This window comes from Myxine glutinosa, chromosome 3 (genome assembly GCF_964187855.1).
Source record: "Myxine glutinosa chromosome 3, kmMyxGlut1.1, whole genome shotgun sequence".
Taxonomy (NCBI): Eukaryota; Metazoa; Chordata; class Myxini; order Myxiniformes; family Myxinidae; genus Myxine; species Myxine glutinosa.
The window spans coordinates 185,144,827-185,289,005 of record NC_136263.1 but is presented as its reverse complement, the minus strand read 5'-3'; the positions used below and the strand labels follow the sequence as shown (position 1 = coordinate 185,289,005).

Genomic DNA, 144,179 nt, shown 5'->3' with positions numbered 1-144,179 from the left:
CACGAGCCTCGACTCGACCCCTCCCCCCAAAAAAATATATATATATAACAAACCCCAAAAAATTAAATAAAACAAACAAAAAAATTTTTAAAAAAAGTTTTCAATCGGGTTCTCGTCAAGGAGTCGTGCATCCATCGTTACACGTTGTTTTCCACTACTCCACCCCTTAATCCGTCTTTAACGTTTTTTGAGTGATGATCACAACAACAAAAAAACCTGCGGTAAAGTTTTTACATTGATTCTTGTCTGGTGAGCGTATAACTATGAAGGCAGGCTCGGATTATTTAACGAAAAATCGTTTCAAACTTCGTGTTTGGCTCTCATTCAATGTTACTTTAACTATTCATCCTCATCCTGGTATTCTGCACTTTCACAAAAATGAAAAAATTTAACTCCAAATTACGTGAAACAGGGAATAACTAGAACGGCACTCAGTAGAGAGCACACCTCCACCTGGTTGGCCATATCTTCCAATGGTGAAGAATCACTTAAAAAATTATACTAGCCGGATCCGGATCTTCACCAAATTCGAATCGGTTCTTCCTTGTCACACACACACCCTGTCCGACAAGTTTCGTCCAAATCTGTCCACAACTTTTTGAGATATCCTGCTATGTATCGTTTTTGGCCCTTTCTCCCAATGGTGAAGAATCACTTTAAAAAAATTAAAAAAATTCTCCTATCCGAATCCTTATTCAGATCTGCACCAAAATGGAATCGATTCGTCCTTGTCACACACCCAACGTGTCCACCAAGTCTCGTTGAAATCCATCCATAACTTTTGGAGATATCCTGCTATGTATCGTTTTTGGTCCCATCTCCCAATGGTGAAGAATCACTTAAAAAAATAAAATAATTCTCATATCCAAATCCATATTCAGATCTTCACCAAAATCGAATCTATTTGTCCTTGTCAGACACCCAACCGGTCCACCAAGTTTCGTCCAAATCCGTCTGCAACTTTTTGAGATATCCTGCTATATATCGTTTTTGGCCCCATCTCCCAATGGTGAAGAATCACTTAAAAAATAAAATAATTCTCATATCCGAATCCATATTCAGATCTTCACCAAAATCGAATCTATTTGTCCTTGTCAGACACCCAACCGGTCCACCAAGTTTCGTCCAAATCCGTCTGCAACTTTTTGAGATATCCTGCTATGTATCGTTTTTGGTCCCATCTCCCAATGGTGAAGAATCACTTAAAAAATAAAATAATTCTCATATCCGAATCCATATTCAGATCTTCACCAAAATCGAATCTATTTGTCCTTGTCAGACACCCAACCGGTCCACCAAGTTTCGTCCAAATCCGTCCACAACCTTTTGAGATATCCTGCTATATATAGTTTTTGGCCCCATCTCCCAATAGTGAAGAATCACTTTAATAATTCTAGTATCCGAATCCGAATCTTCACCAAAATCTAACCATTTCGTCCTTGTCACATACGCTACATCTCTGCCAAATTTCGTCCGAATCCGTCTCCAACTTTTTGAGATATTCTGTTCACAAACGGACAGACAGGGGTGAAAACATAACCTCCATCCACGTTTGGTAGCAGAGGTAATTTAAAAAAAATCCTCGTATCCGGATCCAGATTTGGTTCTTTATCAAAATCCATTGAATTTGTCCTTGTCACACACCCAAACTGTCCACCAAGTTTAGTCCAAATCCGTCCACAACCTTTTGAGATATCCTGCTCGGTCAAACAAACGGACAAGAGTGAAAACATAACCACCGTCCACCTTCGTTGGCAGAGGTAACAAAATGGTAAACTAACAAAAACAAACCTGGATCCACTTTGACCCCAGGTAAACCCCCTTTGTACCCCGTACAAAGGCAATTTGTATTTGAGTATATGAATGAATGAATAATCGTTTTAAGGCCATTTTTCCCTGCTAGAGCGGGGGTTATCCTTGCGGGCCCCATGGCAATCATGGTTCCCTTTTTGAGGCAATGTTTTTTTTATGGCCGGATGCCCTTCCTGACGCCAACCCTTGGTCACGCTTGGTCATTTGAGTGTTCAAGTATATAACTTAAATGAAATTTAAAAAAGATTGTAAAAGTCATACAAGTCAGGAGACAACGATGGTTCACGAGCGAGCAGTATTCAATGACAAAGGACGGACTATAACCGAAACAGGCCTGGACAGGCCAGGCCCGGAAATGTCAAAACGAAGGTTACTGACCTTGAAATGAGATAGAAGATAATGTATAATCAGTTATGAGGTTAGTTAGCTACACAATACCGAAAATTCGGTTCGATTCCGACAACTTTGAAAATTTGACCTTTGTGACCTTGAAATGTCAAAACGAAGGTTAGACCTTGAAATGATAGAAAAGAATGTATAATCGGTTATGAGGTTAGTTAGCTACACAATACCGAAAATTCGGTTAGATTCCGACGACTTTGAAACTTTGACCTTTGTGACCTTCAAAGGTCAAAGGTCGAGGATTCTGAAATTTGTTGGAAAACTTGTATTTCATGATGTATGTGATAATATAAAAACATGTACGACATTTCACCCGACCAGGATGCCAACAATGTAATTTAAAACCATCAAAAATCGACTTTTCTAAATTTCGTGACCTTATGACCTTGACCTTGGGGCGAAAATGAAAAATCGAGCTCCGTGGGGCTAGACACATGACATTGGCCTAACCAAATACCGAAACCCCTGTCAGATTCCACCAACTCCCTTGGAGAAGATGTAGCTTGAACTTGATTACCCCCTAAAAAGACATCTTTTTCAGGCGTCGCTCCGCCCACAATGGGCGCAATACGCCCACTCTAGGCAGGACATAACTAGATGATGATATCAACTTCCCACCCAAGTTTCATCAAGATCGATAGAAATCATCGGGTAGTTATGCTGCGGAAAGACAGACAGACACACAGACAGACGCACACACATGACGAATATAGTGGTCACTCTGTTTGATAACTCGTGAACCAATAAATCAATTAATTCTGAAAGTCTACCACCATTGACGTAGTGTCTGTTACATCACCCTAATTTTAATTCTCCGAGTACTGAGGTCTGTACAGTAGTTACCAAGCCGCGAGCTAGGCGCTTTCCAAGGCAGCCATTCCTTCACAGTTTTGAATGTAGTGCTTGCTTGAATGATTGAGCCACTTGGGGAGCGCTCTACAAGAAACTCGGTAGCTGAACGCATCTCTGCAAAACTGGAGGTTCTTGGAAGTATAATGAAGGTGATTGTGTGGAATTATGGTAAAATAAAGGTTTAAAGAGGTTTAACGACTTGTAATTAAAAACAATTATGGGTTTTACTGCCATTTTACCCAGCGTCAATTACATCACCCTATCTAACACGTTACATTCGTTATTCGTGCCTGTTATAAATGTCCCTTATGAGGCCCTAAAAAAGGCAAGTTTTTATTTTTATTTTGAATGATTTTTCACTTTCACTCTCAAGCAGGCAGACAGCTTAAAAAAAACTAGAAAAGCGCTCGGTAGAGAGCATACCTCTGCCAGGCTTAACGGTTGACGTCTTGCATCCCCTGGATCTGGTTCTGGATCTGGACCTGACCCAAAATTTAATTGGCTTGTTGTTGTCGTTTAACAAACTCATCCCCTAGTTTTGTCATAATCTGTCCACAATTTTTTGAAACATCATGTTATATGTTGTTTTTGGCCCTATCATTCAATGGTTAAGAATCAATTGAAAAAAAAAAATATATAAATATCTCGTATCCAGATCTTCACCAAAACCAAATTTCTTCCTTGTCACACACACAACATCTCCACCAAATATCGTCAGAATCTATCCACAACTTTTTGACATATCCTGCTATATATCGGTCCGATCTATCCTATAGCCCTAGCCCCTATCTCTCAATGGTGAAGAATCACTTCGAAAATTAAATAATTCTTGTATCCGAATCCATATTCAGATCTTCACCAACATCGAATCGATTCGTCCTTGTCACACACCCAACCTCTGCACCAAGTTTCGTCCAAATCTGTCCTTAACCTTTTGAGATATCGTGCTATATATCAGTTTTAGCCCCATCTCTCAATGGTGAAGAATCACTTTAAAAAATTCTCTGATCCAGATCCAGATCTGAATCTTCACCAAAATCGAATAATTTCTTCCTTGTCACATACTCAACCTATCCACTAAATTTAGTTCAAATCCTTGTGCAACTTTTTGAGATATCCTATTCACGGACAGACAGACGGGGTGAAAAGTAACCTCCATCCACCTGCAGTGGTGAAGGTAAAAATTTCTCGCTCTTTGCGCATGTGCGGTCGGCATGAAGTCAAATCATGGTACGTTAATACGACAGACTTGTCTTCTTATTCATTTTCCGATTAGTGTTCAAAGTTTAACATTTGATTTGAGTTAGTTGTTCCTCGATCACAAACTGATGATCATAAACTGGTAAGACGGACGGACGGACGGACGGACGGACTTGAAGCATTTGCTTAACCCCCACTTTTCACTTTGCGTTCGCAGGATAGTTATCCTGTCCATGGGCAGATTTGTTTATTACTTTAATTTAATTCCATTCTCCGACTTGATTTGATTTTAATTTATTTTAACTATTAAAGACTATTTCTGGCAGGATGGCCTAGATGTACACACCCTCGCCTCTAAGCTGTCGATCCTGGGTTTGAACCCCGATCCATCTATAAACTCTCATCCGAGTGTTTCACGGGAAGGGTGATTCATCAATGTGTGTGCCATCCATCAGGGACGTTAAACTTGGTGTTATGTCTGTTGATGGATGTTAAATATCTTTCGCAGCTGTCATTCTCGTGAGTTGTCGCCAACATTCTGAACAAATTATATATTGATGCCCAATTCACTCACCTAACTCCAGGCCTGTCCAGTGAGTTCACAAAACACTTGGGTGAAAACCTTTCCATGGACATTCCCACATTCCCAATTATAATTTGGGGCTTTAAAATTTATTTTCTGTATTTATTTTTAAATATTCAAAACGGAAAAAGTTTTCAATCTTTAATTGGCGATGCTGATAAATCAGAATAATATACTCACAGCCATTTCAATTCTGGGATCAAACTTTGTGACTGCTAGCAAGGGGTGCTTGGTGGGGGAGACGGCTTAATTACTAGATCCATACATACATACATACATACATGTGCAGTAAATGAGGAATATTAATAGATATGGTAGTAGGGGAGGAGGTGTAAGCAGGCAGCACAGTGCCAGGAAGCCATGTGTAAAGCTAACGAGGGTTAGGGTTGTAGTCGTAGGGGGATCAATTACAAACCGCAGGAGGTAGTGCTATCACTGTATATCAGGAATTTATTGAGGCCTCATCTAGAATAGTGTGAACAGTTTTTGTCTCCACGTCTGAGGAAGCACATAGCTGTGCATAGAGATGGTTAGCGGAGGGGTACTAGATTGATTTTGGGGCTATCTAGACTATGCTATGAAGAAGAGACAGGACTTTACACATTGAAAAGGAGGCGATTATGAGGGGGATATAATAGAGATGCTCGAGATAACGAAGGGTATAGAAAAAAATAAGTGCACAATATTTTCTCGGCATAATATACACGGACAAAACAAGGGGTCCCAGTTTGAGAGTAAAGAGGAGAGTTGGGCTGGTAGTTATGGCAGGGTTCTTTCATTAGGCCAGAGAGTGGTGAAGGCATGGAATGGTCTTCCTGCAAGGATAGTGGCAGTAGAGTCAGTGGGAAGTTTTAAAATCGAGTTGGAAAAGTATCTGTATGTAGTGGGATTGGGGAGTACAAAGATGTTAGCATGATGGTGCAGGCTTGATGGGCCTACAGGTCTCTTCCTGTGTTGAAGTTCCTTGTAAAATCCCTGACTCCCTAACTGTAGACAGTGAGGACAAAACAAATCGTGTCCCATTTGTAATGGGACACAATTTGTTTTGTCTTTCCTGATATACAGATAGGGGGTCTTGTCAAGAATTTTGAAAGGAAGTTCAGCGCAAACAGACAATTTTAAGCGTTATGTTGAACTGATGAGTTATAATAAGGATGAATCATATTTGAAGCTGTGCTATGTTCTCTGTTTGTGGCTTTTTGAACCATCGCCCATAACGCTTGATTCACGCTGCGAGACCCATAAAGTTAGGGGTTGCGATATAGTGCGACGTGATTGTGACATCACTGGTATTACTATAGGTTGGAGAATTGATCAATTTCATCTACTATATAAGAGAGCCCTTGGTCTGTGTGTCACCATTATTCTCAGAGATGGCTGAACGGATCTTCGTCAAACTTTCCGAGGTTCGTCAGTGAGTGCCTGGGAGTGTTTTCGGAAAGAAAGAGAAAAAAAAGTTCGGGTTTTTGGGGATTTAAAAAAAAATCGCTCTATTGTGCCCAAGCCTTTTTGATTGATGACAGTTATATACAAGTACACATTCGCATAAATAAATACAAAACAATTACCAGACATTTGAACACAAATAAGCAAACGATTCCGGAAGCGGTCGAAGTTGGTGGTAAGGCTTCTTCTTCTTCCTGAACGTCATCACACTTAACTCAGAAACGTGATGAACGGCACATGCATCAGCATATAAAAAAAAAAAAAAACCCACCTTTAGGCTGCTGGGCCATAGAAGTTCACGGTTCACGTTTCACGGTTCACGTTCACGTGAACAATCGGACCCTGGGCCATAGGATTTCACGCTTGGCTGTTCACGTGTTGCGCGCCAGTTCTGCTTTGGCCGAGTAACCGTCAACATGGACTCTTCGGATGAAGAAGATTGCCTCATTCTGCTTCTACTAAGACGGAGGAAGAGAAAAAGGCACAGAATTTGGAGCCGAGAGCACTTCCTTCTGAGAGAAACCCGTGGTGAATTCCACCGAACATTCCGTTATCTGCTTGACAATCCCGATGAAGAACTGTTTTTCAATTATACCAGGATGTCATACAGGACTTACGATGCCTTGAAGACCCTCGTCCTGGAACATCTACAGCCAGGTCAAACAAACTGGAGAAAATCGATCGAAGCAGAACAAAAGCTCATCATTACTCTCAGGTTGGTACCTATTAATTTGGATAATGTGGTGTTGGTCGTGATGATCTAGGCTAGGGTAATTTGTCTAGTAGTCTAGCGAGTCTACTTTTGAAAACGTTCAGACTGGGTGGTGAGACCTCTCTTCTCTTGCGCTTACAAAGTTATATTTGTTTTCATTAAATTCAATCTATAGATTTGTGTTGTCATAAACTCAGTCTTAATTTTTTTCCAAAAGACATAAAATGACGACTTAAAGAAGAAGATGTGCATGTTCACGCATAGAAAAAGTGTGCATGTTCATTCCGCCTTTCACGCGTGAAACGTGACACGTGAAACGTGAAACATGAAAGGCGTTCTATGGCCCAGAGCAAGTCATACTACGTTTGTCCACTTTTCTTTACACGCGTGAACCGTGAAACGTGAACCGTGAACTTCTATGGCCCAGCAGCCTTAGAGGCCATTTTTCCCCGCAAGCGGGGGTTGGCCTTTTTCGGGAACCGTGGTAGTTGTTGTTTTTCGGTCCCCTTTTTGAAGCAATGTTTTACGGCCGGATGCCCTTCCTGACGCCAACCCTTTTTGCCGCCTTTGACGACAAGCAGGGAATTACCAGTGAACTGGTACTCAATTAGCCGACCTCGGAAGGATGACAGGCTGAGTCAACCCCCCTGGCGTTAATTCAGCGATCGACCGGGTTTCGAACCCAGGATCCTAGGATCCTAAGCTGACACCCTAGCCGCTAGCCCAACACCAACACCAACCCCAGCATCAGCATATATTCAACGAAAAGGTAAAATGATGATTTGACATTTCTGATGGAGTCTGATTTGGATGTAATTGCTTTTCCATTATATTTGCCCTCATTTCAAATATGTTAAAGTTTCTCTTTAACTTGAGCAACGCCGGGTACTCCAGCTATAAACGCTTTTATATTTTACTCGGGGTACAAATACAAATACAACTTTGTCTGGGGGGTAACATAAGCTATGCGGGTTGTTTCTCTATGTTATCTATGCAAATTATCTGTGTAAATGTGTACCGTGTAGTGCCACCTGGTTATGGTGGCAGAGGGTATTACAATTTCTTTTTTTACCTGGGCATCACTGATGTTATGAAGCACCCTTTGCACAGGTAAATTTTTCCTCCTTGCCTTTCCCCTCTCCTCCGAAATGGAGGGGCCTTTTATTATTATTATTTTTTTATGGGATTTTGCCCACCACAAAGCCTACAAGGCCACTTGAGGTGGGGCTACACAAAGGAAAAAGCAGAACAACCAGCCCCTTGCACTGAAACAAGACAAATGTAGAACGTTGTCTCTTCACAGAACAAAAAGGGCTCGGAGGGGTTAGCTAGTCTGCTTCAAGACAACAGTCCCCATCACTATACACTGACGGTCTGTCAAAAATGTATAGTACAAGTACCTGTCAAGGCCACCCCTTCCCCTCACCCCCTCACCCCAAAAGATGTATATGTAGTATATCTTTCCCATCCCTCTCCCCTCACCTCCCCATTCCACTCCCCCCCACTCCCTTCTTCACCCCTCCCGCTCCTGCACCGAGTCTGGTTTGCTGCAACTTCTGATCATTTTCCTATTCATGTTGTTCAGTTGTCATCTCATTATCTGTTTGCTTGCACATCGGATTTGTAACATAACGCTGCCAAGTTTTACATCTACACTCTGTCCTCTGTTTTTTAAAATTCAATCACACGATGTGATTTGAACTGTGCAAATGCCTGACTCGTGAACCCTTTGTACATTTCCAGGGTGCAATCTCTTCTGAGACTCTGGCGCAGTTTGCTCGAGATCTTAAGCACAAGCGCATCACACTGGGCTTCACACAGGCGGACGTCGGAGTCGCATTGGGAAGCTTGTATGGTGAGATTACAGACACAGAGCTTCTGCAGTAATTCCACTGCTGCACAACAACCATCAGCCAATTAGTAAAGAATGCAACTAAATTTTCCAAAACATTATTGCTGCTACAAAAACGTTTACTGTCCTGCAGCTCATAGAGGAGCTTGTACATGTATCAAATGCAGCACAAATACACTTAAAGACTATATATTTTATTTTTTTACAAATCTTACAAGGACCATAGCAGGCAATGGAGAAATCTGCACAAGAAAATGGGATTTGAACCTGGGATCCCACCATCCTGGACTGTGCTCAGTTGGGAATGCCAAAGAACCTCCAAGCAGAAATGGATTGTTTTAACAAAATCAAACGAGGAAAGATACTTCAAAATAGAAAATGTGCAAATAGCCTTCTGCGTATGACAAATAGAAAGAAACAATGACACAATACTTGTCCAAATCCAAAGAGTTTCCATAACATTGACAGGGGGCCCTTACCATCGTGACCCAATAGGCCACCTATAAACTACTACATGGAGATGACAAATGGATAAATTAATGTGAGAAAAGTAAGGGGGAGGGAGTTGCAGGTGAGGAACGTAAAAAGTTTAAAAAGCAGGTTCAGGTGTGGGGGGAAGGAATATGATTGATACTTGGAAGGATGTATATACCATCTGGACTGGTGGGTGAATGGGGGAGGTGCTCAAAACCCACTGTTTTCATTTACTTTGTAATGAACCTCCCATTTTCCCCTCCCCCTCTCCTCTCCCGCTTCTCCATCTCCCGCTTCTCCATCTCCCGCTTCTCCCCCTCTCCTACTTTCCCCCCACTTCTCTCCTCCCCCATCTCCTCTACCCCTCTCCCCCCTCATCTCACCTATCTCCCTTCCCCTCCCACTTCTTCCCTATCTATCATCCTGACCCCTTCCCCCCTCACCACCCCCTCTCTCTCTCTCTCTCTCTCTCTCTCTCTCTCTCTCACACATGTACCATAGTCTTCGCAGACCATCAGTGCTGCCGAAGCAGCTTCCTGAGCAAGGGTTATGCTGGGCAGTTTGCCAATGCCCTCCCAGCAATAGTTGGGGCAGGAATTTGTAATTTTGCAACAGTGCTGCCAATAGCTCGCCTACTCTTTGCGAAGGACACCATTGGATCTTTAACGTCCACCAACTAATTCCGGCAGTTGGGATGCCCGTTTAACGTCAATCTTGGGGATGGCACACACATTGATGAATCGCCCCACCTGTGAAACACTGGGATGACAGTTTAAAGCTGGGTCGGGATTCCAACCCAGGCTAGACAGCTTAGAGGCGAGTATGCATACCTCGAGGCCATCCTAACAGCCTCCCTTCTAAAGTAGAGCATAAATCAAGACATCCTCATAATGATAAGTTATAGTTTTTCTGTTTGAGTACGTCATGATTATGAGTCTCTCCCCAAAATATATTTGCAAGTTCTCAAAAAAGTCAAACAAATGCATTTGTAGGCAAATTACCAAAATTAACACGACTTATTAGAAGGTGTTTCTGAAATGCAAAATTGTACACAAATTCCACTAGAAGTCGCTGTGTACTAATATATGAGTAGGCCTATACAAAAGCAGTTTAAATTTTTTGTTTTTATCTAAGTTTATAACACCAGTGGACAATAATGGTGCTAATTTCCATTGTGCTGTGTGACAGGGCGGATTTTCAGCCAGACGACAATTTGTCGCTTTGAAGCACTGCAGCTCAGTTATCGAAACATGTGTAAGTTGCAGCCTCTTCTGGAGCGGTGGATGGTCGAAGCAGAAAGTGCAGACAACGTTAAAGAGGTTTGCCACATTTTTCTTTTCAATTTCAGGTCATACATTATACTGTCCATTTATGGAAATAGGAGTACATTTATCAGAACCCCTTCCGGTTTCACCGGAGGGGACTATAGGTTGGCTGTCCTTCCGTCGGTCTGTCCATCCCACCTGTGATTTTTCAAGACTTTTTTTCCCATACTCTTTAACATATTCAACTGAAACTTGGTGCATGGCTTTATTATGATATCTTACAGAATGTGTTTGAATTTTGTTGTGCCCTTTTTGGACTTTTATTTTTTTTTGTATACAAGGCTCGTGTAAGAGCTAACATTGATCACAAAAAGACAAACTGACATAAAACGTATGTTAAAGGGAGCGGGAGACAAGATGGAGAGCAGGAAAATTGGGAGATCTGTGGGAGGGAGAGGGCTTGGGGGAGGATGCATGGGAAGGGGGGGGGGGGGAGAGGTTAAAAAACACATGGACATTGAATTGCTAGGACTTCCAGAAAAGAAGTCGGTAGTTCAAAAAAGTGGATCTGGGGTGAATTTACGGGGGTAGAAAAGATCACGGTTTTGGTTGGGGGAAGATAAGAGATGGTGGTGAACAGCTGTTTTAAAGATCTGGAGGGAGGAGTGGGATTGAAGAGAGTGAGAGAGTTTGTTCCAGAGGCGGGAGAATAGAGGAATGAAGGAGTGAAGGTGAGCAGAGAGTCTTGATTTTGGCAATTTAGCCATAAGAAGGTTGCAGGCAGATCGTGTGCGACCTGTCGGAATATTTGGGGGACAGCACAGAGAAATCTGGGGGAGCAAGACCTGAGAGGAGTCGGTAGAAGACAGAAAGACCACTAACCTGCCTGCGGTGAGTGAATGAAAGGCCCTCGGAGTTAGCTTCATCGTGGGAGATTCCAATGATTCTGAAAGCTTTGGTTTCGACAGCGTGAAGCTGAGCTAGGTGTGAGGCAGGAGCACCGGCCCAGAGGGGGGAACAGTATTCCATTGAGCTGCGGATGAAAGCCTTGTATGTGGTGATGAGCTCAGGTGTGTCAAGGAAGGACTTCACACGACGGAGGATACCCAATCGGCGACTGGCTTTGGAGGCCATCTTGGAAATGTGGTTTTCCCAGGAAAGATCATGGCAGATAGTGAGACCCAAAAGCTTGAGTGACAGAACTTCTTGGAGAGGATTGTTGAGAAAGTATATGGGAGGGTTTTCCAGTCGGTCTTTTCGGAGAGACATAGTGAGAGTGTGAGATTTGTCAGGATTGAAAGACGTGTTCCACTTGTTTGACCAGTCTGTGATTTTGTCCAGGTCTGCAGAGAGTGAGGAGGCCTGCAGACTGCTGATCTGACGGATGAGGTATGGAGCGGCAGAGAGTGGAGTCATCAGCAAAGAGATAGAGAGGATTTTCCAGAGAGTCGGAGAGATCATTGATGAAGAGCAGAAAAAGCACAGGGCCCAGAACACTGCCTTGGACATTGACTTGAAAGCAATTTGTCCTACTGTATGTGGCTCACAATTGCTGAGTGCTTGGAACAAGAACTTTCATTGGGACCAGTAGGGGGCATGTACTGCAAAGCAATTCTCCGTCTTGTTTTCTTTTGATGCAATGATCAATCAATCCTTACTTTGCAGTACCAAATACGGTTAAGGTGGCTTGCTTAAGATAATTTGGGTCTTGTTCAAGCCCTCTGTCGGGCCGTTGAATTAACACCAGGTGGGTTGACTCAGCCCATCATCCTTCTGAGGTCGGCAAAACGAGTACCAGCCTACTGGTAAGGGGGGCATTGCATCAGCGGCACAACTGTGTCCCCAGAAAATCAGGCAGCCAAGCAGCCACAGGCTGCATACGAATAAATAAATGAATAAATAAATAAACAAGTACCGAACAACAGCTGTCCATTCGCTGATGGGAATACCAGTCTTTATTCAATTGCAAAAATAAAATTGTTGTTGTTTATGTGCTCCTTCCTTGTGTCTACCTTTTAAGCATTTTCTATTGTTTTCAAAATTATTATGATACAGTATATCATTTTAGGGTTGGCCGGATAGCCTCGAGGCACACACACTCGACTCTAAGCCGTCTAGCCTGGGCTTGAATCCCGACCCAGCTATAAACTGCATGTGTTTCACACAGGAGGTCATTCGATTGCCAATATATGCTTATTTTTCCACGCTCATTCCTTTTTTAAATGCGGATTATCAAGCAAGGAAGCAGCACGTACCATTTTACAGTTCTTTCGTGTGACTCGGTCGGGGATCAAACCACCGACCTCCCAGACTCAGAGCAGGCGTTAACCATTTTTGCACCAAATCCGGTTTGCTGCGTCTTCTGATAATTTTCCTATTCATCCCGGTATTTCACAGACAGGGTGATTCATCAATGTTTGTGCGGCTCCCTCAGATGGACATTAAACTGGGTATCCCGTCTGCTGGCATTAGTTGGTGGACGTTAAAGACCCCACAGTGTCCTTCGTGAAGAGAAGCCAAATTATTGCCAGCACCCTGAACAAATTCCTGCCCTAACTACTGCTCGGAAGGCAATGGCAAACCACCCAGTAAAATCCTTGCCAAGAATCTGCATCAGCAGCACCGGCACTCTGTAACTGAGTATGGTACATACCGTGCATACCATATATTATTAGGCCTTCCCTTGTAGGATAGGGGGAGGCTTGTACATGTTGTAGTGTTTGATTCTACAATTAGTGCCCTGGTTTTTAATGGTACCTCAGAGGTTCTTCGGCCCCTGGGAGTACTACATCAGTATTTAGGTGTCTTTCTTTCTTCCTTTTTGTTTCTGCCAATGCCAGAGGTTATTTTGAAGCTGGTTGGGACATTCGGATTGAAATTTTGCATCAGTAATGAGAATAAAAATATGTGGGGTTGACATTTTTTTTTTGACCAAATTTTAAGGTCGTGAATTAAAGAATTAACCTAATTAAAGACAATAACACTTTTCACCATAAACTCGATGAAGGTTTGTCTGGAACAAATTGCCCTCCATACATACCATAGAGCAAATCACATCCACTCTTAATTTACATCATTCCCCTCTGAGTTAAAGGTCAAGGTTAAAATGGTGGTCTGAAAAAAACAAAAAAACAGGTTCTTTGTCATCGCACAATATTGCCAATGCGCAATCTCAAAGACCGCTTGGCCTTCCAAGTTGTTCTTGCATCACAATAGTGTACCTGCACTGAAGTTGTGCACCTCATATTTGATTAGTGTCCTTAACCTACTTTTTCCAGATTGTGACCTATTCAACAAAAAATGCCTTTTTGATTAAAACGTCATTAATTTTCCTCTAATTTTCTTTATGTTGAGCGTTATGTATAGAATGTTGATGGACACGTTTTCTTAATTTACATTCTATTCCTAAATGTTGAAGGTCAAACGTCATTTGGCAGTCCAAACAAAGTATGCCATCATTGGATCTTGTACCAAGGATAAGTCGTCGGTGGCGAGGATAAGATATCTAGTTCTGTGGGCTTCTGTGTCTGTCGTGTTTTATTCTAATAATGGTTCCTGCTGTCATCAAATAATAAAAACTAGCGGTAACCCGTGAAAATCACGGGCATAAATGGTGTTTATGTTCATACAAACTAATTTGCCCTTCCTCTTCCTTTCCGCTTCCTTTCAAAATAATTGTCAGTTGGCACCAACATTCATTCTGATGGATCTCCTGAATATCGCTTTCATTTCTGATCGCATTTATATTTGTATTAAAAGGCGTAGCATGCCTCTCGAGTCGCTGCGCGTCCGGCACACATCGGGATGTCTTCTTCTCCTCGCTATCAAGTGCAGCGTCTCACTGTGCGTAAAACAAAATGGCGTGGGTTATTCAAAACTTTTCACTGATTTTCAGCTTTTATTCCACACTTATAGACATTTGGAGACATAGTCATGTGAAAAAGTAAGTACACCCCTTGTAAAGTTTTGACTTTTTCAACATATTTCAACATACAGCTATTTGATCTTCTTTCAACAATATTGAAAGATAAAGGTGATATAATATAACAAATATCATGAAACATTTACATTTTGTTGTCCATTGTATAATTTAAATAAACATAAATGCAAATTTCGCATGTGGAAAAAGTAAGTACACCCCTACATTTATCACTACTTCATCTACCTAAAATTAGAATCAGGTGCACCAGCTCAGGTGCAAATGATAAGAACATCATTGGAGAGGATCTTGGAGGAACCTGTCTTTTTTAATCCTCAGACATTTAGTTTGGTATGCTCTTTGTTGTTGAAGTGTGCGGCGTCACCATGCTTAGATCAAAAGAGCTCTCTGAGGCCTTCAGAAAGAAGGTTATAGATGCCGACGAGACTGGGAAGGGATTTAAAAAGATCTCCAAACAATTTGAAATCAATCAGTCGACTGTCCAGAAGATCATCTACAAGTGGAGAAGATTACAAACAACTGCCAACTTGTTCAGGCCAGGCCCCCCCAGAAACTTCAGCCCGAGAGCAGACCGCAAGATGCTGAAAGAAGTCTCTAAGAACTCCAGAATGTCATCACGGGACCTACAGGTAGCTCTTGCCACTGTTGATGTCAAAGTGCACGAGCCTACCATGAGAAAGAGGCTGCACAAATTTGATCTGCATGGGAGGTGTGCCAGGAGGAAACCTTTGCTGTCCAGAAAGAACATCGGGGCAAGACTAAGGTTTGCCAATGAACACCGAGGCAAAGACCAGCACTTCTGGAACAATGTGCTCTGGACAGATGAGTCAAAGGTGGAGCTATTTGGCCACAGTACAAGAAGACATGTTTGGAGAAAACCAAAGACAGCATTTGACCACAAGAACCTGATACCAACTGTAAGCATGGTGGTGGAAATATTATGGTTTGGGGCAGCTTTGCTGCATCAGGGCCCGGGGAGCTCACCATCATAGAATCCACTATGAATTCTTCATTGTACCAGAGGGTGCTTGATGATAATGTGAGGCCATCTGTCAGAAAGTTGAAGCTCAACCGAAGGTGGACCTTGCAACATGACAATGACCCTAAACATACCATTAAATCCACCAAGGAATGGCTGAAAAGAAAGAAATGGAGGGTTCTGGAATGGCCAAGTCAAAGCCCGGATCTAAATCCCATCGAGATGTTGTGGGGGGATTTGAAACTAGCTGTGCATGCAAGAAACCCCTCATACATCGCACAGCTGAAAGAATTCTCCATGGAGGAGTGGGCAAAAATGTCTCCCAGTCGATGACAGAGACTCGTAGACAGTTATAAGAAACGCCTACTTGAGGTTGTTTCTGCCAAAGGGGGCAATACCACCTATTGGAGCCAAGGGTGTACTTACTTTTTCCACATGCAAACTTTGCATTTATGTTTATTTAAATTATACAATGGACTACAAAATGTAAATGTTTCATGATATTTGTTATGTTATATCACCTTTATCTATCAATATTGTTGGAATGAAGATCAAATAGTTGTATGTTGAAATATGTTGAAAAAGTCAAAACTTTACATGGGGTGTACTTACTTTTTCACGTGACTGTCAGTATGCTTATATGGAAGGGTTAGTCATAACTACATAGTATCACTCATATCTTAGGGCGACAGGAGCAATAGCTGGAGAGAAGTTCCGATTACAAACTTCAGAAATAAACGTTTTAATGATATAGATGGTATAGTTGGAACCCTGGTGTTGGGCTAGCGGCTAGGGTGCCGGCTAAGGATCCTAGGATCCTGGGTTCGAATCCCAGTCGATCGCTGAATTAACGCCAGGGGGGTTGACTCAGCCTGTCATCCTTCCGAGGTCGGCTAATTGAGTACCAGTTCACTGGTAATTCCCTGGTTGTCGTTAAAGGTGGCAAAAAGGGTTGGCGTCAGGAAGGGCATCCGGCCGTAAAACATTGCTTCAAAAAGGGGACCAAAAAACAACAACAACCACGGTCCCGAAAAGGCCAACCCCCGCTTTGCGGGGAAAAATGGCCTCTAAAGGTGGTTATATATATATATATAGTTGGAACCGCTACATCAAGCTCCAAGTCCTGCTAAAAGGAATTATTATTAAACGGACATGACGTTTTACAACTTTTGAGATTTTTTGTCTAAGTAAATCGATTATTACAAGGGTTCTTAACCTTTTTCTCTGTCAAGACCCCCCAACGGATTGCCCACGATGTCCCCATACCCCCTTCGCCAGACTGTTGACTGACCAAGGCGCACCTAAGGTGCGCATGGCTAGGGGGGACTGGGGGCATGTCCCCCTATAATTTTTTTGATTTCTAGGTGCTCTGTGGTGCATTCTGGGGGGTGTTTTTACTTTAATTGCCTATTTTTTTGGATGAAAATTGGTAACTTATTTCCCAGAAAATGGGCCAAGTTCGGGGATCTGTGCCTGATTACCAGTCCCATTAGGTTCCAGTGTGACTTCAAAATATCTCAATAGCTTAGTTTTACATATGGATAATTAGGTATATTATAAAGTTCATATTTCATTGAATTTATTACAATTTATTATTATTATTTATTATGAGTCCCATACCCCCAGATTTTGGTCCCCATACCCCCAAGGGGTATGGATACCCCAGGTTAAGAACCCCAGGATTATTAGATCTCCAAAGGTACCATTTTTATTATTCTACGGCAGCAGGAACCCTTATTCGAAAAAGTATGACAGACGGACGCTGCTCCTTTTGGTAGTAGATGATGGAAAATGTGGATATTCTTGAAGTTCTCAATCCTTTCGTGGTTTGTAACATTATTTTTCTGTTGAAGAATATTTATCTACATATAAAAGGAGCGAGTTTCTCCATCCATATCGCTTTATCCTGAAGAGTTCTGCTGTCATGCAATAATACAAATGGTAAAATATAACAATCCATTTACTTCATTCGTTTAATCACAAACCTTCCCGTTTTAAAAGCCCGTGTGTCCATGATTGAGGAAGAAGTGGGACCTCAAGCTTCAATGTAGCGGTTCCAACAGTAACATTTATTATTTAACGACAGCAGGAACCCTTTATGAGGACACAGGAGGAGCACACAAAAGTAAATATAGTAATACTTCTCAAAGCAATAGAAAACTAGATGGTATTCATAGAATACTTACCCTGCGCAGTCAACTTGTTGTGAGCCAACTCTTCTGTTTTTGACTATTTTTTTTTCTTTGATCCAATATGGCTGCCAGATCACGTGAGCGATGACATCATAAGTTTATATTCTCTAATGTAATTGTTGCATAGATCACGCTCGATACATTTCGAACTGATCAGGCCAAGCGTTGTCCCTATCAAATTATGACGTCATAATTGTGGTACCAATGACGTCATCATTAACAACACCTATTCCCCATATGGAGTTCTTTACAATGAGCCATGATTCAATTTTTTCCATGCAGTGGTTTTGGAGATATAGAGGTGCAACATTTTTCGGTTTTTCCAAGATGGCGCCTGTACCACATGACCTATGATGTCATGATTATCATTAAAATATTCTAAAGGAGGAGGCGCTCCTATGGTGAAAATTTAGTGCATCATACCAACAGTTCCTGAAAATTTTAAAATAATGATCGGATGGATAAGTGTTGTATTTGTCAAATTATGATGTCATAACGAAGGCACCGATGACATCATCATGAACATATAGTCAGGTTCACTATTTTTTTCGTTCAAATTTTTTGGAGATGAGCAAAACTATACATTTCTGGAATATTCAGAGCATGAGGAATCCAAAAATTAATGTTGGCACTTGCGTGGACACCTTTGCGAAAATGACACTTGGAACAATGATGAAGATGTGTAAAAGCATATTCCTGAATGGTATAGACTAGAGTCCCTGTATATAGAGTTGTGTCAACTCAAATTTGGACGCCATTTTGTGTCTAAGTGTGTCGGATTAGATATACATGTACATTCGCGATATGGGGTGATATATTCTAAACCTGCTAAAAAAAAATTTACTACACATATTTAGTCTTATTATTACATACAGGTGATATTTGTTTTGTCAAAAACTCAGCTATTGCCGTGAAAAAGAGCTGTGTGGTGATATTAAAAGTGGTATGGCAATGCATATTACAAGCCAACACTGCATATAAGAGCTAACATTATAAGTAAGACAAACCAATGCTGTCGTTCTCTGAATTTTAATAACTTTTAGAAAGGAGTGTGGGCATATCCAATATTTTTTAAAGGGTGCCGAGAGCAATTCCGGTGTAGGACTTTTTTTTTTTTTTTTCTTTTTTTTTTTTGTATACAAGATCGAGGCTCGTGAAAGAGCGAACATTAATCACACAGAAAGACAAACAGACACACAAAACAAATAACATCGGGAGCGGTAGACAAGATGGGGAGAGAGGGGGAAGGACACAAACACAACATTTGAGAGCAGGGACCGAGAGACATGGAGACATCGAGAGAACTATGGGAGGGAGAGGGCTTTGGGGGGGAGGCATGGGAAGGGGGGGGGGGGTGGGAGAGGTATAAAACATATGGACACTGCCAAGACTTCCAGGAAATAAGTTGGAATTTCAAACAAGGTGGATCTGGGGTGAATTAGTGGGGGTAGAAAAGATCAAGGTTTTGGATGGGGGAAGATAAGAGATGGTGGTGAACAGCTGTTTTGAAGACCTGGAGGGAGGAGTGTGATTGAAGTGAGTGTGGGAGTTTGTTCCAGAGGTGGGAGAAAAGAGGAATGAAAGAGTGAAGGTGAGCAGAGAGCCGAGATTTCGGCAGTTTAACCATCAGAGGGTGGCTGGCAGATCTTGTGCGACCTGTAGGAATATTTGGGGGACAGAGCACAGAGAGAGCTGGGGGAGCAAGGCCGGAGAGGAGTCGGTAGAAGACAGAAAGACCACCTACCTGCCTGCGGTGAGTGAGTGAAAGGCCCTCAGAGATAGCTTCATCGCGGGAGATTCCAATGATTCTGAAAGCTTTGGATTCAACAGCGTGAAGCCGAGCCAGGTGTGAGGCAGGAGCACCAGCCCATAGGGGAGAACAGTATTCCATTGAGCTGCGGATGAAAGCCTTGTATGTGGTGAGGAGCTCAGGTGTGCCTAGGAAGGACTTCGCACGACGGAGGATGCCCAGTCGGCGACTGGCTTTGGAGGCCAGCTTGGAAATGTGGTTTTCCCAAGAAAGATCATGGCAGATGGTGAGACCCAAAAGCTTGAGCGACAGAACTTCTTGGAGAGGATTGTTGAGAAAGTAGATGGGAGGGTTGTCCAGTCAATCTTTTCGGAGAGACATAGTAAGAGTGTGAGATTTGTCAGGATTGAAAGACATGTTCCACATGTTTGACCAGTCTGTGATTTTGTCCTCAAAGGCCTCAAAATAGTGCTCAGGATTATCGAAGAAAAAAAAGATCGAATCCTTTCATAGCCATGGACTTCCAGCCGACATATAGTCTAACACACTTAAAACAAATTCTGTACGTGGTATTGCCATATTTCTATAGTGTACAACTTTAGTTTTATCGACATTTATATTCAATTTCCATTGTAATGATTTAACAAGCTGCAAGTCAGCTTCTGTCTCTGACATAAGGAAAACGTCATCAGCATCTAGTAAGATTGAAACGTTCATTTATTACTACACCCTTGCCCAGAACTCTGATGGATATTGCCTGATCGATTAATATGTTTCATAGCTGGCGACTTAATTAACACTTAATTTTCGACTGCGCCAAGCCGTAATTAAACAGAGAAAAAACTTTTAAAAATACCTGCAGTGTGCACGGTTCGTCTAGTCGAACAGATATGGAAAAGCACAGATACGACGTCGTATTCACCATAACTTGTTTAATTTCACCAGGAACACGATGAGGCCAACACAGTAAACATTCAGTACAAAACTTGGTTCATACATTCAGTACAGAACATGATTCATACATTCAGACCGTAAGAAAACTCTGCCCGTAATACAACACTGACCAGACCAACACTATACATCTTGTATTTCCCAGATTGGTTTGAACAACCAAAAGCAGAACAACCAGTCATTTTGTTTGGCAATAAACAACATTCCCGTACCAAGCTGACGTTCACGCATGGTGAAGTTAGACACAAAATGGCGCCACGAAATCACGTGACCAGAAATCTCGGGTCAGCGCATGGCGCAACTCTCTTTATACAGGGACTCTAGTATAGACCTCGTAGATCCTGTGCATAGGACTTATAGTTCAATCTGATACTAACAAGGCTGCTTTCTTGCTTTATAAACCCATACCTATAACTTCAAAGGACTTGCAATATCATGTATTATGTAATACAGTTAAATCACAAATATAAAGACAATGGTTTTCAATTACCTTTGTTTGTTGCTTTTCTATAATCCTGAGCACTATTTTGAGGCCTTTATTGGATTCCTTGACCCAGAAAACATAGGATTAGCATATTTAATTAAGTTTCTAGGTTGACTAGAAGCCGAGATCGCGCAAAATATGTATTTTATGGCGGCCATTTTGGAAATCCAAAATGGCGGCCATGCAGGTGTCTGTGCAAATGCCAACATTGATTTTCGGATTCTCCATGCTCTGATGATTCCAAAAATGTACAGGTTTGCTAATCTCCCAAAATTTTGAACGAAATTATATTTGTTAACATAGTGAACCTGACTAATATCTTATTCCCCATGATGAGTTGTTGACAATGATCCAGGTCTCAATTTTTTCCATGGAGTGGTTTCAGAGATATAGAGGTGCGAAGTTTTTCCAAGATGGCACCTGTACCACGTGACCTATGCCATCATAATAATCATTCAAATATTCTACTGGAGGAGGCCCTCCTATGGTGAAAATTTCATGTCAATCGGACCAACGGTTGCCGAGAAAATGTATTTTATAAATGCAAACACTGCACATGGCACACGTACGGCACACGGACGGCACACGACACACGTAACCAACTGAATGCTTAACCCAACTTTTCGCTTCGCGAGTGCAGGGTAAAGATATAAAATACATGGAAGGAGCACGCAAACGACCAAAACAGTCTTTTTTTTCTTTCTTTTTTTTAAAAGTGTTTTACTTCATTTTACATCCTTATTGGTACTCACCGATCGACATGCAATATGTTTTGAAGTACAATCTGTACTAAAGCAGTCAGCAAAGCGACAGGAGGCATGCCTAGTTCCGTTTAATTAGATGCCATGTACATTTATCAGTGTTTTTGATTTGAAGGAAAGAAGAATGTTTTTGCCCAATTTGATACAAACACAGGGTACTTGACGAAGGGTGCAGGGATTTGGAATTTAGCCAAAATGCCAGAGATAACTCACTCACTTTTTGCACAGGACGCCGTGGGATTTTTAACATTTATCAACAACTGATGCTGGCAGATGGGACGTAGAGTAATGTCCATCCAAGGGACGTCATATACATTGATGGCTCACCCTGCCTGCAAAACATGGGGATGACAGCTCGTAGCTGGGTCGGGATTAGAAACAAAAGAAGGGAATCGGGAAGGAGGGTCTAGGGTTCATCAGAACCTTCAAACCTCACCTGTATCGACACCTGCGAAGCACTTTGTAATAGTAGTGTATAATCTGTTGTGAACTTGATGCTGTTGAAATGTTGATATAGTTCAATGTTAACATGAAAAATTGAATTGGCAACATGTTTTTTGACTTTACTCCTCTCTGTTCAGCAAATGAACAGCATGGACCAAAGCTTGGCCAACGTAAACAAGTTGCGACGCCGGCGAACCACGATTGAAAATGGGGTGCGGGACACACTTGAAGCTTGGTATCTGGTCTGCTCTAAGCCTTCTGCCAAGGATATTGCACGCATTGCAGGAGAGCTCAACCTGGACAAGGAGGTGGGAACATGTTCCAGGAAGTGCACTAAATTTCATCTCACCTTAGGGGAGGCGGATATGGGAACTCAGACTCATCTGTTACTAGCAGGAGTACCGGGCGTTGCCCGGTGATGTTCGAGTACTGTTGGCATTTTGAAGAAATCAATTTGTTATTTTTATTCTTTTTTGTAGGTGCCTAAAACACTCCCAATAAGGAAAATTCATATTTAATATGATATTACACACACACACAAACTGTAATTGGGGATAATTTAATATTACCTTTCCTATATCTACAAAGGCTCAGGCACTATAGAGCGATTGTTTAAAAATCCCCCCAAAAAACGAACTTTTTTTTTTTCAAAATTAATTTTTATTTGCCTAAAACACTCCCCTACCTCCACCCAATAAGGGAAATATATATTTAATATGACATTATATACACACACACTAATTGGGGATAATTTAATATCACCTTTCATCGTAAAAAGGCGACAAACAGGGTTGGCGGCAGGAAGGGCATCCGGCCGTAAAACATTGCTTCAAAAAGTGGACCAAAAAACAACAACAACCACGGTGCCCGAAAAAGGCCAACCCCCGCTTTGCGGGGGAAAATGGCCTCTAAAGGTGGTTTTTATATAGCTCCAAAGGCTCAGGTTCAGGCACGATAGAGCGATTATTAAAAAAACATATATATATAAATAAATAAATAACTTTTATTTTTTCTAAATTAAAAATAAAAAGTGCCTAAAACACTCCCTGGCAATCACTGATGAACCTCTGGAAGTTTGACGAAGATACATTCAGCCATCTATGAGAAAAACGGTGACACACACACACACACAGACAGACACACTCCCACCCGCAACCTCCGCTCTGCTGGTACCAACCTCCTGACCCCCTCCATCCGGACCAAATTCAGATCCTGGGGGGACAGGGCCTTCTCCATCGCTGCTCCCACCCTCTGGAACTCACTACCTCACACCATCAGAGACTCCTCCTCACTCACCACATTCAAAACATCACTAAAGACCCACCTGTTCAACGCTGCATTCAACATTCAACCCACAGCATTTAACCCCTGACTATCTCTTCTCCTTCTCCCTCCTTTTGCTTTAAATATTTCCCTATTGATTCTTGTCTTGTCTTTTTGATTCTTGTCTTATATATATGCCGTATATTGCTGCTGTTTGTTTTCTTGATTCTTGTCTTTTTGCAATTGTTGTTTTCATGTATTGTTATGCATTATGTTTTCCACTCTGTCAAAGCGCCTTTGGGCTTCTGGAAAAGCGCTATACAAAATAAATGAATTATTATTATTATTATTAAAGGGCTCTCTTATAGTATAGATAAACTTGTATATTAAGTCCTTTTCACAAACAAAAATAATAACATGTTTCACTTTTTGTGTCGCTCATCAAATCGCTTTATAGAAGATGTTTGGGGAGCTCGATCAAGTAAGTTCATGTTTGTTGAAGTGTGAAAAGCCCAAAAATTTAGAGAATGGCTTCGCAAGCTTGCACTTTAAGCAGTTCCCATTCCTGCATACACCTGCCCATTATAGCCAGTGTAAACAACTCTCAAACATTGCCTATTGGTGGAAAGGGTCATTGTGTGTGATTGTGACATCATCCAATAATGGGTGCTATGAACAAACCTTCCCATGCACTTTTTTGTATTCAAAGTCTAGGCACATGGAAGAGGTAGAACACTGAATAGATCAGAACAAAAGGAACAAAAGATAGAGATAGAGTTGGAGATAGAAAAAACAAAACAAAAAACAAACAAACGTTAGAGGCCATTTTCCCCCGCAGAGCAGGGGTTGGCCTTTATCGGGCACTGTGGTCCCCCTTTTGAAGCAATTTTTTACGGCCGGATGCCCTTCCAGCCACCAATCCTGTTAGTCGCCTCTTGCGACACACAGGGAATAACAGTGAATTGGTACTCGATTTGCCTACCTCGGAAGGATGACAAGCTGAGTCAACCCCCCCTGGTGTTAATTCAGCGATCGACTGGGATTCGAACCCAGGATCCTAGGATCCCAAGCTGGCACCCTAACCGCTAAGCCAACACCAGGCCAATTTGGTGAAATTTGGTGAGAAAGCTACATTAAAATAGAGGGAGATTTGGACAAATTAGGGAAGTGGGGAGGAAAGCTGGGTGGACAAGGACACAGAAGCAAACTCTCAGGAAGGAAAAACTGGAAATTTGGAACGTGGGCTTGGGGGCTTAACTGGGGTAGAAAATGTCATGGTTTTGGATTGAGGACGATCTGAGATTGTGGGTGAACAGCTGTCATTAAGACCTGGAGGGAAGAGTGAGATTGAAGAGAATGTGAAAGTTGATTAAAAGTTTAGAGTTTGAAGAGCCTAGTCCCAAAAATGTTAGACACCATGGTGCCCAAAATCCAAGATCACATGGCCCACAGTTGTTTTGTCAAAAAAACAGGCATTTATTTAATCACTGAAATTTATTTTTAATGCAAAATTATTTAATATATTTTCTTGACATGCAATGATGGCTAATTTGTTCATCAAGTGACTTACTATTATTATTATCCCACGTTTGCGAAGCAAAAAGCGGGGTTAATCAATCGGTTCACTTCTGTTTGTCTGTCTGTCTGTCTACAAATGTCAGTTTATGATTGAGGAACAACTTCAGTTCAGTTGAATGTTATATTTTAAACATTAATTGAACCATGAATCAGAAAACGAACCTGTAGTTTAGCAGTACTTTCGGCTCTCAATTTATCCCGACCGTGTATGCACAAAGAGGAATGATAATTTTACACAGCTCCTTTCCTATTCCATCTCCACGCGCTGCATGACCTCATCACTGGGCACAGAATGGGGCCCGGCGATGACGTGCGCTGAAAGGGAGAACTCGGTTTTCACTCCGGTTGTTTTCTTGTTTGTTTGTTGTACACCGCTCCTTTCCTATTCCATCTCCACGTGCTGCATGGCCTCATCACTGGGCACAGAATGGGGCCCGGCGATGACGCGCGCTGAAAGGGAGAACTCGGTTTTCACTCCGGTTGTTTTCTTGTTTGTTTGTTGTACACCGCTCCTTTCCTATTCCATCTCCAGGCGCTGTATGACATCATTGATGGGCACCAAAGGGGGCCCGGTGATGTGCGCTGAAAGGGAGTACTCTGTTTTCACTCTGGTTGTTTTCTTGTTTGTTTGTTGTACACCGCTGCTTTCCTATTCCATCTCCAGGCGCTGCATGACGTCATCGCTGGGCACAGAATGGGGCCCGGTGATGATGTGCGCTGAAAGGGAGTACTCTGGTTGTTTTCTTGTTTGTTTGTTGTACACCGCTCCTTTCCTATTCCATCTCCAGGCGCTGCATGACGTCATCGCTGGGCACCAAAGGGGGCCCGGTGATGATGTGCGCTGAAAGGGAGAACTCCGGTTTCTTTTGTTTTCTTGTTTGGGCGATATCTCAACCATCGTTTGAGATAGGAAGCTGAAATTTGTGCACAATAGTGAGCACATGCTTTGGCAAAAACGGTATTTTTTTGTTTTTGATTAATAAATTAATTGATTAATTACTTGATTATTGATTAATTAGGGAGAACTCAGGTTTCTCAATAAGTACTTATTTATCTCCTTTCACATCAAGGCATCGTCTCAGGCACTTTTTGAGTTAGGAAGCTGATATTTGGACACAACAGTGACCAAATGATTTGGCTGTAAAGGGTATTTTTTATTAATCGATTAATTGATTAATTATTTCATTATTTGATTAATGACAAAATTAATTTTTTTTTTTTAAGTTACAGATTTGGATGAAACTGTGGTGGTTGAGGTATTCTATTAGCCAATTGATTAATAATTTTATTATTTTACCATTATTATTTATTTACTTTCATTATTAGTCACTTATTTCCTTTCTCATCTGGACAATATCTCAGGCACCTTTTGAGCTGGGAAGCTGCTATTCTGACACGATAGTGACCAAGTGATGTGGCTATAAAGGATATTTTTGATTTATTGATTAATCAGTTAATTGATTTGTTATTTTGGCATCATATATGTTGATGTCACTAGAATGTCATGGACCCCCAGATAAATATTGGATCATAGCTACTACATACCCCATCTGCCTTTTTCAAAAACAAAAGTTGATCCTCAGCTTCTCCTTGACAATTCCATCAACTGATGTAAATTTGTAATGATTCTGTAAAAATATGTACAACCGAGAGTCTTTGTGGTCCATGTGGACCCCAGGTGTGTGTGTGTGAATGGGATCTCCACTCCCCTCTGTCCTAAAATCTTTTATTTCACCTAAATTGTATAACTGAACACTGTAGAACACAAATAATTGCCTTTTTGCGACTTTCAAATCCCTTCCGTTTGGCAGTACTAGGACATGTTAAATAAGGCGGTGTATAAGCCACTGCATTTTCAGTGGTAAATTTCTGGATTTTATTCATACAACCTATAAAATCATTATTTTATTTGAATTGATTTATATATTTGAATGCTGCATGGGGTAAGGTGTTCGTGTTCTGTAGTTGTTCGTGTTCTGTAGTTGTTCGTGTTCTCTGTAGTTGTTCGTGTTCCAATTCAAAAAAAAATTCCTTCATGTGTTTTGTCCCACGGCTGAATGCCTTTCTCCTACAGGTGGTTCGTGTCTGGTTCTGCAACCGGCGACAGAAACTGAAACAGCTTTCTCCACCACTGCCGAAGGAGGAAGAATCAGAGATGTCATCTCAGCATCAGCTCATGCCTCACATTCAGGAATATGGAACTCTAACCACCAGCTCATCTTCACCTGGCTACGACATACATGCATACACCATGCAAGCCTCCATGAGTGCACCCATCCTGCCCAGCTAGGATTATGGCCCACAAAATACTGGCTGTATAATTATTCATTGTACCAAAAATCAGTGTGTTTTAAGGAATTTCATTTTATCTTTTGTATCTTGATATTGTTGTGGTGTATTTGGCTTCCCACCTAAGCTTCTCTGGGGTAGAGAGATTTTTGGAGAAATTTTTGGCAGAAGCAATTTTATTTCTTTTTTTTTAACACAAAAAACTGAAAGGACTTTTGGAATACTTCACACAATGTAAAAACTACAATGTTCAGCTATTGTTAAATTGGTATTGCTTCGGATCATTTACTTTGGAGAGTGCCAAAGAGCACAGTTGCACTGATTCCTCCATGTTGCTCCCTTTAGTCTCGATCCTCCCGGTTGTATATGCTCCGAGGGATATACCGTGGGAAGCAAATGCCGAACTTTGTGTACTATAGTTTTGTTTCTGCCCGAGAATCCCCACAAGGTCAAGCAAAGGATGCCAATAGCATAATTTAAGTTCGTAACTGCCTAATGCATGTGCGAGAGTGTGCTGTTTTGACTAAACGCGCCTTTCTATAAATCTTCCACAGTTTACAGAGATGGCTCTAGAAAGTCACTATTTTTGGTTCCTGTCGAATGGTGTTGTGGTTGCACAAAAAGGATGCCAGAACCTATATATGAAGACTGGTTATCCTACAAAAGCAGGTGCAGAATGCTATATTCCTCTTTGTACTGCTACTGCTCGGCGAACAAAGCAAATACAATTATTATGAAGAAATCCTGATTTCAGTGGCTTGGTGGTAGTCAGTTGTTGCAATGTCCTCACTGCTATCAATTCCCACGGGGTGCTCGGCAGAGATTTCCAGACCGTGTTGGAGTGGTTACCTATCTAGGATTGGTTCCAATCCATGGAAATATTTGCAACCTCTCCCCCTGCCCCAGTCTCTACCTCCCCCCCCCCCTTCAGTCTCCCCCTGTCCCCCCAGTCTCGTCTCCTCTCCCCACCCCCCAGTCTCCCTCCTCTCCCCCCCATCTCCTCCCCCCCTAGTCCCCCCCCCCTCCAATCTCCTCACCCCTACCCCAGTCTCCCCCCCCCCAGTCTCCTCTCCCCCCCCTCCCTCCCCCCTCTTTTTTGCGATTTAATTCAGGATCCGATAAAGTTAGTTGTGCAAGTATAAATTGCTGTTAAGTACATTGTTACTATTAAGCGAAAGTGTTTACAATGTCCTTTATCCTAAAGCTGTTTACATCTACAGTACAAGACCATACTTTGAGAAAGTGATTTGAGTATGGTGTTCTCACTTTGCATATTATGGCAATTAAATATGATTTTAAAACCGATAAGTGTTTCCCGAAAAATAGTCTCGTGTATTTTACTCAGGGAGTTGTAAAGAGCATTTATGACGTAATTCAGCAAGTTTGGTAAATATGAAGTTACTCAGGCTTGGAGATAAAACCTGCATTTTGTCAAAATACTATTGTAGATAAAAAAAAAGAAGTTATTTTATGAGGCGTAACAAACTCTACCTTGCATTTGGTGTCTTCCGCACAGCGCTTGGCAGTTTAGGGCAGTGGATCAAATTTTCTTTAAAAGTAAAAACATCTTGAATTAATGCAGGCCTATTACCTGCCAGTCCTCTGGCTGTCGTTTTGAAGCTTTACATCGATGTCCAGGCTGAAGGGTAAAGTGAAGGCCGGATAAAGCGGTAGTGTTGACAGTCGCCGGGCATGTCCATTCCTGGGTATCGCTGAATATTGATGTATTTACTTTGTCCTTATTTATTGCTTCACGATTTTGTTAAACTCACCCCATTTCCTGTTTCCAGATATACTCATGTAATATCGTCGCTGCCCGAGTCATGGAGCAATAAGTGCAATTATTTGACTGTTTTGCACATCATCATGCCTCCTCGCTCCTTTTCAAACATGACTGCCACTCCAAATGACAATAAATGTTCCGTCAGAATGAGCTCATGTATGGATCTTTAAGAAGTTTTAAGAGCCAAATTTGATGCCTTCTGTGGCTCCAATTTTTGTATATTGTACTTGAATTTTTTTTTTATCCAAATATAACATGTTGTAGCAAACATGGTTGCATCAGTAGGTGAGACCTCCCAGTTCACTTCAGGGTCTCGATAAACACTCGTCATGTGACAACTTCAGTTATATTTTTACCCTAATGTAACGGGTTACAGTAAAAGCAAGTTTCAAATATTCATATTTACCAGACTAATAACTCATTGGAAACATGTGTAACGTATTAAAACTGTTGTATAAAATATTTCCACTCAATTACACTACTCACTAAGTTAGGGATATTGTGGGAGTGGGTTTTCTTTTTTTTATAGGGGTTCGGGTTATGGTATTGAAATCAAGAATGCTCAAGAATGCTCATACTCATTACCTCCACCACCAAAGGTGTATGGAGGTTATGTTTTCGCCCCTGTCTGTTTGTCCATTTGTGAACAAAATATCTCAACAGGTTGTGGATGGATTCGGACGAAATTTGGCAGAGATGTAGCATATGTGACAAGGACGAAACGATTCGATTTTGGTGAAGATCTGAATATGGATTCGGATATGAGAATTATTAAATTTTGTAAGTGATTCTTCACCATTGGGAGATAGGGCCAAACACGATACATAGCAGAATATCTCAAAAAGTTGTTTACTGATTTAGACGAAACTTGGTGGACCGGTTGGGTGTCTGGCAAGGACTATTCAATTCGATTTTGGTGAAGATATGAATATGGATTCGGATTTGAGAATCGTTTAATTTTAGTGACTAGGGAGATATCCGTGCTACGCACGGGTGGGAGGCCAGAAGCAAACAGGCAATGCAGATACGGCGAATTTTTAAAGCATGAAACCAATAAATTCCACATTCCTGGAGCACCTTCAGTCGCACATCAGACATAGACAGCAAATTCGTGAAGGACTTCCATGAAAAACGTACCTGTTCGCAAACAAACGGGTACGTTCACGTATAGAAACATCGATCGTGGGACCGTGGTGAATCTGCATATGGCGATCCGTGAAATTCACATTCAGAAAGTAGAAACCATCACGGCATGTCGTCATTCACTTGAACTCGATATCTCTTTTTTCATTCCAAACAACATATCTCCAATCCTTTCCAATATCCTTAATCACAAAATAAACTTTTAACAACATTGTTAATGTTTCCTTCATTTTAAAAACTACCAAATCAACAGTTTAAAGGATTTTGAGCCGATAGCTGTTACGGCCTTGGCAAGATCGATGGAGACAGTGATCTGTTAGCGTATACACCGCCCAAATAGCTATGTGGAATTCTCTCATGTCGAGATTAAATGTCGTTTGAACTTTGGCCGAGGTCATTATTTACTTTTAATGATGTTTATACATGAATAATGTTTAATGATGTTTATATTGGTTTTGGGTCGTCCTTTCCGCATATCTCGTGGGATTGTAAGTTGGAGAGACAGCCGTGATGGTGGCGAGGGGGTTGCAATTCTCTCAAGCAGGGATTCAACCCATGTCCTTATAAAAGGTCTTTGTCCGAGGTCACCGAGTCCGATCGGTGCAGCTGTGCAGCGATCGGTGCAGCCGTTTGTGCGGCACCCAGGAAAACAACATCGTCACAATGAAAACATCGTCGCAATGAACGTTATGCGAACGTGAATGTTATGCGGGAGTCCAAACCTGAGAATGCTGGAGACTAAAGCTGAAATTGGGAAAACTAAATAGCCTATTTTACTCCTGGATAGCCATTGGGAGATAGGGCCAAAAGCGATACATTGTGGGATATCTCAAAAAGTTGTTTACGGATTTAGACGAAACTTGGTGGACATGTTGGGTGTCTGACGAGGATGATTCGACTCGATTTTGGTGAAGATCTGAATACGGATTCAGATATGAGAATTATTTCATTTTTTACGTGATTCTTCACTATTGGGAGAAAGGGCCAAAAACGACACATAGCAGGATATCTCAAAAAGTTATGGATGGATTTGGACGAAGCTTGTTGGACAGGGTGTGTGTGTGTGTGTGACAAGGAAGAATCGATTCAATTTTGGTGAAGATCTGGATCCGGATCCAGGTAGTAGAATTTTCAAAGTGATTCTTCACCATTGAGTGACATGGTCAACCAGGTGGAGGTATGCTCTCTACTGAGTGCCGTTCTCGTTAAAACTTGCAAACAGTCTTATTGAAATGTTGGTATACTATCTTGAGTGTTTTTGTTAATTGGGGCTCAATGTGCCAATCACCTGTATTGGGACAGCACACCCAAATCCTCAATGAGTGTATTTTCATTGCAAACTCCAAATCATGGTCTTAAATAAAGGTGTCTTTTGGGATGATTTCAACAACATTGCGTTACAGGGTTGGTAGTGCTGGTGTCAGCGAGCTATTCAACTCGGCTCGGCGAAAAGTGAATTTCATTAACCTGCTGACTTCCTGTGACACACAAGTCAACACCATTTCCTAATGGCGCAGATAGGAAATTTGCTCCCTGTGGTTGTTGTTCTCCTTTTCCCTTTATAGTGGGTGAGGTCTGATGGCACCGAGCTCCTGCCCTGCCTTGACCACGATACTCCTCCACTTCCCTCTGTCCTCGGCCAACTCTCTCCACTCTCCAACTGCCCCCACCTTACTGATATCCCTCTTCAGACAATCCTCCCATCTCAATCGCAGTCTACCTCTTTTCCTCCTACCTTGTTACCTCAACCTATCTGCTCTCTCAGCCATTCTCTCTTCCCCCCATCCACAGCCAGCATTTCACTCATCTCCCCGTCATATTCATCTGCACGCCAACATTCCCCCTCAGCCATTCTCCCTCTATCCATCCTCTTCATTCCCACAATCCTTCTGACCCAGTTGTCCTCGCAAACCTGCAGCTTCAGTGCCATCGTCTCTAGACCGTAAAGGTAAGCTGGAGTTGCACAAGACATCAGAACCTTTCTTTTGAATCTCGTTGAAATCTTTCTGTCTGCCATTACACCTTCCACCCTCCTCCACGCATTCGCACCCACCTGAATCCTCCTCCGCACCTCTGCTCTGACTTACCTTCCCCGGTCACTGTTCCACCCAGATACTCAAACCTATTTCCTTGGCTGATCTCCTTCCCCTCAAACCTGATATTCATGTATTTTCTCTGCCCAACCCACATCGCCTACATCATTTTCATGCTCATTTCAGCCCGTGTTTTGTCAAATGCCTCCTTGCAATCCTCCAGTACTTCCTGTATCTCCCGCCCACTCTCCACCACAACAGCCAGATCACTCGCATACAGTATCCTCTCCAGAATATATTTTTTGTTTACCTTCCTGCTTATCAGCTCCATCACCATGATAAACAGGAGTGGTCTGAGAGAGCTTCATGCTGAACGCCTCCCGCATCCCAGGACCAACCAAAATCCTTCCATTTGTTCCCTTGTACTTCCCTTCCACCAACATAACTTCTGCGTCCAACACTCCCATCCATCTCGGTGTCGCCATCACCGTCTCTCTCGGTACAGAGTCGTTGGCCTTTTCCAGATCCATGAGGAAGCACACTAATTAATGGGGCTCTGGTCCCCTGGCCAACATCTTCCAGGTCTTTCTGGGTAAAACCATCTGGATTCGGAGGTGGCAGCCCCAGCAGCCAACTTAGTTCTTTTTTATTTTATTTTTTGTTTACAATATCGAGGCTCGTGTAAGAGCTAACATTAATCACAAAAAGACAAACGGACACATAAAACATAAGATAAAGGGAGCGGGAGACAAGATGGGGAGAGAGATGGAAGCACACAAGTACAACATTTCAGAGCAGGGACATCGGGAGATCTGTGGGAGGGAGAGGGCTTGGGGGAAGGAGGCACGGGAGTGGGGGTGGGGTGGGGGGTGGTAGTGGGAGAGGTATAAAACACAAGGACACTGCTAGGACCTCCGAGAAAGAAGTCGGAATTTCAAAAAAGTGGATCTGGGGTGAATTAACGGGGGAAGAAAAGATCAAGGTTTTGGATGGGGGAAGATAAGAGATGGTGGTGAACAGCTGTTTTAAAAACCTGGAGGGAGGAGTGGGATTGAAGAGAGTGAGGGAGTTTGTTCCAGAGGCGGGAGAAAAGAGGAATGAAAGATTGAAGGTGAGCAGAGAGCCGAGATTTCGGCAGTTTAACCATCAGAGGGTTGCTGGCAGATCTTGTGCGACCTGTCGGAATATTTGGGGGACAGAGCACAGACAGAGCTGGGGGAGCAAGGCTGGAGAGGAGTCGGCAATAGACAGAAAGACCACCAACCTGCCTGCGGTGAGTAAGTGAAAGGCCCTCAGAGATAGCTTCATCGCGGGAGATTCCAATGATTCTGAACGCTTTGGTTTCAACAGCGTGAAGCCGAGCTAGGTGTGAGGCAGGAGCACCAGCCCAGAGGGGGGAACAGTATTCCATTGAGCTGCGGATGAAAGCCTTGTATGTGGTGAGGAGCTCAGGTGTGCCAAGGCAGGACTTCGCACGACCGAGAATGCCCAGTCGGCGACTGGCTTTGGAGGCCAGCTTGGAAATGTGGTTTTCCCAAGAAAGATCATGGCAGATACTGAGACCCAAGAGCTTGAGTGACAGAACCAATGTGAGAAATCACAGACAATGTAAAGATAAAGGTGATTCATCAATGTGTGTGCAGTTCCTCGGATGGACGTTAAACGGGTGTCCCGTCTGCCAGCATTCGTTGGTTGACATTAAAGATCCCACGGTGTCCTTTGCAAAGGGTAGGTGAGCCTCTGTGGGCACCCTGAACAAATTACAAATTCCTGCCCTAACCAGCAGGGGTCATTGCATCAGCGGCACAGCCACAGCTACCCCGCAGCCTTGTGATGCATATGAAAGAAGAAGAATAAGAATGTATAAGGATGGCCGTACTCTTCTTTGGAACACTTTATGGAGCAGTGAAGGCCCAGCCATCTGTGAACAAATTTAAATCTTCTTCCAATAACTTTCTGACTTCCCAATATGTAGGTCTAGCTCTCGCATAAAATATTTCCCCGATAATGCTTAAACAATTATTGTAAGTCATTGTTTTGTCCATTCTTGTGTTTGCTGTAGCTCATTGTCTTCCCTGGTAGTTGGTAGTTTGTTAAGGCTCTTCGCCACAAACTTTAGCCTTTTCGAGATGCCCCCCATACTCTGTGTCACACAATGTGTGAATTATTATTAGTTCGTACCCTGGCAGCGGGGGACGGGGTTTGCAATTACTTCTGTTTACCTGTCTGTCTGTGTGTCTATCTGTCTGTCTATCTGGGCAGTAACCTTTTTTCTTTTTACCTTTTGAGCTTTTGTCATGAAATTTTCAACAAAGCTTTTTTGAGAACATGGAAAAGACAATTTGATAATTTGGTCAAAAGTTCAAAGGTCAATGTTATACAAAATCATCAATTGTCATCCAATTGACGTGAAATTTTAAGAATTTGCATACTGGGTCACTGAATTGATTCTCCAATCAAACGCTAGAAGCCATTTTTTTTTTTAGATCAAAAGGTCAACGGTCAAAGTTGCATAAAATCATCAATTTTCATCCGATTGACTTCAAATTTGAACACGGCTTTCATAATGGGTCACCGAATTGGTTCACCAATAAAAGGCTAGACGTCTATTGTTTTTGTTTTTTAGATCAAAAGGTCAACGGTCAAGGTTGCATAAAATCATCAATTTTCATCTGATTGACGTGAAATTTTAAGAATCTACATATTGGGTCACTGAATTGGTTCACCAATCAAACGCTAGAAGCCAATTGTTTTTTTCTTAGATCAAAAGGTCAAAGGTCAAAGTTGCATAAAATTGTCAATTTTCATCCGATTGACGTGAAATTTTAAGAATTTACATATTGGGTCACTGAATTGATTCTCCAATCACACGCTAGAAGCCAATTGTTTTTTTCTTAGATCAAAAGGTCAAAGGTCAAAGTTGCATAAAATTGTCAATTTTCATCCGATTCGACGTGAAATTTTAAGAATTTACATATTGGGTCACTGAATTGGTTCACCAATCAAAAGCTAGAAGCCGATTGTTTTTGGGGTTTTTTGATCCAAAGGTCAAAGTTGCATATAATATTGTCAATTTTCATCCGATTGACGTGAAATTTTAAGAATTTACATATTGGGTCACTGAATTGGTTCACCAATCAAAAGCTAGAAGCCAATTGTTTTTGGGGTTTTTTGATCCAAAGGTCAAAGTTGCATATAATATTGTCAATTTTCATCCGATTGACATGAAATTTTAAGAATTTACATATTGGGTCACTGAATTGGTTCACCAATCAAACGCTAGAAGCCGATTGTTTTTTTCTTAGATCAAAAGGTCAAAGGTCAAAGTTGCATAAAATTGTCAATTTTCATCCGATTGACGTGAAATTTTAAGAATTTACATATTGGGTCACTGAATTGGTTCACCAATCAAACGCTAGAAGCCGATTGTTTTTTTCTTAGATCAAAAGGTCAAAGGTCAAAGTTGCATAAAATTGTCAATTTTCATCCGATTGACGTGAAATTTTAAGAATTTACATATTGGGTCACTGAATTGGTTCACCAATCAAAAGCTAGAAGCCGATTGTTTTTTTTGTTTTTAGATCAAAAGGTTAAAGGTCAAAGGTTGCATAAAACCATCAAATTCCATCCGATTGACTTGAAAGTTGAGCAGGGTTTGCATATTGGGTCACTGAAGCCTATTGCTTTTGAGGTCAAAAGGTCAAGGTTCCCTAAAATCGTCAATTTTTGTTTGTATTTTAAAGCAGTTTTCATCATGTTTTGCATGCGGAAGAAGTCCGAATACAAAGCAGTTCACGCGAACGGGCTTTGCATTTTCAGATGATTTCTAGTTTCGTTTCACTTACCCTTGTACAGAGTATGAACAAGTAAACGAAAAAACATGTTTTAGGGCTACATACGTTCATTAATTTTTAAACAGTTTGTAACTCAAAAAAATTTTAGTTTCTAAAAAATAAAAAAACTAAGTAAAAAATTATTTTTGTATTTTTATTTTTAAATTTTTTTTTTTTTACATTTTGATAGATGAAAATGTACCAGAAAAGAGGGCCGTGTGCCAAATGTCAGCTCTCTAGGATGTATGGAACCTAGAAAACGAACGGGACAAACAAACAAAGTCCAGATGAAGTTCAATAAAAGTGTGTAAAAAAAGAAAGAAATAAATAAACGGCCATCTGCAGCATATGGGAGATCATGTGCTGGATAGAAGAAATGAACAAAAGGACATTTTATTTCACACTTTAACTACTTTCTTCACTCCATCTTATCCCAGACCCATGGAGCTTCGTGCATGCACATACTATGCTCGATAAGAATGACCTTTTAATTAACGAGCATTCAAACATTGGTTAAGCTTCTCCCTCTTGCTATAGTTGGTTTGAAAATAAACCAAGAAGGACCATTTATCTCCACGAGGCAGACTTCCTGTTCATTCACTTCCCTTACCGTGAAGCATGGCGAGTAGAGATCAGCGATTGCGAATTTCAGGAGAGCTTTTGAAACCCCATTTGTTGTTGTTGAACGACATACCGGTATATGCTATTTGTCGGAGCATGAACAGGTACGTACATCATCGGCAGGTGCATCACTGTCACAGCAACGCACGTGCTCTCCTGGTTCGAATGAAAGGTAAACACGAGTGGGGGGAATGTATTTGGATGAATGAATTTTGACAGGTTGTTTTTGTTTTTATTATAATTGACGAATCTATTGTATTACATATCAAAGATCGAGTCATTTACATCGCTATAGCTTGCTATGGAATTTAAAGAGTGAATATAGAATGCTCACAATCTATCAGCGTTTATGTTCCATGTGGCCAAGGGCAATGAAGGCAGTTTATTATGGTAAAGTAAATACAGTAATTAACACCTGACTTTCGAAATGACGTAAGGATGCTAAACGAGGCCTTTTGCGCATGCGCATGCGCATTCACTGTATGTAAAATGACTTCTTCTCGCCTGGAACCTTTAACCTGCCATTGAGAGCACGAAATCAGTGATTCAAATGGTCTTTTCAACTTATTTTTGAGGATTTAGGGGGGAACCCCAATTCTCTCCATGTAAATGTGGATGGTATCCAAATATCTATAGAGCTCAGTTGACTTTTTGCTCCACCAAATAACAGCGAAACGGAGTTGAGTAAAAGGGTGAAAATTCTACAGATGCTGTGATAAATAACTACCTCTGTCGGTTTGAATGTTTGAAAGAGAATACACGTCTGGATCAATTTTTGTATTAAATTTAAATCCCGATTTATATATCTATCTATAATTCCACTAATCTCTGTGTGTATGTTTGTTTGTATGTTTGTATGTTTGTCTGTGACCGCTGTTTCTCGACAACTACCGGTCCGATATACTTGAAACTTGCCAGGTATATTGCTGGGGACCCGAGGATGTGCCTTTTCAAGGTTTTAAATTAATCGCAGAAGTAGTTACCGAGCTATGTCCAAAAAACGATTCAACCAATCAGAGAGCAGCGAGCTATCACGTGTGCCGAACGTGGCGAACAGACTCTGCCTCGGATGGCACATTTGAGAGCGTATTCATTTATTTCCCGTCGGCAAACTATGTTGCCGTTAAACTATGTTTTAAAACTAATTAAAACTAATTTGCGATTCATCGTAACTGTGATTTGCGACCTTCCGGACAGTCAAATGAGGACGTCACTTCCGGACTTACGTAGCGGCTAGCGGGCGCCATTTAGAGGAGCTGGGAGGACTCAGTCGTGATAGAGTGAGCCTGAGTGAGTATATCAAGACAAGAACAAGATCTAGAAGGAGGTATGTACGGTGCGATTCATATAATATATTGTTTAGTTATCGTCGATGAGGAATTTGGGGGCCCGATTAACTGCAGCGCCATCCGAGCTGCGGCGTCGGGACGATACATTCATTGTACGGTAACATCACGCACTTACGGGCACGTCCTATATATATAGTACGGGCATGCCCTAGTATATATATAAACGCGAGTTGTCTGTGTGTGTGTCCGCGTTTTATTCAGAGAAGGCCGAACGGATCTTCATCAAACTTTCAGAGGTTCATCAGTGAGTGCCTGGGAGTGTTTAGGCAAAAAATAATAATGAAAAATTGAAAAAATAAATAAATGTTTTTTTGGAGTAAAAAAAAAAATCGCTCTATAGTGCCGAAGCATTTTCAATTAATGACAGTTATACAGAAGTACACAATCGCATAACTAAATACAAAACAATCACCAGACATTTGAATACAAATAAATCAAACAATTCCGGAAGTGTACAAATTTGATAGTACGGCTTCTTCTTCTTCTTCCTGATCGGCATCACACTCAACTCAGAAATGTGAGCCACATTCACTCAGAAACTTGAGCCACTCCCCTTCCTCTCCTGCCACCCCCCTCCCCTCCATCCCCCCTCCCCCTCCCCTTCCCTCCTCCGCCCCCTTCCCCATCTCCCCCCATTCCCCTCTGCCTTCCCTTCCCCCCTCCCCTCCCTTCCCCTCTCCTTCCCCCCCCCCTCCCTTCCCCTTCCTCCCCCCCCTCCCTTCCCCTTCCTCCCCCCCCTCCCTTCCCCTTCCTCCCCTCCCCTCCTCTCCCCCTCCCCTTCCCTGCCCGGCAACTTCTGCTAGTATATATATATATATTAAAACACGAGTTGTCTATGTGTGTGTCCGCGTTTTATTCAGAGATGGCTGAACGGATCTTCATCAAACTTTCAGAGGTTCATCAGTGAGTGCCTGGGAGGGGTTTCGGCAAAAAAAAAATTTAAAAAAAAAGTTCGTTTTTTTTGGAGTTAAAAAAAAAAAAAAAAAAAAAATCGCTCGATAGTGCCGAAGCCTTTTAAAATGAATGAAAGTTATATACAAGTACACATTCGCATAAATAAATACAAAACAATCACCAGACATTTGAACACAAATAAATCAAACAATTCCGGAAGTGTACGAATTTGGTAGTACGGTTTCTTCTTTTTCCTGGTCGGCATCACAGTTAACTCAGAAACGTGATGAATGCCACATTCACCCACCAGCATATATATGAACCCCCTTCCTCTCCTGTCTCCCCCCCCTCCTTCCCCCCTCGCCTCCTCCCTACCCATCCCCCCTATCCCCCCTTCCACCGTTCCCCCCTCCCCTCCCCTTCCCCCCGCTCCCCTCCTCCTCTTCCCCACCCGGCAACGCCGGGTACTTTTACTTTACATTATAAAGGAGGTGGTTATGAGCGGATATGGTTGAGATGTTTAAGATAATGAAGGAGGTGGACAAGATAGATGCAGAGGAGTTGTTCAGTAGATTGGAACGTGTTATGACAAAGAGCCATAATCTGAGGGTAAAGAGGATGAGAGTTAAGACAGTGTGCAGGCAGGAGTCTTTGACTCAGAGAGTACTTAATTCATAGAATTGTCTTCCTAGAAAGGTATTGCTAGCAAAAACTGTAGATAGATGATTTCATTTGGATTTAGATAGGTACCTACAGTCACATGAAAAAGTAAGTACACCCCATGTAAAGTTTTGACTTTTTCAACATATTTCAACATACAGCGATTTGATCTTCTTCTCGCCTATCTCGCCTAAATATCAACAATATTGATAGATCATTTCAACAATATTAATAGATAAAGGTGATATAACATAACAAATATCATGAAACATTTACATTTTGCAGTCCATTGTATAATTTAAATAAACATAAATGCAAATTTCGCATGTGGAAAAAGTAAGTACACACTTGGCTCTTATCGGTGGTATTGCCCCCTTTGGCAGAAACAACCTCAAGTAGGCGTTTCTTATAACTGTCTACCAGTCTCTGACATCGACTGGGAGAAATTTTTGCCCACTCCTCCATGCAGAATTCTTTCAGCTGTGCGATGGTTGAGGGGTTTCTTGCATGCACAGCTCGTTTCAAATCCCCCACAACATCTCGATGGGATTTAGATCCGGGCTTTGACTTGGCCATTCCAGAACCCTCCATTTCTTTCTTTTCAGCCATTCCTTGGTGGATTTACTGGTATGTTTTGGGTCATTGTCATGTTGCAAGGTCCACCTTCGGTTGAGCTTCAACTTCCCGACAGATGGCCTCACATTATCCTCAAGCACCCTCTGGTACAATGAAGAATTCATAGTGGATTCGGATTCTACGATGGTGAGCTGCCCAGGCCCTGATGCAGCAAAGCCGCCCCAAACCATAATATTTCCACCACCATGCTTTACAGTTGGTATCAGGTTCTTGTGGTCAAATGCTGTCTTTGGTTTTCGCCAAACATGTCTTCTGGTACTGTGGCCAAATAGCTCTACCTTTGACTCATCTGTCCAGAGCACATTGTTTCAGAAGTGCTGGTCTTTGCCTCGGTGTTCATTGGCAAACTTTAGTCTTGCCCTGATGTTCTTTCTGCACAGCAAAGGTTTCCTCCTGACACACCTCCCATGTAGATCAAATTTGTGCAGCCTCTTTCTAATGGTAGACTCGCGCACTTTGACATCAACAGTGGCAAGAAAATCTTGACCTGTAGGTCCCGTGATGACATTCTGGGGTTCTTCGAGACTTCTTTCAGCATCTTGCGGTCTGCTCTCGGGCTGAACTTCCTCGGGTGGCCTGGCCTGAACAGGTTGGCAGTTGTTTGGAATCTTTTCCACTTGTAGATGATCTTCCATACGGTCGAATGATTGATTTCAAATTGTTTGGAGATCTTTTTAAATCCCTTTCCATGCTCGTAGGCATCTATAACCTCCTTTCTGAAGGCCCCAGAGAGCTCTTTTGATCTAGGCATGGTGACGCCGCACACTTCAACAACAAAGAGCAAACCAAACGAAATGTCTGAGGTTTAAATAAGACAGGTTCCTCCAAGATCCTCTCCAACGATGTTCTAATCATTTGCACCTGAGCTGGTGCACCTGATTCAAAATTTAGGTATTTGAAGTAGTGATAAATGTGGGGGTGTACTTACTTTTTCCACATGCGAAATTTGCATTTATGTGTATTTAAATTATACAATGGACTGCAAAATGTAAATGTTTCATGATATTTGTTATGTTATATCACCTTTATCTATCAATATTGTTGAAATGAAGATCAAATAGCTGTATGTTGAAATATGTTGAAAAAGTCAAAACTTTGCATGGGGTGTACTTACTTTTTCCACATGCGAAATTTGCATTTATGTTTATTTAAATTATACAATGGACTACAAAATGTAAATGTTTCATGATATTTGTTATGTTATATCACCTTTATCTATCAATATTGTTGAAATGAAGATCAAATAGCTGTATGTTGAAATATGTTGAAAAAGTCAAAACTTTGCATGGGGTGTACTTACTTTTTCACGTGACTGTAAATGCATTACAGATGGAAGGGTACAGGGATATTGGTAAGACCTGTAGGTAGCTTGTGTGCGGATGGGTGATGGTTTCTGGGGTTTGAGCAGGACAGGTGCATGATGGGCCTTCTCTTCCGCCAACATTCTTTGTATATCGTTGTGTATGTTCTGCTGTCTTGTGATGAGCGACAAGCAGCATCATCTGCCTCACAAATGGTAACATTTTAAATGATGAATAAGTCCATCTACGACATAAATATCTTTGTTCATAAACCATATCAAAAGTGGCAACCAATCACTAATTTCCCAGCCGAAATCAATGCCAATCCAATGAAAGATGTTCCGTACTACAACCAACCTAATGGGAAGTCCCACGAGTGAAGCTTGGTGTTGACACCTTGTGGTTTTTCAAAACAATTACTTGTACTCGCAATTTCCAATGACAAAAAATTCTGTTGCAAAATATTGGTGAAGAAATAAATACACCCTGAAATGGTGAAACAATTGTCGCAGTTGATAAATCCATCACATTTACAGAAATATATAGTAATACGTACTTTATCTAATGACTTCTGAAATATTTACCAAAAAAAAAAATTGGACCATGGGTCTTGAAGGTCACCTGGATCAAAAGCAACAATCACTCAAACCCCCTGCAGACCCTCTTAGACACTGATATTTTTAATGCCATGAACAAACTTTGGCACATCACGGGTGATGAAGGTTGTGGTCAAGTTTCATGGAAATTGTGTGAAGTTTCGGAGAAGAGAGCAAATATGGTGGGTCGACCTTTGAAGGGAGGCTAGCACAACGTTGGGCCAACGTTGGAACAGTGCTCCTTTCCAACGTCTGATTAACATTGGGCCAACACTTCATTCCAACATCTGACCAACATTCGTTCTTATTCATTCGTTCGTTCTTCGACCACGTGTTTCTCCCCCATTTCCCCACATAGTTTTCACTGTTATTAACCTTACAATGTTTACACTTTCCCCTCAAGTTCTGTATTCCGTTGTATATTATAACACCTTTTTTTTCTTCTTATTCTTTAAAAGGCTGCTTTCGACTTGCTCACCAAATCTATTCATCCCCCAAAAAAATTCCATCTCTTATAGTGCCTTTTTTCTACATTCCCCAAACTCTCCTGCACTCCATCCTCCATCCAGCATCCTTAAACGTATTTTTGACTCGAAGGTCACAAGAAACTCATTTTGCAATGAATGTTCGTTTCCCATTAATCGTACACTTTCTAAAATCCAATCTCAACCCTCGCCTCCAAATCTTCTCCATAACCCCTCCCATCCAAATCTTCCCCATCACCCATCCCTTTCAAATCTTCCCCCTTTCCCCTCCCCTCCTAATCCTCCCCATCACCCATCCCTTTCAAATCTCCCCCCTTGCCCCCTCCCACCTAAACTACCCCCTCACCCCTCCCCTCCAAGACTCCCCCTCGCCCCTCCCCTCCTAGACTCCTCCCTCACCCCTCCCCTCCAAATCTCCCCCATATCCCATCCCTTTCAAATCCCTCCCCTTGTCCCTTCCCTCCTAAACTCCCCCCTCGCCCCTCCCCTTCAAATCTCCCCACCCTCATTTCTTCTCAATTTCCCCCCTCTCATTCCCCCTCCTCAAAGCATCCTCCCCGCTTCTTCCCCCTTCCAACTCTCACCTCCATCTCCCCCAACCTTCTGCCTCGCTCTTTCTCCTCCTCAAATAACACCTCATTGTGCCTCACCCAATCACCATCAAACCTTTTGTCCGCCCCATCCTTCCCTTTCTCCGAGCTATTCTGAAATCTCTGACACACCTTCAACAGCTCTCCCTACCTCTTCCACCTCTTACCCTACCCCTCCTCCCCCCTGTTCTGTATCCGATGCTCCCCCTTCCTCTTCATTAACGGTATGGACCTCAAACATCCGGGGCCTTCGTTCAAACTAACTGATCTCTCCATACAGGTTGCTTCTGTCAAACCAGACGTGATCTGCTTAACAGAAACTTTCCTCCTTCATGATGTCTCTGATTCCTTAGTATCTCTCCAGGGTTACTCCCTCTTCCGGTATGATAGACCTGAGCCTCGTCCTGGAGGTGGGGTTGCTATCTTTATCAAAAACTCTCTTCCTCACTCGCCCTGCACTGCACTCTCTCCACCTCACCCCCAGGAATACCTCTGGCTACGGCTTCCCCTTCGCTCCCACCTCTTGTTCATATGTGTGTTGTACCGTCCACCAAACAGTGATGACTCCATCTACATCTCGCTGTCTGATAATATGGACCAACTTCTGTCTACTCATCCCAACTCTCTCTTCCTCATATGTGGTGATTTCAATTGTCACCATGCCAGTTGGCTGGGTGTGGGTATCTCTCTCACCAGCCATGGCTCCTCAGCAAAGGACTTCTGCGACTCACTGGGACTGACACAATCTGTCAATTTCCCGACCCGGATCTCAGTCAACGGAGCATCTTCTCTTCTGGACTTGGCTATGACTAACTTCCCTGAAAATGTCTGCTGCTCTTCTTCTGCTCCAATCGGATCATCTGATCATGTGCTCATTAAAGTGGACATCTCTCTGACCATTCTCAGGGAGCCTGCTCAGCGTCGACGAGTCTGGCATTTCACTCAGGCCAACTCGCTCGGTCTTCAAGCAGCCATCAATCATCTGGACTGGTCTCCCATCTCTACCACCTCTGGCATCAACTCATCCTGGAAATTCTTCCAAAGTAAATTGCTCTCTCTCATGCACAGATTTATCCCATCTCGTCTTCAGTTGTCATACCCTTCCTCCCGTCCATGGTACACGGAATCTTGTGGTGAGGCTGTTGCCCAGAAACAACTTGCCTTCGTCTCCTGGAAAGCAAATCCAACGGAAGGAAATCTCATTTCCTTTCACAAAGCCCGAAACAAGTGTGTGTCCACCCTCAGGAGAGTCAGGAAACAATATCTCTCCGTTCTCAAGACCGAACTCTCTTATCTATCTCCCTCTTCCAAATCCTGGTGGCATCTGGTCAAATCTGTTTCTGGTGTTTGTTCCCCGTCCATCCCCTCCCTTACCTCAAACGGCTACACAGCTGACTCCGCACGTGAAAAAGCTGAATGCCTCAACTCTGTGTTTGCCTCTAAATCTTGTGTCTCAAACCCATCGCTCTCTGTACCCACCATACCCAGTCGTACCCAGCTGCTCCTGGACTCCGTGTCCTTTCCTCCTGACAAGGTGGAAAAGTTTCTGTCAACCCTCGACTCTGATTCTGAAACTGGACCTGACGGCATCAGCCCACGGGTCCTAAAATCCTGTTCTTCCGCTCTTTCACTCCCTCTCTCTGTTCTCTTCACCCTCTCTTTTGCTCATGACAACTGCCATCTGCTTGGAAATCAGCCAACATCACCGCTTTGCACAAAAAAGGTGCAAAAACAGATCCTAGCAACTACAGAGCAATCAGCCTTCTCCCAATTATCAGCAAAGTCATGGAATCCCTCATTGCTTCGGATATGAAATCTTTCCTCTTCTCCAATGGTTTGATCTCTGATCATCAATTTGGTTTCAGACCAGGTCACTCTACTCTTGACATGCTGCTTGTGCTGTCTCAACAATGGATGGAGGTCCTCAATGCCAAACAGGAAATTAGAGCTGTCTCTCTCGACATATCACGTGCCTTCGATACGGTCTGGCACCCCGCTCTGCTCACCAAACTCTCCTCCTTTGGTATCCATGGAAATCTCCATGCATGGCTGGCGGACTTCGTCTCTAGTCATAGTCAACGTGTGGCCCTGAATGGGTTTCTCTCATCTCCTCTTCCTGTTCAGGCTGGAGTTCCCCAAGGCAGTGTTCTGGGCCCTGTGCTTTTTCTGGTCTTCATCAATGATCTCTCTGACTCTCTTGAAAATCCTCTGTATCTCTTTGCTGATGACTCCACTCTCTGCCGCTCCATTCCTCATCCCTCAGATCGGCAGTCTGCAGCCTCCTCACTCTCTGCAGACCTGGACAAAATCACAGACTGGGCAAACAGGTGGAACATGTCTTTCAATCCTGACAAATCTCACACTCTTACGATGTCGCTCCGAAAAGACCGATTGGACAACCCTCCCATCTACTTTCTGAATAATCCTCTCCAAGAAGTTCTGTCACTCAAGCTTTTGGGTCTCACTATCTGCCATGATCTTTCCTGGGAAAACCACATTTCCAAGCTGGCCTCCAAAGCCAGTCGCCGACTGGGCATCCTCCATCGTGCGAAGTCCTTCCTTGGCACATCTGAGCTCCTCACCACATACAAGGCTTTCTTCCGCAGCTCAATGGAGTGCTGCTCTCGCCTCTGGGCTGGTGCTTCTGCCACACACCTAGCTCGTCTTCACGCTGTTGAAACCAAAGCGTTCAGAATCATTGGAATCTCCCGCGATGAAGCTATCTCCGAGGGCCTTTCACTTAATCACCGCAGGCAGGTTGGTGGTCTTTCCGTCTTCTACCGACTCCTATCCGGCCTTGCTCCCCCAGCTCTCTCTGGGCTCTGTCCCCCAAATATTCCTGCAGGTCGCACAGGATCTGCCTGCAACCCTCTTATGGTTAAACTGCCAAAATCAAGACTCTCTGCTCACCTTCACTCCTTCATTCCTCTTTTCTCCCGCCTCTGGAACAAACTCCCTCACTCTCTTCAATCCCACTCCTCCCTCCAGGTCTTTAAAACGGCTGTTCACCACCATCTCTTATCTTCCCCCATCCAAAACCTTGATCTTTTCTACCCACACTAATTTCACCCCAAATCCACTTTTTTGAGGTGACTTTTGACTTCTTTCCTGGAAGTCCTTGGTGTCCTTCCGTTTTATACCTATCCTGCCTCCCCCCCAGGCCCTCTGCCTCCCACACATCTCCCGATGTCCCTGCTCTCAAATGTTGTGTTTGTGTGCTTCCTCCCCTTCTCTCCCCATCTTGTCGACCGCTCCCCTTTTTATATACTTTGTTTGCTTGTTTGTTTGATTTGTTTGTTTGATAAATGTTAGCTCTTTCACGAGCCTCGACTCTGTATACAAAAAAAAAAAAAAAAAAAAAAAATTCCGACGTTGGCCCAACGTTGGCCCAACATTGTTGTGTTAGCTGGGTACCTATTTTGGGGTGGGTCAAACCCAAACCTCCTCCCCCCCCCCCCTTCTTGGCCCCCCTTAATGAGCGCAGATTTTTATGCGGTAAATACACCTTCATTCGGAAGCAGATAAGAAGCTTGTGGCCAAGTTTCATCAAAATCGTGTGTTTGGTTCAAGCGATAATGACTAAAGTGTTTCCAGACTCACTCACTCACTCACTCACTGACTTAACCTAAAGGACACTGGACTAAAGTCCAGGTGAGCTAAAAATGAAGCTTCAGTCAATCAACTTGGTCCGAGTGGAATGAACATTTAAGTGGCAGCATCAACGTTACCTCCCATGATGAATTATTTTCTTGCATTTGTTTGCACTTTATGACATTTCTCTGTGAAGAGATATTGAGAGACAGTGAATACTTTCATTAACCTGCGCTCGCGAAGCGAAAGGCAGGGTTAAGCATTCGGGTCCGTCCGTACGTCGTACCTGCGTATGTCGCACGTACGTACGTGCGTGTCTGCATTAAAAAAAAATCATTTTCTCGGCAACCGTTAGTCCGAATGACATGAAATTTTCACCATAGGAGGGACTCCTCCTGTAGAATATTTTAGTGAATACTATGACGTCACAGGTCACGTGGTACTGGCGCCATCTTGGAAAATCAAAAAAGTTTGCACCTCTATATCTCAAAAACCGCTGCACAGAAATAATTGAGACAGGTCTCATTGCAAAGAACTCTCCATGCGGAATAACATATGTGAAGGATGACGTCATAGGTGCCGCCGTTATGACGTCATAATTCGACAAGTAAAAAACTTTATCTGATCAGGATGAAATTTCTTGAGCATCTTCTCGGTATAAATTGATGCAGAAATAAAATTATAATGACGCCGTAGGTCACGTGGTTCGGACGCCATATTGTTTTGAGTGAAAAACCACTAAAATCCAATTTTCTCCTAAACGACTGAACAGATCGAGGCCAAACTTTGCATGCAGAATCACATACCCATGACGAACAAAATCGTCAGCGAGAATGACGTCATGTGTCACATGGTTTCGGAGTTATGACGTTTTTAAGCATAAACTTTTAAAACCAAGCTCCTCCCTCATTTGTGATCCTATCGAGGGGAACCTTCACAGATGTGTTCACCATATCAGTCCACTAAAAGCACCTTTTGGAATTTGCGCTAGGTCACGTGGTTTGGTAGATATAAATAATTAAACGAAAAAAAAAATTATAACTCTTGAAACGCGTCATTGATCGACGTGAAACTTTATATTGTTACGGTTTCCGCGCGACACTCCTGCCCTTACCAAGGGGAGATTGAGCCACTTGTTCTTTTTGGGTCGTCGCAATCGAGAGACTTGAGTCGCCACTTCCGGTCGGACGTGAGACAGGGTTTCGGGACGATGTTCGCATGTACCTAAGTACTCACGCCACCACGGAAGCGGAGATCAAGTCTCGCACAAACCGCGCCTAATTTGAGTACGTCCGAGCGGATGGCATACCACGTGGTCCGTGCAGTTACCTGGTATTGGAACCCGATTAGAGCGATATAATTCATACCACGCTTAGTCAATAGATGGAAGGGACAAAACGGTCGAATCAAAGAAATAACACGTTTAATAATTATTATTTACAATGATTGGTAGAAGCAGAGACACAGGGCAGTTCTTATAACAGTCGTACTTTTCTCCCAGACATGGGCCCGTTCACACTCACAGGGGGAATGAAAGAAGGATGGTGTTCATGCGCTGAACGCGCCGGCTCCGTTGTGGTTCAGGAACAGCTCGCCCGGCGTAGCCCTCCGCGGTCACAGCACGTCCCTTGATGAAGGCGTGCCTTCTAGGCAGGCGGGAGGGATCCTTGCGGCACGTCTCTCGAACAAAGGCAGGCTGGCGAATATGCACGTCTCCCGCTCGGCTCGGCGGTTCCTCACAGTGCCATTAATCAATGGCGCGCTTTCACTCGCGTAACTCAATAGGGGATTTGCCTTAAGCTCAACCGAGCGTTCAACTTGTTCAAGCGCCTCTCCCCTCAAAAGTCGTTTGACTTCTTTCAGTGCACCTCTCCTCAGAACTGCTCAATCTCATCACCCAGCGCAGGTCCTCCTCAAACTTGTTCAAGCGCCTCTCCCCTCAAAACTTGCTTGACTTGTTTCAGCGCACCTCTCCTCAGAACGGAGGTGGGGGCTTTGCGCAAAAGGGTTATATTGCCACGCCCTTAGCCCGCATCGAATGTTCCAAAAACCACGCATTTTGACGCAGTGCTAAGCCACTCCCTTCGAGCCCTGATTGGCGGCTCGTGCTTACCGTCACTCCTTCCCTGCCTTCCTACGCCCTTGATCGACGTGTCCAGGCCTGCCTCGTGGCATTTCGCACCCAAGCCAAAGTATTGAGGCAGCATAAAGCATTGAAAGGACCTAACTCTCATTATTCTACTCAACGCAAAACTAACACAAGAAAAGGACTATGCTTACATTTACTAAGAAATAACTGAACTATCGCGAGGCTACGTGTGACTAATCTTTAGTGTGACTAACTATGAGGGGGAAAATTTACCTTTATTTGTAAAAACACAAAACCGCAACAATATTATCGTAGAGGTAAGGAAGTGTAACATTTGTGCAAAATTTCAAGATGATTGGATGTACAGTCTGAAAACTAGAAGTTGTTATTGCATGAAGAAGAAGAGTCTTCTAGAGTGGGTATGGAATTAATTATCACACTGCAAATGAAGAGCAGGCAAAGTATGGCGCGACCTCACGGGGTCATTTTGACCTCAAATAAAATTCTGATTTCAGATTTGTCAATCGCTGAGGTATATTAACACACGACCAAAACGGATTTGGCGAAATTCCAATGATTTTTGACGAAAATATAACATTTGTGTATGCATTTCAGTAAAGTAAAGTGTGTGATGTGTCAGCATTTTAAAAATTGAAATGTGGCTAATTGTAAATAACTCCATATGGGGAATAGGTGTTGTTAACAATGATGTCATTGGTGCCATAATTATGACGTCATAATTCGACAGGGACAACGCTTAGTCTGATCAGTTTGAAATTTATTGAGCATGCCCTATGCAACAATTATTTAGAGAATATAAATTTATGATGTCATCGCTCACGTGGTCTGGCAGCCATATTGGATAAAAAAAAGAAATGTTCAAAAATAGAAGAGTTGGCTCACACCAAGTTGACTGCGCAGGGTAAGTATTCTATGAATACCATCTAGTAATTGATTTATTATTGATTGACGTGAAGAATGTAAGATCTCTTTGTGGTTGGCTTTTTAGTTGTAGTATCTTTTTTATAATTCATGCCTGATTTCTAATTATTTCATTTGTAGCTCACCTGGACTTTAGGCAGGTGAGCTTATGTGCTCGAGCAGTGTCCGTAGGGCTCAGTCAGTGAGTGAGTCTGTAAACATAATTCATAATTATGTCATTACCTGGAGTAGCATCATAATTAGACAAGTAGAACGCTTGATCCGATCAGTTTGAAATTTCTTGAGCGTGACGTCCACAAAAATTATATGGAAGAATTCAATTTATGACGTTATTGGTCACGTATTTTGGCAGCCATATTGGATTGAACATAAATCGACATCATCAATAAACCACAAAAACACAGAAGCTAACTAGAACGGCACTCAGTAGACTGAGTAGAGAGTAGCCTCCGTCTGGTTGGCCATATCACTCAATGGTGAAGAATCACTTAAAAAATTAAATAATTATCATATCCGAATCCATATTCAGATCTTCACCAAAATTTAATCGATTCTTCCTCGTCACACACACAACCGGTCCATCACGTTTGGTATAAATCCGTCAACAACTTTTTGAGATATCGTGCTATGTATCGTTTTTGGCCTCACTCCCAATGGTGAAGAATCACTTAAAAAAATTAAATAATTCTCATATCCGAATCCATATTCAGATCTTCACCAAAATTTAATCGATTCTTCCTTGTCACACACACAACCGGTCCATCACGTTTGGTATAAATCCGTCCACAACTTTTTGAGATATCGTGCTATGTATCGTTTTTGGCCTCACTCCCAATGGTGAAGAATCACTTAAAAAAATTAAATAATTCTCATATCCGAATCCATATTCAGATGTTCACCAAAATTTAATCGATTCTTCCTTGTCACACACCCAACCGGTCCACCACGTTTGGTATAAATCCGTCCACAATTTTTTGAGATATCCTGCTATGTATCGTTTTTGGCCTCACTCCCAATGGTGAAGAATCACTTAAAAAATTAAATAATTCTCATATCCGAATCCATATTCAGATCTTCACCAAAATCGAATCTATTTGTCCTTGTCACACACCCAACCGTTCCACCAAGGTTCGTCCAAATCCGTCCACAACTTTTTAAGATAGCCTGCTATGTATCGTTTTTGGCCCAATCTCCCAATGGTGAAGAATCACTTTGAAAATTCTCGTCGCCGGATCCGAATCTTCACCAAAATCTAATCATTTCGTCCTTGTGACATACTAGTGGGGGGGCCAATGTAGCAGATTGAAATGCCCGTTGAAATTGCTTGTTAATTTTTGGACAATGGTTGGGCTGTCTTTAGGGATGATATAAGTTCTAGAAAAAATACGTCTCCAATTGTTTCAAGTTCTTTATGGCGGCCATTTTGGATTTTCAAAATGGCGGATGTCGAAAAAGGAAAAGTTCCATTATCTTGGCTTCTAAATGACCTAGAGTTTCGATTCTGGTGTCCAGTTGTACATTTTTGGGGATAGAGAATTGAATGAAACCTTCTTTAATAACCTACAAGGGATAAAAATAGGTTTTTATGGCACAGCCGAACCAGTGTCCAAAATCTAACTTAATGCACATCTATCTTAATTGTTATTTGTTATTTGTTATTTGTATGTTCCAGATTCGTGACCCTGAGCTATGATGGAGCCAAAAAGCAAGAAAACCAAGAAAGAAACTGATTTCACACTTTGCATTCAGTGCCAGGATCCCCAAGGTGCACTAGTGACTGAGCCAGCACTGGGCTCATATGCAAAGTTTCTCCAGTTCATCCAGGAGAGGGCACGATATGGTGATGCAGACTTCAAACAGATCAGCGAACGATTAAGCTGTTTCACTGCCACTGACTTGAGGAACAATAAAGCAAAGTGGCACCGGGCATGTTATGGATCTACATGCAACACTGCTCACCTGGAGCGTGCTAGAGTTCGCCACCAGAAAGCCTGCGAACATGGCGACACCCAGCATCTTCATAAGAGGTGTGGACGTCCTTCTTCTGCACCTGCCGCTGCAAGTACCTCAGGTTCTACGCAAGACGAGACTCTTCGCTTCACACGTTCATCATCAACTCCATTCAACAGAGACCTTTGTTTCTTCTGTCAAGAGGTCACTAAGGAAAGTGTACATGTTGTATGCACGTTCAACGCAGGTAAACAGCTGAAGAAAGCTGTTGAAGAAGGCAGCAACCACAAGTGGAAAGTTCAGCTGAGTGCTGCCATCAGTGCACATGATGCTCATGCGATCGACGTCAAGTATCATCTCCCATGCTGGGTGCAGAATGTCCAACGTGCTCCCAAGAGTGGGACATCAAGTGATGACAAAGAACACATACTGCAAGAAACTAATGTTATCAAAATAGCCGCAGACATTGAGTTTGTCAGCCTTGTTCGCTCTCTACTCCAAGCTGGTGAAATTCTCAACATGTCTGACCTGAAGTCGGTTTACTCCAGGATTCTTGACAATAATGGTGTGCACAATGTCCCATCACCTACTACCCAAGGCATGAAGGAGAAAATCAACTCTCACATTGATGACGTTCACTTCATGAAACCAAAACGTCGAAACGAGTCAGACTGTGTATTCTCCACTGCCGTGCGTGATGCAGCTGTCGAAGATGCAATGACGAAGACAAATGAAAAAAACATCGAACAACTGTTTGAGAGTGCCTCTGTTCTCCGCAGTGCCATTGCTTGTCAGAACAAGCACCCATGGCAATTTGAAGGAGAAATGAACACTGATGATGCTGAAAAGCATGTACCCAAAGTACTCTATGCTTTCCTCCGCTGGCTACTGGAAGGACCAGCCACGAGCATTGAGCCAGAGACTATGCGCTCAGCCACTATTCATCGAGATGTTATAACCATCAGTCAGAACATCATGTACGGCTACAAGTCAAAACGCCAAGTCACGTACAAGCCCAAAGAGCCAGATGCACCATTCCGCCATGCCGACATGCCGACAAAAGCAAGCTCATGGGCATCCTAGAAGATCTACCCAAGAAGTCAACTGGCACTGGTCAGCAGCCAGACGACGACAATCCTGAACATACTCCACCCCCTCCCAAGAAGGTGACTGTCATAGACGGCATGGCAGTAGTGCAAGCAATGGGTAAGCCACAATGGGTCAAAACATGTGCCGCCCACTGCTTACCACGTTCAAGACAGCACCCCGATTGGGAAACTGACAGCAAAACAGTTCCTGTCGCACACCAACACCAAAGATGAGCTAACTGTCTATCTGGCAAAGAAAGCTCTGTGTCACTTTGAGGGGACTACCAAGGTCTTCATCGTCACTTCAAGGCAGGATGTCTTCTCCAACTGCATGGATGTACAGCATCTCCGTAGCTCCCAGGAGGAGGCTGATACGAGGATCTTTCTTCACAGTCTAGATGCCGTCCGAAGAGGTGCAACACAGCTGTACATTCAGTCACCTGATACTGATGTATTCATCCTAGCACTCCACCGGTACCATGAACTATGCAAAGACACATACTTCATCACGGGTGTGGGGAACAAGAAGAGGCAAATCTCACTGGAACCAATAGTACATGAACTTGGTGTCAGGAAGGCTGCAGCCCTACCAGGATTCCATGCATTCACGGGAGCAGACCAGACTGGTCGGTTTGCCGGCAAGGGAAAGCTCACATGTTGGCAAGCCCTCAATAGGTGCTCTGTTGAGGTGGTATCTGCGTTTCATGACCTTGGGGCCTCTGAGGAGCTGAGAGCTGACACAGAAAGTGACATTGAGGCATTTGTATGCCAGCTGTATGAGCCTCGTACTACAGTTGTGGATGTGGGCAAGCTGAGGTGGAGACTGTTTACCAAGAAACAGCTAGAGGCACAGAAGCTGCCACCAACACGGGGAGCTTTACATGAAGCCATTGCTCGTGCACATTTCCAGGCCATGGTGTGGCATCAGGCTGATGTACCGGACCCCCAGCTTCCACAACCAACAGAACATGGATGGAGAGCAGAAGGAGATCAGCTGGTGCCCATCACAACCAAGGACCCTCCAGCCCCAGCTGCCATCACACATCTAATCAAATGTAACTGCAAGAAGACCCAATGCATGTCTCACTGCTCATGCAGGTCTCAGCATCTCAACTGTTCTGAGATGTGTATGTGTGGGGCAGATGAAGAGGTGTGTGGTAACACGGGTCAGGAGCGCCCCATGGGAATCGATAACACTGATGATGAGGAGGATGGAGATCCTTCAATGTAACAATGAACACTGCCAACTAAAAATATTGCACAAAGACATTATAAGTGTACATTTGAACACTAAAGTCCAGCCTTTATGTGATTTAGAAGTGAAAATGATGGAAAAAAATATATATATATGTGTTGGCATAAGTGCGTGAAAATCCAAGATGGCTGCCATAAGAACCCTTTTGATCATATGTAGGTGTATAAATGTGTGTTTATTGGATTAAGTATCCGCAAATATGTACATTTGGACACCAAAATTAACACTCTAGGTCATTTAGAAGCCAAGATAATGACAATTTCGGTTTTCAACAAACGCCATTTTGATAATCCAAAATGGCCGCTATAAAGAACTTGAAAAAAATGGAGACATATTTTTTCTACAACTTCTATCATCCCTAAAGACAACCCAACCAGTGTCCACAAATTAACATTTGAATTCAACGGGAAAACATTGGCCCCCCCACTATACGCTACATCTCTTCGAAATTTCGTCCGAATCCGTCCACAACTTTTTGAGATATTTTGTTCACAAACAATTAGATAGACAAACAGACTAGAAATCGTTCAGAGACCGAGGACTTGCCGGAATGTACTTTGACAGAGTTATTAGTAAAAAAAACAATTTTCGACCTTTAGTTTGACCTTTCAAGGTCAAAGGTCATGGTGCCAAATGAAATGTCGTATGTGACTTCCTGTATGTCAGTAACAGTAAGTGTATGCATATCTCTTGTACTTTTTGAGTTATAGTGGTTTGAAATATATTTTAAATGACAATTCGACCCCCCCTGATTTCACGATTTGTGTGACCTTGAGCTTGACCTTGGGCCTAGAGAGTTAAAAATTGGGCACAGTCTATTCCAGGGCAAGGCAAATATGTGTGTAAAGTATGGCGATGCTATGTGCAACGATGTAGACAGTACTGCGCACAAACAGACAGACAGACAGACAGACAAACCAACCAACCAACCAACTTGCCGGATTTTTTTCCGGCAAGTCACAAACAGACAGTGGTGAAAACATAACCTCCATCCACCTTTGATGGCGAAGGTAATAAACACCACACAAACACGTCCTGGCGAGGGTCTGCAATCTCAGATTGTTCTTTCTTGTTTTAGTTTTTTTTATCCAATTGCTCAAATCTCGACTCTTCCTGAAAAAGAAATTTAAGGTGAATGATCTTTGACGGTGTAAACAAATAATGTCCGAAACTTAATTTTGACATGTTTATGACAAAGTGTTATGTTAAGAAAGACTTAAGAAGAAAGGAATATTATTATTATTATTATTATTATTATTATTATTATTTTTTCATTATATTTATAATTTGTATGTTTTAAATTGCAGCGATTTTTCTCTGTCTCCTCTCCTTGAAATTTCAGGAATACTTATTTGGGCAAATACAAAGCATTTCAAGAGACGATTGAAGATTTTCCTTGTACTCATATCTTTTATCACTTCGATGACCATCATCTTGTCCGCAGCAGTGCAGTCACGAAGACAAAAAAACAGCTAAGACCATTTCATAATGTTTTTTTGTTTGTTTGCTTTTACAAAAGTTTACAATTATCACCTTGTATTAACTTTTGTCTCAAATATTGCAAACTACATGCATGTGGCCACAGTTGTTTTAATGCACAAGACAGAGGTCAGTTGATCCATTCCGAAAAGGTTACTAAAATAGACTCGTCTGGTGATGAAACTGCCAAATCAGAAATGCAGGCCTTCGAATAGGCCAAGACACATGAGCAACAGCGTATCACTCCAGTTTGTTGCAGAGAGGGTGTTGCATCAATGAGTATGCTGTCCTTATGAAGGACGTTAACCTGGGTGTCCCATCTTCTAAAAGCATTCGCTGGTGGATGCCAAACATCCCACAGTGTCTGTTGCAAGAGTAGGACTTTGTTTTACTGTTACCAAATTCCTGCCCTCATCTTGAGCTGTCATCTCTGCAACGGAATGGCAACCTGGCCAGGGTTGGTTCCTTGCCAGAAACATAGACAACTTACCATGAACACCCCAATGATCTGTGATGAGTGTGGGTATACCTAGACTTTGAGGCCTTTTGTGCCAGTAGCATGGACAGTGGACACCCAGACCTTGTAGTGCATTGTCAATTTCCCACAAATCCACTTTAGTTGCATACAACCTTCACAAACTTACCTGCTGTTATTACCCTCGCCAGAGGAGAGGGTATTGCATTTGACTCCGTTTATTACTTGCCGGAAAAGATTCCGGCAAGTATGTTGATCGGTTGGTTTGTCTGTTTGTCTGTCTGTCTGTTTGTGCGCAGCACTAGGTCTACACCGTTGCACATAGAATCGCCAAATTTTGCAAACATATTTGTCTTGCACTGGAAGAGATTGTGCCCAATTTTTAACTCTCTCGGCCCAAGGCCTCCGTTATGACGTCATAATTTGATAATTCGACAAGTACAAAATTTCAACCAATCAAGATGCAATTTCTTGAGTGACATGACAGCATCAACTGGTGGAGAAAAAAAATTAATAATGATGACGTCATCAGTCACGTGGTTCCGCCGCCATCTTGGAAAAACAGAAAAAATTTGCACCTCTATATCTCCAAAAGTGCTGAATAGAAAAAATTGAGACATTGCTCACTGTAAAGAACTCTCCATGGGGAATAAAATATGTTAATGATGATGTCAGAGGTGCCTCCATTATGATGTCATAATTCGACAAGTACAAAACTTCATCCAATCAAGATTAAATTTATTGAGCATCATCAAGGAATAAATTAGTTTAGAAAACAAATAATGATGACGTCATCGGTCAGGTGATTCGGCCGCCATATTTGTCCAAAATGGCCGATAAAAAAGTACATTCCGGCAAGTCCTCGGTCTCTGACCGATTTTTCATTTGTTGGTTTGTTTGTTTGTTTGTCTGTTTGTCTGTCTGTCTGTTTGTTTGTCCACACAGAATAAATATGATTTTCTTTGGAACCGTTGGTCCCATTGACAGGAAGTTTTCACCACAGGTGCAACTCCAACCTGTAGAATTTTTTAATGATAATTTTGATGTCAAATGTCACGTGGTTCGGCCGCCATCTTGAAAAAATCGAAAAAATTTGCACCTCTATATCTCCAAAAGCGCTGAATAGAAAAAATTCAGACATGGCTCATTGTAAAGAACTCTCCATGCGGAATAAAATATGTTAATGATGATGTCATAGGTGCCTCCATTATGACGTCATAATTCGACAAGTACAAAACTTCATCCAATCAAGATGAAATTTCTTGAGCATAATCTAGGAATAAATTGGTGGAGAATTTTTTTATGCCGTCATTTGTAACGTGGTTCGGCCGCCATCTTGGAAAAACCGAAAAACTTTGCACCTCTATATCTCCGAAAGCGCTGCATAGAAAAAATTGAGACATCGCTCATTGTAAAGAACTCTCAATGTGGAATAACATCTGTTAATGATGATGTCGTAGGTGCCTCCATTGTGACGTCTTAATTGCACAGGTACAAAACTTCATCCGATCAAGATGAAATTTATTGAGCATAATCTAGGAATAAATTGGTGAGCAAAAAAATAATGATGACGTTATCGGTCACGTGGTTCGGCCGCCATATTTGTTTTAACACAGCCTTAAAAACCACTGAAAACATCCTGGCGAGGGTCTGCAATCTCTGATTGCTCTTTCTAGTTTTCGTTATGCATTGTTAATCAGGTAAAATGCAATCTATTCAATTAAAAAGTGTAATTTTTCATCATTTGGTTTTCTCCACAGATGATCCCGTTTTGTTGCTCATCTGGTGGAAGCCGTTCAATATGCGCCAAGACATCGACCCATTTATTTGCCAAAATTATGGCATCCGTAACTGCCTCTTGACCACCAACAGAAGCAGCCTGGGTGCAGCAGACTTTGTTGTCATGCACCATCGAGAAATCAAAAGGTATCCCCGTTGCTTGAAACATTCGCACAGTTTTTTTTATTTCTATTTGATATGGTTTTTAATGAATATACTGTGGTGTAATGGAAAATGTGAACAAGGAATAGTAGTCGGCATGCTGGTGTTAGTGTCTCTGTGCTTATGGAATTTTTCTAGGATCCTAGTTTAAATCCCAATTTACAAATACCATGTTGATTTAGACATCATTAACTGATGTCCTTGAAATTCATGTAAGGGTACACATGTTGTTATCCTACACATATGATATCTACAGTCACGTGAAAAAGTAAGTACACCCCATGTAAAGTTTTGACTTTTTCAACATATTTCAACATACAGCTATTTGATCTTCATTTCAACAATATTGATCGAAAAAGGTGATATAATATAACAAATATCATGAAACATTTACATTTTGTAGTCCATTGTACAATTTAAATAAACATAAATGCAAATTTCGCATGTGGAAAAAGTAAGTACACCCCATGAAATACAAACAACAAAAAATAATATTTTCACAGCATTCAGAAAAAATAATATATATATATTTAATAATAATAAAATAATAATAATAAAAAATAATATTTCCAGGAGTAGCATTCAGAAATCCAAAAATACATATTACCCTCAGTAATACTTCCAACAGACTATAGGAACAATCCTTGTTACTCAGATCTTAACAGTGCATCTGCAATTACATTGTCCTTGCTTTTTATGTGTCTAATTTCCAAGTTGAATTCTGGTAAAGACAAGCTCCATCTCATCAATCTCTGATATTTGTTTTTCATCTTCTTCCTGTAGCAAAACATCACCAGTCCCCACATCGCCAGGATCTACCGCTAATTTGAAGTTTTTCTGACAATTTGGTGCCGCAATAACTGGAGAACTCATAAGTATGGCTTTAACTTTGTCGAATGCCGCCTGATAATCGCCAACCCATACAAATTTTGCCTTTTTCTTGAGCAGATTCATCAAGGGACAATAACATCAGATACATTTTTTGCAAAATCTCCAATACCATCCAGCCATACCCAGGAATCTCATGAGGTCCTTTTTGATTTTCGGTGCTGCCAAGTACCAATCAATTGCTCCCACCTTTGCTTTCACTGGCTGATCCTGACCTTGACCCACACAATTATTTAAGAACACAATCCGTGCTATAAAAAATTCTGATTTTACCAGATTTATGGTCAGTTGGCATGAGTATGTCTTGTAAAGAAAGCATGGATTCTCTTTCAGTGATCTTCCCAAGTCATGGAATGGATGATGACATTGTCTTCAAGGAAAGGTCATTGATGAGGCGTTGAAAGGAAGGGGGCCATTCTTGAGGCTGAAATGAAGAGCTTTATACTGGTAAAGTCCGGTGTCACAAAACAGATATTTTCTTTGCTCGTTCAGGAAGAAGAATATGCCAGTACCCTTTCAATAAACCATACTTTCTCACAAACTTAGCTTGACCGATCCTGTCATTGCGATTAGCAATCCTATGGTTTGAAGAAGAGTCGGTTCTAAACACTGCATTGACCCGTTTCAAATCAGTGCAACAACAGTAACTACCACCTGGCTTGGGTCGCAGGATGTAGGGTGAACTCCATTCACTGTCATTAGTTCCAATGATGTTATTCTCGAGCAAGTATTCAACCTACTAATGAAGATGTTCCAACTTGATGGGGTTCATCCAAAATGGATGCTGTTTTACTGGCGTGGTATCACCTACAAATCTTTCTATGGCACCTTGTGACTCGGCACTTGACTTAACCGGTTTCACCTCCAACTGATGCAAAACCTGTTGAAAAGGTTTTAACATGAAATTTGATCCCAGATCAGACTGTATGACCTTAGGTAGACCAACAAGGGTGAAGAACTTAACCAACACATTATGGCAATATTTGGTGCCCCAATTTTTCTAAGAGGTATCGCCTCTGAGAACTGAGTGGAAGCACACATAAATGTCAGTATGTGACACTCCAAAACTCCAAAAAGCACATATAAGGATCTAGATTGACTGCTGCATTGCTGCATTACTCGATATCGAGCTAGGACGCTGATATTTGGACACGACATTGACCAAGTGATTTGGCTGTAAAGGGCATTTTTGATTAATTAATTAATTAATTAATTAAATAATTAGTTGTGGATTAATCAATTACTTATTTATTGATTAATCAATTAGTTAATTGATTTTTTCAAAACGTTGCAGCTTCAGATGAAACACTGGTGGTTTAGTATCTCTCGATATCTCGATATCGATGAAACTCGATATCTCTTTTTTCATTCCAAACAGCATAACTCCAATCACAAATTAAATAACATTAATATAAAAAATAAACTTCTAACAACATTCGTGACATAAACAAATATTTAAATCCTGATGTGAAGTTCCATACGGTTGGGTGAATACAATTACGAATTCAAAATCGTAATTGTATTCACTCAATTCCAATCATCAATTGATACTTCAACAAAACGATTAACACGATTAACGTTTAACGATTTAACATTACGATTGAATGACGGTTGCATTTGGATATTATCAAACCCGCGCATTGCCGTCATCTGTCCACTTCCGCATTCGCGGCATGTTCATAAATGTCATCAAAATCTAAACAGTATTTGTAGAATTTCAATAAAAGCCACATCACTGTTCATATCGGTAAATATTATTCCATCGTGTTTGGAAAAACTGGAAAATTGGAAAATTGGAAAATTGGAAAAATTGGAAAAACAATATAGCCTATTTTACTCCCAGGGGTCCCGGGAATACCCACCCAAAATATCGTTGCGATCGGTTCAGCCGTTTTTGCGGTACCTTCGAACGGACAGACGGACATTTGGTGAATTTTAGTAAGATTAACCCTGCTAAATTTGTATGTTTGGAAAACTCAAATAAATTTGTTAAAGATGCCGATTCTACTTTTTCTTCAGTGACAAACTTATAACTCAAAGTGAATACCTGATTACTAATTTCACCACTGCAATATGTTTATAAAGAAAGATACTATTTGAAGGAAGATCAACGACTGTAATTTAGTTGTATTTGAAAATTGCACTTAGAAACGACTTGCCAAAAGGACGAAGACCAGACCAACAATGGGTGTGGATGAGTCTGGAGGCTCCACCAAATGCCAAGACTGAACACCTTGAAGGGATGTTCAATCTGACGTTGACATACCGTCGAGATTCTGACATATTTTCCCCTTATGGCTGGCTCGAGGAGATTAAGAACAAGGTGGGTACACAAGTGGCTTTTACTGGGGGAGTTGTTAATAATATACACTTTGTTTCTTTTACTTTTTTGTCGTTGATATAGATACACTGTTCAAATTAGAATCATTTTATGGGGCTCATGAAAGAGTAAAATAACAAAGGGCAGAAGTCCTAGATGTAGAAAAGGCTCAGAGGTTGAAAGAAAAGCTCAAAGGTAGAAAAGAAGGAAACTAGATGGTATTCATAGAATACTTACCCTGCGCAGTCAACTTGTTGCGAGCCAACTCTTCTGTTTTTGAACATTTTTTTCCTTTGATCCAATATGGCTGCCAGACCACGTGAGCGATGACATCATCAATTTATATTCTCAAATATAATTGTTGCATAGATCACGCTCAATACATTTCAAACTGATCAGACTAAGCTTTGTCCCTGTCGAATTATGACGTTATAATTATGGCACCAATGACGTCATCGTTAACAACACCTATTCCCCATATGGAGTTCTTTACAATGAGCCATGTTTCAATTTTTTTCCATGCAGCGGTTTTGGAGATATAGAGGTGCAACATTTTTCGGTTTTTCCAAGATGGCGCCTGTACCACATGACCTATTACGTCATAATTATCATTAAAATATTCTTCATGTGGAGGCGTTCCTATGGTGAAAATTTCGTTCCAATCAGACCAACAGTTGCTGAAAAAAAATTCACAATGATCAGATATGTGTTGTACTTGTCGAATAATGACGTCATAAATAAGGCACCGATGACATCATCATTAACATTTCTTATTCCCCATGGTGAGTACTTGACAATGAGCCATGTTTCAATTTGTTCCATTGAGCAGTTTGGGAGATATAGAGGTGTAACGTTTTTCCCAAATGGCGTCCATACCACGTGAACTATGACATCATAATTATGAATAAAAAAATTATACAGGTGGAGGCGCGTCTGTGGTGTCAATCGGACCAACGGTTTCCAGGAAAATGAATTTTTAAAATGCAGACACGTACGGGACACGGCATATGGCACACGGCACGAATATAGCTGAATGCTTAACCCCGCTTTTCGCTTCACGAGCGCAGGGTAAATATGTGGTGCATTGAAATTAATTGCCTGGAGAGAATAGCACGAAACAAGTATTCTCATGTCTCCTCCTGTGAAGGAATTACTCCTCACGTCTCTTTAGACCCACCAGATTGGTAAACACATGTACCAAGAGACTCCAAACAAAACCAAGAAGGCTATGTCCGTCGAAAGTCGACACTGCATCGACGCCATAAAAATGGCGCTCACACACTCAAGGGGAATCCTTAAACAGCCGACAGAACTAGGTCAAACCATCTCACAAAGAGGGATTAATATTGAACCATAATTGAGCAAGTATCGATGCAGTCAAAGGACACCACCCACATGCCAAATAAATAAATAACATATCCTCCAGTGCGTGGCATTGCCGCTGTGCAGCACATGGAGACGGTACTGGGAGGGAGAGGTGCACAATAATTAAATGATTAATTGCGTATTTAAAATAAATAAATTAGAATTGTAAAATAATTAATTTCTTAATCAATTGGCTAATAGCATACCGAAACCACCAGTGTTTCATCTGAAGCTGCAACGTTTTGAAAAAATCAATTAAATAATTGATTAATCAATAAATAAGTAATTGATTAATCCACAACTAATTATTTAATTAATTGATTAATGAATAAATCAATAATGCCCTTTACAGCCAAATCACTTGGTCAATGTCGTGTCCAAATATCAGCGCCCTAGCTCTAAAGGTGCCTCAGATATTGCCTATATGAGAAAGGAAATAAATAAGTATTTAATAAATCGATAATAATTAATCAATTAATTAATTAATTAATTAATCAAAAAATAAAAAATACCGTTTTTTCCTAAGCACGTGCTCACTTGTGCCAAAAATCCAGCTTCCAAGCTCAAAGGATGGCTGATATATCGCCTGGACAAACAAAAAAACAAGAAAACAAACAAACAAACAAGAAAACAAACAAACAAACAAGAAAACAAACAAACAAACAAGAAACCAAACAAACAAACAAGAAAACAAACAAACAAACAAGAAAACAAACAAACAAGAAAACAAACAAACAAACAAGAAACCAAACAAACAAACAAGAAAACAAACAAACAAACAAGAAAAACAAACAAACAAATGAACATATGTCACCCACAGGGTGAACCGTATCTTGCCCCTGCATCTGTCTATTTTACCTTTTGGTCAAAATTGAATGACCTTCAAAATGACCTTGAAGGTCAAGGCCGATCGACACCAAAAACTAATCAGCTGAGCGCCATACCACACCCTATATACCCACCAAGTTTGGAGATCATAAGATCAAAGTTACTCAAAAAATAAGGGTTTCGTTGACCTCCATGATTGACCGCAAAGTGACCTTGACCTTTGACCTTGACCTTAATAATTTCGTATGGTGAATAGTATGTCTTCATGACCAACGCACATGAAATATTGAAAGATTTTGATGAGAACTGAGGAAATAATTTTTTCATGAAAATTCCGTTTTTTCGTCATGACGTCATCAAATGACGTCATAGCGTCAAACTGTTTACAGATCTGGGAAGCACTCATCAAGGGCATTCATATGAGGTATTACTCGATATGGTACCTACGATTTCAAAATTTGACCTTGGGGTCAATAATTTTCGACCTCCAGCGCTAACCATGAAGGTCAAGGCCGATCGCCACCAAAAACTAATCAGCTGAGCGCCGGACCATATACTAGATTCCCATGAAGTTTGGAGACGATCCGATCAAAGTTACTCAAAAAATAAGGGTTTCGTTGACCTCCATGATTGACCGCAAAGTGACCTTGACCTTTGACCTTGACCTTCAAAATTTTGTGTGCTGAAGGGTATCTCTATAGGACTCTGATATGCGAAGTTACAGGAGTTTCCAATAATAACTGTGGTCTACAGAGTGATCTAAACGTGAAAAAAAAATGATTAACCACAAACAAAAAAACAAATGAACATATGTCACCCACAGGGTGAACCGTATCTTGCCAAAATGTGAACATGAGTGACTTGCTTCAGGTCACACTGAGGTGAACAGAACTGCTATCCACTAGAAGCGACTCTTTGAGGAATGTCTGCCCACGAGATATTCCGATGATAATCGTTCTAGAGAGTGACCTTGAAAAATACGTGTTTGCCTTATAACGTCACCAAATGACGTCATTTATATAATGTCTAAAGCGACCGCAAAGTGACCTTGACCTTTGACCTTGACCTTAATAATTTCGTATGGTGAATAGTATGTCTTCATGACCAACGCACATGAAATATTGAAAGATTTTGATGAGAACTGAGGAAATAATTTTTTCATGAAAATTCCGTTTTTTCGTCATGACGTCATCAAATGACGTCATAGCGTCAAACTGTTTACAGATCTGGGAAGCACTCATCAAGGGCATTCATATGAGGTATTACTCGATATGGTACCTACGATTTCAAAATTTGACCTTGGGGTCAATAATTTTCGACCTCCAGCGCTAACCATGAAGGTCAAGGCCGATCGCCACCAAAAACTAATCAGCTGAGCGCCGGACCATATACTAGATTCCCATGAAGTTTGGAGACGATCCGATCAAAGTTACTCAAAAAATAAGGATTTCAACATTTGACCTTGGGGTCAATAATTTTCGACCTCCAGCGCTAACCATGAAGGTCAAGGCCGATCGCCACCAAAAACTAATCAGCTGAGCGCCGGACCATATACTAGATTCCCATGAAGTTTGGAGACGATCCGATCAAAGTTACTCAAAAAATAAGGGTTTCGTCGACCTCCATGATTGACCACAAAGTGACCTTGACCTTTGACCTTGACCTTCAAAATTTTGTGTGCTGAAGGGTATCTCTATAGGACTCTGATATGCGAAGTTACATGCGAAGATATGCGAAGATATGGTACCTACGATTTCAACATTTGACCTTGGGGTCAATAATTTTCGACCTCCAGCGCTAACCATGAAGGTCAAGGCCGATCGCCACCAAAAACTAATCAGCTGAGCGCCGGACCATATACTAGATTCCCATGAAGTTTGGAGACGATCCGATCAAAGTTACTCAAAAAATAAGGGTTTCAACATTTGACCTTGGGGTCAATAATTTTCGACCTCCAGCGCTAACCATGAAGGTCAAGGCCGATCGCCACCAAAAACTAATCAGCTGAGCGCCGGACCATATACTAGATTCCCATGAAGTTTGGAGACGATCCGATCAAAGTTACTCAAAAAATAAGGGTTTCGTCGACCTCCATGATTGACCACAAAGTGACCTTGACCTTTGACCTTGACCTTCAAAATTTTGTGTGCTGAAGGGTATCTCTATAGGACTCTGATATGCGAAGTTACAGGAGTTTCCAATAATAACTGTGGTCTACAGAGTGATCTAAACGTGGAAAAAAAATGATTAACCACAAACAAAAAAACAAAAAAACAAAAAAACAAAAAAACAAACAAAAAAACAAACATACAAGCTGACTAATACATCTTGCAAAAACTTCGTTTTGGCAAGATAAAAAACAAACAAACATACAAGCTGACTGATACATCTTGCAAAAACTTCGTTTTGGCAAGATAACAAGAAACAAACAAACAAACAAGAAAACAAACAAACAAACAAGAAAACAAACAAACAAACAAGAAAACAAACAAACAAACAAGAAAACAAACAAACAAACAAGAAAACAAACAAACAAGCAGAGTGAAAACCGAGTCCTCCCTTTCAATGCGCATCATGCAGTGCCAAGAGATGGAATAGGAAAGGAGTAGTGTGCAATAACACGACGAAAAAGAGCAAAAAAAAATCAGCATTATACGAGGCTATGCTGATCTCACCACTAGGGGTCACTATTCAGCTGTGATAATACTGTTCTGAGAGTTTTTTTTATTATTTCAAAGTATTTTTTTTTTTGTATACCAGATCGAGGCTCGTGTAAGAGCTAACATTATTCACAAAAAAACATAAATGGACACATAAAACATATAATAAAGGGAGCGGGAGACAAGATGGGGAGAGAGAGGGAAGCACACAAGTACAACAATAGAGAACAGGCACATCGGGAGATCTGTGGGAGGGAGAGAGCTTGGGGGGCAGAGGCATGGGAAGGGGGGGGGGGGGTGGGAGAGGTATAAAACAAATGGACACTGCTAGAACTTCAAGGAAAGAAGTCTGTATTTCAAAAATGTGGATCTGGGGTGAACAGGGGTAGAAAATATCAAGGTTTTGGATGGGGGAAGATAAGAGATGGAGGTGAAAAGCTATTTTAAAGACCTCGAAGGAGGAGTGGGATTGAAGAGAGAGGGAGTTTGTTTCAGAGGCGGGAGAAAAGAGGAATGAAAGAGTGAAGGTGAGCAGAGTCTTGATTTTCGCAGTTTCAGTTTCATTTTGGCAGTTTTGGCAGTTTTTTTGGAAAAAGAACATTTATTGCAAAATGAGTTTCTTGTGATTTTCGATGAAGGGCATGAAGGATTCCTCAGGGGGATTAAGGATTCCAGAACAGGTTTAGAAGCAGGAACAGAAGAAAATAGGAGATTGACAGCTAAGTGAGCAGAGAACGAATGAACAGGGAGGTGTATAAACAATTGTGTTAGTACGGGAGGAGGGGCCTACTTTTTTAATTTTTTGTTAATATATATAAACATGTGTGTGTATATATGTATGTATGTATGTATGTATATATATATATATATATATATATATATATATATATATATATATATATATATATATATATAATATATATATATATATATATATATATATATATATATATATATATATATATATATATATATATATATATATATATATATATAGATATATATATATATTGTTACGGACACGGCTAAAGATGTTGCTTGACCGAGCGGAATGGCTGCCGTGTTCGTACAGTTAACCCGATTACCCCGAACGTTGGCCAAATCGCGTCACAGATATTCAATTGGGGAAAACTCTAAAGCGATCGAATGGAAAGAGGAAGAAGAGGACGAAGACGTACAGAAGAGGACAGGATTTATTATTTATACCACACAAACGAAAAGGAGCAGTCAAGGTTATTTACAGCAGGTGACACAGTGCAAAGATTAGCTTATCTAACTGGCTTACTTAGTCCTAGACAGACCACGGACATACGGACAAGGCTGACTCACACAGGGATTGATGGCAGGTAGACCGATGGCACAAGGTGCACCTTGGCTCGGGGACAGGATACAGCTCAGTCTTTGGGAGGTCTTTCTTAATGGCAGAGGTCTCTCGGCGCTCGGAGGGTGCGTCCTTTCTCCTTCAGCTCTGCGCGCATCTCTGACGTCACCACTCCCTCTGCTGCGCATGCTCAACGGGGAGTGACACGCCCTCGGCTGGTTGGTTCCGCCCCAACTGGGGGCCGGTCCGCCGCTTCCATTGGGTGCGGGGATTACCGGGCTCCGCCCTTGACGAGGGGCCGACAGGGAGCCCCTGTTTGTTAACCCCGTCGAGCACATGGCCAACCAAACCAAGCCAACCAAGCCGGAGTGAGGGGCCGCGCACTCCCTGCGCTCGTGGTTGTTGTTGTTGTTGTTGTTGTTGTTACTGAGAACTGTGAGGAAGAGCTGCGGGGAGGTATTGGGAGGTCCTAAACTTCCTAACGGTGCCATACAATCACATTCTGGTGCAACGAAGGGTCAGAATAAATGGAAACGAATCCTTAACTGACATAGACTAAGAATAACTAGCAAGATGTCCTATAGTTGTCTACGTGAGATGCGGTGGACCTGGATGCGACATTTAATGGGGGGAAATAGGGGGAGGTCGGGTCTACAGAGTGTTGTTTACAGAAAGTGGGACTAGGGAATGAGGGATTGGGGAGAGTTGGGAAGTATTGAGGAAATAGGGGAATATTTACAAGCAGATATGGATGGATGTAAATCCCATATCCGCAACAATATATATATATATATATATATATATATATATATATATATACTAGCAGAAGTACCCGGCATTGCCGGGCGGGGGAAGGGAGGGGAGGGGGAATGGGGGGGGAGGGGAGGAGAGGGTGGGGAGGGGAGAAGAGGGGGGAGGGGAGAAGAGGGGAGAGGGGGAGGGGTAGGAGGAGAGGGGAGAAGAGGGGGGGATGGGGAGGGGCAGGGGGAGGGGGAGGGATGGGAGGGGGAGGGGCGAGGGGGGAGGGGGGAGGGGAGGGGAGGGGAGGGGAGGGGGAAGGGGGAGGGGGGAGGGGAGCGGGTGGGGGGAGGGGAGGGGGAGGGGGAAGTCAAGTCGGAAGTCATTGTCGTCAATTTAATGTCGCATTTATTTTTTATTCCCTGTCAAATGGCATTGGTCCCGCATTCCGAACCCGGAAGTCGGAAGTCATTGTCGTCAAAGTTGAAAAATTAACGTTACGAAATACACTGATGACGTCATAATTTTAAAACCCGAAGGTTTTAAAAAACATTTAAGGTGTGCTGTAGTTTCTCTGGGACGTAATGATTCCGAATATGAAGTTGAAAAATTAACGTTCCGAAATACGCTGATGACGTCATTATTTTAAAACGCGAAGTTTTCTAAATTTTAAGGTGTGCTGTAGTTGCTCTGAGACGTACTGATTCCGAATATGCCTTTGGTTTTGCTCTGCGATGAGTAGTTCTCGAGTTATAAGAGGACAAACAAACAAACATACTTTACTGCTTTATATGTATATATATATATATATATATATATATATATATATATATATATATATATATATATATATATATATATATATATATATATATATATATATATATATATATATTGTTACTCTTCGCGGTTTAGATGTTATGATGACCGAGCGGTGGTGTATTACCGCGACCTAACAGGATACCCGATTCCACCCAAACGTTGGCCGGATCGCACCGCAGCTAGTCAATGAGGGAAAAGACGAAAACGACGCATGCAAAGAGGAAAAGGAATAAAACGAGAAGACGGACAGAAGAGTAATTGGATTTATTATTTACACAAGCAAAAAGGAGCAATCAAGGTTTATTTACAACACATAAGACGCAGGTGACACAGTGCAAATTTTAGCTTACCTACAGACTTAATTAAATACCCAGGGACAGAACAAACAAAACAAACTCACGTACACAAGAAGGATGGAAAGGCAGGAGGTGGATGGCTGGAGGGAGAGGGAGGTCCAAGGGAGTCCTGCAGCTCAACCGGCGCGTTTAGCAGCCGCCGTTCCTTTTCGGCCCTGCTCCAAACCGCCGTTCAGGCCCTAAGTGGCTGTTGGGTGTTCTTGCTGCTGCGGCCTCCGCTGCGGTCCCAGGACTTGTCTGACTCGTTGGTCCAAACCCTCAACTCTTTCTTGGTCCCTCACTCTTTACCACCGACTCCTCACCGCAACCAACGCAACCACTTGACCACCACCACCGACTCCTCACCGCAACCAACGCAACCAACTGACCACCGACTCTACTGACTGACTCTTCACCACTCTCCACTTGACGACCGACTCTCAACCAACTCAGACCAACTCACGACTCACTTCCGTGCGCGCCTTTTATAGCGCCTCCAGCGATTAAGCCGCCGGCGTTTTGGACACGCCCATCGGGGTGCTCACCTCGGCCCTGGTTGGTCGCGCGACCCTCGGGCTCCGCCCTGGATGACGACGGGCGGGCACGCCCCTCCTCCCCTCTATGACGAGGTGGAGACACGCCTTTCTTCCCCGACTCGAGCCTCGTGGTCAATGGCGGTTATTGGAGGGGAGGTAATTAGGAATCGAGGGCTCAGCAATGACGAAAGGGGATGTGATAGGAAATGGAGGTTTTGGGGATGGGAATGAAAGGGGATCTATTCTCTTTCACTGGTGCAATGGAGTACTTCAATTAATGGGAGACATAGCCTTACCCTAGAACACAGAATAAGAGATAACTATCAACAGGGGTATTCTATTACTTGGCTGACGTGTATGCTTGTGGACTAATTATGGGATGCCCTTTCATCTTTACACAGCTCCGGAGGTAGGGGGGGCGCAGAATAACCAATAATAATAATAGTACAGCACACAATCAAAAAAATACAATCCTCATCTCCGCAACACTGCACCCTCCTCCTCTTAGGCCCCCTCCCGGGCCTACAACTTTTATTTTTAGTGTGACACGTAGGTGTAGTTCCCTCTATTTTTAACCTGACCCTGAGTGCGACAGTTTTAAAACATAAATAAATGTGTCCCGCTGCTCCATTGCACCCTGCCTAACAGACTTACGCCCACAGTTAACCGAATCGCGGAATGGTCTTCAAACTATACACTGACGGTGGGAAGCATTATTTACAATTGACGCTACTTTTATTTACAAGACTAACCCAGGACCTGTGATTGTTCTTTCTGGGGGGGAGACAGTCTGCTCTGCATCAATGCACCATTAAAGCACCCAACAACGCACCAAAGCACCCTCAAGCACCAATCGGTGCAGTCATCACTGTTCATGAATAAAAATAACCAAACAACCCCTAACCCTGCAGGTGATCTCTTGCTCTTCGGCTCCCACTGCTGGTGATTATTATTTGTTCTTCCAGATGTTGTCATTCTTTTGCTTTGCTTACTGGCGGCCTATTTGTATTAAAACTTGCACCCAATGTGTCCTTTTTATTTATTTTATTTATGGCCCACAGGGCCGACTAGTGTGGTTCACCTGTGGGGCATCGGTGCCCTGTGGCCAAGGTCCGCCAGCAAGATTTCGGGCCCTCATGGCCGGTTCCAGCAGAGGGGCCATGCCCCAACCCATGTGGTCCATAATGTGGTGCATCGATGCAGACAGCTGGTTCTGGGAATTTCGGGCGCACAATGGCCGACCCACGCACGCTCCCCTCGGCACCCAATGGCGCACAGGTCATGTGGGAGACAAAAGGGGAAAGACAATTGAGCGAGGGGTAAGGTCACAAGGGTACACATCAATAAGGCAATGCAAGGCGAAATGCGTACGGAGGGCGAAGTGAGAAAGCTCGTCCCTACCGTACGTCACCCCCCTGTCACCTACCCTACCCTTGCCCTTACCCCATATGTACAAAAATCTACACATTTACAAATTCGTCACTACTGTCACATCTTCCCCATATTTCCCCTATACCAAATTCGTCTCCACAATCCCTCTACTTCAAAATTTGCCATCACCAAATTTATCATCAATCCTCATAAGGAGGAAGAGATGGAACACAAAGCACAATGTCACACCCACGTCATGATGCGTCTCACATTCCAAAACATTTGCATCAAAAATAATTAAACATGGCATGGTGCGGAGTACCTGTCACCTCAGGTGAGTGGATGCAGATGGTGCGAGGAGACTTCATCCTAACTACTTTCTAAATGACATTAACACACTTTACACTACCCGGGGTCTTTCCCTGCCAATCCATTGGCCACTTACACTATGGGTTCTAAAAACCAATTCCCATTGACCAAACTGTGGTGCTTCTCAATTTGGGGTCTCACTCCCCCGATTCATCTCCCGGTGCCCTCGCACAATTTCTGGGCTGCGACGTGTAGCTCTCCCAGCAGGTCTACCCACCTGCACACCTCCACCACTGCAGTTGCCACCCGAGCTTACCTAGCTCCTCACCCTAACCTAACTAACTGGGGAAGGCCCTCTCCTGGCTCTGTCACCCCTTGGTGCCCTCTGGCACTGGGCTACCCGGGTCCGTCCTCCGGATCCTCGGGCCCCATCCACAACTACCGGCTCCCAGAGCCCACCTGCGGCCTCACCTGGCCGACATCCTCACAGTGGTGGAGTGCCCAAACCAACTACACACACTAACAGGCTACACGCCCAGCCATTTCCACAACACTAATGCACCCATCCAAAGACCATTCTTTCACCCGCACCACAGACGCCAATATCCAACCACAATTTACCTGTACCCTCTACCTAACACTTACACTACCCGCCCCGGGTATCCGTGATGGGGGTCCACTCTTCCCCCATTCACACCTTCGCACCATCCACTCCACTCCACAATTTCCACCATACTCACTCCACGACCATCCATTCCAATACTCCATACCATTTATTCCATACACCTGTCGTTGCACACCTGTGCAATCATACCTGGTGCCACCTGCACCCTCCTCCTCTTCCTGGACCAGTTGGTCAATACAACACACATCACCATCACTCACTCATACACTGCTCCACACACCTGTTCAGTTGCACACCTGTGCAATCACACCTGTTCAATCCTCAAACACACGGCATCATCTCAGCTAACTACTCCCCTCTGAAACTTGCGCTTCCCAGTCGTCCCTTTAAACTATTGCGCTCCCACGTCATTATTATCCACACTAATCTACCTGCGTCCCCACTACAGGTATCGGTCACTAACTAACCTTAACGTCACCTAATGTCATCTTCGCTAGATCCCTATCAATATAACCTAACCCACCCGGGCTAGTTTTCACTGCCATACACCCCATAAGCTATAGCGCATTTGCCCCACTCTGTGAAGGATGGTGGATTTGCCATCCCACCACATCGGGGGTCTCTCTATCAATTTTGCTCGTCCAAATTCCAACCAATTCAAAAATTTTCCATTTACTGCCAATTCTACCCATCATCTGCCTTTTTCTAATTTCGGGGCCAAAACACTATCCTCATCACCCGTCTACTTATTACATCCTCTCGGTGCGCCAATTCACGTCTACAGCCCGGCTTCGTACAGCCGAGCAATGAACGCGGGTTCTTTGGTGCCGGCGGCTGGATGCGTCCGGCACTCGGTGCAGGGACGGGGGCTTACCCGTGCCGAGATCCCACGCACCACCTCAGCGTGGAGCCATCCAATATCCCGATCTCGACCTGCCGGCACGTCTTAGTAGAAAGTGGTCGCCATGACGACCCTTCCTATCGGGCTGCCCGCTCCGCCTAGTGGAGCCCGGACGCGGCCGTTCCAAGTGAGGCACAGCGTGGATCGCGTACGGCGGTTCTTTCGAAACCGCCGTGGTTCGGATCCCCGCTGGTTCTCGCGGCACGCGAAGCTGCCCGACGCGCACCGAGGGCCCGATTCGGCTATAAGTCGTTCTAACCTCTAACCCGGTTACCGTCGATGCTTCACCTGGATGCTTACATGCATACGCTACCCCTTGCTTCCTCATACCTTTCCTTACACACCCAGGTACCCTCATTCCGCTCACCGACTTGGTCACACACCTGACCACCGAACACCTTGGCACACATTCGTCGCTCGCACACCTCACCAACACACCTCTTCGCGCCCCTTTCTCGGTCACCTCCTTTGTGACAATCACAGGTGTGCTCTCACCCGCACACCCAACCACGTGCCTCACTACCAATTCCAGCGTGCATTCCCACTCACGCTCTACCATTCCAGGTGTGCATCCTTCCATTCCAGGTGTACATCCTCGCTCACCTGCCACAACCAACTCACGCTACGTGTCACTCTCACTACTCTCACCTCCACTCTCGACAGCGCACTCACCCTTACTCTCGATGGCACACTCTTTCCTCATGCACCCGTCCATTACACACCTTTCTCGCGCACACTCTTTCGCACACTCTCCCGTTACATCCTCTGTAACACTCACCACAGGCGTGCATTCTCCCTTACTCTTGACAGCATGCGCTTTCCCCATGCACCCGTCCGTTACACACCTTTCTTGCGCACACTCTCCCGTTACATCCGCTGTAACACTCACCACAGGCGTGCATTCTCCCTTACTCTTGACAGCATGCGCTTTCCCCATGCACCCGTCCGTTACACACCTTTCTCGCGCATCCTTTTGCGCACACTCTTTCGTTACTTCCTCCGTAACACTTACCACACCGCGCTTCCATGTACCCCCTCGCACACGCGCTTCCACCAACTCACTCTTGACGGCACACTCACTCCTTGGCGTGCACTTTTTCCTCACACACCCCATGGTCGGACATTCTCGCACACCTCTTTTTTCGCACACCAGACCTGTCGCACACTTCACCAACGGCCTTTCACGAACACCCGGATCCAAACCAATCCCCAAGCCGACTGAAGCTTTCCTCACATCATATACATTGCCACTCACCTCCGTACCTCGTCGTCGCACCTCCTTTGCCACCTGCAAACTCTTTATTTGGTTAGTGAGCATCACATCATGAGTTGAGCACCGACCTTGCACATATTCCATCACCTCCTCCTGGATTTCTCTCTTAGTTTCTGTCCGTCTCTTCTTAATTTCACTCACCTCTTCCTCCACTTCCTCTAATTTTTGTTTAACCTCTTTTATTTCTCGGTGCGTCTCCTCAAGTTCGTCCTCTAAGGCTACCGTGACCGTCTCTATGTGCATCCTCACCTGCCGGTCCTTTGTCTCCATTATCTCTGTCACCTCGTCCACCCTCATTGTCAGTTCCTCACGTACCATCTGACATTGCCTCTGCGTCGCTATTAATTCGTTTTTAATTTCTTTTTGTGTCGCCTTTAACCGTCCGAGTACTGCAGTGTTCCTTTGAACCTGCTCCACTAGTTCTTTTTGTCCCTCCGTCAGCTGTTCCACCTCCTCCGTCAGATCTTCTATTCCCCCTTGTAACTTTGCCGTATTATTTCTCACCTCTTTCTCCATACGCTTCTCACCTCGCTTTACCTCCTCGCGTAGCCCCGAGACCTCCTCACCCACACCTCGTCGTATCTCCTCTTTCATCTCCCCCATCTCTTTTGTAGATGCCACCCTCATCTGTCCCAATTCATCCCTCTGAGCATCCAGTTTACTTTCTAACCCGATTTGCACCTCCTCTATCTGGTTTCCCATTCGTTTGATTTCCCTGGCAGATTGTTCCCCTATTTCCCGCAATTTGTCCTCCATCCTATTTTCTAGCCCCATTAACCCATTTTTCATCCCCTCTATCTCATTCTCCTGGGCAGCCATTCTATTTTCCACCCCCGTTAACCCATGTCTCACCTCTTTTATCCCGTTGTCTAACCCCTCAAAATTATTGTCTAACTCCTCAAAATTATTGTCTAACTTCCCAAATTTCTTGTCTAACCCCTCACCGGTACCCCTCGCTTCGTCCCTCATTACCCCCATTTGGCGCCCCATCTCTCCCATTTGGCCCCCCATTTCTCCCATACTGCTTTTCAAACCTCTAATTTGGTCTCCCAATTGCTCACTATTCTTTTCCATAAGGGCCTTCATTTGCATCATAAAAAGGTTCAAATCCACCAGCGGCGCTGCTGCGGTTGCGGGCGCGGCAAAATTTGGTGCCGCTACACCCACGTGCGCGAGGACGCCATTTTGTGCGCCTGATACCCCCTCAACCGCCTCCTCATTGCTCTCCTCCTCCCTTTCATCCACATACATTTCCCCTAGGTCCTGGGTCGATTCTACCCCGTCTATCTCTCCCACCGGCATCCCGTCGCCTTGACCAGCCATGGCGCGATTTCAAAATTCGGGTTTTGCTTTAAAACAAAACAAATTTCGTCCGCTCCAAATTTTGACCAAATTTTTTCTAGATGTTTTTTTTAAAATTTGGTTCGGGCCCCGAATCTCACTCCCAGACACCAATTGTTACTGATCGCGGTTTAGATGTTATGATGACCGAGCGGTGGTGTATTACCGCGACCTAACAGGATCCCCGACTCACCCGATTCCACCTAAACGTTGGCCGGATCGCACCGCAGCTAGTCAATGAGGGAAAAGACGAAAACGACGCATGCAAAGAGGAAAAGGAATAAAACGAGAAGACGGACAGAAGAGTAATTGGATTTATTATTTACACAAGCAAAAAGGAGCAATCAAGGTTTATTTACAACACATAAGACGCAGGTGACACAGTGCAAATTTTAGCTTACCTACAGACTTAATTAAATACGCAGGGACAGAACAAACAAAACAAACTCACGTACACAAGAAGGATGGAAAGGCAGGAGGTGGATGGCTGGAGGGAGAGGGAGGTCCAAGGGGGTCCTGCAGCTCAACCGGCGTGTTTAGCAGCCGCCGTTCCTTTTCGGCCCTGCTCCAAACCGCCGTTCAGGCCCCAAGTGGCTGTTGGGTGTTCTTGCTGCTGCGGCCTCCGCTGCGGTCCCAGGACTTGTCTGACTCGTTGGTCCAAACCCTCAACTCTTTCTTGGTCCCTCACTCTTTACCACCGACTCCTCACCGCAACCAACGCAACCACTTGACCACCACCACCGACTCCTCACCGCAACCAACGCAACCAACTGACCACCGACTCTACTGACTGACTCTTCACCACTCTCCACTTGACGACCGACTCTCAACCAACTCAGACCAACTCACGACTCACTTCCGTGCGCGCCTTTTATAGCGCCTCCAGCGATTAAGCCGCCGGCGTTTTGGACACGCCCATCGGGGTGCTCACCTCGGCCCTGGTTGGTCGCGCGACCCTCGGGCTCCGCCCTGGATGACGACGGGCGGGCACGCCCCTCCTCCCCTCTATGACGAGGTGGAGACACGCCTTTCTTCCCCGACTCGAGCCTCGTGGTCAATGGTGGTTATTGGAGGGGAGGTAATTGAAAATCGAGGGCTCAGCAATGACGAAAGGGGATGTGATAGGAAATGGAGGTTTTGGGGATGGGAATGAAAGGGGATCTATTCTCTTTCACTGGTGCAATGGAGTACTTCAATTAATGGGAGACATAGCCTTACCCTAGAACACAGAATAAGAGATAACTATCAACAGGGGTATTCTATTACTTGGCTGACGTGTATGCTTGTGGACTAATTATGGGATGCCCTTTCACCTTTACACAGCTCCGGAGGTAGGGGGGCGCAGAATAACCAATAATAATAATAGTACAGCACACAATCAAAAAAATACAATCCTCATCTCCGCAACAATATATATATATATATATATATATATATATATATATATATATATATATATATATATATATATATATATATATATATATATATATATTGTTGCGGATTTCTCCGTCGGCCTCTTTCCCCCTTATCGAGGGGGGATTAATCCCCTCGTCTACGACTGACCGACGTGGTCCTGAAGCTGCACAAACTCCCTCCGGAGAGGCAGGTGCGCAACATCGTTCGCGACCGCGGACAGATGTTAATTGCCGAGCGGTTTAGCAACCGCGGCACGAACCATTAGCAGAGACTAACCCGATCCTGAACGTTGGCCAAAATCGCGCCACAGGTTTTCAATGGGAAAATCACAAAGACGACCGGACGAGCATGAACAAGAAGAACGAAGGTAGGAAATACAAATATGATTTATTACTAACTATTATTTACACAATCAAAAGAACCAAGGAGAAGGAAGATTAAGAAAACAATTTACAGAAGGATGGAAGGACCAGAAGACACAGTGCAATTACTAGCTTATACTATGCAAACTTACTTACACCCCAGGACAAGACACACAAAACAGACGACAATCAGACTCACACGAATGGGGGATGAAGGCAGGAACGATTGGCTGGAAGGAGAGGAAGGTTCAACTGGAACCGGAGCACGGTCGGGCCGGGAGTGAGCAGCCGCCGCCCCTTCTCGATCCGTTTTGCACGGCGCGTTCCTTCGCGGCCACGGTCGAAGCTGCCGTCAAAGCCCAAAGCTGCGATGGTTAGAGCTGCGGTGGTTCAAAGCTGCGATGGTTTCAAAGCTCAGGCATGCTTCCTCAGGTGCGTCGCGTGCTCTCCAAGGACTCATCTCTCTTGTGGGGGCGTCCCGCCGCGGGTTATATAGGCCACACCCTCGAACCTTCGCGAACCTCCCCGATTGTTCGCTCGCCGCCCTCTCAAGCCAAACCCCTCGTCCTTGGTTGGTTAATCGGGGTTGGCTCACTCCTCCTTCCTATGACGAGGTGGAGACACGCCTTTCTTCTCCGAACCGACCGCGTGTTCAATGGAGGGCGAATGCAGTTGGCAATTGAGGCTTTGCACTAGACAGGGGATTCTACCTTATTTCAATTTGATGCAATGCAGAGTCAACTAATGGGAAACACAGCCTTCAACTAATACACATTATAAGGAAATAACTATTTAGGAGGGTATATGGTGGCCTACGTGTATGTATATGGAGTAACTAAGAGGACGACCTTTGACCTTTACACACAAAACGGAGATATTTACAAGGAATTCATTACACTTACAGAGGGTGATATTTACAACAATTCTCAAATCCACAACACTGCACCCTCATCCTCCAAGGCACGCCCCGGGCCTATAAAACTTTAACTTTCGTGTGGCACGTAGGTGTAGTTCCCTCTACATTTAACCTGACCCTGAGTGTGACAGTTTTAAAACACAAATAAGTATGTCCCCCTGCTGCATTGCACCCTGCCTAACAGATTTACGCCCACAGCTAACTGAATGGTGGAATTGTCTTAAAACTACACATGAACGGTGGGGAGCATTATTTACAATTGACGCTAATGGTATTTACAAAACTAACCCAGGACCTGTGATTATTCTTTTGGGGGGGGGAGACAGCCTGCGCTGCATCGACGCACCAGCACCAAAAAGCACCAAAAAACGCACCAGTCAGTGCACAGTCACCACAGTTCATAATAAACAACACAAACCCCTGGTGCTCTTGCTCTTCGGCTCCCTCTGCTGGCCAATGTTCTTCCAGATGTTGTCTTTCTTCATGTTCTTCTTGCTGGCGGCCTATTTGGACATAATAATAACAAGCACAGAACGTGTCCATTGTGTTTTTTTATTTAGGGCCCACAGGGGCCGACTAGGGGTGGTTCACCTGTATGCAATGTTACCGAGGTCCGCCAGCAAGATCTCGGGCCATCATGGCCGGTTCCAGCAGAGGGGCCATGCCCCAACCCGTGGGGTCCATACGTGGTGCTCGGCTACAGACATGTGGTCCATAAGTTGTGCATCGATGCAGGCAGCTGTGGTCGCGAGAGTTCGGGCTCACAATCGCGGACTCTCGCACGCACCCTCGGTGCCCAGAGAGCACGATCCATGGGTCGGGGAAGGAAGACAGAGAGGGCAGGTGAGTGAAGGGTAAGGTCACAATGGCACACATCAATAAGGCAATGCAAGGTGAGGTGCGTCTGGAGACTGAGTGGAGAAAAGCTCATCCCTACCGTACGTCACCCCCCCCCCCCTGTTACCTACTCTACCCTTGCCTTTACCCCATATTTACAACAATTTACAATTCGTCTCTACCGTCACGTCTTCCCCATATCTCCCATATACCAAATTCGTCACCACAATCCCTCTGACCAAAATTTGCCCTCACCAATTCATCATCAATCCTCATAAGGAGGAAGAGATGGAACATCAGCACAATGTCACACCCACGTCATGATGCGTCTCACAATCCAAACATTTGCACAAAAATAATAAAACCAACAAACCATGGCATGGTGTGGAGCTTCGTCACCTCAGGTGAGTGGATGTCGATGGTGCGAGGAGATTCCAATCCTATCTACCTTCTAAATGACATTAACACACTTTACACTACCCGGGGTCTTTCCCTGCCAATCTATTGGCCATCTTACTCTATGCGGTTTTAAGAACCAAATTCCTATTGACCAAACTGTGGTGCTTCATCAATTTGGGGTCTCACTCCCCCGATTCAACTTCCTGTGCCTTTGCACAATTTCAGGACTGGGTCGTGTGGCTCTCCCAGCAGGTCTACACACCTGCACACCTCCACCACTGCAGTTGCCACCCGAGCTTACCTAGCTCCATCCCTAACCTATCTAACTGGGGAAGGCCCTCTGGCGCTCTCCCCACTCGGTGCCCTCTGGCACTGGGCTACCCGGGTCCGTCCTCCGGATCCTCGGGCCCCATCCACAACTCTAACGGCTCCCAGAGCCCACCTGCGGCCTCACCTGGCCGACATCCTAACAGTGGCGGAGTGCCCATTTAACTACACACACTAACAGGCCACACGCCCAGCCATTTCCACGTCACTAATGCACGCATCCAAACACCATTCTTCCACACGCACCACAGACGCCAATATCCAACCACAATTTACCTACTCCCTCTACCTAACTCTTAAACTACCCTCCCCGGGTATTCGTGATGGGGTCCATCCTCCCCATACACACCTTCGCACCATCCACTCCACTCCACAGTTTCCACCATACTCACTCCACACCATCCATTCCATACTCCATATATTCCAGACCATTTATTCCATACAACCATGCTCACCTGTTCACTTGCACACTTGTGCCATTACACCTGGTGCTTCCTGCACCCTCCTTCCTCCAGGACCATTTGCTTAACACAACACTCAATCACCAATTACTCACTCATGCACTGCTCCATACACCTGTTCACTTGCACACCTGTGCAATTTCACCTGGTGCCACCTGCATCCTCCTTCCTCCAAGGCTCCTTCAATCATTCCATACAATGCACAATCACAATTGTTCCTCATACGCTGTCCATACACTTCCATGCTCAATACAACTCACAATCACCTCCCGAGCATTGCCCCGCAATTCCTCATTTGCTCGATATCAATACTCTCACTCACACGGCATCATCTAAGCTACCGACTCCCCTCTGAAACTTGCGCTTCCCAGTCGCCCCTTTTAACTATTGCGCTCCCTCATCATTATAATCCAACTACCCTCTCTATGTCCCCACTACCTGTCCAATGTCGCTACTTAAATCTCCAGTTACCTATGGTCAATCTCTAGGTCCCTATACATTATCCAAACCCTCCCTCGGCGAGCTTACACTGCCATAAACCCCATAACTATTGCTCATTTGCCCCCGTTTTTGTGAGGGATGGCAGAGTTGCCATCCCACTACATCAGGCATCTCCCACTATCAATTTGGCTCATCCAATTCCAGCCAATCAAAAATTTTCCAATCACTGCCAATCCTTCTACCAATCAGTCGCCAATCAATTTTTTTTGCCAATCACAAATTTTGCTTTTCCAATTTGCAACTGCTACCACCCTCACACGTCTACTCACTTGAGCCTCTCGGTGCACCAATTCATTTCCAAAGCTCGGCTTCGCAAAGCCGAGCAATGAATGCGGGTTGTTCGTCTCCCGCAGTTGGATCCGTCCGGCACTCGGTTCAGGGAAGGTTTACTCGGGCCGAGATTCCACGCACCATCTCAGCACGGAGCCGTCCGATGGCCCGATCTCGCCCTGCCGGGATGTCTCAACCACAAGGGGTCGCCGTGTCGACCCTTCCTCGAACCGGGCCGCCCGCTCCGCTTAGTGGAGCACGGACGCGACCGTGCAGAGCGAGGCCCGGCATGGATCCCGCTCGGTGGTTCTTTCGAAACCGCCGTGGTTACGATCCCCGCTGGTTCCCGCCGCACACAAAGCCCGGCACGAACCGAGGGCTCGCTTCAGCTAAAAGTCGATCTAACCGCTATCCCGTTTGACGTCGATGCTCCACTTGCATGCTCACACCCCGCGTTCCATTCCTTGCTCACACATCCAGCTGTCTCCATGCTCTCCGTCATTGCACCTTCTCTTACACACCCTCCAGGTACACTCATAGACTTCGTCACACACCTTACCACCGCACACCTCGGCACACACTCGTCATTCGTACACCTCACCAACACACCTCTTCACGCCCACTCCTCGGTCACATCCTCTGTGACAACCACGGGTGTGCACTCACCTGCATACCCAATCACGTGCCTCACTACCAACTCAAGCGTGCATTCCCACATGCGCTCGACCATCCCAGGTGTGCATCCTTTAATTCCAGGTGTACATCCTTCCATTCCAGGTGTGCATCCTCTCTCACCTGCTACAACCATCTCGTGCTCCGTGTCACTCCCACTACTTTCACCACCACACTCGGTCGCGCATTCACCCTTACTCTTGACAGCGCACTCTGTAATCATGCACTCCTCTGTTACACATCTTTTTCGCGCATCCTCTTGCGCACACTCTCCCGTTACACCCTCCGTAACACTCACCACATGTGTGCATTCCTCCGTTACATCCCCTGTAACACTCCCCATTACGCGCTTCCATGTGCCCCCCCGCACACGCGCCACGACGAACTCACTCTCGACAGCACACTCACTCCTCGACGCGCACTTTTTCCTCACACACCCCATAGTCGGACATCCTCGCACACCTCCTCCTTCACACTCTGTACCTGTCGCACACTTCACCAGCGGCCTCTCACGAACACCCGGGTCTAAATCAACACCCAAGCCGACTGAATCTCCCCTCACACCATATACATTTCCGAGTATATCGCCACTCACCTTGGCACCTTGTCGTCGCTCCTCTTCCGCCACCTGCAAACTCTTTATTTGGTTAGTAAGCACATCATCATGATTTGAACACAGACCTTGTACCAATTCCATTACTTCCTCCTTTATCTCCCTCTTAGTTTCCCTCCATCTCTTCTTAATTTCACTCACCCCCTCTTCCACATCCTCTAACTTTTGTTTCACCTCTTTCATTTCCCGGTGCACCCCCTCAATTTCGTCCTCTAAGGTCACCTTGATAGTTTCTATGTGCGTCCTTACCTCCCGTTCTTTCATCTCCATTGCCTCCGTTACCTCATCCAACCTCTTTGTCAACCCCTCATGTACCATCTGACATTCCCTCTTTGTCGCTATGAGTTCTTTCTTTATCTCCTTCTGCATCGCCTTCAACCCACCGATTATCGCAGTGTTCTTTTCCACTTGATCCACTAATTCCTTCTGTCCCACCGTCAGCTGTTCTACTCCCCTCGTCAGATCCTCTATGCCCCCCTGTAACCTAGCCGTACTATTTCTCACCTCTTTCTCCATACACTCCTCACCTCGCTTTACCTCCTCGCGTACCCCCGAGACCTCCTCGCTCACACCTCGTCTGATCTCCTCCCCCATTTCTCCCATCTCTTTGGTAGATGCTGCTGCCATCTGTTCCAAATCATTCCTCTGGGCATCCAATTTGGTTTCTAACCCGATTTTCACCTCCTCTATCTGTTCTCCCATCTGTTTAATTTCCCGGGCGGATTGCTCCCCTATTTCCCGCAATTTGCCTTCCATTGTGTTTTCTAACCCCCCTAACCCATTCTTCACCTCTTTCATCCCATTGTCTAACCCCTCAAATTTATTGTCTAAACCTTCAAATTTATTGTCTAAATCCTCAAATTTAGCTTCTAGCCCCCCGATTTGATTTCCCATGTCCGTTTTTAATCCCCCGATTTGATTTTCCAATCGCTCACTGGTACCCCTTGCTTCGTCCCTCATTGCCCCCAATTGCTCACTGGTACCCCTCACTTCGTCCCTCATTGCCTCCAATTGCTCACTGGTCTTATCGCTCCGAGCATCCTTTTTTTTTCCATTTGCTCACCCATCTTGGCCATAAGGGCCTCCATTTGCAGCATAAAAAGGTTCAAATCCACCGGTGCTGCTACGGTCACGGGCGCGGCGACATTTGGTGCTGCTGCAACATCATGCGCGAGGGCGCCATCTTGTGCATCTGATACCCCCCTCAACCATATCTTCATTGCTCTCCTCCTCCCTCTCCCCCATATACATTTCCCTGGGGTCCTGGGTTGATTCTAACCCCTCTAACTCCCCAACCGGCATCCGATCACCTTGACCATCCATGGCACGATTTTAAATTAGATGTTATAATAAAATAAAATCTTGGGCCACTCGTAATTTGAGCGCGCTAAGCGCGCTTCAGGTCCGAATCTCGCTCCTGGCACCAATTTGTTGCAGATCTCTCTGTCGGACTCTTTCCCCCTTATCGAGGGGGGATTAATCCCCTCGTCTACGACTGACCGACGTGGTCCTGAAGCTGCACAAACTCCCTCTGGAGAGGCAGGTGCGCAACCTCGTTCGCGACCGCGGACAGATGTTAATTGCCGAGCGGTTTAGCAACCGCGGCACGAACCATTAGCAGAGACTAACCCGATCCTGAACGTTGGCCAAAATCGCACCACAGGTTTTCAATGGGGAAATCACAAAGACGACCGGACGAGCATGAAGAAGAAGAACGAAGGTAGGAAATACAAATATGATTTATTACTAACTATTATTTACACAATCAAAAGAACCAAGGAGAAGGAAGAATAAGAAAATAATTTACAGAAGGATGGAAGGACCAGAAGACACAGTGCAATTACTAGCTTATACTATGCAAACTTACTTACACCCCAGGACAAGATACACAAAACAGATGACAATCAGACTCACATGAATGGGGGATGAAGGCAGGAACGATTGGCTGGAAGGAGAGGAAGGTTCAACTGGAACCGGAGCACGGTCGGTCCGGGAGTGAGCAGCCACCGCCCCTTCTCGATCCGTTTCGCACGGCGCGTTCCTTCACGGCCACGGTCGAAGCTGCCGTCAAAGCCCAAAGCTGCGATGGTTAGAGCTGCGGTGGTTCAAAGCTGCGATGGTTTCAAAGCTCAGGCGTGCTTCCTCAGGTGCGTCGCGTGCTCTCCAAGGACTCATCTCTCTCGTGGGGGCGTCCCGCCGCGGGTTATATAGGCCCCACCCTTGAACCTTTGCGAACCTCCCCGATCGCTCTTCCTCCGCCCTCTCAAGCCAAACCCCTCGTCCTTGGTTGGTTAATCGGGGTTGGCTCACTCCTCCTTCCTATGACGAGGTGGAGACATGCCTTTCTTCTCCGAACCGACCGCGTGTTCAATGGAGGGCGAATGCTGTTGGCAATTGAGGCTTTGCACTAGACAGGGGATTCTACCTTATTTCAATTTGATGCAATGCAGAGTCAACTAATGGGAAACACAGCCTTCAACTAATACACATAATAAGGAAATAACTATTTTTGGAGGGTATATGGTGGCCTACGTGTATGTATATGGAGTAACTAAGAGGACGACCGTTGACCTTTACACACAAAACGGAGATATTTACAAGGAATTCATTACACTTACAGAGGGTGATATTTACAACACTTCTCAAATCCACAACAATATATATATATATATATATATATATATATATGTATGTATGTATATATATATATATATATATATATATATATATAAATAAAGATATTGCGGTTTTGAGTTGTTTTTTTTTTTTTTTTTTTTTTTTTTTTTTTGTATACAAGGTCGAGGCTCGTGAAAGAGCGAACATTAATCACACAGAAAGACAAACCGACACATAAAACATATAACATAGGGAGCGGTAGACAAGATGGGGAGAGAGGGGGAAGGACACAAACACAACATTTGAGAGCAGGGACCGAGAGACATGGAGACATCAAAGAGACACCGAGAGACAAGTTTGTACAATAAAGGTTAATTTCCCCCTCATAGTTTCGTCACACTACAACACGTAGCCTCACGATAGTTCGGTTATTTCATAGTAAATGTAAGCTTAGTCCTTTTCCTGTGTTCGTCTTGCGTTGAGTCGAATAATGAGAGTTAGGTCCCTTCCAATGCCTTATGCCGCCTCGATACTGTGGTATTTGGCGCAAATTAACACGAGGCAGGCCTGACAAGTCGAGGCAAGAACAAATGAAGGCGGAGGAGAAGCCGACGGTGAGCGCGAGCCGCCAATCAGGGCTCGAAGGGGGTGGCTTAGCACTGCGTCAAAAGGCGTGGTTAGAACATTCGAGCGAGCTAAGGGGGTTGGCAATATAACCCGTTGCGCGAAGCCTCCACCCCAGTTATGGGAGAGGCGCTTGACGAATGACTTAGTTATGAGGGGAGAGGCGCGTGTTGAACAAGTTATGAGAAGGGCATGCGCTGGGTTGTGAACAAGTTCGAGAGTTCTGAGTTATGAGAAGGGAGAGGCGCTTGTTGAACGAGTTTTGAGAGAAGACGCGCATGAACCACGTAATAAGGCGCTCTTACAACTTAAACGCTCGGTTGAGCTTGAGGCAGAACCTCTATCGAGTTACGCGAGTGAGAGCGCGCCGGTAATTAATCGCGCTGTGAGAAACCGCCAAGCCTGGTGGGAGACGCGTACATTTCCCTCCCGCCTGCCTGCTCTGCCCTTTGTTCGAGAGATGCGCTGCAAGGATCCCTCCCACCGCCTGCTTGCCTTCATCGTGGGACGTGCTGTGACCGGGGAGAGCCACGCCGGGCGGAGCCATTCCTGGACGACCAAGTCGGCGCGTTCGGCGATTGAAGATCATCCTTCCTTCATTTCCCCCTGTGAGTGTGATCGGGCCCGTGTCTGGGGATAAGTTAAGACTGTATAAGACTGCCTGTGTCTCTTCACCTTGTACATAATAGTGTAAATAATAATTAAACCTGTGTTCTTCCTTTTACTCGACCGTCTCGTCCCTTCCATCTATTGACTAAGCGTGGTATGAATAAAACCGCTCTAATCGGGTTCCAATACCAAAGGTAACTGCATGGACCATGTGGTACGCAATCCGCTCGGTGTACTCAAATTACGCATGGCTCGTGCGAGGCTTGATTCCCCGCTTCCCCCTTTAGCGCAGGTACTTAGGTACGTGCGAACATCGTCCCGGAACCCTGCCCTGCTTTTGCCCGGGAGGGGCGATTCAAGTCTCTCGGTTGCGCCGACCCAAAAAGAACAAGGGGCTTAATCTCCCCTTGGCAAGGGCAGGAGGGTCGCGTGGAAACCATAACAATATATATATATATATATATATATATATATATATATATATATATATATATATATATATATATATATATTGTTACGGATCTCGGGGGTCGGCGCTCCCATTATCAAGGGGGGGGGGGGGTTAATCCCCTTGTCTTTTTAGCTGGCCGTCCCGAGTCCTGGAAGTTATAACGTCCTTCCCGGCACGGAGTTAGGTAGGGTTTGCTAGGCCTAGGGGTTCGTTGCTACCTAAGTACTAACGCCAGCCGGAAATGAGGGAATAACTCCCGCTCGAACCACGGATACGATGGAAAATGCCGAGCGGATAGCAATCCGCAATCCGAGCTATTAACAAAGAGACTAAACCTGATTCTGAGCGGTTTGATCGTGCCACACTTACCCAATGGAAGAAAGGACAGATGCGATCGGATGGAGAGGAAACCAGAAGGTAGGAAGAACAAAGATGGGTTTATTAACAAATGTACAGAAGAAGAGGAAACGAAAGGGATGTATAAGAGAGGAAGAGGAAGAAGCAGCACACAGGGCAGTCTTATAACAGTCTTATTCTAATACCCCAGACAAACATACACACTCACACAGGGATTGTAGCTGGTCGATGGTCAGGTAGAGAGTCCAGGCTCCAGTCGACTCCAGTCCAGGCTCCGGTCCAGCGGCGGAACCCGGCAGGCAGCTCCGCACGCAGTTGAACGCGACCGGACATTATATATAGCGGGGGGGAGGCTGGTGTCCTGCGTACGTAATATTTATACGGTCGTGCTAAACGCACCCTCTCCAATGTTCTCTAATACAAGCGCGCTCTTCTTCAACAAGTCTCGTACAAGTTCTTTGAAATGCGCTCTCTCCCATCCGAGTCCTCTCACAAAGGTGTGCTCCGTATCAGACCTGTTATGACCAGCGCTCTCATCAAACGTCCAAATTTGTGTGCGCAGTTCCTTTTACCGCCAACCTTGCACTCGAGTGCTCTGCGAGAGTCCTCCGAAACAAGCGCACCTTTCCCAATTGTTCTATGATCAGCGCGCGCTCCCGACAAGTCCGTGTGCGCAGTCTGCTTGGTAATGCGTGCGCCTACAACTCCGCGTAAGTCCGTCAAAGGGCTTTGCGTTCGCGCTTATATAATGCCAGCAAAGATCGCTCCGCGCGCCTCAAAACCACGCCAGTCGGCGATCTCACCTCAGCCCTGGTTGGCTGGTGAGGGCTTACCGGCCACGCCTTTGATGGCTGGTTGACAGGCCACACCTTCTTCTTGGCGTTCCACCCCCTTTTTCCTCGGGCCTAACCGCATGGCTTATGGCGTCATTTGAGCGAGCTATGAGGCACCGACTGTAGGGGCGCGTAATGGTGTTGCTTGGAGAGGGAGGTCGCAAAATGGACGGAATGGGGCCTACTCTTATTTGATCGATGCAACGCAGATTCAACTTTTGGAAACACGGCCTTATCTAAAACACATATTAATGAAATAACTGAGTTCTATGGTGTCCTACGTGTTGCTTGTGGGCTAACTAGGGGTGCTACCTTTAACCTTTAATGTCATATTTACAAGTGATGTCATATTTACAAGTGTGGGTTCAAAAACCGCAACTATATATATATATATATATATATATATATATATATATATATATATATATATATATATATATATATATATACAGTGATCCCTCGTTTATCGCGGGGGTTACGTTCCAGAACCCCCCGCGATAGACGAAAATCTGCGAAGTAGCGACCATATTTTAATTTTATTATTTATAGATATTTTAAAGCTTTATGACCCTCCCCACACTCTTATTAACCTTTCCCACACTCTTATTAACCTTTCCCATACTCTTATAAACACTTCCTATACTCTTAAACACTTTTTACACTCTTAAACATACGTAATTTTAACAACATATAAAATTCTAATGGGTACTCACCATTGAAGATACTGTAGCGACCCATGGATCCCCCAAGCAAGACCAGCATCAGAATCTCCTTGCTCCAGCTGGTGACGTCACCGGCAGGGATCCGCGGCGCAAGAGTGGCTGGTCACGTGACCACCAAAGCGTGCCGCGCGTGCCTGGTATAATCAGCTACACCTGTTGATCACGTGACCACCGAAGCACGCCACGCTTGAGAGGCGTGGCTTTCGGTTTCGGTTTCTGGTTGTGCTTTATAATGCAGCCCGATAAACGGGCTTTTCAGTGTTCCCGAGTTGGTTTTGAGAATAAATATCTTCTCGGACGAGTTTGTGTCTTGCCCGTCATTTCGTCCGTATCAAGCAAGAGCCCCGGCTCTTCAATACTACAACTTGCTGATGAAGATGATGATGAATTAGCTGTGCAGTACTGATGACGATGAAGGTGATGACGATGATGAATGTACTGCACAGCCAGAAAGAGCATTACAGTTACCCATTACGTGGGTAACTAGTGCAAGTGGAAGCTGCCGCATCTGCGTTTTCCATACGCACGACTCTTTGTCTCTCCTTCTACTGTACACTATGTACAGTATTTTATTTCTTGTAATATGTTTTAATTACTGTATTTTTCTTATTTTTTTACGTTTTTAAAATTTTTAGGCTAGAAAATGCTTATTTTACCACAAAAATATTTAAAATAATAGTATATAAAAATACATTTATACCGCAAAATCCCGCGATATAGCGAAAAATCCGCGATATAATTTTACATATACTAGCGAGAAAAACCCACGATGTACCGAAGCTGCGAAAAGTGAACCGCGATATAGCGAGGGACGACTGTATATATATATATATATATATATATGACGGGTTGAAGACTTAGGACTTGAGACTGAGACGAGGAACAACTGATATATTTATTGGATTCGTAAATACACAGGCTGTGGAAAGCAAAAGTCGAAGAAGAAGACTCACAGAGATTAACTTTCCAACTGAATGCTCTAAAAAGGTTCGATCAGGGCTTCATTATATATGATATATAGAGGTGTGGTTTAACATCAGGAAAGGAGACAAGGGGTGAACATGTGGCCCACAATAGTCCCTTCCGGTTAAGGAAGTTCGAGGCCAGGCAAGGGTTATGCCCTAATAAGTCTATGGCCAGTTGTATGAGGCAGCATGATGACAACATAATCATTGAAGCTTGAAGGGACAATCATTGAGGCTTGAAGGGAAAGTACAGGGAGATAAGGAGTGGACAGCCATAAAGCTGTCAACAAGGAGAATATTGAGAACTTGGAGGAGTATAGCAGCTTACAGCTGGGACCACAGTATGGGGACACAAGCTGGATTTCGATAGTAAAAGAGAACATGCCATTACAAGGCATTAAGTCACACAAGGTATATGATCCTTAAAAGGGCATAACAGACAAAGTAATGTAACATAAGTCTTTGATTGGGAAAGTACAGAGGGAGTGGACAGTCGTAAATGTGCCAGCATGAAGGAAATTGACAAAGCCTCTTTGAGAGGCTAGAAAGATAACAGTTGCAACCAAGGCCATGGAGAGGGAAACAGGTGGTTTTCCACAGATAAAGGATTATGCCATCACAGGGCCTGGCTTCATAAAGCATATATTTCCTTATAAGGATGTAACAAGTTTCCAAAGGATATGAAAAGAATAAAGTATTAAAAGGATACAGAAATCAATCAAAACAAAACATATTGTTACGGTCCGCGGATTGGATGTTATTTACCGAGCGGAGGTAACCGTGGCCGAACAGTTGTTCCCCGTTTCTTCCCGACTCACCCGATTCACCCAGACGTTGGCCAAATCGCGCTATGCCAAATCAATGATAGAAAGGACACGACGACTGGGAAGGATGAAACGACGCAAGGGGGGAACAGTTCTCAAGACCTCCGGAGGAGGGTATAATTACAGTGGTGGAGAAAAGGGGTAGATTACAAGGCAGAGGGAGGTAAAGACACAGAAGAGATGGGCACTTAAATACAGTCTTATCTCTTCCCAGACAGACCACGGACAAACGGACAAGGTAGACTTACACAGGGATTGACAGGCAGGTCGATGGCACAAGGTGCACCTTGGATCGGGGACAGGATAAAGCATGGTTCCAAGATGCAGGGAGGTCTCACAGCGCTCGGAGGTGGTCTTGCTTGCTTCAAGCTCAGCGCGCATCTTCTGACGTCACCTCTCTCTCACTGCGCATGCTCAGCGGGGAGTGACACGCCCTTGGCTGGTTGGTTCCGCCCCAACTGGGGCCGGTCCGCCACTTCCATTGGGTGCGGGGGTTACCGGGCTCCGCCCTTGACGAGGAGCCGACAGGGAGCCCCTGTTTGGTAACCCCGTCGAGCACATGTCCGATGGCGGCTCGTTGGGAAGGCCTGGTGTCCTCCCACCACTCCTACCAAGCCGGAGTGAGGACGCGCACTCCCTGCGCTCGTTGTTGTTGTTGTTGTTGTTGTTGAAGAGAACTGTGAGGAAGAGCTGTGGGGAGGTATTGGGAGGTCCTAAACTTCCTAACGGTGCCATACAATCACATTCTGGTGCAACAAAGGGTCAGAATTAATGGAAACGAATCCTTAACTGACATAGACTAAGAATAACTAGCAAGATGTCCGATCGTTGTCTACCTGAGATGCGGTGGACCTGGATGTGACATTTAATGGAGGAAATAGGGGGAGGTCGGGTCTACAGAGTGTTGTTTACAGAAAATGGGACTAGGGAATGGGGGATTGGGGAGAGTTGGGAAGTATTGAGGAAATAGGGGAATATTTACAAGCGGATATGGATGGATGCAAATCCCATATCCGCAACACTGCACCCTTCTCGACCTCGGGGCGGCCCGACCCGATAAATTTTTACCTACTTTAGTGTGGCACTCAGATGTAGTTCCCTCTACTATTAACTCAACCCTGAGTGCGACAGTTTTACTGATGTTCACAAATGAGTAAATATGTCCCCCTGCGACGTTGCACCCTTCTCCTAACAGAAACACACCCACAGGATAACCGAATCGCGGAAAGCATCCTCAAACTAAACATACAGCCGGTAGGGAGCATCATTTATACAAGACTACACTGATATTTACACTACGATCCAGGACCTGGTCTTTGAGGAACACATGCAGATGTTATGCATAGGGAGAGCACGCATGCCAGCATCGATACACCAACCCACGAGTGCCCTGTGGCCCTACGGCCTTTAATAATGTGCAGAGCACCCCTTCCAAGCACCAAAAGCACCACCCCATTATGCACAGTCAGCACCATCCGGTGCACCAATAAAGTGTTCCATAAAAAATGCACAATCAAGTGTCCATGGTCACCGGTGGTGTCGCAGCCGGCTGATGTTCTGCCGCTGGTCTTGTCTTCATGGAGTGCACTTGGCCTTCTGGCTTCGGGCCTATTTAGAAATAAAGAAAGGCGCCAACCGCGTCCATTTCTTCATTGTGGCCGTCAGGGGCCAACTAAAAGTGGTTCACCTGTATGGCATAGGTGCCACGTTGACCCAGAGGTCCACCACGGGTGGTGCTTGACCGCAAAAGAACTGCGGTCCATTGTGGGCGGCCACAAAAATTGCGGTCCATATGGTGTATCGATCCAGGCAGCAAGCAGCGGAAGTACAGGCCCACAACTGCGGAGCCAGCACCTCTCGCTCCTCTCTCTCTGCCCCAAAGCCAGATCCTCGGAGGTGGGAGACAAAAGAAGACAGGTGAGTAAGGTGGTAAGGGCGCAAAAGTGCATGCAATATAAAGTAATGCACACTGGGGGCACATGGGAACCAGGTGAGACAGGTACGTTCCTACCGTACGCCCCCCCCCCCCCCACCAGGTAACCTATATTGCCCCTCCCTTACCCCTTACTGTATCCACAAAACACAACACTACCCATAAACATCTACTTTACACATCAACAAACGTCCCTACTGTCTTCCCCGTTCCTCCCATAAACCAAATTCGTCTTCTCTCCCCCCTAACCAATCAAATTTGCCATTTCCAACTCTCATCAAAATTTGCCATCTCCAACTCATCATCAGTCCCTCCTAAGGAGGGAGAGATGGAATCACCCCAATGTCTCATCCACGTCGTGATGCGTCTCACAAATCCAAACAGCAATTCTCATCTCCTGCAACACAAGACAAAGAAAACACAGGAGTGGAGTCATCATCATTACCTCAGGCAAGTGGCTGCGTATGGTGCGACAGGTTCATCAATTCTAACTATTTCCTAAATGACTTTAACAACTTTACATTACCCGGGGTCTTTCTCCTGCCAAACCATTGGCCCTTATTACTCTATGTGGTTCGAAGAACCAAAATCCCATTGACCATCTGTGGTGCACACCATCAATTTGGGTCTCACTCCCCGATTCAACACTCGGTGCTCCCGCACAATTTCGGTGGCTGGGTCGTGTGACGCTCCCAGCTGGTCCGCCCACCTGCACACCTCCACCACTGTTGTTGCCTACCGAGCTCACCTGCTCCTCACCCTATCCTAACTATCTGGGGAAGGCCCTCTCGCACTCTCACCCGCTCGGTGCCCTCTCTGGCACGGGCTGCCCGATCCACACCCGGGATCCTCAGGCACCCACTGACACTAACGGCTCCCAGAGCCCACCTGCGGCCTCACCTGGCCGACATCTAACAGTGGCGGAGTGCCCAACCATTCACACTCATACTAACAGGCCACACGACCAGCCAATTTCACCACACCAATGCACCCATCCACAATACCATTCTGCAACCGCACCACAAATGCCAATATCCAACCACAATTTACCTATACCTTCTAACTATTCTTTAAACTACCCTCCCCGGATACTCGTGAAAAGGGTCCACTCTTCCCCCATCCACACCTTCGCATACGCACACCACTCCGTACCACTTACTCCAACTCTCTCCACACCACTCATTCTCTGCTCCATATATTCCACACACCTGTACTTGCACACCTGTGCTCTCATACTTGGTGCCGCCTGCACCCTTCTCTCCCCCAAGCGCATTTGCGCTGATCCACAACACTCACTACTCACCATGACACTCATCCGCAATGCTCTCTCATTCATCACTTGTACACTCACACACACCTCGGAGCATTGCCTCAGCGATGCCTCATTTGAAGCTGTTCACCAGCACTTCCATTCATTCTGCATCATCTGCTCTGTCTACTCCCTTCTAAAACTCGCGCTCCTCCGTCTTCCCTTACACTCAGCGCTCCCACGTCATTATCAAACACTAAGCTACTACGTCCCCACTACAGGTACCAAGTCTCTTACTTAAATCTTGTCACCTATAGTCACCTCTAGTCCCTATCAATATAACCAAGCCCTCCCTGGCTCAGTTGTCATAGCCACCCCATAAACTATAGCGCATTTGCCCCCATTGTGAGGGATGACAGAGTTGCCATCCTACCACATCGGGCATCTCCCACTACCAATTTTGCACATCAAATTTCAACAAATCAAAAATTTGCCAATCACTACCCATCATCTGCCAATCATTACTGCCAATCCTTTGCCAATCATCAAATTTTGTCTTTTTCTAATTTTGGGTCCAAAACACTAACCTCATCACCCGTCTACTTACTAGATCCTCTCGGTGCGCCAATTCGCTTCTAAAGCTCGGCTTCGTACAGCCGAGCAATGAATGCGGGTTCTTTGGTGCCGGCGGCTGGATGCGTCCGACACTCGGTGCAGGGAAGGACGCTTACCCGGGCCGAGATCCCACGCACCACCTCGGCACGGAGCCATCCCATGGCCCGATCTCGAACTGCCGGAATGCCTCAACAAAAAGGGATCGCCATGACGACCCTTCCTATCGGGCTGCCCGCTCCGCTTAATGGAGCACGGACGCGGCCGTTCAAAGCGCGGCCCGGCGTGGATCGCGTACGGCGGTTCTTTCGAAACCGCCGTGGTTCGGATCCCCGCTGGTCCTCGCGGCACGCGAAGCTGCCCGACGCGCACCGAGGGCCCGATTCGGCTATAAGTCGTTCTAACCTCTAACCCGGTTACCGTCGATGCCTCACCTGCATGCTTACACCCCGCAGCCCGTTCCTTGCTCAAACATCCAGCTGTTCCCATGCTCCTCGTCATTGCACCTTCTCTAACACACCCAGGTACACTCATTCCGCTCACAGACTTGGTCACACACCTGACCACCGAACACCTTGGCACACATTCGTCGTTCGCACACCTCACCAACACACCTCTTCGCGCCCCCTCCTCAGTCACCTCCTCTGTGACAATCACAGGTGTGCTCTCACTCGCACACCCAACCACGTGCCTCACGACCAATTCCAGCATGCATTCCCACACACGCTCTACCATTCCAGGTGTGCTTCCTTCCATTCCAGGTGTACATCCTCTCTCACCTGTCACAACCAACTCACGCTCCGTGTCACTCTCACTACTTTCACCACCACTCTTGACAGCGCACTCACCCTTACTCTCAACAGCGCACTCTTTCCTCATGCACCTGTCCGTTACACACCTTTCTCGCGCACACTCTTGCGCACATTCTCCCGTCACCGGACCCTCTCGCTCGCACCCTCGTTCCATACACTCCGGACCAGCCATACACCTCACTCTTGGCCTCTCACGAACATCCGGGTCCATCTCGACCCCCAAGCTTATTAAATCACCTGGCGCATCATACGCACGACCATATTGGTCACCACTTACACCGGGTCCTCTTTCTCTTCGCTTCTCCTCCATCACCTGCGAATCCCTCATCCGGTTAATGAGCACATCATCACGATCCGAACACAGACTTTGGACCAATTCTTTTACTTCCTCTTTTATCTCTTTCTTATCCCCTCTCCGTCGCTTCTTATTTTCACTCACCCCTTCTTCCACTTCTTCTAATTTCTGCTTCACCTCTTTTATTTCCCGGTGCGTCTCCTCAAGTTCGTCCTCTAAGGCTACCTTGACCGTTTCTATGTGCGTCCTCACCTGCTGGTCCTTCGTCTCCATTACCTCTGTCACCTCGTCCAACCTCGTTGTCAGTCCCTCACGTACCATCTGACATTGCCTCTGTGTCGCTATCAAGTCATTTTTTATGTCGTTTTGTGTCGCTTTTAACCCTCCTAGTACCGCAGTGTTCCTTTGAACCTGCTCCACTAACTCCGTCTGTCCCACTGTCAGCTGTTCTACTCCCAGCGTCAACTCCTCTATACCACCTTGCAATTTTACAGTCCCCTTTCTCACCTCCTTCTCCATGCGCTCCTTACAGTGCCTCACCTCCTCGCGCACTCCTCCGACCTCCTCATTCACACCTCTTCTGATCTCCTCTCCCATCACTTGCATCTCCTGCCCAGATGCCACCCTCATCTGCTCTATTTCCTCCCTGTGAGCATCCAATTTAGTTTCTACCCCCATTCTGACCCCCTCTATCTGCTGCCCCATTTTTTTAACTTCCCTTTCCGCTTGGTCCCTCATGTCCATCAATTTGCCTTCCATACTGTTTTCTAACCCCTCTAACCCCTTTTTCATCCCTTCCATTTGATTCTCTTGAGCGGCCATTCTGTTTTCTACCCCCGCTAACCCATGTTTCACCCCTTCTATTTGATTCTCTTGAGCGGCCATTCTGTTTTCTACCCCTGTTAACCCATGTTTCACCCCTTCTATCCCATTGTCTAACCCCTCTAATTTAGCTTCTAGCCGTTCCCCCATTTCTCCCATTTTGCCCCCCATTCTGCCCCCCAATCGCTCACTATCAGCCCTCATTTGCTCACTCTGAGCATCCATCCGGTTCCCCATTACCCCCATCATTCTGCTTTCCATTTCTTCGCTATTCTTGTCCATAAGGGCCTTCATTTGTATAAAAAAAAGGTTCAAATCCACCAACGGCGCTGCTACGGTCGCGGGCGCGGTCGCCGTAGCCATGTGCGAGGCGCCATTTTGCGCCGCGCCCGTAACCTCATGCGCGAGGACGCCATTTTGCGAACCTGCCACCCTCACTGCTTCGCTCTCCTCATGTCCCTCAATTTGGTCCTGGATCGACCCTGCCTCACTCTCCTCTACCGGAACCCAGCCGTCTTGATCTCCCATAGCGCGACTTTCAAAATTCGGGTTTTTTTTTTAAACAAAATCAAATTTCGGTACTTTATAATTTTGACCAAATTTTTTCCTAGATGTTTTTTAAAAATTTGGTTCGGGCCTCGAATCTCACTCCTCGACACCAATTGTTACGGTAATAACACAATTGGTGTCCAAAATTTGGGCTAAATAAATTTAGTCCCAGGTTCGAATCCCAACTCCTGACAACCAATTGTTACGGACGCGGTTAGGATGTTATTTACCGAGCGGTGGTATTGCCGCGACCTAACAGTTCCCCCGATTCTTCCCCAACTCACCCGATTCCACCCAAACGTTGACCAAATCGCGCTATGCTAAATCAATGATGGAAAGGACACAACGACTGGGATAGATGAAACGACGCAAGGGGTACAGTTCTCAAGACCTCCGGAGGAGGGTATAATTACAGTGGTGGAGAAAAGGGGTAGATTACAAGGTAGTGAGGTAAAGACACAGAAGAGATAGGCACTTAAATACAATCTTATCCAGCCCAGACAGACCACAGACAAATGGAACAAGGCTGACTTACACAGGGATTGATGGCAGGGAGGGAGAGGTAGGTTGATAGCACAAGGTGCACCTTGGCTCGGGGACAGGATAAAGCATGGTCCAAAAGATGCAGGGAGGCCTCACAGCGCTCGGAGGGTACGTCTTGCTTGCTCCAAGCTCAGCGCGCATCTGACGTCACCTCCCTCTTCCTGCGCATGCTCAGCGGGGAGTGACACGCCCTTGGCTGGTTGGCTCCGCCCCAGATGGGACCGGTCCGCCGCTTCCATTGGGTGCGGGGGTTACCGGGCTCCGCCCTTGATGAGGAGCTGACAGGGAGCCCCTATTTGGTAACCCCGTCGAGCACATGTTCGATGGCGGCTCGTTGGGAAGGCCTCGTGCCCTCCCAACACCCCCTACCAACCAAGCCGGAGTGAGGACGCGCACTCCCTGTGCACGCCGCCGCCGTTGCTGTTGTTGTTGTTGTTGTTGTTGTTGCTGAACCGTGAGGAAGAGCTGCGGGGAGGTATTGGGAGGTCCTAAACTTCCTAACGGTGCCATACAATCACATTCTGGTGCAACGAAGGGTCAGAATTAATGGAAACGAGTCCTTAACTGACATAGACTAAGAATAACTAGCAAGATGTCCTATAGTTGTCTTACATGAGATGCGGTGAACCTGGGCACGACATTTAATGGGGGAAATAGGGGGAGGTCGGGTCTACAGAGTGTTGTTTACAGAAAATGGGACTAGGGAATGGGGGATTGGGGATAGTTGGGAAGTATTGAGGAAATAGGGGAATATTTACAAGCGGATATGGATGGATGCAAATCCCATATCCGCAACAATATTTTACCATTGTGGAACAATAGCATGTGTTTCAAAGATTAACATACCTGAGAAAGGTGGGACAACAAGCAGTGGAATTCCAAGCGCACAATACATCATGCCAATAGCTGTGGGTGAAACTTTTGCATCGACCAGTTTTGAAGCTATGAGTGGCATCAAAGACATGAACACTCCATTGCAGTAGCCAATAGGAATGGCACATGCCATCATGAGACTATACGTGTTGGTAGCTGCCAGAAGAAGCACAGACACCCCATAGAGAGCAGCCATAGGAGCAAAGGTGTGCACTTGGTAAGGGCGGATCCATCTGTTGGAGTGGGGTTGGGAAGATTTAATGACAAATTTATATATTTTATATATACAGTCACGTGAAAAAGTAAGTACACCCCATGTAAAGTTTTGACATTTTCAACATATTTCAACATACAGCTATTTGATCTTCATTTCAACAATATTGACAGATAAAGGTCATATAATATAACAAATATCATGAAACATTTACATTTTGTAGTCCATTGTATAATTTAAATAAACATAAATGCAAATTTCCCATGTGGAAAAAGTAAGTACACCCCTACATGAATCACTACTTCAAATACCTAAAATTAGAATCAGGTGCACCAGCTCAGGTGCAAATGATTAGAACATCGTTGGAGAGGATCTTGGAGGAACCTGTCTTATTTAAACCTCAGATATTTCGTTTGGTTTGCTCTTTGTTGTTGAAGTGTGCGGCGTCACCATGCGTAGATCAAAAGAGCTCTCTGAGGCCGTCAGAAAGAAGGTTATAGGTGCCTACGAGTCTGGGAAGGGATTTAAAAAGATCTCCAAACAATTTGAAATCAATCATTCGACTGTCCGGAAGATCATCTATAAGTGGAGAAGATTACAAACAACTGCCAACTTGTTCAGGCCAGGCCGCCCCAGCAAGTTCAGCCCGAGAGCAGACCGCAAGATGCTGAAAGAAGTCTCTAAGAACCCCAGAATGTTATCACGGGACCTACAGGTAGCTATGGCCACTGTTGATGTCAAAGTGCATGAGTCTTCCATTAGAAAGAGGCTACACAAATTTGATCTACATGGGAGGTGTGCCAGGAGGAAACCTTTGCTGTCCAGAAAGAACATCAGGGCAAGACTAAAGTTTCGCCAATGAACACCTAGGCAAAGACCAGCACTTCTGGAACAATGTGCCCTGGACAGATGAGTCAAAGGTAGAGCTATTTGGCCACAGTACCAGAAGACATGTTTGGCGAAAACCAAAGACAGCATTTGACCACAAGAACCTGATACCAACTGTAAAGCATGGTGGTGGAAATATTATGGTTTGGGGCAGCTTTGCTGCATCAGGGCATGGGCAGCTCACCATCATAGAATCCACAATGAATTCTTAATTGTACCAGAGGGTGCTTGAGGATAATGTGAGGCCATCTGTCGGAAAGCTGAAGCTCAACCGAAGGTGGACCTTGCAACATGACAATGACCCTAAACATACCAGTAAATCCACCAAGGAATGGCTGAAAAGAAAGAAATGGAGGGTTCTGGAATGGCCAAGTCAAAGCCCGGATTTAAATCCCATCGAGATGTTGTGGGGGGATTTGAAACGAGCTGTGCATGCAAGAAACCTCAAAAAACATCGCACAGCTGAAAGAATTCTGCATGGAGGAGTGGGCAAAAATGTATCCCAGTCGATGTCAGAGACTGGGAGACAGTTATAAGAAACGCCTACTTGAGGTTGTTTCTACCAAAGGGGGCAATACCACCTATTAGAGCCAAGGGTGTACTTACTTTTTCCACATGTGAAATTTGCATTTATCTTTATTTAAATTACACAATGGACTACAAAATGTAAATGTTTCATGATATTTGTTCTATTATATCACCTTTATCTATCAATATTGTTGAAATGAAGATCAAATAGCTGTATGTTGAAATATGTTGAAAAAGTCAAAACTTTACATGGGGTGTACTTACTTTTTCACGAGACTGTATATATATATATATGATAAGTGCTGAGGTAATAGAAGAAATAAGTTAGTGGCAGAAAATGTGTGTATGTTTATATATATATATATATATATATATATATATATATATATATATATATATATATATATATATATATATATATATCTGTATATGTGTCTGGGATGTCCATATAGAAAGGATTGAGAAGGCTCTCAGCATATGGATCGAGGACAACATGCAAAATAATATGCCTTTGAGTGGACCTCTCATTCACGAAAAGGCCAAACAAATTTAAGATCATCTGTCTGGCGCTGGTGCGGGTGGTGCCAGCATGAGTGATGCGTCGAGCAATGATGGTACAAGCAGGGGATGGTTCCATTGTTTCAAGGAGTGGCACTGCCTGGAAAATGTGAAGCTCACAGGGGAGCATGCCTCCGTGGACCACGAGGCGGTAAAAGCGTTCCCTGCTCAACTCTCGAGGCTGATTGAAAAGAAGGGATACCTCCCAGAGCAGGTGTTCAACGCTGACGAGACTGGCCTCTCTTCTGGAAAAAGATGCCCACGAGAACTTTCATCTCGAAGTGCGAGGATACTCGCGGTATGTGTAAATCATTTGACATGTGTAAACACTGCGCTGAGTGTAACATGTAAAAGTGAAAATGTTTAATCACCTTCACTTACAATATTTGAAACAACACATCCCATATTAATTATCTTTCATTGAAAATTATGAAATGCATGTGAACGACGATGAAATGTACAGAGAGATTTGAGAATAAGAAATAGGAGAAAAGGCGATGGCAGATTATGAAGGTATATTTTATATTTTATGTTTAGAAAAGAGGGGTAAGATAGGAAAATCGACAATTAGGCTTTCTGTTTGCAAAGATTAGCTGATATAAAATGGAGGTTATAAATATGGAAAGAATACCAAAAGTATTACAGAGAAACTTGAAGATGACTTCCGGTTCCGAGTCTGAGCGCATTGGACATTGGCTTACGTAGCGTTTCCTTCCAGTTCATCAAAGCTGTTTTCTGGACATTGTATCTTTCTGTTATAGTTTCATCCATGTGCTGCAGTGTGTGGGTGGCTTTGTAGGGTATTACCTGTCTGTGATTGGCAAACTGGCTATTGGGAAAAAAAGAAAGGATTTGACATCACCTGGTCAAAATGCGATGATGGATTCCATGATCTCAGTGATTTAGGAAGCAAGCTGATCGGTTTGCAGTGAAGGGGATCACGTTTTGCACATTGTTTATGTACTGTGGTGATGTTGGTTCACTTCCAAAAAGATGGACGATGACTTGGCACAAATGATAGGGCGAACATAGCATGAAAAGGATGTGCAAGAGAGGCAGAGCATGTTTTTACGACACATGCGCTAAATGCCATCCAGTCGAGTTATAGAATCACACTCAAGATTTGGAAGCAAGCACAGAATTGAGGCAATCGGCCTCCTCACAAGCAGAGTCAGTGGTGGTGCCATTTTTAGTAGCGAAAGGAATGGGGAGGGGAGGGAGGACGACAGCATATTCCAGAGACAGACTTAACAAGGTGCCACCATGTTTTAGAAGAGGGAGACAAGTTTGAAAGTTGAATCTTGTGGTGAGTCATATGTTGTTACCTGGCAGATATAGTACACCAGTCCTGAAGTGATATGGCAGCCCTACAGTCCCTGTCAGCGTGCCTGAGCGAACTGCCAGAATAACCAGCAGTGAGGAAGCTCTCTGAGAATAGTTAAAGAGATGGTGACTCTCACAAGCATATGGTCAAGTGAACCAATTGGAGCAGAGGAAGAGCAGGAAGCATTAGCAGGGAAGTTAGTCATCACCAAGTCTAGAAGGGAGGATTTGCCATTGGCAGAAGTCTGGATCAGAAAGTTCACAGATTGAGTCAGGCCCATGAAGTTGCAGAAGTCCTTTGCTGAAGAACCATGGCTGGTGAGAGAGGTAGGAACACTCGGTCAATTGGTGTGGTAACAATTGAAATAATCACACAAGAGGAAAACAGAGTTTGGGATGAGTGGTTAAATGTTGGTCCCACCGTCATGTCCGTGCCGTGCTGCATCTGTGCTGTGTCTTGTCCATGCTGTGTTGTTCTGTGCCAATGTCCCGCTCTAGTGGAGGGTCGCAATGACGAGGCATATTTGAGGAAAATCGAAAATTATTCACCGTTTGAGTTAATTTTTACAGCGATGTAACCCATAGACAATATGAAAATGGTGGTCAACTGCTGAGTGTGACGTCACCGCTAAGCGTGAATAAGAAGAAGATTTCGACTTTTAATTGAAAAATTACCTCCTTTATAAATCGCAAATTGGAAAAAGACGCATATATATTTTGTCGGTGTCCAGGGTTAAATTAGCATTGAGGTGGTCTGAGCATTTGGTTTCTCCTTTAAGGGGCCTTTGGAGTCTTAAAAGTCTTGGGGGCATTACAACTCTGGGGTATTGTGGGTCTGAGGGGGCTTCAATGGTCTTAAGGTTCTTGAGGGACTTCGGGGTCTATACTATAGAGTATCTAAGGGTCTAAAGGTATGGAGGGAGCTAAAGGATGCAAATGTCTCAGCATCTAAAGAGTCTTCAAAGGTCTATGGGGTCTCGGCAGTCTAAATAATATTAAGGTTTGAAAGGTATGCCCCAACAGTATGTAAATAATAGACGTATTTGTATTCAGGGTGTAACTTACGTTCAAACAGTACGTAATCAAGAGACATATACCAAGGCTTCGCTTTACGGATGGCTTCATGGTTTCACAGACGGACAGCTTCATGGCCGGACCATGTTTTTCATTTTTATAAAAATGGATAACGGCTTTCAGAGCTCCCCCACCCCCCCCCCCCTCCCTCCTTCACCCCACCTCATACGAAACATGACTAATAGAGAATATCGTCATTTTAAACTTACCCTGTGCATTTTCAAGCCCCAGGTATGACTTCCCCATCGGTATTAACAAGCACCCAAACCAGATGCAGTGTCTTCCTCTGGGGAGTCTGCCTGGGTGTTGGTATGATGGCATCATCTTTCCGATTGCAGAACCCCATTAAATAAATTACCAAGCCTGCCATGTTCCCACGAGGTAATCCTACAATATTCAAAGTCCATTCATAGGCAGCGATGGTTGAAACTTTGTGTAGAACACGCCCGGCTATGAACCTGCGGACCTTGCACCGGTCCACGTCCTTGGGAGTTTGCAGGACGGGGAGTTGCAACTATCAGCTTTTTGGGTGAGTTCAGAAAGTTCCCCAAGTCTTTCGTTGTGCAGAGGCACACCCCTTTCTTGCAGATACATTACCACTTATTTTTGGTTTATTTTAGAAGCTTTGTGAGCCATTTTAGGTAACAATTATTATCTGGCATGCACGATATACGTTTGGCTGCACTGATGACCACAGTTACTAGGGGTTTCTGTGTGTGCGTGCCAAGCAATAGAGGATTAGTCATTTTGAAAGTCGCTTATTCACAGCCAAATGACATGGTTGCAGTTTTAAATCACCACGGTAGAGGAAAAGAGAGTTTTGATTGGTGGCTATTTATTGGTCCATATCAGCAACAATAGATGTCTATATGGAGGCCTGATCATAATGTGGGGCAGCACATCATGCAATCATTATATGGTTGCAGAAAGAAATGAGCTGTCAGAGATATTTCAGCAGGTTAGGGCAGAACATGGGCAGTGGGGTTGGAGCTATTACCACAAACAGTAATCCCACCACCAGGTTGGGGGTTTGGCCTGTATTAATGGAGCATAGATAGGGGCGGAAACCTGCTGGGAAGCAGAAACAGGAGGTGTAGGGAAGGCGGGTGCTGGAAGAGAGAAAGAGGCTCATGGGCTATAGGTGTGTAAGGTTTAACCACTACGTGTCTACAAATCGTCGAATACCAGGTTCCGTTTCAGAATCGCAAGCTTTTCAAATCACAAACATTTTACTTTAATCTTAGTTTGCAGGAAAAGATGAAGCTGGAGGAGAAAGGAATATTATGTTTGCTCCTTTGGATTAAATAAAAATAGGGTCGGTGCTTATGTGTGTAGTCGGGTGAGGCAGAGGGGGAAGTGATAGATTGAGAGAAGGAGAGCAGAATAGATAAGAAAGGGAGAAAGAGTTAATCGTTGAGGCCTACGGAGTTAATCGTTGAGGCCTATGCATAAATGCTCGCTCATTCTGACCACAAATACCATTGTTAAATGAACACGCTACCATTATGACCTACTGCTGTTATGGCTAATATACCTGCATCATCCATTCACCCTATGATGTCACATACATTGCCATTGTCTCGAGCTTTATTCGTTATTGATTAATTACGGGGATATTTAACAACCACTTTTGTGCACATTAAGGCTAAATTGCATCAATGAATATGAAGAAATTTCAAACTATATTCCTCATGGCTAGTCAAACATATGTATGAAGTTTTGCATCGATTCGTAAGTGGTTCTAAAGAAGATATTTTACATTTCTATTTTCAATCCGATATAGCCACCAGAGAATGTGACTGATGACGTCATAAATTAAATTATTCGCTCACATCGTAGATCAGATAAATGAAGTTTCAGATTTTTCGGTAAGGATTTTGATTCAACCAATTATGGCTGGAATACCACTTCACCGATGACATCATTATATACCCTGTATACCCCCAATGGGGAGCTGATTACATTTGACAAGTTTCAATTCCTTTAGTTGAGTGGTTTTGGAGAATATGATGTTTAATTTTTTCTCTTTAATCAAATATCGCTGCCTTACCATGTCACCTATGACATCACAGTTATCAATAAAATATTCTCTAAGGGGAGTCCCTCCTATGTTTAAAGTTTCAGATCGATCAGTCAAGCGGTTGCAGAGAAAAGTAATTTTAAACTGAAAATATACAGACGTGGACACACACAGACACACAGACAGGCGTTGCAATAGTCTCGCAACCCCTTCCGGGTGAGACTAATTATGGAGAGAGCCATAATTGGATTTCAGTAAGAAAATACTGCCATTTACAATTACAAAAACTGTCCAATTAAGATTATTGGATGAGCAGAAATTGAAAACAGTCAAAAACGCAACTTACTTTCTGTCGATGAACCAGCTGTGGGTTATGTTTCCGAATATGTCCACAATTCCAACAATGGCAAGCAAGAAAGCCGCTTCCCTCTCAGAAACGCCACAGTTGTATGCGAATGGAACAATGTAAACAAGTGGAATTATATACCCAGAGGCAAGGATGGAGGTTGCCACGATGTAAACGAAAAATTCCAGTTGGAGGATCGACGAGTCGGGGTTAAATTTCCTTGGTTTCCTTGGTAGGTTGCAGCAGCCAGGTGTCTGAGTTTGTATTTCAAAATGCTCTTCTTCGTCACAATATTTTTTGGCTGTTAGGATGGAAGGTGTGTGTTCAGGTGGAGGACGGAAGAGTGCAGCACAGACACAGATGTGAGCAACCAGGCCTCCCAGGATGAGCAGGGCCCCGCGCCAGGCATAATTCTCAATGAGAAACTGAGAAACCGGTGCCAATATAAAGGTGCCGACCCCACTGCCTATTGTAGCCAGGCCCATTGCAAATGAACACCGTCGCTTGAAGTAGCGAGTAACAATCGCCACACTTGGTGAATAACATAGGCCGTATCCTAAACCTGAAAGAAAATTAATAACAACACGAATAATAACAAATCTTGGTCATCAACAACATTTCTGAAGCAAATGTTATAAAGCTATAAAAAGATGTTACTCTCGAAATTAAAACAATCTCCTTCATCCACCTCCTCCTTCCCTATCTTGCATACGTGATGTGTATACAGACATGAACTTTTGTGTATACAGACTTGCAGTGATTTGTGAAGTTAATATTGTTTTGCATTTTCATGTACACTACTCATTTGGAAAATTAGTTTCTCCCCTTGTTTGTTTTCTGCATGCTTGTGGGTTGTATGCCATATTCTGTGTATTTAAGAAAATTTGCGTTTTCTTGTGTACATTTTGTTAAGTGATAATCACAGCTTCCATGACGATATTTGAATTAATAATTTATATATAACATGATTCGGCCATGTTGGGTGAGTTTTAGATGGTATTAGCATGTCTGCCCCATTCATGGGCGATTCAATTGAGCCGCTGATTGAGCTGATGCGCCTGAGTCACATCCAGATTTCAGAACTGGTTCATATACCAGCCTTAACATAGCATCAGTAGTTTTGCTTCAGTGATGTGTCCATCTCTGTTCACATACAGTCACGTGAAAAAGTAAGTACACTCCATGTAAAGTTTTGACTTTTTCAACATATTTCAACATACAGCTATTTGATCTTCATTTCAACAATATTGATAGATAAAGGTGATATAATATAACAAATATCATGAAACATTTACATTTTGTAGTCCATTGTATAATTTAAATAAACATAAATGCAAATTTCGCATGTGGAAAAAGTGAGTACATCCTTGGCTCTAATAGGTGGTATTGCCCCCTTTGGCAGAAACAACCTCAAGTTGGCGTTTTTTTATAACTGTCTCCCAGTCTCTGACATCGACTGGGAGAAATTTTTGCCCACTCCTCCATGCAGAATTCTTTCAGCTGTGCGATGTTTGAGGGGTTTCTTGCATGCACAGCTCGTTTCAAATCCCCCCACAACATCTCAATGGGATTTAGATCCAGGCTTTGACTTGGCCATTCCAGAACCCTCCATTTCTTTCTTTTCAGCCATTCCTTGGTGGATTTACTGGTATGTTTAGTGTCATTGTCATGTTGCAAGGTCCACCTTCGGTTGAGCTTCAACTTTCCGACAGATGGCCTCACATTATCCTCAAGCACCCTCTGGTACAATGAAGAATTCATAGTGGATTCTATGATGGTGAGCTGCCCAGGCCCTGATGCAGCAAAGCTGCCCCAAACCATAATATTTCCACCACCATGCTTTACAGTTGGTATCAGGTACTTGTGGTCAAATGATGTCTTTGGTTTTCACCAAACATGCCTTCTGGTACTGTGGCCAAATAGCTCTACCTTTGACTCATCTGTCCAGAGCACATTGTTCCAGAAGTGCTGCTCTTTGCCTCGGTGTTCATTGGCAAACTTTAGTCTTGCCCTGATGTTCTTTCTGGACAGCAAAGGTTTCCTCCTGGCACACCTCCCATGTAGATCAAATTTGTGCAGCCGCTTTCTAATGGTAGACTCGTGCACTTTGACATCAACAGTGGCAAGAGCTACCTGTAGGTCCCGTGACGACATTCTGGGGGTTCTTAGAGACTTGTTTCAGCATGTTGCGGTCTGCTCTTGGGCTGAACTTGCTGGGGCGGCCTGGCCTGTACAAGTTGGCAGTTGTTTGGAATCTTCTCCACTTGTAGATGATCTTCCGGACAGTCGAATGATTGATTTCAAATTGTTTGGAGATCTTTTTATATATCCCTTCCCAGACTCGTAGGCATCTATAACCTTCTTTCGGAAGGCCTCAGAGAGCTCTTTTGATCTAGGCATGGTGACGCTGCACACTTCAACAACAAAGAGCAAACCAAACTAAATGTCTGAGGTTTAAATAAGACAGGTTCCTCCAAGATCCTCTCTAACGATGTTCTAATCATTTGCACCTGAGCTGGTGCACCTGATTCTAATTTTAGGTATTTGAAGTGGTGATAAATGTAGGGGTGTACTTACTTTTGCCACATGCGAAATTTGCATTTATGTTTATTTAAATTATACAATGGACTACAAAATGTAAATGTTTCATAATATTTGTTATATTATATCACCTTTATCTATCAATATTGTTGAAATGAAGATCAAATAGCTGTATGTCGAAATATGTTGAAAAAGTCAAAACTTTACATGGGGTGTACTTACTTTTTCACGTGACTGTATCTGAAGACTCTTGAAAAGGGGCACCCCTACATCTGGCAAATAAAATACATTTACTTCTTAATGCAGCTGCATGAATCAAATTGGCAACCCTTTAAATGAACTTTTCTTGAGCATTACTTGGTTTTTCCTAAGAACACACGGGTAGTCCAGCATGCACACGAGATTTTTTGAATGCCGCTTATTTTGTATTTTTTTTTTTTTTTTTTTTTTTTTGTATACAAGGTCGAGGCTCGTGAAAGAGCGAACATTAATCACACAGAAAGACAAACCGACACATAAAACATATAACATAGGGAGCGGTAGACGGTAGACAAGATGGGGAGAGAGGGGGAAGGACACAAACACAACATTTGAGAGCAGGGACCGAGAGACATGGAGACATCGAGAGATCTGAGAGAGGGTGAGGGCTTTGGGGGGGGGGGGCGTGGGAAGGGGGCGGTGGGAGAGGTATAAAACATATGGACACTGCCAGGACTTCCAGGAAAGAAGTTGGAATTTCAAACAAGGTGGATCTGGGGTGAATTAGCGGGGGTAGAAAAGATCAAGGTTTTGGATGGGGGAAGATAAGAGATGGTGGTGAACAGCTGTTTTAAAGACCTGGAGGGAGGAGTGGGATTGAAGGGAGTGAGGGAGTTTGTTCCAGAGGCGGGAGAAAAGAGGAATGAAAGAGTGAAGGTGAGCAGAGAGCCGAGATTTCGGCAGTTTAACCATCAGAGGGTTGCTGGCAGATCTTGTGCGACCTGTAGGAATATTTGGGGGACAGAGCACAGAGAGAGCTGGGGGTGCAAGGCCGGAGAGGAGTCGGTAGAAGACAGAAAGACCACCTACCTGCCTGCGGTGAGTGAGTGAAAGGCCCTCAGAGATAGCTTCATCGCGGGAGATTCCAATAATTCTGAAAGCTTTGGTTTCAACAGCGTGAAGCCGAGCTAGGTGTGAGGCAGGAGCACCGGCCCATAGGGGAGAACAGTATTCCATTGAGCTGCGGATGAAAGCCTTGTATGTGGTGAGGAGCTCAGGTGTGCCGAGGAAGGACTTCGCACGACGGAGGATGCCCAGATGGCGACTGGCTTTGGAGGCCAGCTTGGAAATGTGGTTTTCCAAAGAAAGATCATGGCAGATAGTGAGACCCAAAATCTTGAGCGACAGAACTTCTTGGAGAGGATTGTTGAGAAAGTAGATGGGAGGGTTGTCCAGTCGATCTTTTCGGAGAGACATAGTAAGAGTGTGAGATTTGTCAGGATTGAAAGACATGTTCCACTTGTTTGACCAGTCTGTGATTTTGTCCAGGTCTTCAGAGAGTGAGGAGGCAGCAGACTGCCGATCTGAGGGAAGAGGAATGGAGCGGCAGAGAGTGGAGTCATCAGCAAAGAGATAGAGAGGATTTTCGAGAGAGTCAGAGAGATCATTGATGAAGACCAGAAAAAGCACGGGGCCCAGAACACTGCCTTGGGGAACTCCAGCCTGAACAGGAAGAGGAGATGAGAGAAACCCATTCAGGGCCACACGTTGACGACGACTAGAGAGGAAGTCCGCCAGCCATGCGTGGAGATTTCCATGGATACCAAAGGAGGAGAGTTTGGTGAGCAGAGCGGGGTGCCAGACCGTGTCGAAGGCACGTGATATGTCGAGGGAGACAGCTCTAATTTCCTGTTTGGCATTGAGGACCTCCATCCATTGTTGAGACAGCAGAAGCAGCATGTCCAGAGTAGAGTGACCTGGTCTGAAACCAAATTGATGATCAGAGATCAAGCCATTGGAGAAGAGGAAAGATTTCATATCCGAAGCAATGATGGATTCCATGACTTTGCTGATAATTGGGAGAAGGCTGATTGGTCTGTAGTTGCTAGGATCTGTTTTTGCACCTTTTTTGTGCAAAGCGGTGATGTTGGCTGATTTCCAAGCAGATGGCAGTTGACCTTGAGCAAAAGAGAGGGTGAAGAGAACAGAGAGAGGGTGAGATAGAGCAGCAGAGCAGGATTTTAGGACCCGTGGGCTGATGCCGTCGGGTCCAGTTGCAGAATCAGAGTCGAGGGTTGACAGAAACTTTTCCACCTTGTCAGGAGGAAAGGACACGGAGTCCAGGAGCAGCAGGGTACGACTGGGTATGGTGGGTACAGAGAGGGATGGGTTTGGGACACAAGATTTAGAGGCAAACACAGAGTTGAGGCATTCAGCTTTTTCACGTGCGGAGTCAGCTGTGTAGCCGTTTGAGGTAAGGGAGGGGATGGAGGGGGAACAAACACCAGAAACGGATTTGACCAGATGCCACCAGGATTTGGAAGAGGGAGACAGATAAGAGAGTTCGGTCTTGAGAACGGAGAGATATTGTTTCCTGGCTCTCCTGAGGGTGGACACACACTTGTTTCGGGCTTTGTGAAAGGAAATGAGATTTCCTTCCGTTGGATTTGCTTTCCAGGAGACGAAGGCAAGTTGTTTCTGGGCAACAGCCTCACCACAAGATTCCGTGTACCATGGACGGGAGGAAGGGTAAGACAACTGAAGACGAGATGGGATAAATCTGTGCATGAGAGAGAGCAATTCACCTGGGAAGAACTCCCAGGATGAGTTGATGTCAGAGGCGGTAGAAATGGGAGACCAGTCCAGATGATTGATGGCTGCTTGAAGACCGTGCCAGTTGGCCTGAGTGAAATGCCAGACTCGTCGACGCTGAGCAGGCTCCCTGAGGATGGTCAGAGAGATGTCCACTTTAACAAGGACATGATCAGATGATCCGATCGGAGCAGAAGAAGAGCAGCAGACATTTTCAGGGAAGTTAGTCATAACCAAGTCCAGAAGAGAAGATGTTCCGTTGACTGAGATCCGGGTCGGGAAATTGACAGATTGTGTCAGTCCCAGTGAGTCGCAGAAGTCCTTTGCTGAGGAGCCACGGCTGGTGAGAGAGGTACCCACACCCAGCCAACTGGCATGATGACAGTTGAAATCACCACATATGAGGAAGAGAGAGTTGGGATGAGTAGATAGAAGTTGGTCCATATCATCAGACAGCGAGATGTAGATGGAGTCATCACTGTTTGGTGGACGGTACAACACACATATGAACAAGAGGTGGGAGCGAAGGGGAAGCCGTAGCCAGAGGTATTCCTGGGGGTGAGGTGGAGAGAGTGCAGTGCAGGGCGAGTGAGGAAGAGAGTTTTTGATAAAGATAGCAACCCCGCCTCCAGGACGAGGCTCAGGTCTATCATACCGGAGGAGGGAGTAGCCCGGGAGAGATACTATGGAATCAGAGACATCATAAAGGAGGAAAGTTTCTGTTAAGCAGATCACGTCTGGTTTGACAGAAGCAACCTGTATGGAGAGATCAGTTAAGTTTGAACGAAGGCCCCGGATGTTTGAGGTCCATACCGTTAATGAAGAGGAAGGGGGAGCATCAGATACAGAACAGGGGGGAGGAGGGGTAGGGTAAGATGTGGAAGAGGTGGAAGAGGTAGGGAGAGCTGTTGAAAGTGTGTCAGAGATTTCAGAATAGCTCGGAGAAAGGGAAGGATGGGGCGGACAAAAGGTTTGATGGTGATTGGGTGAGCCACAATGAGGTGTTATTTGAGGAGGGGGAAGAGCGAGGCAGAAGGTTGGGGGAGATGGAGGTGAGAGTTTGAAGGGGGAAGAAGCGGGGAGGACGCTTTGAGGAGGGGGAGTGAGAGGGGGGAAATTGAGAAGCAATGAGGGTGGGGAGATTTGAAGGGGAGGGGTGAGGGGGAAGTTTGGGAGGGAAGGGGCAAGGGGAGGGATTTGAAAGGGATGGGATATGGGGGAGATTTGGAGGGGAGGGGTGAGGCAGGAGTCTAGGAGGGGAGGGGCGAGGGGGCGTCTTGGCGGGGAGGGGTGAGGGGGTCGTTTAGGAGGGAGGGGGCAAGGGGGGAGATTTGAAAGGGATGGGTGATGGGGAAGATTTGGAGGGGAGGGGTGATGGGGAAGATTTGGAGGGGAGGGGTTATGGGGAAGATTTGGAGGGGAGGGGTGAGATTGGATTTTTGAAAGTGTACGATTTATGGGAAACGAACATTTATTGCAAAATGAGTTGCTTGTGACCTTTGAGTTAAAAATACGTTTAAGGACGCTGGATGGAGGATGGAGTGCAGGAGAGTTTAGGGAATGTAGAAAAAAGGCACTATAGGAGATTGATATTTTTTGGGGGATGAATCGATTTGGTGAGCAAGTCGAAAGCAGCCTTTTAAAGAAGAAGAAGAAAAAGGTGTTATAAAATATGACGGAATACTTAACTTGAGGGGAAAGTGTAAACATTTAAGGTTAATGAGTGAAAACTATCTGGGGAAATGGGGGAGAAACACGTGGTCGAAGAACGAACGAACGAATAAGAATGAATAAACGAATGATAACAGAGAAGGAAAAAAAATTTTTTTTTTTTTTTTTTTTTTTTTTGAGTTGAGATTTACACAAGGAAGTAGGCTATGGGTGAAAAGACTGGGAATACAGAGAACGAAAGTTATTGGATCACAAAAGACGGACCGCTGAGAGAAAAACAAAGCCTCAAGGTTGTACAGTGCACACTGTACAAGGCCTCAAGACACGACACGGCAAACAGACGATCAATTTATGAAAGATAAACACCGAGAAACAACCAAAGTTGCACACAATAACTTCACACACCGAAAGATAAATACAGTTTCGACAAAATACAATTGTGAACAGACTTAACTTCGAAAAACGTGGAGACCGTGTGGAGCTTCGAAAATCCCTGCCGCCGTCTCCAAGATCTCGCGAGATCTCCCATTATTGTTTGGCATTTTCTACAAGCTATGGAATGTCCCTTCTTTTCTAAAGTTTGCCACATGGCATATTCTTAAAGGGGCCTTTTCTATGCCTGTGGCATTTTCCCCAAGAATGTGTACCAAGTTTAGTTTATCTGTAAACAGTTTAAATGGATGGTTTAACAGAGTTGTGGAAGTCCTGGAAAATAGGATTAGGTTTTTTAGGAGTCGGGGCTTTTTCACTGGGTTGGTCTAAACCAGTGTTGAACAAGCCGAGTGTTCGTAAAGACTTTCAGGATCTCCATGATAGGTATGTCATAGCTCCAGTGGATAAGTCTGCTAATAATTTTGTTGTGGTTTATAAAAAGTTTTGTGTGGAGGTTTTATTAAGAGAGTTAGGCATCAATATGGTTACTTTCACTCGTATAGAAAATAGCGCATCTGTTCCTTGTCATAAGTCGCTCCAGGATATTATCTCTGAGCATCAGGAAGTTTTAGTTAATAATTTCAGTATTAAATGTAAAGAGGTCAATCTTTGTATTCCTCGGCTTTTCTGGATCCCTAAGCTTCATAAGAAGCCGTACAAGTATAGGTTTATAGCTGGTGCCAGGCAATGTACCACCAAACAGTTATCGGGTATAGTTAACTCAGGTTTACAAGTTGTTTGGGAACAGTTCAGGAAATATTGTTCAGCAATTGAGAAGAATTCTGGTGTTAACACTTTCTGGAGCATTAATTCTACTTTGGAGTTCTTGGATATTATTAGATACCTCAATTTCAGTTGAGGTTTTTCATTTTTCGACTTTATATACAAATTTGGATTTAGCACTAGTAAGGGATTCAATCTTAGTAATTGACAAGGTTTTTATTTGTCAGTTTTGATAGAGCATTCTTTTCTAAAAATAAATATTCAAGTTTTCATTGTTTTGAGAAGCAGAAGTTTAAGGATGCTGTTTATTTTATTTTATACTTTTGTGTCGTTTTGTGGGATAATGTTTCAACTGGTTAAGGGTATTCCCATGGGTGGGAATTGCAGACAGCCCCCCTACTAGCAGACATTTTTGTTATTTTCTGGAAGTATTTTCTGTGAATTATCATCGATGCAAAAACTGATGAAGGAGAAAAAAAATAGGCTTAGCTAAAATATCGTCTTATACATGTCGTTATATAGATGATATTTGTGTGGTTAACTATAATTTTTTGATAGGCCGCTTTATAACATTTATCCAGTTAGCCTGATTGTAAACAAGAGTGGTAATGATTGCACAGTTGCTGCATATCTGGACATGTTTAAGTTGGACAGAATGGCTTTAGTACAAGTGTGTAACATAAAGTTGATGATTTCAGTTTCCCTGTAGTCTTGTACATCTTTCCAGGTAGCAATGTACGAATTAATATGGGTTACAATGTCTTCTCATCTCAGCTACTTAGATTTGCAAGAATATGTTCAGTGAAGAATGATTTTGTGGAATATGCTGAGAAGGTATTTTTACCCTCACCAGAGGAGAGTGTATTGAATTTGGGTCCGTATGTTCCTTGGCAAAAAAAATATATATATATATTTGACAATTATGTTGATCACTGGTTTGTTTGTGTGTTTGTGTGTTTATTTGTCCGCTCACTTATACTTGCCTACAGGTCACAATTTTAAACCGATCTTCACGAAACTTCACCACAAGGTAGAGTTTGTGTTCCGAAAAAATCCTATATATTCTGAGGTCAAAAGATCAACATAGGCCAAAGGTCAACCACTTTTTTCGAATTTCTAAAATCCTCAATTTTCATCCAGTTGACTTGGAATTTGAATGCGATTTTCATATCAGCAAACTGAATTCAACCACAAACTATTTTTGAGATAAACATAGGCCAAAAGGTCAACAACCTTTTCAAATTTCTAAAATCCTCAATTTTCACCCAATTGATTTGAAATTTGAATAGGATTTTCCTATCAGTTAACTGAATGCAACCAACAACTATTTTTGAGGTCAACACAGGTCACAAGGTCAACATAAGCCAAAGGTCAACCACTTTTTGTTGAATTTCTAAAATCCTCAATTTTCATCTGATTGACTGGAAATTTGAGTCGGATTTTCATATCGGGGAACTGAGTTCAACCACCAACTATTTTTGGGATCAGCAAAGGCCAAAAGATCAACATAGGCCCAGGGTCAACCATGTTTTTTAAATTTCTAAAATCCTCCATTTTCTTCCGATTGACTTGAAATCTGAATAGGATTTTCATATCAGTGAAGTGAATTCAACCACCAACTATTTTTGAGGTAAACCCCGGGCACCACGTCTGACTCTCTTATTCAGGGAGCATGGCGATGTGGGCACGGTAGGACACCCGCGGAGCCCCGGCGGACCGGGGACGCGCGAGCCTACGCGTTAGCGTGCTACGGCGGAATCAACGGCTTCGGCCACGGCCGAGCCGATACTCGGCCCGGTCGCCCGGAAATGAACTGGTTCGACGCCCGCGTTAGAGAGGTCGCGGGCGACTGAGATGTATTAACAAATAATTAATTAATTTGAGACGTCCGATTTCTAGTGTTTGGAAATTTGGAAGAGCTTGACCCTAGCCTTTCCCTTGCGAGGGCAAGGAGGAACTTAACACTTGACACTTAAGCTTAGTTTGAAGTACACCCTGCCAGCGCTCCCGGTGGGACGGCAGGGCAACCAGAAGGGACGAGGTTCTCCTGACCACGTGGCCCTCGATCTGGGAAGCGAGAGGCGTTCCATTAGTGGACGCGCCCCTCACGCCCGACTTTTGGGCGGCCCCGGCAGGCCATTTGTTTTGACGTTCCGTGACAGGCCCCGCACCCCCACCTCCGGGCCGACCGGGCGACCGGAATGAATCCCGGTGTCCCGATCCGAACCTTCAGAGCGGGCCGGCTGGGGAGTGCCAAGCACCCCGTACCTGCACTTTCCGTCCCTACGGTCCCAAATACCGGAACCACCCGCATACCACTTTATTCGACAAAATGAGGTGCGGCCTACAGCCTTAGAAAACCAACCCTATATAAGTCAATACCTCCAATGATACAGGCGCGCATTCGTGCCGCGTGACGTGGTGACGTCATCACACTTTCACCTCAAAAGACCCATTTGATATAAGTTAATATTCTGATATAAGCTTTAGAAAACCAACCCTATATAAGTCAATACCTCCAACGATACAGGTGCGCAAAATACAAAATCACAAAAGATTTATTTGATATAAGTTAATATTTTGAATAACTCGGTCAATATCAGTCCGAATTTCGCCAAATAAAGGTTCCCGTTATCCACAGATACCCCTGTATCCTCCTAGAGGCGAAGTCAGGATGAATTTCGCAAAAAATAAAGTCCTTCGGCAACGAAAATTTAACATGGGGCTTTCCTATGTAACTTTACCCCGAGGTAATTCCACCAAAAATCCCCGAAATTTCGCGGGTCCCGTTCTATTGAGTGTTAGGCTAATCTAGCGACTGCAAAATCTGAAAACAGAATTAAGATCCGAGTCCCCGTTCACTCTCGAGGGCCTCCAAGAGCAAATCGCATATATTCCTAATGAAAAAACCCCGGAGTTCCTAAATCCCAAATCCCATGCCATCCGATGTCAATCCATATATCTATACCTCACTACGAACGTTATGCATCTAATGATAAGCATTAAAACCATCAAAAAATATTTTGTGACCACTTTATTTAACAAAATGAGGTGCGGCCTAGCATCTAGTCGAGACCAAGTCACCCAGGCCAACCACCCATTCCGACCCCAAATTCCTCATCGACGATAACTAAACAATATATTATATTGTTTAAAAGGTCTTTAAAAGGTTTTAAAGGTTTAAAAAAAGGTTTAAAAGGTTTTAAAGGTTTAAAAGGTAAAAAAAGGTTTTAAAAGGTTTAAAAGGTTTAAAAGGTTTAAAAGGTTTAAAAGGTCGAGACCGAAAAAACAAGGTCTCGCGAGATCACGGCGAGGTCACGTCTTTTCGAAGCTGCTCCATGCGCTCACGCTTTCGAAGCTAAGTGATATTTCTCAATTATGTTTTTGTCGAGACTGTATCTATCTTTCGGTGTATGTACCTACAGCGTATCTTTTGGAAAATTTTCGGTGCTAATTTTTCGTTCATGTATACACAATCGTCGGTTAATGGTATCGAGTATTCTGCGGCCTAGTACTCGTAGGCTTAGACTACCATACCGTCTCTGACCTTGTGGTTTGTTTTTCTCTCAGCGATTCGTCGAATGCGCTGAAATTATTTTCGTTCTCTGTTTCGTACCAGTCGTTCACCCCGTACCTCCTTGTTTAATATCTGTACTCACAAAAAAAAAAAAAAAAAAACCCAAAAAATATTTCCTTCCCAGGTCTTATTCGTTTATTTGTTGTTCTTTTTGTTCGTTCGTTCTTCGTTCGCGATCACGCGGTTAGAAATGTATAATCTCTCCCCTGAACAACTATTTTCTCTCATATATTATAACACCCTTTTCTTCTTTTCCTACAAAAGGATGCTTTCGTCTTGCTCACCAAATCTATTCATTCCAAAAAATATATATAATACCATCTCTTACAGTTCCTCCTTTCTACATTCCCTAAACTATCCAGAACTCCATCCCTCCTCCAGTGTCCTCAAACGTATTTTTGACTCGAAGGTCTCAAACTCATTTTGCAAAAAATGTTCGTTTCCCATGAATCGTACACTTTTCAAAATCCAATCTCACCCCTCCCCTCCAAATCCTCCCCATCACCCATCCCTTTCAAATCTCCCCCCTTGCCCCTTCCCTCCCCTCCCTCCTAAACTCCCCCCACACCCCTCCCCTCCGAGACTCTCCCTCGCTCCTCCCCTCCTAGACTCCCCTCTCACCCCTCCTCCTCAAAGCATCCTCCCTGCTTCTTCCTCCTTCCAACTTTCACCTTCATCTCCCCAAACCTCCTGCCTTGCTCTTCCCCCTCCTCAAATAACACCTCACTGTGCCTCACCCAATCTCCATCAAACCTTTTGTCTGCCCCATTCTTCCCTTTCTCCAAGCTATTCTGAAATCTCTGACACACCTTCAACAGCTCCTCCTACCTCTTCCTCCTCTTCCACATCTTACCCTACCCCTCCCCCCCCCCCTGTTCTGGACCCGATGCTCCCCCTTCCTCTTCATTAACGGTATGGACCTCAAACATCCGGGGCCTTCGCTCAAACTTGACTGACCTCTCCATACAGGTTGCTTCTGACAAACCAGATGTGATCTGCTTAACAGAAACTTTCCTCCTTCATGATGTCTCTGATGCCTTGGTATCTCTCCCAGGTTACTCCCTCCTCCGGTATGATAGACCTGAGCCTCGTCCTGGAGGTGGGGTTGCTATCTTTATAAAAAACTCTCTTCCTCACTCGCCCTCCACTGCCCTCTCTCCACCTCACCCCCAGGAATACCTTTGGCTACGGCTTCCCCTTCGCTCCCACCTTTTGTTCATATGTGTGTTGTACCGTCCACCAATCAGCGATGACTCCATCTACATCTCACTGTCTGATAATATGGACCAACTTCTATCTACCCATCCCAACTCTCTCTTCCTCATATGTGGTGATTTCAATTGTCACCATGCCAGTTGGCTGGGTGTGGGTACCTCTCTCACCAGCCATGGCTCTTCAGCAAAGGACTTCTGCGACTCACTGGGACTGACACAATCTGTCAATTTCCCGACCCGGATCTCAGTCAACGGAGCATCTTCTCTTCTGGATTTGGTTATGACAAACTTCCCTGAAAATGTCTGCTGCTCTTCTTCTGCTCCAATCGGCTCATCTGATCATGTGCTTGTCAAAGTGGACATCTCTCTGACCATTCTCAGAGAGCCTCCTCAGCGTCGGCGAGTCTGGCATTTCACTCAGGCCAACTGGCACGGTCTTCAAGCAGCCATCAATCATCTGGACTGGTCTCCCATCTCTACCGCCTCTGACATCAACTCATCCTGGGAATTCTTTCAAAGTAAATTGCTCTCTCTCATGCACAGATTTATACCATCTCGTCTTCAGTTGTCATACCCTTCCTCCCGTCCATGGTACACGGAATCCTGTGGTGAGGCTGTTGCCCTGAAACAACTTGCTTTCGTCTCCTGGAAAGCAAATCCAACGGAAGGAAATCTCATTTCCTTTCACAAAGCCCGAAACAAGTGTGTGTCCACCCTCAGGAGAGCCAGGAAACAATATCTCACCATTCTCAAGACCGAACTCTCTTATCTGTCTCCCTCTTCCAAATCCTGGTGGCATCTGGTCAAATCTGTTTCTGGTGTTTGTTCCCCCTCCATCCCCTCCCTCACCTCAAACGGCTTAACGGCTGACTCCGCAAGTGAAAAAGCTGAATGCCTCAACTCTGTGTTTGCCTCTAAATCTTGTGTCCCAAACCCATCCCTCTCTGTACCCACCGTACCCAGTCATACCCAGCTGCTCCTGGACTCTGTGTCCTTTCCTCCTGACAAGGTGGGAAAGTTTCTGTCAACCCTCGACTCTGATTCTGCAACTGGTCCTGACGGCATCACCCCACGGGTCCTAAAATCATGTTCTTCTGCTCTTTCACTCCCTCTTTCTGTTCTCTTCACCCTCTCTTTTGCTCAAGGTCATCTGCCATCTGCTTGGAAATCAGCCAACATCACCGCTTTGCACAAAAAAGGTGCAAAAACAGATCCCAGCAACTACAGACCAATCAGCCTTCTCCCAATTATCAGCAAAGTCATGGAATCCATCATTGCTTCAGATATTAAATCTTTCCTCTTCTCCAATGGCTTGATCTCTGATCATCAATTTGGTTTCAGACCTGGTCACTCTACTCTGGACATGCTGCTTCTGCTTTCTCAACAATGGATGGAGGTCCTCAACGCCAAACAGGAAATTAGAGCTGTCTCCCTTGACATTTCACGTGCCTTCGATACGGTCTGGCACCCTGCTCTGCTCTCCAAACTCTCCTCCTTTGGTATCCATGGAAATCTCCACGCATGGCTGGCGGACTTCCTCTCTGGTCGTAGTCAACGTGTGGCCCTGAATGGGTTTCTCTCATCTCCTCTTCCTGTTCAGGCTGGAGTTCCCCAAGGTAGTGTTCTGGGCCCTGTGCTTTTTCTGGTCTTCATCAATGATCTCTCTGACTCTCTTGAAAATCCTCTCTATCTCTTTGCTGACGACTCTACTCTCTGTCGCTCCATTCCTCATCCCTCAGATCGGCAGTCTGCAGCCTCCTCACTCTCTGCAGACCTGGACAAAATCACAGACTGGTCAAACAAGTGGAACATGTCTTTCAATCCTGACAAATCTCACACTCTTACAATGTCTCTCCGAAAGGACCGACTGGACAACCCTCCCATCTACTTTCTCAACAATCCTCTCCAAGAAGTTCTGTCGCTCAAGCTTTTGGGTCTCACTATCTGCCATGATCTTTCTTGGGGAAACCACATTTCCAAGCTGGCCTCCAAAGCCAGTCGCCGACTGGGCATCCTCCGTCATGCGAAGTCCTTCCTTGGCACACCTGAGCTCCTCACCACATACAAGGCTTTCATCCGCAGCTCAATGGAATACTGTTCCCCCCTCTGGGCTGGTGCTCCTGCCTCACACCTTGCTCGGCTTCACGCTGTTGAGGCCAAAGCTTTCAGAATCATTGGAATCTCCTGCGATGTAGTCAACGCCGAGGGCCTTTCACTCACTCACCGCAGGCAGGTTGGTGGTCTTTCTGTCTTCTACCGACTCCTCTCCAGCCTTGCTCCCCCAGCTCTCTCTGTGCTCTGTCCCCCCAATATTCCTTCAGGTCGCACAAGATCTGCCTGCAACCCTCTTATGGTTAAACTGCCAAAGTCTAGGCTCTCTGCTCACCTTCACTCTTTCATTCCCCTTTTCTCCCGCCTCTGGAACAAACTCCCCCACTCCCTTCAATCCCACTCCTCCCTCCAGGTCTTTAAAACAGCTGTTCACCACCATCTCTTATCTTCCCCCATCGAAAACCTTGATCTTTTCTACCCCCGGTAATTCACCCCAGAGTCCTTGCAGTGTTCATATGTTTTAATCCTCTCCCACCTCCCCCCAAGTCCTCCCGATGTCCCTGCTCTCAAATGTTGTGTTTGTGTCCTTCCCCTTCTTCCCCCTCTCTTTTGTGTCCTCCCCCCTCTCTCCCCATCTTGTCTGCCGCTCCCCTTGTTTTTTGTGTTTTGTGTGTCGGTTTGTCTTTTTGTGTGATTAATGTTTGCTCTTTCACGAGCCTCGATCTTGTATACAAAAAAATAAAAAAAAATAAAATATGAATCGCACCGTACATACCTCCTTCTAGATCTTGTTCTTGTCTTGATATACTCACTCAGCTCACCCTATCACGACTGAGTCCTCTCAGCTCTTCCAAATGGCGTCCGCTCCGCCTCGTGTCCAGTCCAACTCCGAGCTCTTCTTCTTCGAAAGAACTTCGACACTCATGGCGGGGGCGTGATGACGTCACTGCGCTTCAGTCTTAGAAAACTAAGGGCGTGATGACGTCACTGCGCTTCAGTCTTAGAAAACTAATTTTTATATAAGTTAATATTTTCAATAACTCCTAGAGGCGAAGTTTTAGAGAATTTCGCAATAAGAAATAGAGTCCTTCGGCGACGGAAATTTAACACGGTGTTTTCCTATGTAACTTTACCCTGAGGTAATTTTACCAAAAATCCCCGAAATTTCACGGGTCCAGCCCTATTGAGTGCCTGCGGCCTCTCAAGTCCCTTCACAGAGTCGGGCTAGAGTCAAGCTCAAAAGGGTTTTCTTTCCCCACTGATTCCGCCAAGCCCGTTCCCTTGGCTGTGGGTTCGCTGGATAGTAGATAGGGACAGTGAGGATCTCGTTCATCCATTCATGCGCGTCACTGTTTAGATGACGAAATGAATGAGTTCATTCACTTTCGCTGCATAATTTTTCGGGTGACACCGCCACAATTTCGGTCTTCGAGGCCGGCCGATAGGCACAGTGTGACCGGAAGGGACGAGGTTCTCCTGACCACGTGGCCCTTGACTTGGTTTGTCCGCACAATGTGGGCGCTTTCAGGATGAACTTTAGCCGGGGAGCGTTTGGGCGCCCCAGTCTGATACTGCCGCCCACGCGCAGAACAACTTGTGAGTGCACGTGGGTCCCGGCGGTCCCACTGGCCTAGCGCTACCATGTTTAGACAGCGAACTCCGTCCCCGGGCACCGGCACCTACTCCCGGAAGTTTGAGAGATCAGCAGTGCTGGGCACGGTAGGACACCCGCGGAGCCCCGGCGGACCGGGGACGCGCGAGCCTACGCGTTAGCGTGCTACGGCGGAATCAACGGCTTCGGCCACGGCCGAGCCGATACTCGGCCCGGTCGCCCGGAAATGAACTGGTTCGACGCCCGCGTTAGAGAGGTCGCGGGCGACTGAGATGTATTAACAAATAATTAATTAATTTGAGACGTCCGATTTCTAGTGTTTGGAAATTTGGAAGAGCTTGACCCTAGCCTTTCCCTTGCGAGGGCAAGGAGGAACTTAACACTTGACACTTAAGCTTAGTTTGAAGTACACCCTGCCAGCGCTCCCGGTGGGACGGCAGGGCAACCAGAAGGGACGAGGTTCTCCTGACCACGTGGCCCTCAATCTGGGAAGCGAGAGGCGTTCCATTAGTGGACGCACCCCTCACGCCCGACTTTTGGGCGGCCCCGGCAGGCCGTTTGTTTTGACGTTCCGTGACAGGCCCCGCACCCCCACCTCCGGGCCGACCGGGCGACCGGAATGAATCCCGATGTCCCGATCCGAACCTTCAGAGCGGGCCGGCTGGGGAGTTCCAAGCACCCCGTACCTGCACTTTCCGTCCCTACGGTCCCAAATACCGGAACCACCCGCATACCACTTTATTCGACAAAATGAGGTGCGGCCTACAGCCTTAGAAAACCAACCCTATATAAGTCCACCAACCCAACCCTATAGGACTCTGAACTGTGTACTGTGATTGACTACTCGGACTTTGAACTGTGTACTGTGAGTGACTAGTGTTATGCTTTGTTTATATAGAGACAGTAAAAATTATTGGTGAAGATGTCTATATATATTATATATGTCATATGAATAAAGAGTTTTCCATGTCATAATAATAAAGAGTTTTCCATGTCATAATAATAAAGTTTTCCTTCTAAGTTTGTTCGTTCGTTTGTTTGTTTGTTTTTTAGTTTGTTTGTTTGTTTGTTGCCACTCTACAGGCCACAGTTTTTTAGATATCTTCTCGAAATATTCAAGAAACATTCGCCTGTGGCCTTCCTGGAAACGATTAGATTTTGGTGATGATCCGGATCAGTATCCGGATTTGCCAGACGTTTGAACGTTTCGTTAACATTGCGAGATAGGCACTTTTTACAGTTTGTTGCTCTTTCCTCTTCCATCACTTGTCAGACCTCTTTCTTATTCCATGTGCATATTCATCCTTTGGTTCCCTAGACTCGACGTATATTTCATCCTCATCTGGATCTTCTTCTGGATCTGACAGTAAATTTATTAACATTTCAAGGGTACGTTGTGGAATACAATCCTGATGTGAATATAACAGATATGATCCTAATATTTCAGGAGTATACACTCCGGTAAAGGTTCTTCGACATAAGTTCCGTTTTTAGCTTTACGACTGACGATCCGGATTTCGCGACCGGCTAGACGAGTGCCCCTCTAGTTAAGTCTTTTTAAATTGTATTTAATTTATTGGGGGAAATTATAATATTTTCTTTATAAGTTTTCAATATTTAGTATTTAAAATGATAATGATTGACTTTGAAAAGTTTTAGTTTCTAAAAGGCAATATGTATTTCATTTTAACCCATGACAACAAAACAATTTACTCTAGTTTGAAAGAATTTTATTAACATCGCATCACATATAATTCATAAGAAAACCACAGAAGTCAGGTTCTCAGAGAATCAGATAAACACACTAAGTTATTACTCGTCCTTGTGACCACCCTGCTTATCCTCCCCTATGTTAGGAAGCTGTATCACTGTCGTTGATGCCTCGTCCCGCTCTCCTGACCCCTGGTACTGCAGTAGTTCACTGCTAATGTACGCAGAGCCGCGCCTTATATCCACGATTGCCGTGCGGACCCCGTAACATTTGTGAACACTGCTGCCGCAGCCCGCAAAGCAGTACGATAAGTAAAAATCCCATCTACAAACCGCAGACCGCAGAACCGTGCGGCGGCAGCATCATATGTGACTAAGGCATTAGTAAACCTGTTCCGTCCTGATCCATTCAATGTTTTGCCTCTTGCAGGAGCCTTGACTCTGCATGCAAATAAAACAGCCATAGGTTGGCAACCATTGCGCTGGTTTGATGGGCTGCATGGTCTCTTTGTGTGTTGAAATTCCTTGGAAGGGAAGTCATTAGCTACGAGTAAGAAGCCCGTCAGATATGACGGGTTGGAACAGTTTATTTGATGGTGCAGCCTCGCAAGCGTGCCAAAGGCTGAAGCCTCGCTGCCTCGGCCTAGTGTCAGGTGTGCTTATTTCTTCTTTATTTATTAGACACCATATGGACGTAAATGAACACTTGTTTTACTCTGCACGCATTTCACATCACGGGCAGCGAATTTCACCTCCCTGTGTCTTGTATTTATTGTTAGTTTAATAAACGCTAGTGTACACCCCCCTTGAGGCCGGTTTAGAAGCCACCATCTACAATTCCAATATAAAAGATATAATTACTCTTTTATGGAAAACGTTTTTCGAGTTTGTTTTATCCTTAAAAATGGACTGAAGTGAACACACATTTGTGCTAAAAATTGGACTTTAAAACTTACCTTTATGGAGGGGGACAGACATCTGTTCAAACACAAAAACTGCCTTTGTTTTATTTGGTAGATTACGAAGTTCAACATTCACCTTTGAAATGACGGGAGAACAGGCATGAATAATGGTGATGGCAAATTTTATTTTATAACCACCATATTTTGACCTATTAGGGGCTTAGACGAATAGAACCTCCGCCACCCAATGGTTCACCACCAATTTGTGGTGGGTGTGGTGTAAATAGCTCTTTTTATTTTTTTTAATTTTTTTTAATATACAACGTCGAGGCTCGTGAAAGAGCTAACATTACTCACTAGCGGGGTCACCCGTGGGAATCCCACGGGCATGGATGTGTGTGACATTTCGACATATTGAGTTATATGCTGCACATTCATTTTTACAAAATGGTTACTGGCAAGGCATCAGATCCAGAAATGGTGTGATGAACACAATTTATTTATTTCACATAATATGTGACCCCTCACTCCTCTCCACCTGACACTCTCCTGTCTCCACCTGACACTCTCCTGTCTCCACCTGACACTCTCCTCTCTCCACCTAGCACTCCTCTCCTCTCCAAACCCTCACATCCCTCTCCTTTCCAATCCCTCACCTCTCCAATCCCTCACACTCCTCTCCTCTGCAATCCTTCACACGCCTCTCCAATCGCGCCTCACACTCCTCTCCAATCGCGCCTCACACTCCTCTCCAATCGCGCCTCACACTCCTCTCCAATCGTGCCTCACACTCCTCTCCAATCGTGCCTCACACTCCCCTCCAATCACTCCTCTCCAATCGTGCCTCACACTCCTCTCCAATCACGCCTCACACTCCTCTCCAATCGTGCCTCACACTCCTCTCCAATCGCGCCTCACACTCCTCTCCAATCGCGCCTCACTCGCCTCTCCAATCGGCTTTCCCCGTCTCGTTTCTCTCCTTTTTCTCCCGTCTCGTTCTTTTTCTTGCTCCAAATCGGCCCGTCGGAATCGGAAATCGGCCCGTCTCGCCCGTCGGCCCGTCGGAATCGGAAATCGGCCCGTCTTGCTTTTGTGCTTGTGCGTAAATAAATTGTGTTCATGACACCATTTCTGGTGTTGGGCTAGCGGCTAGGGTGCCGGCTTAGGATCCTGGGTTCGAATCTCGGTCGATCGCCGAATTAATGCCAGGGGGGTTGACTCAGCCTGTCATCCTTCCGAGGTCGGCTAATTGAGTACCAGTTCACTGGTAATTCCCTGTTTGTCGTTGAAGGCGGCAAAAAGGGTTGGCGTCAGGAAGGGCATCCGCCCGTAAAACATTGCTTCAAAAAGGGGACAAAAAAACAACAACTACCACGGTCCCCGAAAAGGCCAACCCCCGCTTTGCGGGGAAAAATGGCCTCTAAACGGTGGTTTTTACACCATTTCTGGATCTGATGACTTGCCAGTAACCATTTTGTAAAAATGAATGTGCAGCATCTAACTCAATATGTCGAAATGTCACACACATCCATGCCCGTGGGATTCCCACGGGTGACCCCGCAAGTTTGCATTGACGTTCGTCGATGGACTCGTTCGCCCGTCTCATTCGTTTTCTTGCTGCATCCTGTTCAAGTCTGCGTTCTTCATCGATCGTCTCATTCATTTTGGAAATAGAAGTTTCCACGCAGCGCATGAATTGTCACGATCCTCAAGAGGAATTTGTCTCGTAATCATCAAATGATAAATGGCAAGTAAATTATATTGTGGAAAATTAAAGATTTCAAATAAACCTATTTAAAGTGTATTCGCACATAACTAATTTTAAAAAACGAAGAAATATCTCTCGGTAATTTCCTGAAACATATTTTACTTCCGGCTAATAATGTTGAATTAAATAAAAACGAAGAAATATATGTCGGCATCATTGTTGACGTTTTTGTGACGACTGTCATCAAACGAAAAAGTAATATATCTTAACGGAAAAGCAAAAGCGAATTTTTAATATATATCGACACGTTGCCGTCGGTGTCATGTTGGGCGGTGTATGATACACCATGACGCGATTTTTAAAAATATATCTCTGCATTTTCCCGCGTGTGTGGAATGTTCTCAATTATTGCTGACACCGAGTCCAAAACCATCGATAAAAATGAAATCATATGGTGAGTTAGATTGGAGATAAAGGCGTGAGAGAGACTCAATGGCCTTGAAGTTGAAGTTACAGGCGTTTGAGAATTCATTTCGTTCTATAAACGGCAACTTTCATTGGATTTCCTTCCCGTTTTTTTTCAACCGAGTCGAAAACTATGTTAGCGACTGTGAAAAATGAAATGATATATCGAATTTTTAATATGTATCGACATGTTGCCGTCGGTGTCATGTTAGGCGGTGTATGATACACCATGACGCGATTTTAAAAAATATATCTGCATTTTCCCGCGTGTGTGGAATGTTCTCAATTATTGCTGACACCGACTCTAAAACCATCGATAAAAATGAAATCATATGGTGAGTTAGATTGGAGATAAAGGCGTGAGAGAGACTCAATGGCCTTGAAGTTACAGGCATTTGAGAATTCATTTCGTTCTATAAACGGCAACTTTCATCGGATTTTCTTCTCGTTTTTTTTCAACCGAGTCTAAAACTATGTTAGCGACTGTGAAAAATGAAATGATATATCGAATTGAAAATAGATATCGACACATTGCCGTCGGTGTCATGTTGGGCGGTGTATGATACACCATGACGCGATTTTAAAAAATATATCTCTGCATTTTCCCGCGTGTGTGGAATGTTTGTGGAAAATTAAAGATTTCAAATAAACCTATTTAAAGTGTATGCGCACATAACTAATAAAAAAAACGAAGAAATATCTCTCGGTAATTTCCTGAAACATATTTTACTTCCGGCTAATATGTTGAATGAAATAAAAACGAAGAAATATATGTCGGCATCATTGTTGACGTTTTTGTGACGACTATCATCAAACGAAATAGTAATATATCATAACGGAAAAGCAAAAGCGAATTTTTAATATATATCGACACATTGCCGGCGGTGTCATGTTGGGCGGTGTATGATACACCATGACGCGATTTTAAAAAATATATCTCTGCATTTTCCCGCGTGTGTGGAATGTTTGTGGAAAATTAAAGATTTCAAATAAACCTATTTAAAGTGTATGCGCACATAACTAATAAAAAAAACGAAGAAATATCTCTCGGTAATTTCCTGAAACATATTTTACTTCCGGCTAATATGTTGAATGAAATAAAAACGAAGAAATATATGTCGGCATCATTGTTGACGTTTTTGTGACGACTATCATCAAACGAAATAGTAATATATCATAACGGAAAAGCAAAAGCGAATTTTTAATATATATCGACACATTGCCGGTGGTGTCATGTTGGGCGGTGTATGATACACCATGACGCGATTTTAAAAAATATATCTCTGCATTTTCCCGCGTGTGTGGATTGTTCTCAATTATTGCTGACACCGAGTCTAAAAGTAAAACCATCGATAAAAATGAAATCATATGGTGAGTTAGGTTGGAGATAAAGGCGTGAGAGAGACTCAATGGCCTTGAAGTTACAGGCCTTTGAGAATTCATTTCGTTCTATAAACGGCAACTTTCATTGGATTTTCTTCCCGTTTTTTTTCAACCGAGTCTAAAACTATGTTAGCGACTGTGAAAAATGAAATGATTTATCGAATTTGATTTGAAATAAAACTGGGGGAGAGCAAGACACCACGGGCCTACAAAACAGGACTCAAAGCTATGCGAGTTAATAAAATGGTGGATATTTGTTTATAGCCACTCCTAGAATGGGTGGAGCTATGGGTGGAGCTACTCTGCAAACCGAGTAAGCCACACCCCGGACAGACACCCAACAGATAGACAGACAGACAGACAGACAGAATCATCTACGGCTATTATAATATAGATGGGCTTTGGTTCTGAGTAAAACCAGGAGTGCAACACAATTAACCTTTTTAAAGTCCATGAAACGATTTAAATTGATAGACAAACTTGAACTTTTCCGATTGGGGTACTTTTGCTTGCATTTCCCATCACTGGGGACATAGGTACTTTTTGAAGTTACCTCCGCCACCAAAGGTGGATGGACGTTATGTTTTACCCGTCTGTCTGTTTGTCCGTTTGTCTGTCTGTCCATTTGTGAACAAAATATCTCAAAACGTTATGGACGGATTCGGACGAAATTTGGCAAAGATGTAGCGTATGTGATAAGGACGAAATGATTAGATTTTGGTGAAGATCCGAATTCGGATGCGGCTACTAGAATTTCTTAAGTGATTTTTCAACATTGGGAGATCGGGCCAAATAGCGGAGGAAAAGTTGTACAAATATTGATATGTCCGATGTTGAATTGATGTGGATGAAATCTGGCGTATGTGACATTTGGCGTATGTGACGAGGACGATTCGATTCGATTTTGGTGAAGATCTGAATGTGGATTCGGATATGAGAATGATTTTATTTTTTAAGCGATTCTTCACCATTGGGAGATGGGGCTAAAAACGATACATAGCAGGATATCTCCAAAAGTTGAGGACGGATTTGGATGAAACTTGTTGGACAGGTTGTTTGTCTGACAAGGAAGAATCGATTCAATTATGGTGAAGATCCGGATCCGGATCCAGCTAGTAGAAATATTAAAGTGATTCTTCACCATTGAGTGATATGGCCAACCAGGTGGAGGTATGCTCTCCACTGAGTGACGTTCTAGTTATTACCCTGCGCTCGCGAAGCGAATTGCGGGATAAACCGATTGGTTGCGGAGTGCATACGTGTCTGCATTAAAAATGTATTTTCTTGGCAACCGTTGGTCAGATTAACACAAATTTTTCCCATAGTATGCGTCTACTCATGTATAATTTTTTGTGTTAATTATGACGTCATATGTCACGTGGTATGGATGCCATTTGGGAGAAAAAAAATCGCATATATATATATATATACATATATATATATATATATATATAAATATGAAACAGCTCAATGGAAAAAAATTGAAACATGGCTCAATGTCAAGTACTCCCCATGAGGAATAAGATATGTTAATGATGATATCATCAGTGTCTTCATAACAACGTCATAATTTGACAAGTACAACGTTTGATCCAATCAGTATGAAATTTTTGTTTCTGCAATTGTTAGTCTGATGGACATGAAATTTTCAGCAGAGGAGCATCTCCTCCTGTTAATAATTATAAGTATGACGTCATAGGTCAAGTGGTGCAGGCACCATCTTGGAAAAACCGAAAAACGTTGCACCTTTATATCTCCGAAACTGCTCTGAAAAAAATTGAAATGTGGCTCATTGTAAAGAACTTTGCATGCGGAATAAGTGTTGTTAACGATGACATCATTGGTGCCTTAATTTTGCTGTTATAATCAGACAAGTACAATGCTTAGTCAGATCAGTTTGAAGCGAAAATCTTCTTCTCTGACACCGTTTAACTGATCACTGCAAAACTTTAACTAATTGATCAACTACCCATGGGAAAAATATGGTTTGATAAAGATGACGTCATCAGTCACGTGGTCTGGTAGCCATATTGCATCAAAGAAAGAAAAAACTTTCAAAAACAGATGCGTTTGCTCGCACCAAGTCCTTATCAAGACTGAGCATGGTACGTATTCAATGAATACCATAACTTACGCAGTAGAATTCAAAAGGTAGAATATATAAAGTTATGCAGTTGTACCAGAAAAGAAAGAATGATGTGGCATTAACCACACCAACTGCTGATTGCTCAAGCAAACTTTGAACATGGAGATATTTGCATGTGACAGCATTTGCTGGAATCGCCACAAGTTTATTTTCAGCACCAACTGAGTTGTATGGCATGTTACTATTTGTTTTGCAGCAATCTCCATCCACACCACCTGCACAAGAATCCATCCTCCCCAAAAAGCAGGAGCTTGCTGTCTGGGTGACATCACACTGGACTGAAAAGCTCGCTCGTGTGATATATTTCCGTTGTCTCCAACCGCACATATCTGTTAAGGTTTTTGGACGCTACGACCAACCACTTTGCTCAGAATGGCCTTGCATGAAGGCCAGGCTTTCTCTCTACAAGTTCTACCTTGCTTTTGAGAACTCAAAGCAAAGAGACTACATCACTGAGAAGTTCTGGCACAATTCATTTCTGGCGGGGCTCGTTCCAGTTGTGTTTGGCACAACCAGGAAAAATTACGAGGATTTTGTGCCTGGGGACTCTTTCATTCATGTTGATGATTTTTCATCACCTGCAGAACTAGCAGCACACCTTCACTACCTGGATCAAAATGACACAGCTTATCAAGCTTACTTTGACTGGCATGCCAAATTTAGACTGCACACCAACAAAACATTTATCTCACGATTATGTGACATTTGTCACAACCTGTCAAACTTACCAGGTTATAAGGTATATCAAAACCTTACAGCATGGTATTGGAGCTAGTCTTTCTTCAAATTTTCCAAATTCTAAATATAAAAAGAAACAGCCACTACAGGATCAATGCCATGCTACATTTGTGATATTTTCTCTGTGATATTTATTGTCAATTATACATTACTTGCAGTGATGAAAATCCTACTCCGATTATATTGTCGCCTTGCGGGGTGAACACCCTGGGGACGGATAGTCGATCGACTTTAACCTCCGAGACTTTCAGTCAACAATGGCGAACCTTCTTTATACGTGCGGGGGAGGGGAGTGAAGGGTAACAAACTCTTGCCTTCATGGACCCCACTGGACATCTTCGAACCTGTTACAATCAACTCAAACCCGACACTGAATTAAAATGAACAAAAATACCGGCTTTATTGAAAGAAATGCCGGTAACAAAGAATGCACAGTAGAATATAAAATCCTAAATTGAGGATCCTCCATACGGACTCAAATACACACAAGGGGAGAAATAAATGAAAGTAACAAAATGTCAAATGCGTGTACTCAGCTTCAAGCAGCTCTTGAACCTCGTCGGAGATCGTCACAGCCCCCGCGTCCTTCCACGGAAAAATGTGCTTTGCCGTGCAGCTTGTGGGTGGAAACCAGGCCAGAGGTGCGCAGTGCACTCCTCAGGCCGCCACGCCCGTTCACTCGCCGTCTGCTCCACACAACACCCAGAAGACGTACAGCCAGCACTGACTAGCCAAGGAGAACTACGTGGTCGCTTGAACCGATGAAAGCCAGGGACCAAGGGGACCAGTGCACAACCGTGTCCGTTTGTGATGAAATACAGATGCTGTGAGAGATAGAAACACGACTGCTCATAATCACTATCCCAACGCAAGAGATATAAAATGTGACCGTTCTCAATGAAATCCCGAAGCAGAGAGAGAGGTAATGAATCTGACTACTCTTCACCGAACCCTAAATCTGACTGCTTCCTTCCCACGCCTCCTCCTCCCAAACCCTCTCCCTCCCATAGATCTCCCGATGTCCCTGCTCTCAAATGTTGTACTTGTGTGCTTCCCCCTCTCTCCTCATCTTGCCTCCCGCTCCCTTTATTATGTCTTATGTGTCGGTTTTTTTTTTTGTCATTAATGTTAGCTCTTACACGAGCCTCAATCTTGTATACAAAAAAAAAAAAAGCTAAGAACAAATATGTCGGGAACATATTCTTTTTGTTTCCAAGGCTCTTATGTCACCCGACGATGTCCGCGCGCGTCCCAATCAACGGCCGCCACCACATCACTCTATGTCTAACCAATCATCAATCATCATCAATGGTACCCTAAGCAATGTATCTTCGGGGCGTGGCCTCATCGTCACTTGTCGGCCTTTGTGATCACCAGATCGGTGGTATCAGCGATAGTTGAATAATGTACTGGTTCCGGTTGCTTTATTTAGTGTTGTTGATGTGCTTGCTTGTCTTGACTCGGTGTGTGTGCTGCATTGTCATAAGGAACAGAGGGGAAATAACAGAGGCTATTACATACAGGGGATTTACCATTAATCCCTAATTAATTAACATAACTCCACCCCTCGTCATGAGGACAATGATACACTTTTATACGACATCCAGTCCAACGGGTTCCCTACTTTTGTACATGGGGGTTCTTCTTCATCACCACATTCGGAGCACACTATCTATACAATTCTACCTGCCCTGATGTATTGCATTGCCCAACCCCCACAATGTAAACCAAAAAGGAGTACCTTCCCCTCCCCATCCTCTACCCTTCCCCTACCCTCACCTACCCTCCTCTCTCTCCCCCCCTTCCTCTCTTCATATTCGCCGGGCACCTTTGCTCGTCCTTGCTATAATTGAAGGACCAGTGTGCATGTGTGTGTGTCATGTATGAAGCTGCAAATATTCACCGTTGTATCCCTACACCGTGACCGCGGGTTTATTTCCGTTTTTCCGGAAGTTACGGCCCAGCTCGGATGGTGCTGGAGTGAATCGGGCCTTTATCGGGAGAGTCAATAAACGTGTGCTACAATCGATCGTAGTCTGTCGAGATACCTTACATGGCGACGAGGATAAACATCTAGACCATGACTTCTTTCGGCCATATCGATGAATTCGACCCTCATGAGGGGGATTTTGACACGTATTCCGAACGGTTGTCTTTCTACTTCGAGGCGAACGGCATCGCGACCGAAGCCCGGATGAAGGCCGTCTTCCTGTCCGTTTGCGGGGGTGAGACGTTCACACTCGTTAAAAACCTGATTCGGCCTCGGACAATCCAGGAGCTCACGTATGCAGAGCTCAAGGCCGCTTTGAAGGAACATTGTAATCCATCTCCTTCAGTCATCCTGTGTCGGTTTAATTTTTACATGTGCAGACAGCAGCAAGGTCAGTCGATCGCAGACTTCATTGCACACCTCAAAAAAACTGTCACATCTGTGTGAGTTTGGGGACACTATTGACGACATGCTCCGTGATTTGCTGGTGGTTGGCATGTCCGATGACCGCACTCGTAGACGCCTGCTTGCTGAGAGAAGACTGACGTTCCAAAATGCCAGAGACACCGCCATTTCCATGGAAAGTGCTGAACGCAGCGCTACAAGCTTCGGTGCCACTCGCTCGTCTGGTACCAGCCCTGCTGTGAATCGGTTGGATCATGATCAGCCAAAACGTTGGAACAAGGCTCCTCGTCAGAAGCCAGTGCAGTCTCAAACACACAACAAATGTTTTCGGTGCAACGGAAAGCGGCCATCTCGAGCTTTTCGTGGGTCGGGGATGCAACATAAAAGACTTCTGAGTTCTGTGGGCAAATTTCTCGACGATTCAAACAGTTAAGAGCTTGGCACATTGGCATCTTGAATGCTAGAATTGAACTTGTGATGAAATGCAGATGTACACGTCGTGACGTCATGAGAATCGACAGAAGTAGCTCATTTGCATAACGGAAGTTGAAATAGTCCGATCTGAAAACACGATTATCTGGCTTATTATTCTCACAATTTATTTATTTTTTGGCTAATGGGTTGGGGAATCGTCCTCTCAAACATTTATCTCTTCAAAAAAATTAGCGATTGCGTTCTTTTAATTGTTTCCCATATCTGTTGATATTTGCAGCAATCTATCGTATGAAACACACAAGCCTAAACGATAGAGTTTGTGATAGAGGCCTAAATGAAATGATAGAATGATAGAAGCCTAAATTATAGAGTTTGTGATAGAGGCCTAAATGAAATGATAGAATGATAGAAGCCTAAATGATAAAGTTTGTGTTTGAGACCACACTTTTGAGTTTGTGCCTGGATGGCCAGAGCAGTGTTTCTCATTGGACAACATGCCTCACCTTTTTTGCCTCTGGTGCGAGAAACATGATCTTGGTGCTCAGTTTTTCTCGATAGTTAGATCGATGTGAATGAAACTGTGGTCAAAGACACCAAAAATAATCATAGCACAACCGAAACAACAGCCTCCTTTGCACCTTTGCAAAAACCATTCTTGTTTTGTTTCCCCCCCTGTCTGTCTGTCTGTTTTCACCAGCATATCTCAAAAAGCTGTGGACTCATTTGGATGAAATTTGTTGGAGAGGTTCGGTGTGTGAGAACAACGAAATGATTCGATTTTGGTGAAGATCCGGCACCGTATCTGGATCTGAGAATTTCTTAAGCGATTCTTCACCGTTGAGTGATGGGGCTAAAGCGATATTTTATAGCAGGATATCTCAAAAAGTTCCGGGCAGATTCAGATGAAACTTGGTGGGCAGGTTGTGTGTGTGCCAAGGACGAATCTATTGGATTTTGGTGAGGATCCAAATATGGATCCCGATCAGAGAATTTTTCAAGCGATTCTTAACTATTGAGTGATCGGGCCAAAACGATATATCGCATGATATTTCAAAAAGTTATGGACGAATTATGCCAAAACTTGGTGGATTTGTTGGTTAGGCGACAAGAACAAACCGATTAGGTTTTGGTTCAGGACCGAATCCAGATCTGACCTATCAGTGGGATACAAACCATAAACCTGGCAGAGGTATGCACTCTACCGAGTGCCGTTCTAGTTACCCTGCGCTCGTGAAGCGAAAAGCGGCGTTAAGCATTCAAGTGCGTACGTGTGCCATGTGCCGTGTGCCGTGTGATGTACGTGTCTGCATTTTAAAAATTCATTTTCTTGGAAACCGTTGGTCCGATTGACACGAAAGTTTACCATAGAAGTGCCTCCGCCTGTATAATTTTTTTATTCATAATTATAACGTCATAGGTCACGTGGTACGGACGCCATCTTGGAAAAACTTCACACCTTCCATCTCCCAAACCGATCCATGGAAAAAATTGAAACGTAGCTCATTTTCAAGAACTCCCCTTGGGGAATAAGATGTTAATCATGATGTCATCAGTGTCTTTATTATGACGTCATAATTCGACAAGTACAACACTTATCGATCATTGTGAAAAAAAAAATTTTCTCAGCGACTGTTGTTCTGATGGGCACGAAATTTTCAACATAGGAACGCCTCCTCATGTAGAATATTTTAATGATAATCATGACATCATAGGTCATGTGGTACAGGCGCCTTCTTGGAAAAACAAAAAAATGTTCCACCTCTATAGCTCCGAAACCGGTCTATGGAAAAACTTGAAACATGGCTCACTGTAAAGAACTCCATATGGGGAATAGGTGTTGTTAACGATGACTTCATTGGTGCCATAATTATGACATTGAAGGAGCAGCGCTCCTGCTTGAGACGGATGAAGTGACGGACAAGACACAAACTCGTCCGAGAAGATGTTTATTGTATAATCATCTCGGGAACTCTGAAAGCCCGTTTATCGGGTTCGCATATATATATCCAAACCAAAAAGCATACATCAGAACCAAAGCCCCGCCTCTCAGGCGAGGCACGCTTTGGTGGTCATGTGACCGACAGGTGCAAAGGATTATAACCTCGGCGCCGCGGTTTGGCCGCCGGTTACGTCACCGGCTTGGGCCAGGAGATTCTGTTGCTGGTCTCGAGCTTTGGGGGACCCATGGGTCGCTACAGTATCATATAAAGCAATAAATAACAAGGCTTCAGTTTCTGAAAGTTTAAAACAAAGTGTACTTCGCCGAGTGACGAAACGTAGGCGTAGGCCTAGGCCCTACCTATCCAGTTGCTGTGTTTCCGTTGTGGTCATGATCTCAACAAATGGCGTAGGTCATGATCAACCCCCCCCCCCCCCTTTCGTTTCACCAACTCCTGCATCTGCCACCGTTCATGATTATCAAAGTAGGCTTTACCCTGTTCACGATATGGTAGAAATCAGTGAGTTGTATACGAAGAGATAAAAGGATGGCATTGACTTCGAGACGGTACGTGATATTTTCAAAAGTATATCGTAGCGTTGTCATTTAAGTAGATTGCAATAAATACGTTGTTCATATACGCACTCTTCATTCTCATCTTTCTTCCTAACTCTTAGTCGGACAAGCAAATCCCCTATGCCATCCATAATGGTACACTCTATCCATACACCACATCCTCCCTTCCGTGGATGTTGCACGGGTTTCGGCTCGTAATTAATATTCCCCAAAATAGAGCAACAAAACTTCCAAACAACCTCCAGGAATTTCCAAAGTTAATTCACTCTGGATAAAGCATCAGCAACGACATTGTCCCTGCCCTTTACATGCTCAATTTCCAAGTTGAACTCCTGAAAAGACAAACTCCATCTCATCAACCTCTGGTTTTTATTTTTCATTTTTTTGAATGAAGGTTAAGGGGTTGTGATCAGTGAAGACTTTTATAGGAGAGGTAGTAGGTCCCAGGTACACCTCATAATGCTGAAGCGCTAGCAGGAGAGCAAGGGTCTCTTTTTCCACGGTGGCATAATTTGCCTGATGTTTGTTAAACTTTTTCGAATAGTAGCACACCGGGTGATCCACGCCATCACCATCTTCCTGTAATAGAACTGCCCCAGCCCCCACATCACTTGCATCAATGGCCAACTTGAATGGTTCTTGAAAATCCGGGGCTGCTAGGACAGGAGAGCTCATTAATATCACTTTGACGTGGGCAAAGGCAGCCTGGCATTTGTCATCCCAAACAAACTTGGTCTCTTTCCTCAGCAAATTCGTTAAAGGGGCTACCACATCAGAACAATTACTGCAGAACCGCCGGTACCAACCAGCCATACCCAAGAATCTCATACGCTCCTTCTTCCCTTTTGGAACTTGGAAGCGATCAATGGCTTCTATCTTGGCTGTCACCGGTTGCACCTGACCCTGACCTACTACATGGTCTAGTAGTCTGGCAGCTAAGCTAAATATAGCATAACAATTGTGCATTTTGTGAGGAAAGCACCAAATTTGGCACACTAGTCGACTATCATATTATGAAAAGATCTGGATATTGGGCTATCTCGGATTCAGAGATTTGATTTTTGCAAGATTTGCAGATTTTGCAGATTTGCAAGCTGAGATTGCAACGCCAGGGACGGCCGACTCCTTCCTGCGAGCTGCCCACGTCACTGCACAAGAAGAGCTCATCAAATCACTGCAGCGGCACTGCACATCCTGCAACACCGTGCGTATGAACGCCACTGTATGACATATGCTGATGATGCAGAAGACCTGCCTGAGTTCGAAGACTGGTGTCACCAGAGAGGAGAAGACATTCCCAACTTTCAGTACTGGGCACCTGTGCTGGAACGAGAGATGTTGGTACTGGTCTACGTGCGTTCTCTGCGGCAGGCTTCATTCACGATGTACCTTGATGCCCTGACGGAACTGGTCCCATGGTTCCATGCCTTAGACCACACACACTATGCCAGGTGGGTCCCTGTGCACCTGAGGGACATGGTTGCACTCCCAATGAAGCACCCAGATGTAGCCAGAGAATTCAGGGCTGGCAACTTCACTGTACAGAAGACGAAGAAGGTGTTCTCTTCCATCCCAATCGAATCGAAATCTTGCAAAAATCAAATCTCTGAATCTGAGATGGCCCAATATCCAGATCTTTTCATAATATGATAGTCTACTAGTGTGCCAAATTTGGTGCTTTCCTCACAGAATGCACAATTGTTATGCTAAGTTGCCCCACTATAGGAACACCACCTGTGCTTTTACAAACTCACTCTTAGATAAGTTGATGGTCAACCCTGCCTCGGTCAATTTCTTGAAAAATGCATGAATTTGTTTAATATGATCTTCCATGGTCATGGTGTGGATGATGACATCATCCAGATAAGCCTCCACCCCCTCAAGGTCTGCAATTAGCTTATTAATCAGCCGTTGAAATGTAGCAGGCCCGTTTTTCAATCCAAAGGGAAGAACCTTGTACTGATACAACCCATTTGGTGTGACTAAAACCGAGATTTCCTTGGCTCGATCAGTAAGAGGAATCTGCCAATACCCTTTCAGCAAGTCAAACTTAGTTACAAATTTAGCTGGGCCTATTCTATCAATACAGTCATCAATCCTCGGGATGGGATATGAGTCGGTCTTGGTCACCGAATTAACCCGTTTTAAATCCGTACAACAGCGAAAACTGCCATCGGGTTTTGGAACCAACACACAGGGTGAGCTCCATTCACTGCTGCTTGGTTCGATGATGTCATTCTCCATCTTATACTGAACCTCCTTCCGGAGATACTCCATCTTCACAGGGTTCATCCGATAGGGGTGTTGTTTCACAGAAGTGGCTTCCCCCACCTCAATATCATGATATACCAAGTCAGTACGACCAGGTACATCTGTGAACAAATGTGCAAATTCAAAAATTATGCTGGACAGTTGTCCTTGTTGTTCCCTCGTCAAATGATCTAGTTTCTCATCTAAATGACTCAACACTTCCGTGTTCGTCAATCTGGGACAAGCCTGGTCATCAAAGTTATCAAACTTCACACTGGCCTCAACCTCTGGATTCTCTTGCACCCCGACTACAGGTGAGACAGGTGAGACAGGAACCATTTTCCCCACAGGCTTCCTCTCGTAATATTTTTTCAGTCGGTTGACCTGACACAGCTGCCGCTTTTTCCGTCGGTCGGGAGTTGTCACCACGTAATCTGTTTCATTAACCCTCCTATCGATTGCATGGGGACCAAAATATCTCGCCTGTCGTGGCTGACCTGGAACAGGAAGCAACACGAACACCCGGTCCTCAGGACTGAAATTTCTTATCTGAGATTTCTTGTCATGTCTCACTTTCATTTTATCCTGTGTCACTTTCAAGTTTATTCTCGCAACTTCACAAGCCTTTGCCAATCTGTGCCTAACCGTTGACACATACTCCACCACTGTTGACTGTGACTCCTCCTGTCGCCACTGTTCTTTCACTAATTTCAACGGTCCTCGCACGGTGTGTCCAAACACAAGTTCAAAAGGACTGAACCCCAATGACTCCTGAACAGATTCCCTCATAGCAAAAAACAAATACTGGTATTCCCTCATCCCAATCCTTGTCACATTCAAAACATTACGTTCTGGTCATATTCTTCAATGTCTGGTGAAACCTTTCCAAGGCCCCTTGGCTCTCGGGATGGTAAGTACTTGATCTTACCTGCTCCCCTCCCAACAGGTGTACCACTTGTTGAAAAAGTGTTGACATGAAAATGGAACCCTGATCAGACTGGATGACCTTAGGTAGGCCAACCAAAGTGAAAAATTTAATCAAGGCCTTCGCAATAACTGCCGCAGTAATTTTTCTAAGAGGCACCGCTTCTGGGAACCTTGTGGAAGCGCACATGATAGTCATCAAATACTGATGTCCAGCCTTAGTTTTAGGTAAAGGGCCTACACAGTCAATAATGACTCAGCTGAATGGCTCTTTAAAAGCTGGAATTGGTTTTAAAGGTGCAGATGGGACTTTCTGATTAGGTTTTCCCACCAGCTGGAAAGAATGGCAAGATTTACAGAACTCCGCCACATCACGTCGCAATCCTGGCCAGAAAAAATGTACCAATATTCTGTCACATGTCTTGTTCACTCCAAGGTGCCCGGCCAAAGGTGTCTCATGCGCCAAACTCAATATCTCCTTCCGGTACGGTGGTGGCACCACAATTTGGTAATGAACTTTCCACTCGTCATTTGCTGGCACCTCCGGTGGTCTCCATTTTCTCATGAGTATTTCCCCTTTCATGAAGTAACCAACAGGTATTTTCATAGCCTCTTCCTCTACAACGGCTTTATCAATCAAACTCCGGATCTCCGAATCTCCGTGTTGTTCTTCAACAAGTCTCTTTCGGACCAGCACCGTGTTCCGTGTTCGTGTTCCGTTCGGACCGTGTTCAACCTCGTTCCCAGATGTGTAAGACGGACACTCCATTTCCTCTTTTGTTCCAGATGCCACCTTTTCCTTATGTTCCTTGATGTCTCTCCCTTTCCTATTATCTCTTCCAGAATTGTCCTCCAATACCTCTAAGGAACCCAATTCCACATCGCCTTCCTTCTCCTTCTCTTCAGAGCGCTTCCTACCCATAGCACGAGTCACTGCACAGGATGGAAAGATACCCGGAATCTCCTGTTCTAACTGTGCAGTGTTATTTTCGAAAAGAGATTCCCTCTACAGGAACAGTGGCTTGGAAACCTACGGTGACCGGTCCTGACACCAACTCAGACTCTAAATGGATGACATGAAGTGGAGCTTTAACATAGCCCCCAACCCCCTGTAAAAGAACACTAACACCAGTTGCCGTCTTCTCTGACAATGGCAAAATGCCTTCAAGCATCAAAGATTGATGTGCTCCTGTGTCCCTCAATACCCTAACAGGTCTCTGGTTCGTTAAGTCCCCATCCAGTGACACAAACCCCTCTGAAAGAAAAGGTTTGTAACCCTCTTGAACAAGGTCGTTCTGTGATGCCGTAACTTTGGCATGGGAACCTTCACAAGGCACTGTCCTCCAAGGACGATTTCTCGCATTGGCCAACGCATTCGGAGTTGCACTAGTCTGACTCCGCTCCTGATTTTTTCTTTTCAGGGCATAACATTGGGACATCAAATGCCCAGGTTTCTTGCAAAAAGCGCAAGTAGGCCCGTAGGAAAAACTTGTGGTCTGCCTCGTGCCCCCCGGAAGAAAGGTTTGTCTTGGAACTGCAGTATTCTGAACCCTAAAACTCGCGGTATCAGATTTGTCCCCAAAGTCCTCTCTAGTCCTCCTCCATGAAAACTTGTTCTCCGAACCTGATTTTCCATAAATCCTCTGGCTAACTCTAGGTGGGAAGATAGGTTTGTGGAACCCCATCCTGTGTGTCATGGCATAGTCATCTGCCACGTTTGCTGCCTCATACAACTCTGGTACTTTCTTCGCATCCTGATGTACTTTAATGTCCACGTGGACACACCGTTTGAATTCCTCCACCAAGATCAATTGTCGTAACAGGTTGAAGTCTTTCCCAATCTCCTTCGAGTCACACCACCTATCAAACATGGTTTCCTTCATTCTGGCAAACTCCACATGGGTCTCACTCTCCCTCTTCCTGAACTTTTGTCGGTAAGCTTCAGGTACCAATTCATAGGCTTTGAGAATGGCTTTCTTCACTATCTCATAATCTGCACATTGGTCAATCGGTAAAGCCGAAAATACATCTTGAGCTTTACCCACCAGAACACTTTGCACTAACATAGTCCAGGACCCCACATGCCATTTTAGCATTTGAGCCACCTTCTCAAAATGTAAAAAAAAAACTTGGCTACCTCCTTTTCTTTAAAAGGTGGAACCAGCCTCACATGCCTACCAACATCCCAAGAGTTCTGACTAGTTGTCGTACTAGCCGGCATGGATAGCCGACATAGCTTCTCTCTGTTCTCCCAGTAATTCCAGCTCCTTGAGTTTAAGTTCCTTCTGATACTCCATGTCACGTTCCTTTAACTCCCTTTCGGCTCTCCTTTCCTCTGCTCTTTCCTCTGCTCTTCTTTCTTCTTCAGCTCTCCTTTCCTCGGCTCTTCTCTCCTCGAGTTCTCGTTCCCGTTCTGCTCTTTCCTTTTCCGCTTTCCATTCCAACTCTTTTGACCTTTCCTGGCTCTGCAGTTGCATCTCCATTTTCCGGACCTCCACATTTCCTTTTTCCTCTGGTAACCAATCCAAGGCTACCTCTTCCCATGTTCCTTGTCCCACTAGAGATTCCACCACCAATGTCTGAATCTCTGCTTTCTTCATACTAACTCGGACCTCCAAGTTAAAATATTTCGCCAATATCATGAGTTCCGATCTTTTTAACGCCTGGAACTGTGCCTCATTAGTGGACGCCGCAAACTTTTCTGCGTCAAACACCATGGTGACTATCAGTTAGCACCTGTTAACGTTCACACAAAAATTTTTAAATTTTGGAATTTTGGGAATGTTAGGGAATTGCAGTAATTTTCGCGATCTCGCGAAAATCCCTGCCGCCGTCTCCAAGATCTCGCGTTCACCACCATCTCTTATCTTCCCCCATCCAAAACCTTGATCTTTTCTACCCCCGCTAATTCACCCCAGATCCACCTTATTTGAAATTCCAACTTCTTTCCTGGAAGTCCTGGCAGTGTCCATATGTTTTATACCTCTCCCACTGCCCCCTTCCCACGCCCCCCCCCCCCCAAAGCCCTCGCCCTCTCTCAGATCTCTCGATGTCTCCATGTCTCTCGGTCCCTGCTCTCAAATGTTGTGTTTGTGTCCTTCCCCCTCTCTCCCCATCTTGTCTACCGCTCCCTATGTTATATGTTTTATGTGTCGGTTTGTCTTTCTGTGTGATTAATGTTCGCTCTTTCACGAGCCTCGATATTGTATACAAAAAAAAAAAAAAAAAAAAAAAAAAAAAAAAAAAAAAAAAAAAAAAAATTCTATCCTGGACGAGGCCCCAATTTCTGTTACGTGCTCCTCCCCAAACCCCGGTCACGGTGTACCTCCGAGCCCCGAGAGGAGTCACGGCAGAAAGATGTGTTATTCTGTGTCAAAGATCAATGGTGAAACCACACCAATTGTTACCAACAAACAAGTATTGTATTAAGGTCACACAAGAATAACAGTACCATAACAATATTAATCAATTGTGCAACCAATATATCATTCCTATGATGGTACCATCAGTTTCGTACAATGTAACTCACTGTGCTCCAAGTGAGCGAAATAACATTCCTAATGTCTCTATCCCAGCTTCAAACCAAAGTCGATCCACGCTCCAGTGATCGTCAGAACGATGTTGTATCGAGACCAGAATCCTGTTCCGTTGACAGTCACACTGCCAAAGATGGGCAAAGGTGTCCTCAAGAGGGGACTGGGAAATCACACCTTTGGGTATGGATGTTCAACGGCTCCCCACACGGCGAACCGCAAATTCCCACTCGAAATCCACGTCACACATGCAAACCAGGCTTATGGCTGGATGCGTTGAAATGGTTGGAGCGAGGTGAAAAACCTGGAGCGATGTGAAATTGGGCGCGAGACAAAATGGCCAATGGCCCGTACTCGAGACGTAACGGCACTCCAATGATTCTCTTCGGAATCAACCGCAAAACCTGACACGCAGGTTTATCTGTCACACCGATAACAACTCTGTCGCAGGAATCCCTTTCCCAGGAAACCCAAAGTTCGCTAGTGATCCCCATTCGCCAGCGTTTCCTCCAGACCTCCAAGCAGCTCGGCTCCTTCTCCGACCTCACTCGCTCCGCCTCCTCTTCCTCTTCCTTCTTCCTCTTCTTCCGGTTCCCGATTCGGTTTCCGGTTTCTTTTTAAAACACTAACTTTTTTTTACCTTGTGAAAACAATTATCTATATTTCACTTAAACGATAATAATAGTACATGCAACCAAAAATGTTTACAGTGGATGAGAACCACAACAACGGAAGTTACGAATCCGTAATTAAAAGGAACACAAGACAGAGAAAGTACGAGGGTCAACTGCCTCTTGCTTACTGGACGGAAGCAGACGTGCTTGCGCAGCCTAAGCCCTAAAGGAAGGGATAAAGATGGGAGCAATACGTGTGGTGCCTAGAGTGGGTGACTGTAGTAGAGGATGCAGGGTGTCGTGCAAGAGAGCTGTGAATTCCATTTAGTGCATGTATATGAAGTCAGCTGAATGCTTGAAGTATCTTAACAACTATGTAAACAATGCAAAGTATCTATACGGCAGCAATTTTGAACATAAATGTGGCATTAAAAAGCATTTCAATCTATGACAGGTTCGACGATATGTTCGGCTTGAACAAATTGGTATCAAAATGGCGGTGTGGAGAGTCAGCCGCCGTACTGCCGTAATGACATCAGGCCCCCGGCAGAGTTTGGTGGGGGCAAGGGGGTCAATTCACTACCACTACGACTACTATATATACTACCACTATGACTACTATATATACTACCACTATGACAACTACTACGACTATTAGTACTACAACTACCAATACGACTACTACACATACAACCACTACAACTACTACTACATATACTACTACTTTGATGACTACTACTACGACCATTAAAGTACTACTACTAAAGAGACAGAGACAAAAGGGAAAAGGCTGGTCCAATGGGGCACTCTAACCATGATCACACTGCCCTGACGAA

The 144,179-nt window shown here is 44.3% G+C and overlaps 2 protein-coding genes across 5 annotated transcripts; one reads left to right on the top strand and one right to left on the bottom strand.

The window, feature by feature from the left end:
* The first annotated feature begins 36,541 nt into the window (after positions 1 to 36,541).
* LOC137417146 (alpha-(1,3)-fucosyltransferase 7-like) lies at positions 36,542 to 132,704 on the top strand. Of its 4 annotated transcripts, XM_078774826.1 has the most exons (6): positions 36,542 to 36,814; positions 55,411 to 55,539; positions 57,783 to 57,948; positions 61,000 to 61,174; positions 100,339 to 100,548; positions 130,136 to 132,704. In XM_078774826.1, the coding sequence occupies exons 1-6, from the start codon at positions 36,640 to 36,642 to the stop codon at positions 130,712 to 130,714; spliced, it is 1,434 nt and encodes a 477-aa protein (XP_078630952.1). In that variant the 5' UTR covers positions 36,542 to 36,639; the 3' UTR covers positions 130,715 to 132,704. The 4 variants fall into 4 exon arrangements, with proteins under 4 accessions (XP_078630952.1, XP_078630953.1, XP_078630954.1 ...); XM_078774827.1 differs by lacking the exon at positions 55,411 to 55,539; XM_078774828.1 differs by lacking the exon at positions 100,339 to 100,548.
* Positions 101,581 to 106,192, bottom strand: LOC137417144 (monocarboxylate transporter 12-like). Its single transcript, XM_078774829.1, has 3 exons — positions 105,014 to 106,192; positions 101,995 to 102,067; positions 101,581 to 101,888 (listed from the first exon to the last, which is right to left on the bottom strand). The coding sequence occupies exons 1-3, from the start codon at positions 105,496 to 105,498 to the stop codon at positions 101,772 to 101,774; spliced, it is 675 nt and encodes a 224-aa protein (XP_078630955.1). The 5' UTR covers positions 105,499 to 106,192; the 3' UTR covers positions 101,581 to 101,771.
* Positions 132,705 to 144,179: the final 11,475 nt, after the last annotated feature.

What these genes read in the sequence shown, in the direction of transcription:
- LOC137417146 (XM_078774826.1), top strand. Translation starts at nt 36,640, where the DNA reads ATGGCGAGTAGAGATCAGCGATTGCGAATTTCAGGAGAGCTTTTGAAA. An exon ending in CACCATCGAGAAATCAAAAG is followed by an intron (nt 57,949 to 60,999) that starts GTATCCCCGTTG and finishes AATTGCACTTAG; the next exon opens with AAACGACTTGCCAAAAGGAC. An exon ending in GAAGTGCGAGGATACTCGCG is followed by an intron (nt 100,549 to 130,135) that starts GTATGTGTAAAT and finishes TTTGTTTTGCAG; the next exon opens with CAATCTCCATCCACACCACC.
- LOC137417144 (XM_078774829.1), bottom strand. Translation starts at nt 105,498, where the DNA reads ATGGGCCTGGCTACAATAGGCAGTGGGGTCGGCACCTTTATATTGGCA. An exon ending in AGCTGGTTCATCGACAGAAA is followed by an intron (nt 102,068 to 105,013) that starts GTAAGTTGCGTT and finishes ACCCTCCACTAG; the next exon opens with AGCGGGACATTGGCACAGAA. An exon ending in AGCACGGCACGGACATGACG is followed by an intron (nt 101,889 to 101,994) that starts GTGGGACCAACA and finishes CTCTCTCACCAG; the next exon opens with CCATGGTTCTTCAGCAAAGG.